This window comes from Poeciliopsis prolifica, unplaced genomic scaffold (genome assembly GCF_027474105.1).
Source record: "Poeciliopsis prolifica strain line A6 unplaced genomic scaffold, Auburn_PproV2 SCAFFOLD005, whole genome shotgun sequence".
Taxonomy (NCBI): Eukaryota; Metazoa; Chordata; class Actinopteri; order Cyprinodontiformes; family Poeciliidae; genus Poeciliopsis; species Poeciliopsis prolifica.
Window position 1 is genome coordinate 13,898,654 of NW_026562380.1, and position 144,179 is coordinate 14,042,832.

General features: G+C 37.9%; 4 protein-coding genes across 7 annotated transcripts in view; 2 read left to right on the forward strand and 2 right to left on the reverse strand.

The window, feature by feature from the left end:
- The first annotated feature begins 333 nt into the window (after positions 1-333).
- Positions 334-54,493, forward strand: rgs7a (regulator of G protein signaling 7a). Its single transcript, XM_055029917.1, has 18 exons — positions 334-563; positions 2,667-2,785; positions 32,619-32,715; positions 36,768-36,818; positions 42,913-43,019; positions 44,069-44,120; positions 45,758-45,822; positions 46,095-46,171; positions 46,337-46,418; positions 48,987-49,061; positions 49,151-49,249; positions 49,496-49,557; positions 49,959-50,069; positions 50,189-50,314; positions 51,701-51,887; positions 52,123-52,212; positions 52,718-52,754; positions 53,698-54,493. Exons 2-17 carry the CDS (start codon positions 2,708-2,710, stop codon positions 52,736-52,738), a joined length of 1,380 nt encoding a protein of 459 aa, XP_054885892.1. The 5' UTR covers positions 334-563; positions 2,667-2,707; the 3' UTR covers positions 52,739-52,754; positions 53,698-54,493.
- A 1,705-nt stretch (positions 54,494-56,198) lies between these two features.
- Positions 56,199-65,780, forward strand: grem2a (gremlin 2, DAN family BMP antagonist a). Its single transcript, XM_055029653.1, has 2 exons — positions 56,199-56,551; positions 64,436-65,780. The coding sequence occupies exon 2, from the start codon at positions 64,437-64,439 to the stop codon at positions 65,013-65,015; it is 579 nt and encodes a 192-aa protein (XP_054885628.1). The 5' UTR covers positions 56,199-56,551; position 64,436; the 3' UTR covers positions 65,016-65,780.
- Positions 65,781-65,898: 118 nt separating this feature from the next.
- On the reverse strand, positions 65,899-103,563 carry fmn2a (formin 2a). 2 transcript variants are annotated; one of them, XM_055029651.1, is made up of 18 exons: positions 103,433-103,563; positions 100,361-102,554; positions 98,658-98,815; positions 96,162-96,293; positions 93,330-94,084; positions 92,733-92,874; positions 90,088-90,175; positions 85,728-85,789; positions 81,438-81,529; positions 81,230-81,359; positions 79,439-79,585; positions 78,810-78,869; positions 78,019-78,139; positions 73,874-73,966; positions 69,097-69,148; positions 68,089-68,238; positions 66,745-66,826; positions 65,899-66,592 (listed from the first exon to the last, which is right to left on the reverse strand). In XM_055029651.1, the coding sequence occupies exons 2-18, from the start codon at positions 102,504-102,506 to the stop codon at positions 66,566-66,568; spliced, it is 4,437 nt and encodes a 1,478-aa protein (XP_054885626.1). In that variant the 5' UTR covers positions 102,507-102,554; positions 103,433-103,563; the 3' UTR covers positions 65,899-66,565. The 2 variants fall into 2 exon arrangements, with proteins under 2 accessions (XP_054885626.1, XP_054885627.1); XM_055029652.1 differs by lacking the exons at positions 81,230-81,359; positions 81,438-81,529.
- A 4,089-nt stretch (positions 103,564-107,652) lies between these two features.
- The window catches only part of chrm3a (cholinergic receptor, muscarinic 3a), a 106,292-nt gene continuing 69,765 nt past the window's right edge, over positions 107,653-144,179 (reverse strand). For 2 of the 3 annotated variants that reach the window (XM_055029927.1, XM_055029928.1), the window contains exon 3: positions 107,653-110,221. In XM_055029927.1, the coding sequence (XP_054885902.1) occupies positions 108,355-110,202 (1,848 nt within the window). In that variant the 5' untranslated portion in view covers positions 110,203-110,221 and the 3' untranslated portion in view covers positions 107,653-108,354. Of the gene's footprint in view, positions 110,222-122,476; positions 122,547-144,179 lie in introns of those variants that run through there. The other variant, XM_055029929.1, reaches the window with a different exon arrangement.

A 144,179-nucleotide genomic window follows, 5' to 3' on the forward strand; every position in this document is an offset into this window, starting at 1 on the left:
GTGGGATTCTACAACATAAACTCTGTTACATTTGCCCTTCTTCTTACCACCTTAAATAAAGGTGGGTTTTGTGAACAAACCGACTAATATCACTACCAGCTGGGACGTAAATTGCTGCAGTTCCACTATAGTTTCCATAAACCCTTTTAGTCTTATTTAACATATCGTAACTAGTCTATTTCTGACGCTAAAGGACCTTTGACTGTCAGAGCTATCACTGCAGTTAATAACAGTCACATTTTGTGCCAGAAAAATAGCCTCACGCCTCCAAAACAGGTTGTAATTTATTCCTCGCACGCCATTGGTCACACAGATCGATGCGCGCTCGCGGCGCTCCGCGGCGACGCGCCCGCTTTTCTGAACATCGTTTCGAGGGGACGAGAGCAAAGCCCGAGCCTGAACTGAACCACACGCCGAGCGTCCGCCGAATGTTCGCTTCTTCCCGCTGCCAATGCACACCCCTTACATTCCTATGTCCGCCACTTGACACGCTGAACTTGAAGGACCAGGCTTCCAACCCTGCCGGGATTCAGGCGTCCTAAAGCGGGCGGCTTGTTTTTCAGGTAAGCCTCTCCCTCTTCTCTCCCCTCTTGTCCTCTCCTTTCAGTCTCTTCTCCTCCGGTGATTGTGGTTCTCACTGTATTCACGCGTTGGTCGAGGGGGAGCGGATGAAAACGGGACGCGGGTGTTATTTCACGGTTGCTGTCCGTAGTGCTGAAAGGGCATCGACACTTTGTAGTAAAAGCCCAACACCGCACCACTCTATGGCCTCACGGTAAAAAAAAAAAAAGAAAAAAGAAAAAAAAGCAGGTCGCATGACTTCGCTCTTTGAATGTGATAAGGTGGCTCTTTCTGCAGACTACACAAGGATACCGTGAGAGTGTCAGTGGGAGGGCAGAATAACAACGCTGCAGACGGTTTTGCAAAGTCTTGCTCGTTTTGACAATGGCTGACCCACTCAAATGGATGTTTCCAAGCTGCGCTGTAGAGTATGATACCTCCTCTGGGGACGGCGTGTTTTACTGTTGTTAAGGTCTTTGTCTCACCTTATCTTTCCTCATCTTTCCATTGCAATCGATGTCATCTCTAATTACAATGACAAAGTTTCTGTTTCAGACTAACGGAGAAAAGGAGTCCATGTGATACAACAATTATTTTAGGGTGAACTTTTCTCCTGCCCACAGATAACTATAACCACTGTCGCTATTTACCAAGCAGGGCTTTGTATAAAATCATATTTTTGACACATTTTCTGAAACAGTGTCATTGAAGTTTCCAGTATTTTTAAGGTATATTATGTTTTTTTCCATTATCTTGAATTCATACTTTCCATATCTCTGTAACTTCATATCCTTTGAGAGAGATGCTGGAAAAAGTCCCAGAGTAATGTACTCATATGCCCCTTCCCCACCTGTTGTTCTGCACTGCTGTTTATCTTGCTAACGCAAGGCTTCTGCACATTTTCCTAACACTAAGGGAGTAAAATGGACCCCTTTGCTGAGTTGGGGTTAAGCATCTTTTAGATAAGGAAGAGAAAAATTTGCAACAAACTGCAGACTGGCTACCTGAACAGATATTAGCTGGAGATGTACTGATCATATATATATATATATATATATATATATATATATATATATATATATATATATTATATATATATATATATATATATATATATATATATATATATATATATAAAAGATATATCAACTATTGTGACAATATGCCCAATAAATAAGGACATATCTATTCAGTCTATTTCTATTCTTTGTGCCCTGAGACAGGTCATGCTATTTATTTTATATTATGTTTAGAATAACTAATTGCACTTTCTGAATCATTAAAAAAAAAAGATTGTTGCTGTTCATTTTTTGCATGTTTGACCAACATAGTCACCCTGTTGTTTTTGTCAGTTTCTTTATGATTTTTTTTGACACTTGCTGCTATGTGAATTACACTGATTGAACAAATTAAAGCTGTGTTGTTTTTAAATGTTTGACCTAGCATTTAAATACTGGTATATTTACCAATAGCTTCACATTAGTAGCTGTTGTGAAATACATGTACTGTAATACACTGCATGAATTACAGTGCAGTTATAAAATAAATTTGTCATTTCATATATTTATGTGTTTCTTTTTTCTTTCTTTCTGTCTTTATAAGATCTGTTTTTGCCAATGCTGAACCTCAAATGCATGTATCAGTATCAAAAGTGAAAAAAGTGGATTGGTACATCCTTAATATAAGCTTGCTATACTTGTGTTTACTTCTTTCAAAGAACATATTGATTCTACAAAAAAACAAAAAACAAAAAAAACCCTCTTTTTTATTTTAGCAACTGTAAAAAGATGTAATGCTTGCCTGTTTTAGATACAAATTCTTGTCATGGTATATGATTTTGTGCAAACACTGTGAAATTGGGGCAGTTTTTCCTCCTGTTATCCCATCTCATATCAGCCACTGCCTAGAAAATATGAGTTGCCAATGTCTGAGGGTCTTCACCTTCACAATTCATGTTAAAATGTCAAATGTGTTGAAACATGATCCAACCCACGAGCATTGCTTACGATTCCCGTCTTGCCAAAGGTAAGCACGAATCACGTTTGGTCGGCTGCTGCTGCATTGTTTCTCTGACGGGCCAAAATATCCCTTTCTGTTTACAACAGGAGCTCCTGACATTTCCCGTGGCAGATTTACTCAAAGGATCATGGCACAGACCAACATCAGCGGGCAGGGGACCAACGGGGTGGCGGATGAATCCCCCAACATGATAGTGTACAGAAAGGTAAGACTGCCGCTATTTTTAGCTCACTCTTGTGTGAGCATGCATGAGTCTCTGGCATCAATTTTGCTTGATAATGAGCTGTGGCATAGAAACTGCAGATACTTGGATCGGAACATAAGACATAGGAGACGTTGTCGTAGTTGTGTTAATATGGGAATCCAGAAATACATAACATACTTGTCTCAATGTAGGCTTGGCTCATTGAGATTTTTTCGTGAGTTAACTAATGAAGTAAAGGTTTCATACATCTTTAATTTTGTTTGAAATGTGTGTTTAATGAATCTCTGTGCCCTGTAGGAAAAACCGGTTCAGTTGGCCAGTTTCAGTTTTTGATAAAATGCAGTCCAGATTTCTTAAAAACAGCAAATTCACCCTTTAATTAAGCATGAATGTGGAATCTCAAGTCAGACATCGAATTGGGCATCATTTGCCAGCCGTGAAATGTACTCTATTGCATTACAGCGCTGCTGCTCTTTATAAGGAGGGGCCCACTCTGTAGCTCACAGAGCCCCCCCCTAGACAGACTGGTGCCCTAAGCAGTCTGCTATATTTATAAAAAAAAAAAAAAAAAAAAAAAGTGGCCTCTGCATGTATTACATAGCCAGCAGTTACCTAAATCCATACACATATTTTACATATTTATTATGAGACAATGTCTTTTTCCCCTGTTATGTTGACATTAACAGAACAGAAAGGAAGTCAAAGGAAATTAAAACAATTCTTATTACACTGAAAGTCATGTATTTCTTCACTATTAAATATGTTGCTACATTAGGTAATTAAAAGTAGCAGAGAGAGTGAAATGGCCTCACTGCTGAGACACCTTAATCCGATACTGCTCCAACATTGAACAAATTAATGAGATTTTAATCTGCATGGAAGATAACATTTGTTTACTCAACCCATTACAGCCAAATGCAGTTGCTTTATTTATATATATTTACGAGATTATTTACACTACTTCTTGAAGGCGTTTACATGTTTGCAATTTTTCTCCCCGCTGTACAAACGCTGTAAAGCTAGATTTAAGATTAACCTACAAATAAGCCATTTAGAAAATTGCTTTTGCTTTAACCGGGAGGGGTTTTAGTTCCCCAGTGGCATTGCCTTTGTGTGATGGTTGGAATTTTTTTTCCTGATCTCCTAATGTAAACCATGCTGTGTGTCTCTGGCAAATAAAAGCCAATGCCTCATACTTAAGTGCCAATGAATTAGAGCTGATGGCAACTTGCAAATGTATTGAATACCAGCAGGAGGGGTTGTGTATGAGGACATAATTGTGTGTTTTACTTCACTCTTAGATGGCCCAATGAGGTGATCATTCGCTCCCTTTACCTGTGGGTGACTCAAACAGTGATTGGATTTCTTTTTTCTCATCCAAAAATGCTCCTGCACAATGGGAAGAAGATGCACTTAGCATGATAATATAGACTGACAGGCTTTTTGTTTTTTTATGGCACTCACACTGTGTTAAGCAATCTCTATGCCAGTGTGGGACAAGAAGTGTTGCTGTGTTTGTCGCAATAGCAAGCGCTTGCTGTTTTAGAGGTCAAAAGTTTCAGAAACCAGATTGGAGGAGACTGGTTTGATGGAATTAATTCAAATCAAAATCAAATCAAATTTTATTTGTATAGCACATTTCAGCAGCAAGGCATTTCAAAGTGCTTTACATCATAAACACAAAGTCATGCAACATAAGAATAAACAATACATTGTTACATATTATGTTTCAAAAACAATTCTAAACAGGTGTGTTTTTAGATGAGATTTAAAGGAAGTCAGGGTTTCCGCTGTTTTACAGTTTTCTGGAAGTTTGTTCCACATTTTTGGTGCATAGATGCTGAAAGCTGCTTCTCCTCTCTTGGTTCTGGTTCTGAGGATGCAGAGCAGACCAGAACCAGAAGACCTGAGGGATCTGGAAGGTTGATACAACAACAGCAAATCTTTGATGTATTGTGGTGCTAAACCGTTCAGTGATTTGTAAACTAACAACAGTATTTTAAAATCTATTCTTTGAGCTACAGGGAGCAAGTGGAGGGACTTTAAAACTGGTGTTATGTCTCTATCTTCCTGGTTTTAGTGAGAACGCGAGCAGTTTTGGATATGGAAAGCCTCTATAGGAAGACTGTTGTTACAATTTGCTTTAGCCTACAATACACACTACTAAAATATACAAATCATGAGGCTCTGACTGCATTCTCAATGAATTTTTAATTTATATATATATATATTATATATATATATATATATATTATATATATATATATATATATATATATATATATATAGTATATATATATATATATATATATATATATAATCTGATGTGTCTAAATAAAACCTACTGCGACCAGTTAACTTCAGAAGTCACCTGATTAGAAAACAGTTTTGCAGTATGTAATTTAATTAAATTACATACTGCAATTTTATTTTCCAACTGAGACCTCAGAGGTTTTTAGTGAACAAGAGTAAACAAGCAACATCATGAACAACAGCAGAGAGATGGAATCTGGAAAAAAGTCTGTGACATCTCTGGAGGACCTGCACCTAAGGTGAAAGAATCTGTTGACAAGACAACCAGTAATTAATTATGGCACAAATTTGTCCTTTTTGGAAGAGTGACAGAAAGTGGTTGGTAAAAGAAGGTCTTAAAGTATTCTGTTGTTCAAGTCACATGTAGAAATGATGATAAACATGTGGAAGAAGGTGCTCTGGTCAGACATGACTAAAATTCAACTATGTAACCAATCTGAAGGTTTTGCGTGGCAGAAAAATAACACTGCAGATCACACTGAGCACACCATCTGCTCCAAGAATCCTGCTATGGGGAGGACTTTTTTTCTCAGCAGCAACAGGAAAGCTGATCAGTGTTGATAGGAAGATAAATGGAGCTAAACAGGCTAATCCAGTAAGAAAACCTTTTAGATACCTCTAAAGACTTGAGACTTTAAAGGCTGGAGGTGCATTTTCCAGTAAGACTACAAGCCTAAGCTTAAAAAAGATTTTATTAATGTTATTATGGTTTCTCAAAATTCAAAAAACATGTAATTGTAATATTACCACTGAATAATGCAGTATTATCCAAATGCCACCAGTGTTCAAGAACTCTACCATCACTGTCTCTAACCTTGGCATTAGATGTGGGACGTGGAAAACCATTCAACTGACTGGATTTGTCTATGGTGATTCAGAGCATGCACGCATGACACTGAAACTGTAGAAACCTACCAAATATTTAATTAATGCATTTCTTTATTTTTTGTAAAATGTCAAACCTATGCTGTGATGACATTTGCTATTTGACATATTGTGCAGCTCTAGTGTATATCAAAGCATATTCATGTACTAGAACGGCCCCAATTGTAGTTCTTTCACTAAAACCGACTGTGACTTTTAAGCAAGACTTGAACATGGTCATTTCTTGATGCTCCATATTCAGTTTAACTGAGCTTAAGTCGTACTGCAAAAAAGAACGGGTAAAAGTTTCAGTCATTGGATGATGGTAATTGATATCCCAAAAGCTTTGCTGGTTCTGAATGCATGTGCATTCAACGCTTTTTAGAAGTAATCTACTTAATAATTTGACAACATCTGAAGGCAGTAAAGTGCACTGTATTTTATTTAGGTATTTTAGATTAAAGAGGGCTAAAAATAAGCAGGCATAAAAATCTTTTTGACATAAAATGCCAATAAAATGCATTAAAGTTTGTTGCTGTAACTATATTGAAAATGAATAAATTCTAGGGATGTGATTTCTTTTAAAAGTCACTGTGTTATACCTGGTGCAACAACATCACTCCAGTTAAGGCGATAACCTCCATCTGTCAAGTCATCAAGTTAGCGCTGTCAGCTTTAGTTGCACTATGTTCTTTTGTTGCAAGTGACTGAAGGCAATTATATTGACATAATAATTGTCACAATTATCTCAACTGATTGCAAAACTACAAAATAATAGTGACGGATTCAACTGTTGGATTTTTATTTTTTTTTTGTACAAGTTTGGGGAACAATAGTTGTTTTAAAACAATCCATTCACTGTAAGTCTGTTTTCATCCTTAACGCATGCATACAAATGACCACCGCTCGGTGTCCCCCCCAAACTCCCCGACACAACAGACTGAAAGACATTCATAGTATTGGAGTGGGCTTAACTGAAACTGCAATTGGATGAACACTCTCTGCAGACACGCAGATGCTGCCAAGATGAACAGGTGCTCCGAAGACTTTTCAGATGGAGGTAGCTTGGCAGAGGTGATGCAACCCACAATGAGATGAGGTGAATTCTCAAGTGTGAAACTCACTTTCAGGGTCCTGTTTTGCTGCTCAGACCTCCAGCACATCAATATCATAAGTACACACTGAAAATGCTGCAAGAAACATTGATAGAGAGCAATGAGCCACATCTACTATGTATCTGGTGATGTGTGAATACAGCATAGTAGCGGATGTGTTATGTAATACGAGCAGAGGGAGCTTTATGGTCGAGGACAGCAGATAGTGGTTTGATAGTCTTTCCACAGGGAGCATAACTATACCCATCCACTTTCTCATTCTTTCTTTCTCTCCCTGCTTCATCCATTCCTCTACTCCTGCCATTGATGCCTAATGAAAACTGATATGTGTGTGTGTGTGTGTGCGTGCGTGCTTGGATGTTGACCTGCTTGCAGAGGAGATGAGTGCACAGATGCCAGTATACATCGAGGACAAATGAGAATTGCTTGAATGCACATAAGCAGTCTGACTAAAACAAGTAGTACATATAAATAAACAAATACGGCTTTGAGATGAATCTGTCTTTGAAGGACTGGCAATTCTGAAAAAAATGATCCCCCAACAGTGTCAAGTGAAACGATAAACTTGAAGTCCCCCAAATTTTTAGAAGAAAAAAATGCCAAAATAGTTTGCATTTAATACTTGAATATATGATGCTGATCCCCATTACTTACAATTTAAAGCCTCTTCTAATGTTAAGTCATGCCAAGTTGTGCTGTTTATGGGTCGTTTTATGCGAGCACCATAAATAACACTGCAATGTGTGTGAGTGCTGTATGTAGGGCGAATGTTGCTAAGAGAGAGTTGTGAATTTTTTATGCAAGCCGAAAAGAGCTTTGGTTCACAGCCACTCAGCATGAAGCAGGAACATCTTCTCTCACTTTGTGTGTGCGACTGTGATTACGTTTGTGTCTTTGCATGTATGTGTCTGTGTGTGAGCAATCAAGTAAAGGAAGTTTGTAACGTTCTAATTAACAGATTCTTTTTGCAGAGTACTTGCCTGTTTTTTTTCACTTGTCAGTTTTGGTTGCAAAAGTAAAAACCTGAGATGATTCTGGATGTTGAGTTTTCTAAAATCGATTATTCAGCTATTTGTTGTTTGTTAAATATTGCTGTCACCAGAATCGTAATACTTTTAACCACATTTCAGTCAACAGTTCCTCAGATATAAGTTAATGTCAATCGATGCTGCTTTCACAAAAAGTTAATTTTAGCCCTGGGGAAACGCAGTATTCAAAGACTCAAAACAAAACAGAATAGATTATTAGGTTTGGCATATTTTTTGCAGTAAATTAGAATTTGATCATCCTCGGTGGCTTGTTAACTGACAGCTGAAACATCAGCCCATTCTTACTTACATCTGAGCCGCCGTAGGGTATCCAGTAATTGGTCCTCCAGCTGCCAGTTTGGATTCTCTATTTGTCCAGAGCCATTAGTCCTGCACGTGCTGTATTTATCAGTCTTGCTCTATTTTCAGTAAAATCACAACACATTATAAGTTTTTAATTTTGCAGTTAGTAGACACAGTTGAGTTGTGTCTTGCATTTTGCTTCGGAAACTAACATTATAACTCTAAATTTTTAAAGCTTCTACCTTGAGTTTATATAAAATCAATAAAACACATGTTAAAAGGCAACCTATAGAGCAACATATATTGATCAATTTTAGTATATTTTTTCTAGTTAGATTAAATAATGATGTAATCAAGATGTATTTAATCAAAGACTCACTGAGATAAAGAATCTGTTGTTCCAGGAAGCCAAAATGGTGTCATAAAGTTAATCTTGTTTGAGTTAAAAACATAATTAGAAAAGTTAAATGGAAGAACAAAGAATAATATCCATTACATAATTTAGTAAAAAAAACTTAAATATTTTATTTTTGAAAACCATACCAACAAAAGGCAAACACAGCTCAATATAAGTTCAAAACAAAACATATTGTCTTCAGAGTAGATTTAAGAATACCGTTAATAATTTGAAGAAAGATTTGTCTGAAGAATTATATGTTGCAAACATATATATATTCCAAACATGTGGCGTAAATAACTTCTATATTGAATATATCTGTTTTTCTTGTTTCAAAATCTGTTAAAATCTGTCCTCTGTGTTTCACATAGAGGAGTTTTTCAGGTGGATTTCTGTGCGTCTTGTGATGCTACTCACCCAGATACACACAAAGCATAACTTAGTATTTCTCTGTATCCTTTGTTTAAATGCATTATATTTTGTAGTTTGTGAAATGCTGCATTTGGAAATCCTATTTCAATGCCCTTCTGTGTTTTGTGGCATTGTGAGAAAATACGCTAATGGATAGCATTTTTAAAGAACTTGCTGTCTGTGTTTTATTGTTCAGCCAATAACTATGTCTGCTGGATAATTAACCTTGTTAAATAATGAAATAAATGAAAAATGTTTTTAAGGCCTGATGTTGATAAAATACACAACCTTACTCATGTCATTATTGTGACTTTTTTGTTTCACTCCTTTGCAATAATTGGTGGAAAATCAACCAGTCCCCAAGGGCAATATGCCTCAAATCATCAGCATGTTGTGTAGTCATGCCATTGCTTCGAGTTTACATGAACAAATAAAATGTGACATGTCATGGTTGTACTGCTAATGTTGCATCATTTTCAATATTTCGTTTTTTGTGCAGAGACTATGAGAAAATCCAGCTGTGTACCTCTACTTTCAAAACGTCCTCAGTTCCATAAACTGCCTTTAATGTAATTAATGAAAAAAAAAAACATTATCTTTGTTCTGATTATTTCTGTCTGCTGATAGTTATTTAGATACCTGTTTTTCACAGGTATAAAAGTGATGTGATTGCTGTACTCTGGTTTTTGTAGCTCAGTTTTGTCAAACTGTACTGACTTGTGTTTTTAAGCCACCAAATTGAGACAATCAAGAGCCTCATCTTAACCTCGAGACATTAAGATGAGGTACCAGTTCTTTTTTTCTATTTATATAAATTACCTTGGAATAGATCTACATAGGGAAGGGGTAACTTTTATGAAGACTACATAACGATTTATCCAGCAACATTATCACTACTAATAGATAGTACCACTAGTTATGAAAGACTAAAGCTAAATACTGGTGCTGGAGACAAAAAATAAAATAACACAAACACAATCCTATAAAATATGTTCATATCACTACGGATTTGTTTACATTTTGTGTTATGTTATGATTTTTTATTCTTTATTTTTGCGTATGTGTGTGTTGTAAGTCTGGTACCATTATTTTCTAATTTGTGTGATCAAAGCTGAGCCATTTCAACCATTTACAACATTCAGCTACAATAGATATAGAAAGTTAAAGTAACAAGCGTGTTCATGTTTTTATGATTAGATTTGAACTGTTATCCCATCAGTGAGTGTAAATAATGAGGCACTGAACAAACAGAGAAGACAAACCGAGTCATTGCAATATAAATTGATTTATAAGCATAAATTGATTTGTCAATTGATTAGGTTAATGTGTAAAAGAGTGTTTTGCTAACCTCAATCTGCTCAGTATCACTACAGCACACCCCAATAAACTTATTAAATTTACAGTAGCTGCAAACCTTTGAGGATTATGTAAATTGATGTGTATGCATGATTCTGTAAAAAAAAGAAGAGTGTTCACATTGTTATGTTTTATTACAGTTTCGGATTACGTAGCTTGAGTTGGATTTTTTTCTTTTTTTTTAAATGTTGCTCTGGTATCATGACCTAAACTCTTCATTAAGACGGTTAAAAATCAGATCGACTCGTTAAAGGGCACTTCCTTTGTACTTGCAATCTGCATCCGTTAAACACCTGCTTCATCAGCTTTCCATGTTATCAACACAATTTCCAAATCATCCCACAGCGTTTATGACTCATAAAGCAGAGGGAACTGAATACATTTTCAGCATTTTCTCAGTTAAGAGCCAGATTTGAGGGTTCTTGTAAAGCTTTTCTCCCTTGGTGTGCAATCAGAAGATCACTAAGACCAAGAGAAAATGGGAGCTTGAGGTGGAATGATCCATAATTGTCAGATCAGAGAGAAATCTTTGTGTAAACTGGAGTGCTTTGTGTGTCAGATTGTGAGCTGGGTGATTTTGCTTTGAATGTATGTAGATATGCCAAAGATATCTCTTTGACATGTCTTTGAGAAAACAAATGATTACAGTTAGATTAATGGTTGACTTCAGTAGCCTGAGCTACAGTCCCTAGAAGTTAAGTTATTTTTTTTCCGGAAGACATGAAAACTTGCCTGATGATACTATATTCTTACTACAAATTAGCTAAAATCTCTTAGAAAACCTTGTCGTCATTTGGATGAGTATAAAAAAGTACGACCTCAAACTAGGATTCTTTAATCTTTCAAAATCATTGTTTCCAGTCTCAAATCCAACATTAAAAGGACTGTTAGACACAGAATCATATATTTGCAAACATAACATTTTACCTTATTATGGGATAAGTTACATCAGCCAAAGACTGATTAAGAGGCTGTCAAGGATTTTGGAAAATAAGGATCTAAGTAAAAGCACAAGAAAAAAAATTATGATCACATTGCAGTTTTCTAAAAAAGGAAGCATTATGTTTGCAAATTTTTTCTAATTCAAGAGGCCTGAGAGAGGACCCAATTTATAATGTGCAGCTGAAAATGAGAAACACTGCGGTTGTTTCTGCCCCGGGCTTTAATGGAGCATGTCTGGCCTGAAAAGGTTAGTTCAAACAGGGTTTGAAGGAGTTGAGCAAATCAGAATTGGCGAGAAGCTGAGCAGCTTGTCCGCTACGGCCATTTTTGTCGTGGAAAATTAAGCTGGCAGATGGGGTGAGACTGATTGCAGACCTGCTATATCACTGTGTGTCTTAGTATGAATGTGCTCAGGAACACACAGAGGGGCAAAGTTATTGGCAGCTATGAAGGTGAGAAGAAAAATTTTATAAATGACTATAACTGATGCAGAGAGCAAGCAAAGCTGCTGTCAGACATTAGGCAATGTGGTTGAAGGTATTCTGGAAAACTTTGGGTGCAGTTAAAGTTTTTAAATCTGTGAATGGACAAAAAAAAAAACAAAAAAAAAAAGCAAAAAAAAAAAAAAAATTGTGGTTAGGATAACCACAACAGAATGCAAGCAGAGGTCATCAGAATGGTGATGCTTTTGGGTGTGAGAAAAAGGTACATATGTTGAATAGTATGTAAATGGAAGCAACTGTTTGCATGAAATTGTGTATGTTGGATTACAATGATAGGGTAATTTTAAGAATAAAACCCAAACTTTTAACCTGGTTGGTGAGAGTAACAGATGAACTATCACGAGAAACAGCACTTTTTTGACCCCATTTGGTTTTGGGATGTTGCAAGAGAAGTAGGATGCGATTTGATTTAAGTAATGAGATCCGGAGAGGCTCGAGCTCATAGCCTTGGGGTACACCAGTAGACATAGGGATGGGTGAAACTGAAATGACGTAAATTTCATCATTTGAACACTAACAAACAAACACACTTTAAATAGATAGGATATAACCCAAATCGTCTACGAGCATAATAATCAGACCACTAAAATTTCATATTTTATCCCATAGCTACTTTGTAAGATATTTTTCACAGTGGAAAGAAATTGAAATAATATGCAAAGCCTTTCAGAGAGACAGGTACAGAAGACGGAGAGCTTTGGGGAATTAAAAAAAAAACCCTCAAAACAGTGACATTTAAATACCACATTTGACTTGAGGGTTTCAATATGCCACCAGTTTGTAGAGTAGATGGCGGTTTATTTGGGTTGTTTCCTTCTTCCTGTTTTGATTTGTTCCTTCAAGGCAATATTAAAATCTCATGAATACACATAAAGCTTGGCAGAGAAAGAATAATAAATAAAATGACATTATCAGCTCCATATTTTAACTATTACTCTGTATCTTACTGTATCTTAATACTTCCTATTTTTCTCATTTAGCAAAAGCAACTGAAACACTTCAGCTTGTTTTGTTTGAAGTTATAAATGATCCCAGGTTGTGAGCCAGAGATGTTAAAGTGACAATCTTTAATAGCACTTGCAGAGAATTATTTTAATACTGTATGCCATTACAAGTCTGTAAATAAAGAAGTGTGAGCAACAATGTAAAGTTTAAATAAAAATGAAGACATTTGACTCTCAAACATTACCAAGTAGGTATGAAGTTAGGAAATATAAAATATGTTACTAAATACATTTAGAAGTATCTTTCTCACATAGATTACATCAAGAAAATGTAATTCTCAGAGCTGTTTTTAATTTAACCAAAACAGCTTTAAATGGCCTTCTTCATATTATGCCAGTCTTTCATGTAGTTCAAACCTGTAAGTTTTTAAGCATATTTGACAGATTTTTTTGATAAAAAATACGATATAACTCCAAAGGTATTAATACTTTCACATAAAACTTTTTGAATGCTGAATTACCAATCATGCTTATGAACACTTGAGCAGATTGACCCTCAGCACTTGTGTGTGTCAGTAACATACTGAACCCAGATATTCGCTCCCATTTACCCAAAAGTGTGTGTCTGCAGAGAAAAAGTCTTTAAAGCTTTATCCAGACTTGAAAGACGACAACAGCTCTGTAACGAAAGTGAGCTGCTTCTTGCTTTAAGCCATTCCAGCTAAATACGTCTCCCACAGCTGGATTCTTTAGGCGTGTCTGTCAGGGTTACGTAACGGTGTAAGGAAGCTTGTGCATTCAGATAGAGGGTGACTCAGACATCATCTTAGTCTAATCATTATTTCAAGTTCAACATTTTCTAAAAGATTATAGAAGTGCCCTGAACCAGATCTGCAAACTGGGTGCTCTGTCATGATGGTCTTAACGAGCACAGATACAGTAGGTTAAAAAAATCCCGAAAAACAACTTTATACAACCTACAGTATTATTTTAAATTCACCTCTTCACATTAAGTGCACACTATCTGTATAATCACATAAAAATACTGATAAGTTCTTGCTCTCTTCTCGTTTATAACTCTGTCCCCGCTCGCCTTACTCCTTCATTACAGCACACACCATCTGCAGCCAAACCGTGCCCATGCAGTCTCCACTTCTAACACACCATCCAGTCACTTCTTGTGAAGCTTTGCTCCTTCCCACACACCGTCAACAGTGTATAAATTCCCACTTGCCTGCTTGACTCTATGCCTTGATGTTTATGGTGTTGTGTCTGTTTATTGTAGAAGCTTGGTGTGTTGCCTCCCTCATAGTTTTCAGGTATATATCTTAACTGTTCTGAAAGCAACTGCATAGACGTAGCTTTAAATGAGTGTATGGCATTTTTTTTTCTGGATTCCAGAGATTCTGAGCTTGCCATAGAACGGCAATTGCGCAGCAAGTCTTTAACTATGAAACCGAAAAAAGTGAAATCTTATCTTCTCTCAATAACACGCTCGAAGAAAGTTCTTCTATTTAGATATGTCTGTATTTCCAAACTTGTAAAGACACTTCTCTCACTCACAAATTTGCCTTCCCAGTTTTCATCTCTGTCTGTTTGTCAGTGGCATTCACACTCTCATTTCTGACTCTTTTATCCCCCTCCACCCTGTCACACTCTCCCCTCCCTCCTCCAGCCCTCTTTTGTTCCATTTCAGGTCTTTGATGTTTCTCAAATACTGAAAAGATCACACTAACTTTCTCTCTTTGTTTCTCTCATGCTGTGCCCAACACACGTGTGCACTCTTGCCCTCCGCTCCCACAGAAGCATCCATCTACCCCTCCATCACTGTGTCCCCTCCTCTCAGATCCCTCGCCTCTCTTTGAAGTCATCAGAGCCCTGTGCCTCTCCAGTCAGCTTTTATCCTCACATACAGAAAAAGAGAGGAATGCATTTAGACTCTGCTGGAGTACAGTAATCTGTCCTCCTGTGTGAAGTGATTCACTTGTGACTCACAGCTTTATTGGGAGCTTTCCCTAAACAAACAACCATTGGACATAGCGTTTTCCGTCCAAATGGACTGTGGCTGTAACTGAGAATGCTAGCCTGATTGTGCCCCTGCAGCTTGGTGACCCTCTCCACAATGAGGTGTTGTTTTCCTAGAAGCAATCATGTCTCAGCGATTAGCCTGCCATGACTGAGTGCCAATTCACATATCCAATACAGCAGAAATAAAAAGAGCCAAATCACTCCAAAGGGTACATTTGAAACTGGTGGAAATATACTACATGTTCGTCTTACAAAAAAAGACAGACTTTTGGTCTAAAATCATGTTTATATGCACCCTTAGCTGCAACCCACTGATTCTAACAGTTGCACTGTTAGTTAGTTAATATTAAAATGCAATCTCGTCTATGAGCCTAAACACCATTTTGACTTAATCTGTTTTTGAGCTGGGTATTAGGAAACATTATTTTTTTTCACATCTAGACAAAATGCCATGCATTTTTTCAGTTAAATTCCAGAAGGACTGCAGACTCTCTTTAGTAGCTTAATGTCAGTAAAACATAATATTGCATGTTTTAAACTGATTTTACTCAGTAAATTTTAACCTTATAAATATCAACTTATGCATATTATGCTATCTTGGTGAGCAATTGACATTGAAACATTTATGTTTTCTTCCTCTTTTAATGGTTGTGACATCCACAATGGCATAATAATGATGATGACTCTCTGGAATGTTATTCATGTTGTACACATCACAGATAGATGAACACATTACCATTGTTTCCTTCAACAACGTTAATAAATTGAAGACATAACACTATATTGTACAGCAAAGATTAAAGGTCCAAACACTCAAATTTTCTTAATGTTTGTGATTCTGAGTTTTTTTTCTTTAGAAAACTAGATTTTAGGTGATTATGTTTTGTTTTGAGTCAATATCCCAAACTAAACTAAATTACTTCACTAGTCTGTAGTAAAAGAGATATTTTTATATACTATTTGTAATTTAATTATCTAATGCATAAGAAAATAGGGTTGGAAGTCAATGATTAGCTGTGAAAACAATACATTAACACACACCTTCTTGTATATTCATAACATTTAGTCAAAAAGAAATCACTAAATATGGCAACTGTAGAGAGTTGCAAAATTATTTTATATTATCTTCCTTTATGGAATAATATAGCTGGCAGCCAAAACAAAGCAACTCCACCACAACATTCATTAGTTGTTTGTCATTATTTCATTCCTTTTTGGCTTCCAGACACTGACTGCTGAAAGTGCCTCATCTGCTAATTGAGAGATGGCATTCCTGTGGACACTGCTGCTGTGTGCAATGGTTGTGCTTCCTCCTGCCCTCTGTTTTGTTTCTGCTCTGGTATTTGCTCGTGGCTGTTTTGATCAGATTCCCAAGACCACCATGCCAGCCGTCTGTCAAACACAATTATCTTATAACACGTCCACAATGTGTCCAGAACCCCTTTAGCTAGCAAAATGGCAGAGCGTGATTGTTTATATGCATGCGTTTGCAAACATCTGCCCATTTCAAAAAGAAGACTGTGCAGTCTGTGAAAGCTGTACAGCAATATTCAAGGATCTTTCTCCAGAATATTTTACCTGTGAGTACATAGACAAGTGTAAAGGCTTACTCTTTTCATACTTAATCATATTATATCAGGTATGATTGTTTATTCTTTGTATGGCTTCTGTTATTGTATCTGCTAAATTTCTACAGGTTTGATATTATTATATTTTGATTTTTAGAGATCAAGTCATGATGAGATCTAAGATTTAAGGGTGGAGGTTTGATAAGTTGTTTTTAGGGGGATTGCTCAGGTATCCTGACCTCATCATGGGAACTACTTCTCAGTGCAACACTCATAGAAATGGTTGAAAAAGGCATCATGAAAGACACTGTTGTGATGGCGTGGTGAAGGCAACATGTTGGAAAGAGATGGACCTTCATAAAGAAAGAGAGGCCAATGTTATTGCATTAAATTGTGAAGGGAAATTGCAGCATACAGTGTTTTAGCACTGGCTGAGTTAAAATCAATTAAATGTTGCATTGTTCTGCTTCCAATCTTTCAAATAACTACGACAGACAAAGAAGGTAGTAAAATTACAAGCGATACTCTTCAGTTACAATAATTCTATGTCGGGTTGTTGTAAACAACTATTTTAGTCATACATGAGCCATCACTTTTCCCAGCCATTTACAGTTTTTGTGTCCATAGGCACAATGGGATTTGACTCCTTGGTCACAAACAGAAAAACATCTGCCAGCTGCATTCTGCCATGGTGTACTCTGCCACCCATTCATTGTGACCAGGATGATGGGAAATATATAGACGATGTGTTCAGTCTAACTGTATATCTCCGCTCCACCTATATATATACACCTGATGTGCACTTCACCGCAATTCGCTCCAAACTAGACAGGAGATCACCTGAAAAATGACAAAAACATACTATCAATCACTTTAATGTACAACTTAAAGTTGTACATTAAGAAATGTACAACTTCTTAATTGTACATTAAGAAGTTGTCTAATCTTCAACCAAAATGAAACTTTCACACCATTTAACACAATCTGATTCTGTTTTCCCTGACAGACAAACTTAACATGCTGTACTCCATGTTCACTCCAAAACACAATAAATAGTCACACATAGTTTCAGTGCTTTTTGTCACCTATTATAGACCAGTCAGAAGAATAACTTTGATAACACCAATATTCTGTACAAAACAAGAAAACAAAACATCACTGTCTACCTTTGAAAGGATAAAAAAAGACAACAATACTTGCAAATGTGCTGAAAAGTGTCCTTATGTTCCTTCCAGAGAACTGACTGGATGTATTAGCAATTGCTTTCCTTGCTTGTGTCAGCAGACCCCTGTGAACATGATGTTATCAGTTGTGGAGATTGAAAAACACGACAGTGTGAAAGTGACAAGATATGCTATTAATAAAGCCCTCCAGTATGAGCATATGAATTCAGACAATTTGTTTTCTGCCTTGGCTTTCTGTATATGGCAGCTTAATCTTTAAAATTGTCCATGTTCAAAAAATCTTAAACTTCATTTTGAGGTTTTTTTCCATGAGGACCACAAAGAAATGTTTAATGATTCCTATCTGTAATTTCCCAAAATATTTACAGGATCATTTAGGTTTCTATTAATAATTTTTTCAGTCTGAGTTACTTCACATGTATTTAGTTCTCAACCATGATCTATCATCCATCATGTCCTGGCTCGGCAGTTCAAGTGTCACTTCCTTCAAACACTCTGCCATTATTGGTTTATTGTCTATCCTGAGTGATATGTCCTCTGATGTGCATGTGTGCGAGTCCTGTCGGACACACAGTCCTTGTCTCGACTCTGCAGACAGGAGAAGGCAGAAGGATGTCAGCCTGCCAGTATCCAGCTGCTTCTTGCCTATTGATATTCTGGGCACACAGAACCGTCCCGAGTGTCTGTTGCACGTGCCAAGGAGGAATGTGGGAAATTAAGGGATAGTGAGTCCCACTCTCTCTTATGTTGTGCAGACCTAAAAATAGACCACATCCTCTCTTCTTTTCTATTCCCTGTGCATCTCGGTTTCCATACCGAGTTTCTTTCCCTGTTTCTTTTACTTTCCTATCATCCCTATTTTCTTGTCTCCCCGTTTGGTCTACGTAAATATAGTTCCTGGTGCCCTGAGATAAGACTCCTCAAGAGTAATGCCAGACAGTTTGAAAACTAGCTTACACACATTCCTTGAAATAGAATTCACTATGTGATTGCTTTTGCTTGCCAACACTGTATTGCCTTTGCCAGTTTTCCACAATAAACCACTGTAAAGTAAATAATCAATGTCATTAAGAGGTGCAAAAATCGATGTTAACAATGCTGTAGCTCTATATATGAGCAAATGAGGTGTGCGTAAGAAGAACTGCACATTCACAAACGACGGGTTAAGCCACTGGGTAAATTGTTAGAAAAACTTCTGCAGGATTCATCTGTATCAGGCCTCTCATATTATTATCTGCTAACTTATGATAGCATACTACTGAGTGATAAAATCATGGTGGGTGGGCAGGAGGGAAATGGGCTTTCAGTGGATTATCGAGCGGATGGCTAACCTTGGCTTAGTCACTGCGCCCACTACCCGCCCACCGAGAGAAACAGAGTGAGATGAGGACGATGAGAGTGGCCTCGCCCTTTAAACAATCCCACCAATTAAATCAAAGTTGATTTTGAAAAAGACAGTAAGAAAACAAAGTCGACTAAATAGCAGAGTTAAGACAGGAGTGAAAAAGGAAAATCCTTCAGAACATGTGTAACCAGAGATTTTGTTTAAGTTGTAGATACTTATTAGTAAATTCAAGAGAACTTGGGCAAACTAGTGTTTAACTTACTTATTTAATTGATACAATTATTATAATTGATTATAATTAAACATTATACTTATTTAACATACTTTTTTCTGTTGTTGCTCCTAATTTATGGAACAATTTGCCTTTTCAGATTAGAGCTGCTAGCAGCCTGGATCATTTTAAATCGCTTCTCAAAACTCATTTTTATTCGTTGGCTTTTAACTGAAACAATTTTTGATATTCTGTTTTTATCTATTTGTGCTACTGTCGTTCTTGTGCAGTACTTTGGTGCAGTTTTATACCTGTTTTAAAGTGCTATATAAATAAATTTGACATTGACATTGATATCTTTCATCCAAAATCTTAGTTAAACTTGTATTCACACATAGATAATGCTTATTCATGACAATGTGGACTCTCAACATGAAAGGTGTGGATTTGACTATCTTAAACAATAAGACTAGCAAAATAGCTCTGAGTTGAATTAACTCTACTTCAGGTATTTTACTCTTCAAATAGTGACACTGATAGGGTGGTGCTGCGAGAGACCAGAGACATGAAGTTTTATTTTTGTATTTTTAGTCTTAATACATGCTTGAATGAGAAATAAGACTCCAGTCACTAGGTGGCAGCAATACTCTTGCCAATCAACAGGCTGCCTGTTGAACCCAGTAGAAGAAGTAGCCTACAAAGTTCAGGCAGACCTATGATCTGATGGAGAAGGAGGGATGGAAAAATTTGTTATAATGGAGGAAAAAAGGGTGGAGACGCCAGAAACAAGTAAAGCAAGTGACAGTAGCCACCTGAAACAAAACCTGCATAATAACCCATGGGTTTACTGTGAAGGCAAAATGTTATGCACTTTTCAGCTCTTCTGATAAAGTATAAGCAACATTGTTGTTGTAAAATATAGCAAAGGAAAAAGCTGATGAAGCTGACAAGTTAGCAAGGTCTAGTTTCAAAAGACTTCTGAATGTTACTGCGTTTACATACATGCACATCCGAGCGAATCATATGCAGTCTTTATTTAACGTTACAAGCTTAGTTAATAAAATTGACTTGTAAAAAATTATTTTAAGACTTAAACGTTAAAATGAGATGCAACAACTCAAAAATTAAGCTGTTCTCCTGCATCTCATTTACATGAAAAAAAAGTATGTTCCCTTGAAGAAGCACTGAGCTATTCATTTTTAGTCAGCTTTTTCACATGCTTTTATGGAGGTCTATTTTCTCTTCTTTGAACATTGTACACGATTTGTAAATATGCTAAACTGCTGCAACATGTTTTACCGTATTTTTGTTCAGTATAATTTAACTATGAAAGAAAACAAGTCACAGCATCAATTTTCTTCTGAAATGGTCAATGAAATAGCTGCTTGGTAAAAATATAAAGAGTTTTAATATACCGCAAGGCAACTAGAATGGCCGTGAAATAAAATGTTAATCACTTTACCTAAAAAAGATATCACAAAAGGCTAACGGCTGCCCTAACATGTGGAGATGTGGTATCATTCTTTCAAAAATCATTTCATATGTATTGCATAAAGTATGAGCTGGTATATTTGGAACAGAATCTTCATTAGCTGCAGCGCGGTCAAATGGGGACAAATGGTCGTTTTTTATTATTTTTTATCCTCGTAGCAGAAATATCTGGATGATTATCTCTCACCCAGGATTCAAAACTCTTCTTTTTATCTTGTTGCGGGTGATTAGAAGGAGCTGTTGAAGAACAATGAAAAATAACAAACGTCCTTCTAAAATCATACACCAGGGACACTGATTATCATTGGATGTGTCGGAGAAAGCTGTTTTGCAGTGAATTGTTAAAAACACTGTCAGTGATGGGAGTACCGTGATGATTTATAGCCTTCTGGAAAGCATTCTTAATGAAACTGTGGCAATACCATCTGTCCATCAAGCAAAATGCTTCTTCAACAACTGTTTCTTATGCTTCTAGGCATCCTTTAGGGTTAAATAATCAATATTATTAGACTTTGTAATAAATCATTGAAAAAAAAAAAGCGAAAAAAAAAAAAACAATGCAAGAAAGGGGCAATATAACAGACATATTTGCTCCTCCGTCTTCACAAACACAAATTTTAGTGACATCCAACTTTTAACCCCTTGGCATACCATATGTTGCTCTAGCAATCTCAACTCTTTCAAGAAGGTTTTCCTCAAACTTTAAAAGCATGAATGTGGGCATTATTGACGTTTTTTCCAACAACTTCACAACTGGATTTTATTGCACAGAAGCCATTCACTGTCTTTAAGACATCTTTCACAAATGTTTATGGAAGAGGTCTTCATGTCTTGGGGATGGTTTCTATACATCTGTGGATGTGTATAAAAACATTGCCACTGTATAAAGGTGTGTGTAAATGACATACACCTGTGTATATAATGATATTATATGCCATTTAATATCTGAATTAAATGACTTGGGGGAGGGGAGGTGGGATGAACAGATACTTTCTGCAATATATTGTACCTTTGACACAGCTTTAACAGGCTAACATTATAAGATCATAATTATATACATTTGATGTTGTAATGTATTATTTTTATTTTCAGCTAAACTAGGCTCCCAAAGATTTTTTGTATACTAAACTTAAGTGAGAGTTGCAACTCAGAGACATAGTGTATGTGGCAAACAGATGAAAATGCTATGACATTTAAATGAATGCTACTCAATTGTTGTAGCACTGACCTAATACTACAGTTGCCCAATCTCTTACTGATAGTAATTCTTCAAACAATTTTTTTTATTGCACCTCCATACCACATCAACGTGCTGAAACTTTACGCAATTAGGCATGGCAAGCGGTTGCTGTGAAAGCACCAAGGCCATGAAAATGTCTCTGAAAACTCAACTGTATAATTTTTTTGACCACTTCATGTCTGTTGATGGTCAGGCAATCGCTAAGTATGGAAAGAGAAAAAAAAGTGAACAATGTTTTAACTTATTCCTTCAAACACACACAGTAACACACTGCAAAACACTGACACATCTTAAAACATCACATACTTCAAAACATGAAGCATGTGCTGGTCTGTATGACTTCATGTTGGAACTCAAAAAGACACACCAAGTGTTTTTATAAGTTTTGAGAATAAACTTTTACAGAAAATTCACAAATATGTGTCCTTTATACTTTTGATTTACGGTAAATTAACAAAATAAATGCATTGTAAGATATTCTATCCCTAAATGGGTCCAGTATGAATCTATTTATGAAGTATAAGAGATTCTGGCCCCTGATAAAACCAAAGTAACTACAGCCCACATGCTGTAGTTACTTCAATATTTTTTATTGAAGTCATAAAACCACATTTTCTTTAGCCGACAAGTAGAATTGAGAAAATTACCAGAAATTGTTAGTGCTCAAGATGACTCATGTTTGGAATGAAATATGCATCACGAGAAGTAATAATTCTTACGAAAACAAATTAGGTAGAAAGAAAATGGCCAAATCTGCAAAAGTTTGAAATGGAAGAGGCAAAATGATAAACTTACTTCACATCAATTCTCCATCCACTCAGAAATGTATGTGGGAACAAGCTGCTTCTTTTTACTAATGCAATTTGTTTTCACAAATAGTAAAAATACATTTTATTGTATTGGATAACATCATAGGTAATATAACTTTAAGTCAGGCCTCTATATCTTAAATACTAGATAAAAAAACAACAACAAAACAACAAATGTCTAATTACTTGCACATTAACTTTAAAGTAAATGCAGTATCACACAAATAGCTCGAGTACAGAACAAAATCCAGAACAAACAACACAAGGCACTCAGTCAGTATCATTAAATTGGGAATCAAAGATCTGCTTGTTTGCCTGTAAACATTAGACTCGCTTTCATCCATTAGCAATTCAGCCCAAATCAGATCAAGCCATTAACAGGCTCTCAGTCACACCTCGAACAACATTTCAAAGCAGGGAAGGCATCATGGTTGACAACATCCAGGCGTAATCTTTCAATAAATCGATGTTTGTCATCAGTGCCCCACCAAAGCTCTCAGTTTTGTGAGAAAGAGGTCTTCCATTAAATTCTCTCTTGTGGTATGGACAAAGAAGTACAGTGCCAGCTGGTTCATTGTGTGGCATGTTAATGACATCAGTCAAGAGAGGAGGTTTTAGAAACCAAAAATGTCATGGTTTCTTTATAATATGTGTTTAGTTTGTGATGTTATTGCTCATGTCACATGATCGTATCTGAAAAGAGACAAGAAATGAAACTGCAGGGAGAAACAACATCCTGAAACGTGAAACAGGAAAGTGTCCTTTTAAGAAACAGAGATTCACATTTGATTGATTACTTGCTGGAGCGTGAGTAAATGTGCAAAGGCAGAACTGTATTGATGAATTCAACTGAAAACGAGGCTTACAAAGCAGAAAATTGCAGATGTTGTTAAACGGCTCATCAGTGCCTTTTCACAATCTCCCTCACAGACAGCAGAAAAAAACAAAAAAAAAACAACCTCTGCTTGGATAGAGTAATTGCCTTCTCTGCGGGCGCTGTTCTCACCTGGGCATCTGCTCCTCTCGTTATGTGACCCCGGCCTGCTGAGAAGCAGACTGTTGTCCGTACTCCATCTGAGCACGCCCGTCAGCAAACCTATGATAAATGAAGGGTTGCATGAACAGAAAAAATTGCGAGTGGAAAAATAAAGGGACAGAAAATCTTGGGCAAGGAAACAAATCAACCAATCATGTTTCAAGTGGGCTGTGTTAAGTAGGTAGCCTTTGTATTTACGAAGCCAGAATGTGTGTGTGTGTGTTTGTGTCTGAGTAAAATCTCTTTTTTGTGTCTCTTCTAGGATATTGAAGTTTAAAAACAAATATTTGAACTATAAGAGCTTTTATCACCTTGTATTAGTTCACATTTTCCATTTTAAGAAACAGATCATACAATGAAAGAAAGAAAGGTGCTATCCATGTTCTCTCTGGTTTTTGTAAATCTATGACTTTCAAATAAAGACATTAAATTATTCTAATTCTTTTTAGGAATTGTGGGACAATATTAAAAAAGTGAAGAGCAGTTGTGGAAATATTTTTTGTGATAAGGTGAATTACTACTTTGTATAAACAAAGAATAAGTGATTAAATTTGAGCATTTTAAATTGTTCTTATTATCTTGTATTAGCAATTAGCATAGGTGTTGAGGCTAGCAGTAGCAGCTAGCAGTAGTTTCCGTGTATGTTCAGAAGAATGAAGAGCCTTACCCGTCTCAATCTCCAGAAGGCCACCAACACATCCAAATCCTGCACGGATGAAAAGGCAACTTTGCAGTATTCTGTCAGCCAATGGTGTCCACTCAAAGTCACGCTTTCTCTCACTCTCCTGCAGCCTAAAAATAGCTATTCTTCATACTTATTTTGGTGTTCATAGATTGTAATTTTTCATAAGAGCTGATTGGCCCAAACAGTAAGCAGAATCACCCTAAATGTTGCTTAAAATATTCTAAAAATGTATTTGATTAAATGTAAACATTAGTTTTGAGTAATTTATGATTCTGAGTATTATCCATAATACTCTTAACATTTTCACAGAAGATTTAACATAATCAAAGCAAACTGCTTTTTTTCCTTTTCTTTTTTAGATAAATATATTTTTGGCTCCTTGTTTTTCTGTTCTTACATAATTGTCCTTTTCAAGTATTCCCATTACTCGGGATGCTTGATGGTTAACGTGCTGTACTTTGCCCCTCTGGGTGATAACTTGTGCATAAAGCATATCAGGACTCAGTTTAGATTTATTGCTTTCTGTTTTGTCTAAAACACAACTACACAGAAAGATAACTTTATTTTCTTGGGTAATTTCAGGCAAGTTAATTAAATGAAGTAATATTAATATATTTATGTATTTTTGCTTCAGCTGCAGTCGTGAATAAAATAATGACTGTAAAGAAATAAAAAACATGTCTGCAGGGTATTCCATTAAATGTACCGTCCTATGCGCTGCACGACCTCTTCCCCTCGCTTTTCTCAAGACTCTTTTTTCCTTTTCTTTCTTTCTCTCATATGAACGAGTGCTGGCAAGCTGCCAAAAATATCTTTACGATAGTGGTTTCAGGATGTTTTGCTGTGGTAACTAATATGGCGACGTCAGTGTAACTTAACATGGAATCTATTCACCTGCATGAACCTATAATTTTTTTTCCCCCTGTGTACAGGGCAGTTTTGTCATTTAACAAGTGTTGAACTGCCTTAGTTAAGAAGGCAGTTCAACAAAAGGCAGTGTTTTTTTCAAAATTTTAAAGCACTGTATCCTGTTAGTCAAACTCAAACTTTTGTTGTCATTTACTGGTCTTGAACAAAATATCTGCAATTGTTTGTACTGTGAACATTACATGTTTTTTTTCCCCCTACGTTATACGGCTTGCTCTGTTCCCCTTAGAATTGCACGAAGAACATTTTGTTTCTGCGTTTGCTCAATATGCAAATGCACAAGCTCTTTCGGAAGCAGTGGGTGATTCATGTGTGGCGACACAGCTTTTCAGAGTTATTTAACAAAGTTGTAAAGTAGAAATAACGTTGTTTTTTTTGTTTTGTTTTTTTTTTGCGAAAGCTGATCAACTTTAACTGAATTAAATTTTAAAGCAGTAGGATCAGTACTATTTCGCATATTTAATGTTGCATGCTGGACATTTTGTCATTTCCTGAAATCACAACTGGATTTTGGGGGCAGCAGAAGATAAATATTATCTCTCAGCCTTCACATAGGTTCACTGAGTCTAGCTGGAGTTCAGAGAAAAATAGGATCAGCCAGCCTCAAAGACTGTTTTATCTGCTGGTGCTGTCATGGTTTATAGCCACATGTTCTGCTCAGGCGGCTCTCACTCCACCTCAGGCAGCCGGTTTTTAACTGGGTTGCTCACCTATTTGATGCTGCATTTTTAGTGTTTTTTGCAAGACAGTTTGCACCTTCTGGGTTAATAATCGTCTGAATACATGATGTATATTTGCATTATCTAGAAATATGGAGTTAGGAGTACTTTTTATTCTCTCTTTGTAGACACATTTGTCCACTGTCAAGATAATACCAAGGTACTACTACAGCATTCAAGGCTGCAACATTTAGAAATCACAGCAATGATAGTGAGAAGACAGGAGGAGAGCGAGAGAAAGAAATGTTGCACGTTAATTTCTTCTCTTTCAGCGTCGAACTGACCAACAAAAGCTAGCATAAACTCTAAATTAGCTTTCAGACGACTGACAAGACTTTACATAAAAGGGAGATGTGAATCAACATATTCAGATTTTAAAAAAGGGTTTCACTGTGAACTCTACACTCTATCAAGAAAATATCTAGCTGGAGACTTTGAAAGTACTTTTTCTGAATCTATATCAAAGCTGGCTGTAGGCATTGGTCTGCATTGGTATTTAATGCTCTGCTAATTAGGCCCGTTTTAAGAATTTTGTTGGTTTATTAAGTACTGAGGTTTTTTATCATTTAAACCTTGGTCAATCATGGACAAATACACATACAAAACACCGACTGTTTATATTTTAATCTAAATTTAGGCTTCACGCTGTTAAGACAGAATTGATTTAGGTTTGATCAAATAATGTCAAAAACTGTGGTTTAGAGAAAAGAGTTAAAGGATGCCCAGATCACCATTTTCAAGTTTTAAACAACTTGATTAGATTTTACTGAACCTCTTTCCCAGTATTAAATTAGATTTGTTGCGCTAGTAAAATATTCTGTGTAAATATTAGGGATGGAAATCTATCATGATTAATTTACGATGTTGAAAATTAATGTTTGACTCAAAACAATTATTCATGATTTCTGCTTCAATCTGTGGTTGTTCAAAAGATCCTCACTCATCTTTTAAAATAGATTTTGGGACATTTTAAATTGGGTCTGAATCATAGTAAATAATAATCACTATTCTTATGTGAATCTCTTTTTGGAACACACCTAATAAAAATATTAGTCATCAGTATAGAACAACAGATACTCTGACTTTTTCCCACTTTCCAAACGTATGTGTGTGTTAACACAATAAATCATCCTTTGAAATGAGAATGTGTAAGGCAATATGTCTTGTTTTTGTGTGTGACTTGTCCAGGGTGTACCTTACGTCTTCCAATATTTTAATCTCAAAGGCCATTGTCGTATCATTGTATACACTATCACAATTGCATTTATTATTATAAATATGCTTACAATATTTTGTGGGATATTATATTCTGAGTGGTGTGCATGCAGATTCTGCATGCCAATTGTTTTCCCACACTTATTGCATTATTGTAGTCTACAAGATGAAAAAAACTTAGAAAGACTGCCAATTGGACATTGTGATAAGGAAAATACATTTGGACATTATTTTTAGTTAGAATCTGGAGGTAAACTTTGTGCAGCCTCTCTTCAAACTCTTTGTCATCTCATTATGTGGCTGAAGTCTTAACCCAACCTTGTTGTGTTAACTTAACTTGAGCTGGATCACTATATTTTGCACAAAACTGAGCCAGGAAAACAACCCGGCTCAGGTGTTCATTGCCTGGCCGTTTTCAGAGTATGACCTACATTGTGTACTCAAGCCGTACTTAGAAATCTGCAGGTATTGCACCCCTAACAACAAATGATCTCTCTTGGCTTGAGGAGCTCACTTAAATGTCAAGGTCATAGCAGTCCCTTGCAATTCCGAGCCGTGTCTCTTGAGGCATCTTGTAAGCAGCTGACTGAAGCCCAGAGAGGTGTCCATCATCACTTCACCCACATTCACATTTCTCAATGCATGAAGCTATAATGGTTCATGGGTCAAGTGGAGACTTGTTTGACTTCCACCATCCTCACTGTGATAGCTATTTCTCTCTTGTCACCTCCACACAGATTCTCTTGAGATCAAATTCTAAAAATATGGCACCTTGCAGATTTACTTACTTCTGAACATTTAACATTATATATTGTCATCTTATGCTACTTAAACCTGGCCCCTTGGATGAGTGGGCAGGTTTTGCTTAACAGTGGCTTGAAAGAAATCCAAGAGGAGAACCCTGATTTACAAACTGCATTTGAGATGTTTTTTTTTGCTCCAAATGGTACTTCAGAACATCCTGATTGCACCGCAAGTGCCCTCACTGATAGTCTTTGAAGTGCTTCAAGCTCTGTACTGAAGCTCAGTGTGTGCTTATATCCGCAGCTTTTGTTAGTCACTTCATATGTACTGAGTCCAGTGCCATCATTATTCAGTGATTCACACTGTGCAGCCAAAACATTCACTCTTATCTGTTAAGAGGCTGCAGAGACGCAGTCAGACAGCGCTGGGTGGGTGGATGGGTGGGGGATGGAGAAAGAAAGACAGGAAGAGAGTCTTGGTCTCTCTCTCTCTCCCTCTCTCTTGAGGGAAATGACTTTCCTCTCTTCCTTTTCTCTACATGAAGCCAAAGAGCATCCCAACGTCAAGAGCTTTAGATCTTGAATATTCACGCTGGTGGCATTTTACCATCTGTGGGCGGCGAGGCTTTGCAGGGATTGGAGAGAGCGTGTGAAGTATTGATCACTGTTGCTGTTGTCCTTGTTTGCTCTGTCTCTGTGTGCCAGCTGACTCTCTGAGCAACAGTCAGACGAAGAAAAACACAGAAAGACAGTTGGTGTTATAAGGGCATTAGCGCTCTGTTTAAATGCTGAACAAAAATGCCACCCATTGCACAACAATTACATGAATATTGAATTATTCATCATAAAATGACTTATACAGTTTTCGCTAAATGTTAGTAATAAATTTGACTGAAATGTATAGTAAAATGTGAAATACTCAAAAAAAAGTGTCAGAGTATGGTGATACATTATATTGAAATTGGCCAAATAAAAAAAAAAAACACAAAATCTGTCATTATCTTTTTGGCTCACAAATTCAGATAGAGCTATAAAGTTACAAACAATAAAACCATAAAATAGGATACCTCAGTACACCATTTATAGAAAGTAGTGCAATTATACTAGTAGTGAGAAAAAAGAAAAAAAAAACACTTAAAAAAATGTCATAGGAGAAGACTAAAGAATTTCTTGCTGGAAAAGGTGAGTTGTACAAAGGTGAGTTGCCATCACAAAACCAGGAAGAAGTCGCCAGAGCCAAACACACTAGACCAGGGATAGGGCACTAAGTGACCTGGAGTGGCAACAAAACAATGGGCTTGAGAAAAATTATTAGAATAGGTCATAATAACGTATTTAAATGAAAGAGTGTGAAGCATGGTAATAGATGTAAGCAAGACAAAAGCAACAAATTTGCTCCAGAAAAAGATTAATCTCTACCAGTGTCCCAGTGGAACTCCCATACATACACACAAAATCCAACCTCCTCCCAATGATCTACTTTATTGTGTTTCATTTTCAAATTTGGAGAAGAGACATCAAGATGATACTCTCTCCCTCAGGTCATCCTCTTATTCTGCGTGATACAGTTTTGCTGTTTTGGTGGGGGTGGTACCACTAAGTCTTTGTGCTCCCTAATGACTAGCAACGGTCCTGAGAGCAAGCAAGCAGTGTTTTAAAAGGGTGAGACCATATGTTTATTTTCATCAGTTTAAGACTTGTTCCTTGGGATTGTTGAAAGTCAAATGGGATCATACATTTATGGGTTCTTGAAGTCCTTGAGGCAATCCAAGCACTCAAAATCGTGATCTAAGGCTTTCATCAGAAGTGAAGATTTGATTATCTGGACTCTTTACAGTATTAGAAAAAAAATGTGGTCTTTTTCCATTTACAGTTTGGTAAATGTTTTGTCAAAACAATGACTTCATAAAAGTTAGGAAAAGACTCATTGTGACTAGAAATTCCTGGTTTACACGCACTGGAAGTCTTTCAAGGGTTCATGAGGAACAATTTAATAAGCAAAATTAAGTGCACTGTTTTCTGAAGAATTAAGAATATGAAAATTATCTTGAAATACTTTTTAAGAGTAATTCTGGATGTTTTTCTTTTCGTCCTTGACTTTCTTGGTCCTTCTGACTGTAACCCATCAGGTCTGAAGTTTCAGTTTTTGCCTGTTTTCTATCATTGTCAATTAGGCTCCAATCACGAACTGGCATGGTTTTTAGCTACAGGGTATTTGAGTAGCTAGAAGCTTTTGTCATCCAGTACTGTCACACAAACAGCCCGATCTGAGTGGTTCAACATTTACATATCTATCCCAGCCTTTTCTTAATCAAAACTGTTCCCTATTATGGTCAAGAAATTCATTTTCTTCCACACAAAACCCTCAATAACATAAGAAGGAATTGGACTCGAAGATGAGTTTCTCTGATAAGGTTTGCCTGTGTCATACTCAAGAAAGAGAGAGAGTAAACAAAATTGAGGAGGATGGTCCTGCAGTTTGACACATAATAATGTTAAACTTGTTCTTGCATGGCACAGTCAACAATAATAGACATACCATCCAGATAAGACAAAATTATAAATGTCTTTAGATGTAATTATGTATATAAGAAAATAGCATAGAAGTATTCACTATCCTTTGCTAAATTTGCAAGATCTAATATCTTGACATATTCCTTCCAGTTAGCAAGATATTTTAGTTGCTATTTTAAAGTGTTTTTAACTGGAGCTAAATATATATGTTCTTATTGGAAAACTTTCATTTCTGGAATTGCCTTGAAACATTATTGATCATCACTGATTTCCTAAATTTCTGCCTCAATAATTCACAGGTCGGTGTAAAGCTGAATAAAGCCTACAAGTGAAAGAAACTAAAAAAAAAAAAAAAAAAAAAAAAACATCTAAAAATGTTGACCGAAGAAGTAGAAGATAAATTTTGTGAGGTCTTTCTAAATCTGAGAAACTGTTGATCAAGATCACTTTAAAAGAAAATCTGGGTTTTGGATTGATTAAGAGCATTTGGAGCACAATGTAGTTCCAACTTGGTTGTGTACAGTGCAGACTAGAAGCACTAAAAGGTTTCTAACAAAGATCATTTAAAATATTTTCAAATGCTCAAACCTTTGATTTAGTCTCAGACACAGCAAATTTGCTGTGAAAATTTGCTGCTAGAGCAAATTTTCTTGGGGCTTGAAGGCAGAGAAACATTTGAAGAGATGTTTTTCTAATGCATCAAAACAATCCTTTGACAGATAATTTGTTAAAATAAAGAACACAAGAATTAAAAAGCAAAATAATTGTATTATCTGGGACTTGTTAGACGACAAGTCATGCAATCAGCTCACTGGTCTGCCTGTACTCTTGCTAAAGCATCTTAACCACTACATGAACAGTGCTGAATCCTCTTCCTTCACATTACTTAGTTACTTCCCTTAAATCCCAGGTTCTAAGTATTGCGTTTAATCCAAAATGTTTCCAATGGATTGTGGGTTTTTGGAGAGTGAGAAGAAATCCAAACCTCCTCTCACCTACATTCATGCAAAGAGGATGCTTGTGGCACGGGTGTTTGCTACATCCTTTTTTAAGTGGCATCTAATCCATTAAAAGTAGTCAAAAGGTATTATCAATCGGAGATATGGTTCTGCCTTCCATCTTTAGAGGACTTTTATGGGAAACAGTGGGAAATGCACTTTTCAAAATACTTCCTATTCTCAAAATTGATTTTCCTTCAACTTTGTAATGTACTGGTACATATTTTCTGAGTCATATATTAATATCGAAGGAAGACTATGGGGAAATGATGTGGTGAGTGATCTGCTTATTGCATATCAGAAAGTCTGCTCCACTATTTACCCTTCCCCCTTTGGCATGCTGTTGTTAAAGTGGTTGCTGTGTGCCGTCCTGCCAGCTCCTTGAGCTACATCCCAGAAGATTTCTGCCATAGTCGTGTGTGCAAATCTATGTGTATGTTTGCGCTTTTGTCGATGTGCTGCTGTTTACCCACCCATGTCATTCCTGGAGGCAGTTTTTTGTTCAATTTTGTATTACAGCTTAACTTAAAACAGTTCTGCCTGATGTTTTGACTCTGTGCTGCGTAGTTCACATCTGTGTCTGGTGGAAAACAGAATAACATCGTCGTAGATAATACCAAGAAACTTTACAGCCAGGTTTCTAAAGTTCAGCACTCAATAAGCATAGCTTACAGCTTGATTTATGTGACAAATGACAAGTATCAGTAAGATTTGTCAAAGCAGAGGCAGAAATCTTGACAGCTGTGCTTGTTAGTCACCAACTTTATTGCTTCACTCTCTCTTGCCTGGAGACATAGCTGAACCACATAAGAGCCTCTTTGTATTTGTTTGCCTCTTTCTGTCTGTTTCTAAACTCACACTTTTTGGAAAAGGGTTATGGAATTCACTCTTACTTTCTTTTCGTTCCTCACTTTCTCCCTCTCTTCTGTTACTGTGCTGTCCAGATGGAGGAGTTAATAGCACGCATGCAGGAGGAGAAAAATGGCATCCCCATACGAACAGTGAAAAGTTTTCTCACCAAGATCCCTAGTGTTTTTTCAGGTAAGTCCCCAACTCCCACCTGTCTGAGATCACCACTCTTCCAGCCGTTTTAATGCATGACCACTGAAATTATTGTGGTAGCTGGACAATTTTTGTTTCATTAGCTGTGCTGGTGACAATATTCCACACTTGCTACTTAAAAACAAAATAACTGTTTAAGAGAAAATCGAAAGAAAAATGGCATTAACAAGTATACATTTCTTAGAATACAAAGGAAGCAAAAAAAAGAAAACAAACAATACCATAGATTATATTATAATTCAGTCTTCTAAGTGATAACAGTAATATTCAGAGAACGCAGTTGGACAATTAGGTAATAGCAGAACATTTTTGTTTTTTAAAACACACTAAAAAATTCCTTGACATTGTTGTAATTACTGTAAATTGTTTGTGCTTGTATTAACACCTAAACAGGGAACAATTGGTATTAAATGGTGAAACTTTAACCTACATTGGCCAAGGAGATGAAGTTGATTTGTTTTTACTACAATAATGATTAGTTAAGGTAAATAAGTAAATTTCCAGCCATCAACACTGGAAGCATTTAAAGATGCTGGACAGATGAAAGCCTCTACACTAACTATATATCATCTAAAGGTTGATATAGGTCTGTTATAGCTTTTTCCCCCCAACTTTTTCTCTATTGGGGCAACATTTTTATGAAATTAAGTGTGTGGTACATTGGTTTGATAAGGAAAGCATGGGAAATGGTTAAATACATTCACACAATGTATTTAACCTTTCAGGTAAATACATTATGTGAATAATTGCATGCATTTCACCTGAATCAAACATATTTTTCTTCATCACTGAACTCCAATTTCAGCTACTGCACACATCCAACTGGGGATGTGTGTCTAATAATTGCAAAGAGATTTCCTCCAACTGGTAAAGTGTATTCTTGGCATGGACAGTGGGAAAGCATTATGCTTGAAATATAATAACCTGGCATGTTGTGCAGTCCTTGGCAGTTTTAATGCTTATCTCATTTAAATTGCCAGTTTCATACTTTTAAAGAACTTTTGGATGTCCACTTTTCCCCAACATTTAAGATGCATCACATTTAAAAAGACGTTGGTGTGACTGTCAGAGAAAGTTAACAAATTCTCCTCTAATGTTCAGCAAAGTTTAAAGTTATATTTGTAACTGCACCTGATGCTTAGGTACAGTTGAATCCCAACAACTTTTTTTCTTATCAACAGTAAATCAGGAAGGTTTTTTGTTCCAGATCAGTCACAATTATCAAATTTGTAAATGCTTTCAGGGATAATTGCCTTAATTTTTGAAGACATGTCCTGTGGTCTCATGAAAGCAAATCTAAACTATTGAAGGACAAAGGTTGCAAGTCACAAAACAGTGCATGCATTGTGAATTATGGAAGTGGAGGTGTTTTGCTAAACAAGGGCCTGATGAATTTCATAAAATAAACTGTGTCATGATGATACCATAATTAGTCATCCAAATGGACAAATAGCCTAATTAACATGTTACTTACAATGTGGTATAAGGACATATATTTGGAGCGGCCATCACAAACCCCCCCAGGTTACAGAGCTGTAATGTAACGTAATAATGAGCCAAAATTCCAGTAAAATATTGCAAGAAACTTGCGGAAGAAAACTCAAGTCATGCAGCAAAAGGGGAAATTTGCTTCATTGTACTAAAGAAATGTATGTTTCTGAATTTGAAGAAAGATCATAACTATTCGAACAAAAGTCTCTCTTCTTTATGCCATAGAAATATGCTTTGAAATTTTAAACAGTAAATATTAAAATCTGATATTTCAGACAGTGATGGGAAAATGGTTGTGTCTTAATATTGCATATTTATCTAAACATCTTGCTTCAACTTAATATTTCAAAGGTGGGGTTGCAATTACATGCCACCTTCTAGTGAGAATCATTCATTAGTCAGTCACCAGCTTTAACTTCACTCTGGCCCTTTGAGCAAAACTCATACAGAAACTAATGATATGATGCAATGTAGACATGCAAAGAAAAAAAATGCTTCCACATGACTGGAAATAATCTACTCCTTACACACTCACTTTCTCTGTTCCCTACAACAGTTTTTATAATGTGCTGCAGGCTTGTGGTGAGAGATATAATGACACATCAATTGAAGGCAACAAGGAAAAACAAGATACTGCAAATTCAGTATGCCTGAAATGAAACTAACTTCATTGCATTGAAACTGAATTGTACTAAGTGATAAATTGGTATTGTAGGATAAATTTGTTTTTTTTTTATTTGACTTTCTTTCTGATCCCTTTCTGTGCCTAATAAATAATTCAAATTTCAGGATAAAGAAATGGTCTACAGACTAAATATGAGACACTACCTTGATATGTTCTTCTGATAGTATTTTTAGCATCGATATCAATATTATTGTTAAGACTACTAGAGCTGCTATCAGTAAAAATGGGAATAGTTTTTGTACGGTATTAGTCCTTCATCAGAGTAGAATAAAGATAAATTGCTGCAATAGTTATGAATAAGAAGAAATATGTGTGAGGTTGCTGCAAATGAGCTAAATTTAGATTGATCTACTTATTTGAATGTCTAATGTTTATTGTATTAGTAATTTTATTTGTTGTTTATAACATCTAATGAACTTATTAAATAATCCAAGAAATAAATACTTCTGGGCTTCATTTTTTTTCATATATATAAATGAATCACCTTTTTTATGTTTTGAAGAACAACATCGTGGACAAATAGATATCTGTTTACCATTAGTGTGTCTCTTTGTGTGAGTAGGTGACATATTGTGGCACTTTGTCAGCTGTAGTACAACTGATTTAAGGCTGAAAAAACATTTCAGCTGCTGTCGTCTGTGTATTCTCAAACATGTGAAGGTCAGTAAAGGATCATCTCCACTCTTTGCAACAGTAAAATGTTGCACTTTCATTAATTTTCTTTCGTTTGGATTGCTCTGTGGTTTTATTTCTTAAATTTTTAAATATGTAATGCTATTTTCTGAGGTGTTAAATTTTCAATCATTTTGATGCAAAAAAATGAACTTCTGACTGAAATTGATACCTGATTATACCAGTGTATTGCTGTGACACTTCTCAATTTAGAATCAATCCTTAATGGAGAATTAAACACACACTGTATTGAAGCTGATTCTAAGAAAGTAGGTCAACCTTCACTGGATGAAAATGGGGTGGTGCTAATTACGTTCGTCCATCAAAACTCACATCTAGTTAGGGTATAAGCAAATGCAAAGGGGGATGCAATAGAGGTGAAATAAAATGCAAAAATTCAGCCGCACAGAGTAGCAGCTTGATGGACGTAACATCAGCCACGGGGCTACTCTGTCTCGTTGCATGAATTCCCCCATGTCTACATTTCACACCTTTTTCCTGTCTTCTGTGCCTTTGGTCTGCTCAGCACACCTTCACCTGTCACTATGACGGACAGTAATGATTGCTCGGAAAATATATAGTCAAAGTGCTAAAGTCGCATGTTGTGTCGGAGTGTGAAAATGCTCGAGGGAGAGCAGAGGATGCTGTTATGTTTGTCTGGGATGTGAAAATGATTCAGTCACATTCTCAGCGGTAAAGATGCAAAAATGGCAGCCATTATAAAAGTTATTTCACGTCCTTGCATGTAAAAGTGGCACATGAGTCACGTGGACAATCTCCTTTTCTCACCTCTACTTTGTTTATGCTGGTTAGCAACGTAGAATGCAATCACTGACTTATTAAATGCTTTGAGTCACAAATTCTGTTGTTATGCAGCACATAATACGTGCTTCAACCTGCCTTTGTACCTGGTGTCATCTATATTAATGGTTTGGAGCCAAAGAGAGCAAGCCTGAAGAGGGTGTCAGAAAAGAATATTGGATAATGGATGTCCTATTACCCACCTACATGGTGCAAGGCTAGAGATATTTGTATGCGCTGTGATAATGAAGGGAGGTGGACAAGGTTAAGGGTGATATTGTTTTCTGTTTCACTCACATTTATATGCAGAAGGCATTTGAGTGTATTGGTAAATTCTCAGCTATATCTATGGTTCATACTTATGTACTCTCTCTTATTACAGGTTCTGATATTGTACAATGGCTCATGAAGAACCTGGACATTGAAGATCAAGGTATGTTTTTTATAAAATGCATTTATTTGTTGAAGAACAAAACCAACAAAACCTGATTTGGTAACTAAATCACTGTAACCGCTGATATACTTATCAAAAAACAGGGACAATGAGAAGATCAAGAGCACAAATGTTGCTAAAATTGACAGCTTGGTGCTCACTTAAATTGATACTAAAAAAGTAATTATAGTACTAAGATCTCAAATCTGACAAACTACTTCTAGTGCCTACAAACCAAAAGTGGCTGTCGTAATAAACCTGCTGCTGTAAAAATATCTCTATTTGCCCTTCTGTTCTTCATGGAGTAACCCAGGTTAAACAGGCTGCTGGGATGTTTGTGTAGCCAGCCTGCATTTGGTTGATTAACCAGCATGCTGGTCGTATTTTTCTGCCACTAGTCTTCAACAAAGTGAGAAGTGGTGTGATTATAGATTCCTATTTTAACTATTCATACCATTTATAACCAGAAACTGCTACACTTATACTTCATGTAAGTCTCTTAAAAGTGTAATAATGTTCTTTCAGCCAGCTGCCAGCTAATGCCATGTAGTGGTTTGGCAGTCAAGATGTCTAGGCAGCTAAACATGGACCTTCTCCCCAATCAGCATTCAAAAATACCTGCAGTTTCTCGTGTAAATAAAGCCATGTAAATATTTAATGGTGGCTAATATTACGTCATACACCATGAATGTTGTTGTTCTAAATAATCAGAATCAGCTGATTAGCTTTTAGTTTTTGTGTACAGTACATAAAAAGAACACACTAAGACCTCTAAACATACTGCCGCCAGCTAATGCAATAGTAGCATTTCTGTTTCAGCTGTCTTTCTGGCCCTAAACTTTTGAACATTCACAATTCCTACTCTTGTTTTTTTTATATATCCTTATTTTTTCTTATTTATTTTGATTTGTGACAATCTGTAAGACTCAGATCACTATTTCAACATTTTATGGTACATGTGGCAAAATAACAAACATCAAACAAAGCACTCGTTTGAACTGAAGATGGAAAGAAAGGCAAACTGGAATAGCAGCACTGAAGACTTATGTGAATGAATGAGTGCAAAGTATACCAAATGTGAAAAGGTGCAGTCGGGCTTTTATATTGGTCATTTCAGATGTGTCAACAGATTTTCCATTTTATACACAGTATGTGCAAGTATGTCAGTTGTCAAAACTTGGTGACAATGTATTGTAGATTCCAAGATTTGTTGTATCATTCTGTCTTACATCACCAGTAATTGCACTGAGCAAATTACTGGTTATTGTAAATTTTATGTTCAGCTATATACATGAAAATGTCTTCCAAAAGATTTGTTCTTTATCAGTTTGGACTAAAACATCCTGTGACAGTGACCTGTCTGAGAACATGTCAGCGAGCAACACTAGTCCCCACAGACTATTTCTTTCAGATGTGAGCACTTTCCACAGAACGGACACAAGACATGCTGTCAGTTACCCCGCAGTGGCAAACACCATGTTCTTTTTCGATCTCTGTGACTTTCGCTGAGGCCAACTCCTGCAGGAGATGACAAACGACTAACAGAGATGCAATTAATTGGGCTCAGCACAGCACAACAGCAGCAGCCACACTAAGTTTATTAAATGAAGGCAAATGAGCTTATATTTGAGCTGAGTGGAGATCATGAGTTTTTTGCTAATTGAATCCCTCAGATAATACATTCACACCACCCCGTTTAACTCGTTATCCTCTTATTTAGAAATCTCAGTTTATTCAGACCCATTTTAATGAAGCTTATTTTTATTTATTTAGATCTAATATGACAACAACCTAATTCTAACTATATTTTCCCTATTTGTTGTACAGTTAATAAAGGACCTTAAATCATGATGGACAAGGACCCGAGTTATGTTGCAATGACACAGTGAGCTTAATGACAAAAAAAAAGCTAAAGATTTAATGTTTGAATAAATGCAGAGTGTAATATTTCAATGCCACCAGATTTTATAAACAACTATTAGACACTGTCTCCAGCCCAACTGGTTGTTTGAGAGTGATGCCAGAAAAAAATATTATATATTTTTTTACTCTACAGTTGTGGAGTTTTCTAAATTCTTCTAAGGCTTTTAGTGGAACTGTGTACTTTGGTTAGAGGGGAATAAAGCTTTATGAACACTGATATATATGATGGAGGATCTATGATGCTTTAGGCATGTCTCAGATCCTAAAGCTCCAGAAACCTTGATGAAATATATGGTGTGAGAGATGGGTCACTATTTTATCAATTTCTGTGTTCAAAGAAAAATTTGTGCCGATAAAATTTTCAATGAACCATTTTCCTTCGATTTCTCTGTATGTGTGGATTAATGGGGACATCTGGTGTGAATATCATGTCAGTGGCCCTATTTCCTTAACTGAGGAAAATGTGGACATATTCAATTCCTATTTTACCCTGCTGTAGGTGAACACATTGAAAACATTGCTGTCAATTTGACATTATTATGCTGAGTGAAGAAAAATCTCTTGATGATTAATTTATTTCCTAAATATGGTTATTTCTGTATTTTCCAAGCACATATTGAGATTTTTTTTCTTAAATTAATAATTTCAGTTTTCTTAATTTAGTTGAAGAAATCAGACATCCAGGTTTGAATTTAATTTATGTGTAGTTCTGAAATTCATTTGGAAGAAATGTACAGTTTAATATTATCTGTATGACAATGGCAGCATAGATCCTTAAAAGATGACAGGTGGCTTTCCATTACGCAAATGCACCAAAATGCCAATATAATGTATGTAAATAGGGCTCAGGTGTAGCTTACAGCTTAATAACGCACTGAAAGTATGACTCTGTTTATATCCCACTGCATGCCTAATGATGAACCCGGTTGGGATCGATCAATTTATGTTCATCCCACAGGAAAGAAAAACTTTGCAGATGTGAGAACGTAGAAAATTAACTTATTTTCAAGACTTTTTCCTACATCACTATTTTCATAATAGACCAGTTAGCTGTACTGTTTGATAAAACAAAAATTTTACATAATAACTTGAAACATTTTTTAATGAAATTTTGCAGTGCAGTGTATGGATTAAATTTATGGTTAAAATAGTTTAATGCATCATTGACATTTGCTTAGTAGGATACAATGATTCAACAATGTACATAGTGCTTTTATTGTTACTTAAAAGTTTGGTAAAACTATTTCTTGAATAGGAGCAGTTATAGACCTTACAGCAGAAACCAACAAATAAAAGGAAACCAATAATAATTCAATAGTATGTTCAACTGTCAAGAGGGTTACTTAAAAGCTTGGTAAAAATCAGGTAGGGTCTGATTTTGCATATGAAAGAGCATTTAATCCACATTGGTAGATGTAGCAGGAAAATGATCTCAGGGGGAGAACACAGGGCTTAGCCTGGAGAGGACACATTTATCCTTTCCAGTATTGAATGATATTTATCTTCTGTGTCAACCTTCTTTTTTTCTTCAATCTTTTCCACATTTGAGTCAAAACTCTCTCCTGTAGGAAAATGTAGATAACATTTCCCTCTCTGCTGAGATTGTCCCCTTCACACATTGAAGCTGACAGGCTGCATGTTTTAAAGGTCATTGTCAGTAATCACATTTTAAAATTCTGTTTATATAAAAGATGCCACCTGCTGAAAATGCTAAATAAGAAGCACCGAGTCAAATAAGTGTATTGAATATTATAACATTAAACTTTTGTATCCAAAATCTTAAGCTCACTGAAGAATTGTGATGAAGTTGGTTTATCTCTAGGCTGTGACACTGGATGATTAGAAGGGTTATGTGTACAAGCTGACATCCAGCATGCAGTAGATATAAGGAAGAAGAAAGAGGCTGGTCGGTGACATTGATTGTAGCAATGTTGCCATGCCTTTAAGTCTAAAAACATGACTGTAAGGTTAACTGGTTACTATCGCTTAGAGTATGTGCATGCATGGCTGTCCTGGGGGTAGACACCAGATAGTGACCTATCCTAGGATAAGCAGGTATAGACAATAGATGGATAGAAAAGTAAGGTCAGATTTAACATTTCTCTGTGAATATAAAGAAAGTTTTTTTTTCTCCTTTTTATTGTTTTTTGTCATCATTGGATGAGATGTGTAAATTTAATCTGAGATGAGTTTTTGATATTTTGTGCTTACATAAATATTCAAAGCACAACCAAATTCAGCTTTTAATGACAGATAATAGCCAAGTCATTTTCCCTTTGTACAAATCAGGTAAAATACAAAACAAAAGGTCTTCATTAATACAACATTTTTTGTTCTTCTGCTATTTTAATGTCTAATAATGGTAACTATAATGACAAAACTATATATATGGAAAATTGTTGATGCTATAGAACACAAAAAATAAGTCTTGAAAAAAATGGCTTTTCTTTAAAGTAAGATACAAAAAGCTGGTAATATTGTGAATTTGACAATGTCAGTATAGATGCTAGGTAGCTGTATGGATAAAAATATATACTTTTTATCTCATATTTTTATTCTCATATTTGTCAGGTCTTTAGCTCCTTCTTCAGACTTTATAAAAATAAATGATATGAAGAAATCAGAGCCAGCAGCTCGTACAAGGAATTGCTCTTAGACATAACACTGAAGCTGAAGAGGAAGGGGTTGTGTTATGAGTAAACAGATTTAAATAAAGTATGAGTCATTATTTATTAATAAATTGAGCCTTGTCACAAATGTGCTTGTGCACGAACACACACACACACACACACACGCACACATCCTGACCTCTTAAAGCTGCAACAGTCTCCTCAATGCTAAGGGAAAAGCTGATCTATATTTATCCTTCACACATGCAACCGGTGTGTTTAAATGTGTATGTGTCAGAGATGAGACGGCTGCGATGTATTTGTTTTCAGTTGTTGTATTCTTAGACTTTGATGGAGTTAAAATGATTTTAATTCCATCTTCCAGTTTTGTTAGAAACAGAGACTGAAGCTCTGCTTTATGGAAACTCATGTAAATGACGTTTCCTGTGCTGGCTGCTAATGAACAAGATGTGTCAACACATTAAAAGAAACATGAAGGTCTTGTAGATTTACAACTGCAGGAAATACCTGGTAGCAGATGAGACACCCGGTGGAGTATGATGAGATGTTTTCATTATCTGATGGTTTTAAATCAGGAACAGTAAACCATGTGCTGTGCAGTGCCTGGGGGGGAAGCGGGTTTTCACTCCAACCAGGCACAACACCAGGTGATGTGACTGATGAGTTCCGCCTCTCCCGCTGAAGGTGGGCTAATCAGCCAGACCCCCGGCTGTGCTGTGTGTTGTTGGAATGGAGGCCTGCCTATCCATCTGTCAAAGCGCTGTCAGATGCTTTTCAAGCAGCACTTCTTGGTTCAAGGACTGTTGCTCAGAGTCATTATTTAGTTCAGGATGGATGTGCATCTTGGAAAGATGGTGGGTTGCATTAACTAACCTACCCTCTGAAAGCAGTTCATGATAATTGATTTAATAAAGAAGTTCAACACAATGCTCGCCCCTGTAGCCGTCTAGCTTACTTATGGGCCAATTTATCATGGTTCTATCACATAAGGTCCTAATTAAATCTGACATGGATTATTTATATGCAGGTTGTTGTTTTTGAAATGTGTTTTGAGTTAACTGTGATGATTTTCAGCTTACAGTTAAATAATACATGACAAGTAAGAGTACTTTTTTACTATACACCAATAAAAATCTGTTTTATGTGAGCTTAATATAAAGTATTAACCTTTTAGCAAGTAAAATAACCTTTTACTTGCTGAAAGGTTATTTTCAAAAGATACAGTACATTTTGTATGAAAAACATCTGAACACATAATCCAATTTATTGCATAATTCCTATCAAAGGAGAATTATTAATTATATCTATATCATTTATATCATCTCTTTGATTGGACTTTATGCACAATTTATTTTCTATGTGCTTTACAGCAGAAAAAGTGGAGACCAAATCAATAGCTTGTGGAATATTAGTTTTTTTAGACTGTATATAGCTACAAAAGTATACAAAACCAGGCAGTGTTGGTTCTGTCTGATCAACAGAACCAACACTGGAACACCAAAATATAATCTGACTCTTCACTCTAATCTGTTTTCTCCTAGTGGAGGCTCTTCACTTAGGAACACTGATGGCTGCTCATGGTTACTTCTTCCCTATTTCAGACCATGTTCTTACTCTTAAAGATGACGGCACTTTCTACAGGTTTCAGGTAACAACATTAACACACAGAAGCATTTCACATTTCAAAATCTTCATAAGTGGGTTCTAGAACCTAATTCATTGCTGCCTGGCCTGGGGCTTAACTTGATAAAGGTTGAAGTTATAAAATTGACAGTTAAGTGTTGGGTTGTTGTTTTTTGCCTTTTAAAAATTTGCCCTGTTATTCTTCCACATTTTTGTGCATGCAGGATATTCTTTTAAGTATACTTTTGCTCATGTTTGATCCACTGATGAGTCATTCATTGCTCAAAGTTTATTTATAGCAATTTTCATGCAACATTGTGCAACAAAGCTCAGTTGCATTTTGTTGTATAAAACATTTTAATTCATAGAAGCAACAGCAGGAAATTTTAAGCTAAATAACTAAGCTAAATGAATTGTAAAAAATGCATATAAATATGCAGAGCCACTGATGAGAAGGTTTTAATCTGGTATTATGTAAATCTCAGATGAGAATTTATAGAAACCTTAACACAGTTTAAGATGTGCTCTCGTCTCCATTTCCAAGAAATATACAGGCTGCCTTGTTGTGTGGCTGAAAATAGAAATAAATTAGGAGTTGCAGCACTTCATTGTTCTTAATGGTTCAGAAATATTGAAGAAAAAGCACATTATTCTGAATGCCTGCAAAGTCAGACAGACAGACAGTTGTGATTTTTTTTTATTTGGTTCCCCAAGTGTGCTACAAAGAGCTGACTTGAGTAAATCAATACCTAAGACTGTTTGTGATGGTGGTTGACTTTGCTTTTTATGTATAATCGGTTCTCATCTGAGGCCAGTCTATACAATGCTGCCCTAAGGAGAGTCAAGATTCATGTTTGCGTCTGCTTGGAGCTCTCTTTCTGAAGAGAGCGGACGTCCTTTAGACCCAACACCAAACCCATTATACAGTAAAGTGTTTTGTGTGACTAATGTCACACTGTAGTTCTAAGCCCCATCATCATGGTGGTAAAAAAATATTGATTTGAAGAACTGCGTTCTTTGTTATGCACCGGTTTCTTTGTATCTTGTTTCCTAATGTTCATATCTTTCTTTCAGACTCCATACTTTTGGCCGTCAAATTGCTGGGAACCTGAAAACACAGACTATGGTGAGAAAAATGTTGCAATGTTTTCATATTCATGATCTGTTCGTTTAAAATGCCTTGCAGAAGAATTCAGCCCCCTTGAACATTTTCTTATTTTGCCAAATAAAAACCATAACTTTGAAGTATTTAATTTGGGTTTTAGGAAAACCCCAATGAAAATTCCTATTTCATTGGGGTTTTTCTTTAGAAAATACAGGCTGCCTGTATAACAAGATAACAAGATAACACGTTGACAAAATTTCATGACAAAACTTATTCCGTTAAACCACAATTCAAAAGCATTGTCTGACTTTTACTAATTTACTTTCTATATATATGTTTATTGCTACTTTTGTCAGTTTCTGTGCCTTGTGGACTTCACTGGATTGTGATTGGCTGGTCTGCCTGTCAATCATGGTTGACAACAACCTATGAGGGCCTTAATGTGTTGGAACATTATTGGGTGTGCCGGACAGTGTTTTTTTTTGTTGTAGTAATTTTTTGCAGTAGTTCAACAGCTAAGCAACTATAATATAAAAAAGTGTGATGTTTGCTGATTGACAGTTGTAAGCTGAGCAATAATAAAAGGTCGCCACATCTTTGACCGGATGCCTGCAGTTTTTTTGGATACCAATCACCATGCACCTCAGTTCAGTTTCAAGATATTTCAATTACCATTGTGAGTTTATGACCATTGTGAGTATGTTTATTCTGCTCTGGCTGTATAAACATACTGCCAGAGCAGTGCAATTACATGATTCCACAAATTATTCACTCAACAGGGCTAAAAACAAATGCATGTCACCGTTTCTCAGTGTTATTTGTAAAACGAAATTGATTTATTTCCACTTCACAATTGACTTTGACCTTCTGTCACATAAAATCTCACGTTTGCACTTCTCATGTCACAAAATAAGAATAAATGAATGGCCTTGAATGCTTTAGTAAATCACTGTGTTTAGACAACGTTAGAATTAACTTGCGCCTACATTGTTTTATAAACATTCCTGAAACTGAAATTGTAGCCATGCTCCTCATTTCCATGTAGCGGTGTTCTCAATGTGATGTATCTGGACAGAAAAGCCGAGATGTGTTTGTGTGCACGCACCTGTTGTTCACAGTTGGCTCAGCATTTTAATGTTGATACAGGGAGGAGCTTTCATTTTTACAGACAAGCAGAGTGGAGATAAAGCTTTCATAATGCCAAAAATGTTGTTTTAATGAATACCCGCTCCCTGGTAGGTCTGTCCTTTGCAGCAGAAGAGGGAAAGGGCTAAAGCTCACTGTGGGAATAATCCTGGGAGTGCCAGGGGAACGTCGAGAGCAGCAGATGCCGAGGTTGATTCACGTGAATGATGCCCCATAATGAAAACAGTCTAATGGCATAATGAAGCTCCTGCATTACGGTCCGTTAACAAAGAGATGAAGGGACGATTATAGCACAGGAAGAGATCAAAAAGTCAGGGATGCACACACAGACACTCGCAGGAACAGACGCATTCATAGCGTGTACAGCTAAATGACCTTTGCGATTTGCAGGCCAGTTTAAATGTGCAGTTGAGAGGATTAAGCGCATAAACGCAGAGCCACTTAAGGCTGTTAAAGCAAAGCTGAGATTTTGTTCTCTTTTTATTACCAGTCTTTCCCTCTGTCTTTTCCAGCTGTTTACCTCTGCAAAAGAACAATGCAAAACAAAGCGCGTCTGGAGCTCGCTGACTATGAAGCGGTAAGTAAAAGGTCTGTTGTTAGCGTCACCTCTTCAAGTATGGTCGCTATTTGTGTGTTGGCACATCTCACCAAATCCTCTCCATTTACTTTCTTTCAAGATAACAATGAGCACAAATGTTTTTACTTCATGCTTAATCAGTGACTTAGGTATTTTCTAGGGTCCTTTTTTATTTTAAAGATAGGAACTAATCTGTCTGTCAAGTAAATATAAAAAAAAACAGGTTTCCTCAAAGCCTTTCTATTCTCATTTGTTTTCTGTGTCACCCACAGGAGAGCTTAGCAAGGCTACAGAGAGCTTTTGCCAGAAAATGGGAATTCATCTTTATGCAAGCAGAAGCACAAGCAAAGTAGGTTACTAAAAGAACCACATATGCATTGAGCCATGACAAACAAGTCCTCTTCTTGTTATGAATCATGTCATGAGTATCTCATCATGCTTATTAACAGATGTGCACATTAGAGGTAATATGGGGGTTTGATTAAGACAACTGCTATTTTTTTTCCATCTCCAGGGTTGACAAAAAAAGGGACAAAATTGAGAGGAAAATTCTCGATAGTCAGGAAAGAGCATTCTGGGACGTGCACCGACCAGTGGTGAGTAAATCCACAGGCTGTATTGTTGTGACTTAATTCATAATACTTCAAATGATCAACACTATGACCCCTTCAAAAACAAATCAACCTGCACACCCTGTTCCAGCATTCTCAACTGGAAATCAGTACCGTGAGGAAAAACAATCATCAATTTCACTGAAATTGTATCTGATTGATGATAAACTGGAAGAAAAATCATGCATTTTTTCAACATTATTACAAACAAAACTCTGAAAAAATATGTCACTCTTTTGTTATAACCCCCCATTACTCAAATAACCCAAATAAATCCCAGTTCAACCAACTGCTGTCAAAGGTTAACTCACACCATTAATCCAATCTCAGTGTAAATATGATTTTTCTGTGAAAATTGGAGCAGTTTCTTCAAGAATATCTGAGAACAAAATGCATGAAATAGAAGGAGCATGGTACAAAAGTCAAAAATTAAGCTAGATTTAGAAAATGAAAATCTACCTAGTCTGACTGAGCTCTTTTTGAAAAGAATGGACACATTTTTCATTTTCTTGATGTGCAAAGATGATAGAGACAAACCAGTTTATTTACAGCTAGTACTGAAATAAAAAAGTGGCATTACACAGTATCAACTCGAGTAGTCTGAATACAAATGTATGCAAAACTTACATTTTTTTGTAATGCATCTTTTAACTTACATGCCACATTTAGACTTTCAAATTTTTCCTTACAACATGAGAAAACTCAAAGGTTAAACAGATTAGGCACTGAACATGCGATAAAGCATAACACCCAATGGGTTTCTGTTTCACACCTTTCATTCCCTGTAGGGATGTATCAAGGTGTTTAATAAAGAAATAATGTTTTAAAAATGTAATCCACTTACAAGCACTCTATGGATTATATAATGTTACGTAGTTCCTGCAACATTTAAATGTTGTAAAGAAGCAAAGCCACTGCAGAGCCACTGACGTGTATTTGCCTTTGTCATACACATGAAATGCCACATCAATAACTGTCACAACCCATCAGCTTCAGTAGCGCTTTTTACCTTGTTCTCTGCACACTTGCTTTGCATTAGGATTTAGTTTTCTCCCTCCTGAGTTTAAAGGGTCTCCTCTGCTGTGTTTCTCCCAAAGACAGTTTGGCGGTTAATTGGAAAATAACGAGTTCAATTTATGCGTCCTTGGAGCAACATAATCAATATTAATTCAAATTTCACAGTGATGCTGTGGAGCTTCTTAGCTCCGTTTTTCTGCAAGAGGGCTAGATTATGACCATTTGTTCAATCAGCCAGAAGCTGTACTCTGAAAGTCTGAGTTTCTGCTCCTTGACTGCTTCTTTTTTTTTTTTGCATCAGCTGGGATATTTCTTGTTTAATTAAACACCATTTGACACATTACCTTAGATATCTCACTGCATGATTAGGCATTTTAGATTTGATTAGCTGACACTCATTTAGTCTAGGAAAAATTGCTCTTTGAACCCTGAAGTGGTGTAGACTGTAGAGGATCTGGGAAGCTTCAGGGAGATAAAATAAAGACCAAATAGGCTGTAAAACATTTTTTTTTTATATATAATTGAAAAGACAGAACCTTGTGAAGGCCTTAGGGGAATGGCAGAGAACTTTGCAGAACAAGACCAAGAAACTGAAACTACTGAACATGCCGAGTACATCTGATAAAGATTATTAAGTAGAAGAATGTGTCAAATATTAGTGGTACTCATTACAAATCTGGAATTTGTGGGAAAGCAGCAAGAAGAAAGTCATTGTTTTCCAAAATTTATGTGGAGAGCACAACAAACCCAGAAATTTTAATTAAGAATAGCGAAGGTTTATAAAAAAATTACACAAGTAAAAGTTAAAAGGCGTAAAATATATATATATATATATATATATATATATATATATATATATATATATATATATATATATATATATATATATATATATATATATATATATATATATATATATATATATATTTTAAGTAAATGTAACCAGTTACTGCCACACTCTGGGTTTGTTAAAGCCATAAGCTAATGTTTTTACTGATGAGTAAAATCTTCATACATATATTGGTAGTCAGCATCTCTTTTAGCTCAAAGACATGAAACAGCTCTGTGGCCCATCACCACAATCGCCTCTGACCATGAGTCCGCCATTTTCACCACACTGAAGTAAATCATCTTCACAAAAAATGTGATTTAATTTCTTATCTTTAGCTCCACCATACCGCAGGGCACCTATGAGTCATTTCAACTGTTATCTATCATTTGTATAGCCTTTACCGCCCAGCTTCCCTGAAAAACACAGAACACATCAGGTTAACAGTGGCTATTTGGTGTGTCGTCTCTAAACTGCTCCATCAAATACAGGCGGACTTCTTCTGCCAGCCAGAACCACTGGTGCATATGGAACCGAGCGCACTCTGCTGGTGCTACTCATATTACAGTTTTAAATAATAAGACAGACTTTAGCAAAAGAGAGAGTGTGACCTTTAGGTGAACTTGTACAAAAAAATTAAATAAAATGGGGAGGGGGTGGTTATGAAGGTCTACTATTTTAATGTATTTCTTTCTCTTTTATCACAGCCTGGTTGTGTGAATACAACAGAAGTTGACATAAAGAAGTCCTCCAGAATGAAAAATCCACACAAAACCAGAAAGGTACCCTAGTTCGTACACCGTTCTTGATCTTGCTAAAGATAGTCCGTTTTTTCAGAGCTAATGATTCTGATGCATGCTTGTCATTTCAGTCGGTGTATGGGCTACAGAATGACATCCGTACCCACAGTCCTACCCACACCCCAACTCCAGAAGCCAAACAGCCCACAAAAGAAGAGCTGCAAGATCAGGTTAGATCTGAAAACGGTTATCACTCTTTACCGACAGGAGGATCTACGAGCCTATTCTGTAAATTCTGTTTAGGAGGTTTTGGTCATTTCAGTGTGATTTGTTCATAACTTCTATTTTTATAAAATGGAGTAAAAATTGGGTTGAATATGATAAATTTAGTGCACTAAGTAAAATGGTCTCATCTGATGGATATAATTTCTTCTGTGAATTTACTCCATGCTTGTTGTTCCATGCTGTTGTTTCAGATCACCTTTTGGCAATTACAATTAGACCGGCATCGACTGAAAATGTCCAAAGTGGCAGAGAGGTGAGCAATGTTCCTTGTGTCTTCATTGAGTTTAGGCATCGATCTGTTTATTGAGGCATTAAAATGTTGTAAAATGCAGAGGAACCAAGGACTTTAGTGACCTTGACAAGAGTTTGGGTTTAGATAAAATCTTTCCTGATCCCACAATACTCGTGCATGTTTGTCATTTATTCAATAAAAAATACTGGTGTATTCAGAAAAAGTGCTTCTCTATCCTTGCATCCAAATTAGGTATTAATAAATACATTTTATTTCAAATTTTGAAAACTCTTGACACTGTAAATTTGCCTTTTATTTCTAAGAGAAGTGCATGTTTTCCCTCACAATAATTTCATTATTTACAGTATATTTCTGATTCGTCACAATAAAGTTTCTGTTTTGTGTTCTGTTGTTTGCGCTAGTTTACTGGGTTACACAGAGCAGTATGTTGAATATGACCCATGCCTCTCACCTCAAGACCCATCAAACCCCTGGATCTCAGATGACACCACCCTCTGGGAGCTTGAAGTCAGGTAGCTACATGGCCTCATCAAGTATTCAGTTCAATACCTTCACCTATGTCGCAAGACACTGCAGATTTGTATCTTTGTTTAAAAAAAGAAAAATTTCTGCTTTCGGTTTCCATTTCTAGCAAGGAACCAGGCCAGCAGAGGGTAAAGAGGTGGGCGTTTGGTATTGATGAAGTCCTGAAAGATCCTGTTGGAAGAGAGCAGTTCCTGAAGTTCCTTGAGTCAGAATTCAGCTCAGAGAATCTCAGGTACTTCAGAAAATACAGAAAACTTCAACACAATATACTTTTTATTTATTTGTATTTTATGTGATTACTTGAAGGCAGGTAGCTACATAGCTTCAAGAAGCTACCTGCATTGCGTTATCTATGTTGCAAGATAACGCAGCATAGATCGGTTAAATCTTGCTTTTTTATTGCAGTAGAGTGAAACAACCAGATCTCAGCTGGGTTGCTTTCTTTCTTTCACCAAAGCAGCTTTGACTCATCATAGTACAAACATAGGTCATCACAAGTGCTGTGTGGTTTGTCACCTAAAGTCTCTGATGCAGGGGCTAAATTATCATTTGCTACGGGTAAAGCTTTGGTGGTTTCAGGGCTGAACTTTAGATTTGACTGTTATCATCTGGGAAACTTCAAAGATTGTGAGACATCCCTCAGGCTCTGTATGTTTATTATAGCGACTCTGCACACAGCTGGAAGTGTTTAGAGTTGATAATGAATAATAGTGCAAGTTTTTTTTTTTTTTAGAGAGCAGGTTTATTTGTTTCAGTGTTTACGAGCTACAAGGATTATTTCTACTAAAGCGAATGGCAATATTTAGAAAAAAGAATATGAGAAAGAGTGTGTAATAATAAACCTGGACTAATTACCATTTCATAACAGGACAACACATGTACCATATACCAGGCATTTCATGCACACACATACCATGTTGCACACAGTCATGTCTTGCACTCACTGTCACTCACACATAAGGGTAATTAGTGGAGATCGATATTTTCTTAAGCCATTTTAAAAATGCTCTGTTAGAAAATCTATATAATTTGGTAAATCTGTTGAAAGTAACTTTGGAAAATATATGATGCTGTAGTTATATTTGGATATGAATATTTTTACTGTTCACATACCAAAGAAAGTGTAAAACACCAAAGGTCCGTAGAATTCATATAGACAGCAAATGGCTCATCAGCGCCCTCTGATGGTATGTGCCTGAACTGTAATTCTTCAAACACCACACACATAACTCAGTTCAACTAAAGTAAAATAACTGTTCATCACTCTTGTTTTAATTCCTTGCCTATATGTAAATAAACACATGTTTTTTGAAAGTTCCCTAGAAAAATCTCATTTGTAGTTTGTATGACAAGTCAGGTGTGGCTTTGCTGTGACAAGACGACGAGATTCAGGGAAGCAAAAGCAATTTATTTCCACACAAGCTGGTGTTTGAACCTAACCACAGTCTATTGTGGAAATCATAGTTCGGTAATCTATATGTAAAACTCAAGTGGCAAAAACACCAATTTGAGTTGGAAACAGTTTGTACTAGGTTATTTTAAGTAATAAACAAAGCAATTTAAGTACATTTTTAACAAATATGTCTGTCCTGTTTTTCTCTCTACTGTTGGGATCCAGGTTCTGGCTTGCAGTCCAGGAAGTAAAGAAGCGACCCATCAGAGAGGTCCCAACTCGTGTTCAGGAAATCTGGCAGGAGTTCCTGGCCCCCGGAGCGCCCAGCGCCATCAATGTGGACTCCAAGAGCTATGACAAAACCACTCAGAATGTCAAAGACCCTGGACGTTATGCCTTTGAGGATGCACAGGTGAGTTATAATGTAGCTACTTATAAGCAAATCCGCATTGTGTATTTCATATAGTTAGGTAGAAAAAGTTTGTCTCTGAATGTTAAATTATGTCAAAACTATTTTAAAAATACAGGTTGCAGTATGTAGCTTCCTACTGTTTGGTAGTTCAGCTGCATCTCTCATCTCCTTATCTAAAGTTTTCACTCTATCTGCTGTTTTCGTCCTTAATGTTCTCATTCTGTTTCCTCGACAGGAACACATCTACAAATTGATGAAGAGTGATTCTTATAGCCGTTTCATTCGTTCCAGTGCCTACCAAGAGTTGTTACAGGCAAAGAAGAAGGTACAAGAAAACACAAGTCTTAATTTCAGACATTGAATAATACATCAAATTACCTACAACTGTTAATCACAATATGGCACTGACAACATCTGGATGAAACTTGTTATGAATACCTATTATTGTTTAATGGAGCTCAGACAAAGGGTAATTTAAAACAAATATTCATTCAGTAGAAACTGGGACGCAGATACAGCAGAAATTCTTAGTATTATGTCGATGTGATTGTTGCAGCTCACCAACACTGATGTCAAGCTGAAAAAAAACCCCAAAAACACATGAAATAAAAGAGTGAGTAAACATAAAAACATGATAGTTAATTCAGAATAGCTGTAGTGTATTTATGTTCTTCAAACCTCCTACATTTTCCTTTGCCTGTCATTTTGGCAAAGGTTTCAGGTTTATATTTAAAAAGAAGACATTGCATTACCACCTGCATATGATGTGACTTTCAATTTCTGATCGAAATAAATGTAAATACATTAATTTGTCTTTTGTGTCTCCACAGAAAAGTAAAAATTTGTTCTGAAGTCTCTTACTTCCAGGTAATGTCTACAATAAAGTACTTGAATTGATGTATTCAATTCATAAAGTATTGCCATAAAGTATTGTCTATTTATGGCAATACTTAACAGACAATACTTGTTAAGTTGTGTTGCCATAAAGTATTCTCTGTTCGTCTATCAAGTAATGCTGCAACAGTGTTTATATGATGTTGTATCATATCTCATTCTACGCACTGAATATTTCAGCATGTTAAGATATATTTAATTATTGATGTTAATATGTACTCAAATGTGTACAAGTTTCTGGTATTTGAAGATTATAAATCTAAAGATGGGATGGATGACAAACACTAGCTGTGTTTCAAAATACAAATAAAAAAAAAAATATAGCCATTCATTTTAAATGTTGAATTAAGGTAGGTATATTGAAGTCAAATATTTAAAATGCAGGTTTTTTTATTCATTTTTTTAAATATTAGAGATTTACAGATCACTGACTAGCATGACAACCACCTGAAGGAGTTATGTTTACTAACTGGACAAATATTTAAATTTAGATTTTTGATCATCCAGTTTCAAAATAGTTTCCTGGTGCATTTGTTATAAATATATATTGTTTGTTAGTACAACTTTGGGTCTCCCTGTTCTGAGTTACTTTGGTCATTATTTAGTCACATGGACGTACCACATGCCCACAATACATTTTAAAGAGGAATTCTTTAAAATGTCACTTTTATATGTTGTAGTGTTTTTAAGACTCCTCAATTTGTATATCAAAACTAATTAAATCCTAAAAATATAGTTCATATTTAATTTGCAGGTTATCTGTTTGTCGAAGCATAAATAGATTATTTCTGATGACAAACATGACAAAGTTGATATAAAATGTGTTTTGGTACTTTTGCTCCATTAGTTAGCAGAAAACTGTGAGAAATATTTCACAACTTTCTTCATTGAAACTTGACTTTCCTCTTGAGCACAGGTGGAACCACTGGCAGGCGAGAGACTGTAAAGTTGTGTGCCATGCTAAAAATCAATGGCTTCCCTCTCCCCGGGGTACAAAGAAGGGGAGCCATCGCATCTCATCGTCCTCATCATCCGTCATCTACTATTGGCTCAGCCAGACAATGAGCCACGCTGCCTGTTCGTCTGTTGTCCACAAGATGTTGCATGTCCATGGAGAGGATGTTTCAGTCTCTCTCTCCTCTTTCAGTACCGATATTTCCAGTGTTCCCAAAAAGAAGGCACTGTTGGACTTGAGGGGAGTGAGAGACTACGAAACAAAATTGGAGAAAGTTCAATCCAGTGTCCCAGTTCTTTCCATGACAGCTACTCAGTCGGGGCATTTCTCTCACTTCCAGCAGAAACAAATGATGTCAGAGAGAAAAAAGAAAAACACTGAGAATCCCCCCCAAGACAGCAACAACTTACACTGATAACTTTAAACAATGTCATTGCTTTCCATGAGGTTACAGAAGCTTTGTCACGCTATGGGAAGTGTTGTGCAGAATGAATATACAAAATATATATACATATATATTATGATTCTGATTATTTATTGTGCATTTAGTTTGCTTTTCATAATTTGGTTGCACTACAATATTTAGCACATATGATTCTCAATGCACCTGTAAGGTCTCATCCAGATTTACAAAGACACTGTCTCCTGTCTTATGTAGAACATCATTCTTTGTTATTCTCTCCTGCATTTATTTTTATACCATATTTAAAGACACTTTTACTTACTTGTATTAATAAAGTTGATCCTCTATCTGTTACATTGTGGTCTTGTACTTTTATCCATGGAGTTTGCATTTCTTTTCTGGGGATCAATGCGCCTTCTGTCCGCTGTAACATGCAATGCAAAAATAGACACCAGGAGCTTTGAGTAGGGTGCGCACTTTTATGGTCAAACACAAGAGGGCGATAAGTTATTTCTCCATGACTTGGAAGACTGACCATCTTCACAGATCAGTAAATATACAGATAAATGTGAATTTGTCATGCAAAAGTGCCATCATCCTCCGGCCTCTGAAAAGGGTTATTGTTCATACGTTGGCCCTCTGATGTTTTGCAGGGTCTGTTGATGTTTCAGCTCTTTGATGCCAGAAGTGACCGTCTGTGTTTCCACTGTCTGTGCCCGGCAGTCAGTTTAGCAAGAACCACAAAACAGACAAACATCTTTGTCTCGACTGCATCAAGGAATGTGAACTGTGGGGTTTCTCAAAGCACGCTCTTCATAGATTTGTAGATGTGCATCCAATGATTTATGGAGTGGAGGTTATGAGACTTAATGTGATGTGGTTTTGCTGCCAATGGAAGGTTTGCAGAAGACCTTTGTTTTTCCAGTGTCCCTGCTTTTATTGTCTTTGGTGGCAAAGATGTAATGGCTGTCTGTGGAACTTACTTAGATATATAGACACCAGACACACACGCACATATTATATATATAAAACATGGGATATTCTTTTTTCCCTCATTCATGTGTCACTTTGCATTTATGCTAAAATGTATAATTTTGACTCATCTATTCTGAATAGGACTTCTTATTGCTATCTTTGCCTCTGCTCTACAAAAGGCCAGAAAAGCATAACGTGATGTTTGTGAGAAACAATTGACAAACCCTCTTCCAGTTCAGCGTTTAAGTTGACGATGCATTGATTATTTGCCATACATTTTGGTTTGAACATTGTGCAATGATAAATATAAGGACTGGATAAATAATTTTGTGACCTAACCCTAACTCTTCCTCAATCTTCTTCACAACTTTATATCGGCCCAAACTGTTGTGTTTTCTTATGATGCTAAGGATCAATAACAAACCTTCGTAGTCTCAATAACACAGATGTAATCATAGTGAAGATAATCAACAAACAGATGGTTATTATTATTATTTTTTAAAAAGGTGACCTTTGAATTCTATTTTTTTTCCCACTCGTTTTTATTTTAGGTTATCAGAATAAAGAACATACAATTTGCACGTTTTTCATATCTTTTAAATGTGAAAACCATGAATCCTTTCTACTGCACAATCATTCACTGATTTTTAAGGTGTTTTTCCTCATAAAATCCTAATAAAATACCCTGAAGTTTTAAGATGTAGCACAGTAAAACTTATAAAAGCTCACGGGAAATAAACCCTTCCGCAATAGCCACTGCTATTTCTCTTTCGGAAAGACTGTTATTCTTAGCCAAAGTCTCTATTCTGCATTGACAAGCTTGATCTCTCATTCAAGCGCTTGATGGATTAATTAGTCAGCCTGAAGTGGTTTTGCAAACAATCAGCCTTTTCCTCTGAAAACTGACTGGACCGGAGAAAAGACAGACTGAGTTATTTTGACTGAGACAGATATTCACAAAAGCAATGAATTTTGGTTCGATTCCCACAATGAACATGGCCAATAGGAAATAACCCTCCCAGTTTTAAGAAAGGAGGTGGGGTGCAAGGGATTCAAACTAAGGCAGGCTTTAAAGTGACTCAAACCCTCCCAAAGACTGAGTGCAGACAGTCTCCACAGCACTAAGAAGTGGGCTTACTGTGACTGAACTGCAGCTTTTCTTCTCAACCTAAAACAAAAAAAACAGAAAACCTTAGACTTACCGAAGACAGGCAGAGAAGGTGCTGCACACCCAGGACAATGGGACACTGAGCAGGCTTAGCACTTTTTACTGTATTTATTGTGAAGGAAAGAGGAACAAGGACAAACTGGAGGATACTAGAGATTATATTGCCATGGAAACCAAAAGCTGGAAGCGGACACAAGGACCACTGAAGGTGGATGAGCTCCCTTGAATGTATCTTCACGTCGTTATCCTGCTGCACACTGTGGTGAGAGGTAAATGGATCACATGTCATGCTTGAATATGGAGAACACATCTGTAAATGTTAAGGTTAGGGGTCAGAGAAGGATGTATACAAACGAGCAAGCTGAAATCCTCCCTGCCCTCCCTAAAATCATTTGCATACTCGTTGGTAGTAAACATTTCCGACTTCAAACTGATGTAAACTGTAAAATTGATTGGGTTTTGATTGATTATGTCACTCCTATTTAACACTCACATAAGGTGGTAACATTTTAATAATAAGCTATTTCACAGAGCATAAGAGGACACAGCGACATCATACCTTACAGTTTAATTGGGGGGGAAAAAAACTGTTCTTCTCTGAGCTCTGCTTTGACAATTCCCACGTGAATGTGAGACCGAGTGACTCACTGAGTCTCTTGGTGACTAAGCACAGAACCATGTAATTGGAACAGCACACATTCTGCAGTTATTCCATATTTCAGGTTTGACTCCCACCAGGGCCACTCAGTGTAAAGAAAAGAAAAAAAGTACACCTCTAAGGTGTCCGTTGGATAAAAGTGTCAACTGAATTACTGTAATTAGTGGCTGGAGGTTGCAGATAATTAGTGTTATGAGTAAGAGAATTAGAGAGTGATGACAGCAAGTTGTACTGTGTCTCTTAAAGAGATTAAAAGTATTTTCCAGCGAGCAGAAAAGAAGAGCAAGAGATCTAAAGATGAACACAGCACACTTGTGTTTTGCTTTTTAACCCCAGTGACTGCTCTTTATCTCGTTGCTCGTTCGAACAGGTGTATATTTACAGTTTGTCTGGGTCCATGTTGAATGTGTGCTAACACGTATCCAAGCGAGTGTGTGAACATATTTGTGGGTGAATGCGTGTGTTCCTACGGTATGCGTGTGGTGAATGGTGGGGAGTTTGCTTTCTGATCCTGCTTACAGCTCCGGCGACTGCACCACCTTGTACAACTCGCTCTGATGTCAAAGAGGATTTAGCGAACAGACACACCGCTGTTTCTTTAGTGACAGAAAGTTTCCCCCCGCCCCTGCGAGTCAGTTTTAAATGGACGTTTGCCACAGATACCTGGAGAAGATATGAAATGTGTGCCTTGAATGTCAAGAGGTTCCTTGAAAAGAAAAGCTAAGGCAAATGATTTAGATTATAGATTATGGAGTAAATCTAAAGTAATCTACTTGTGGTAACATTTACAACGTGAAGCAAATATGGTTATGAGGAGCTAGTATAAACACTGGCATGCAGAGGCTTGTCGGCTCACTACTCTCTGCTAAGTCATGCCTTCAGGGCAAGCATGAGAAATCTATTTAAAATTCTCTTTGGAGATTTAACAAATAGAGAGAACACAATTTATGGATGGTAATGCTGATGGCATGACATATTTTATGTGCAGTGTGTTTATGAGGACTCTTAAAAGGTTTTTTTTATATTTAACCTTAGAAGCACAAAACAGGAAAGAGTGAAAATAATGAAACATTAAAGGACATAATTTTACAACTGTGTTATAGTTTGCGGCAAATTTTTTTTCAGTCTCAGAAGTCGGAGCTCCAACTTTGGAACATCGCACCCAATCTGAGTTTGTCATTCTTGCAAATCAGGAAACTGGGTTTTAGAATAGAGCAGATTAGCCTTCCTTGTCATCACACTGAGAGGCACTGGATGCTCTCATCGAGTAGATAGTAATGGAAACTTTCAAAACATTGTTTATGCATTGGAGCTATATTGGTCACTGAACACTCATCAGTTCTGATTTCCGAAAAAAGGAGAAAATTTGACTTCACTGAGTATTGTAGTTGCTTTGCCAACTGCAAAGTCAGAAGATTCGGCTTTCTCGTATAAAATGTACAGTTATATTTATTTCTGTCTAAATTGCAGGTAAGAACATATGGCAGAAAAAAAAGGGCACTTAGAGAGTGAGAACTGAGCAAATATTTGCCAATGATAACATTACTTTTTAGGAATCAGTATAACGATGCCCATTCAAGACAAAAGTTGTGAAGGCAAAGCGTACAGGACCAATTTTACCTCGTAAATTAAACATTTGTGACATGAGTTATCTAATGAGGGGAAAAAAGTTAGAATAAGATTTATGAGTGTAGGATTTTGTAAGCCTAATAAATTTACTGTCGGATTTAAAAGTGCTCTATGACAAATTCAATCTACTTGCAATTCACCAATATGGAAATTGAATGCTGATTTAAAAAAATAATAAAAATCAATAAAAAAAATTTATTTAGTTTGACCACTATTATTACTCTGAATGTTTATGGGTTTCAAGATTGTCTTTTTCTTAAGCTATTGTTATCAGAATGATTTATGTAATAGAGCCACACAATGTTAATGCAAGTCTCACTTTTCTCCACATAATCAGTTTGTGATTTGCTTGTGCGAGTAAATCACAAACTCGCACAAGCAAATGCGAGTTTGCTTGTGCGAGAGAAAAGTTGTTGTTTTTTTTAATCAGAAAAATAATCCATTCTATTATTACTGTGAGAGATGTATATTAGACAGTGCAGCTATAAACGCCAACCAGAAATATTAGTGTCTTTCTCTTTTAGTGGGCATGACTCAATTTCAGAAAAGTGCTTTTTATAAGTCATTATCAACTTTGAAAACCAATGGACAATTGCGATTAACGTCCATTTAATTCAATCGATTAGTTTTTTTTAATGACTATTAAATAAAAAACTGCCGTTTAAAAGCAAACATCTTCAACTATGGGGATGGCTGTATTATCACGTTATCTCCAATTGCCTTCACTTTCCAGTAAAATATTTAATATTGCTGAGAGAGAGCCGCCAGCTTTTATACTTGCTACTACTTAATTTTGTGAGCATTAGATCAGGTTTGAGTGTCATTATTAAGATGGATAGTGATGACAAATGGCATCCCTGAGTGCCTAAAGCGGCCTTCTGGCAATGTTGGAATTAGACACATTTACATAGCAAAGCCCCCTAAAGAGCCTCCAACCACTAACTGTCAAGGAGCCAACAGCCAAGTGTAGTTTGGGGAAATACAATCTGCAAACACAGATAATGACATGGTTCCTTTTTGTGTAATTGGTTCAGGGTGAAAACATTTCATTTACCTCTCCATACCGTTCCCCCTTCCCCTCTCCTCCCTGCTATATTGTACATCCTGTGTATCTGTTTTAGTCTGTGTGAGACAGCAGGCATGTGGTTTAGGCACTGGTGTGTGTGGACCTTCGTGCATGTGCATGTGTGGCTAGCCATGAGTGATTGAGGTTTGTGCTCCACGGTGAATTAAATGCAGTTCTACTGTAATTAACTGCACTTACCAGTCTCTGTGTGAGACTTTCTGACGCACCAGTAATTGAGGCATCATGTTTTGTTTGTTTTAACCTGCCTTTGAAGAAATGCTGGGAAGACGTTACACATGGTTTAAAGGAAATACATCTGTGTGTACAAATTTGAAAGACTTTGAAAAGCTTCCCTCTATTCTGTGATGCAGTTTTCCAATATTTAGAATAGACATACATCCCAGAGCCAAGCTGGAAAGTACAGTAGATGATTGGAGAAGAGAACCCATTGTTTTCCAGACATAAACCTCCACTATGGCATTATCATGCCATTCTAAAAAATAAAACACAGCGCATTCCCACTCACGATAATGGATGTTTTCGAAGAAGGTTTGTGTGGGGCTCGACAGCCTCTCTGGTATTCGTAATTTCATTAGAGGCTTGAATTTTGGAACCAGGGTCTTCCACAGTTCAGTGAAGCAAATCCAAAGAATTTGTGGTTCTGGTAAAACATAAAGCTGTGTTTGCACACAATATTAGTATTTAGCATACGGAAAAGGTCCAGCTCAGTTTTGTCTGAAGATTAACACTGGAAACCACAGTCTCCTTCTGTCTCGATGACTGCGCCATTATTAGTGTCAAGGTGAAATGAAAAGGCAGACCGATTATTTAAATGTGGGTCTTTTGAATGTCCACAGAGCCCAAGAGATGTTGGTTTTATTTCCCAGAGGATTGTTTATCTCAAGCCCGCCTCATCATCTCATCCCTCTGCGTTTTACCCCCCCAACCACTAAGCACCCCTCCTCCACCTCAGGGCTCCCCCAAAGCCTCTGAATCCCAACCCAAAAAAAAACTCAATTTGTTTTCCCACAGAAACTGATGAGGAAAGGTTGCCAGGGACTGTTGTGTTCAGGATGAGTTTGGGGTAGAAAGGAACCTGAGCTGCCAGCTGTACGGATCATCAGTCATGTTCCTTGTACAGAGGTACATCTTAAAACATTGGAATGTTGTATCCAAAAGTCCAATATTTCTTGACAGTCATCTGTCAGTCACAAAAAGTGAAACTCACGTATTACATAGAAACATTACACAGACTGAGATATTCTAAGCCTTTTCTCTGACAAATAACGGAAAACCAAAATTCAGTGTTTCAGAAAATTAGAATGCTATAAAAATGATCATTATTTCAGACTTATTATGTGAAACCATGATCAGTTGATTACTTTTCATTTTTTTCAGCAATCTCTCATGGTGGGTCTGTAGGCTACACAAACATAGGGAATACTGCTGATTTGACAGATGTCCAGAAGACAGTCATAAACACCCTTCACAAGAAGGCGAAGCCATAGATGGTCATTACTGAAGAAGCAAGTTGTTCACATAGTTCTGTATCCAACCCAGTAGCAGAAAATTGAGTGGAAGGGAGAAGTGTGGTAGGAAAGGCTCCACCAGCAACAAGCATAGCCTTGAGAGGATTGTAATGGGCAACAGCTGTGCAACAGAGAGCTAATCTTAACCCACACAATGTGAGATGTGTCTTTCCTGGGCTTAGGAGAAAAGCAACATTGTTTCCCAATGGTCCAGAATCCTTTTGTCAAATGAAAGCAAATTCCACATTTAATTTTGAAGTCAAGAACTCAGAAACTGGAAGGAAAGTTGAAAGGCACAGTTGTCATGTTGCTTGAAGTTTCTACAGTATGACAAGTCGCATGAAGATGCTGATTTTATTTTCAATCTGGAAAACCTGGAAACTGCCTCGACTGCCCCGGGTACCAAAAGCTGGTTCGATGACCATGGTGTTCCAGTTCTTGACCGGCCAGCAAACTCTGCAGACCTCAATCACTTAGAAAATCAATGGGCTCTTGAATGGGCTAAGACACACCAGACCCAACAAGGCAGATGACCTGAAGGTAACCATCATGATCATGATCACCTCTTTTCTATGGTGCATTGATGCAGTAATTTATGCAAGAGGAGGCCTACCCAAGTTTTTACTGCATAGAAATTTACATCATAGAAATCTGGCATTTGTGCTTAAAACATACAATTTCCGAGACAGGAACTTCTTTATCTGAAAGACAAATATAATTTAATAATAATTAAAATTGAACAAATGAAAACATTGAACTATTTTACGCTATGTGTAATGACTCACTTTAAAATGACTTTCACTTTCTCAAATGACTGATAAGAAGTATTATACTTTTATGCAATATTTAAATTCTTTGAGACACTACACTCACTGACAATCCCGTCAGTCTTCAGTCTTTACTGAAATAGACTTTGGATAATCTCCAAGTTGCAGGGAATCTCCGAGAGTACAGGAAGAGAGGACACTGAGTGAATGCAGATGCTGATCCGCAGGCAAGGGGTTCCTGCATTTAAAATGGCTGTCATCAGTGAAGAAGTTGATGGAGCTTTTGCTAAATGAGACTTTTACATGGCAGATAGATCACTGCGGGAAAAACAGAGGTCAGACTCCTGGATGCAGTAGGTGATGAAAGTAGCCAACAGGAGACTTCCTCTCCAATTATTTGAACCTCTTGACTTGTGTGTGATGGTGTGGCATCCTAAGAAAAAAGAAAAAAAAAAGAGATGCGTCTGCATGCAACATCTTTACAAGACGAGCTAGCAGCTGCTGTCTAGCTTATGGAAACACTGCTGCAATTACTCAAAGAGCACGGGAAGAATATAAACATAAAAGCCTTAAAAACAAAGTGGATTGTGATAAAGTAATTTGTTCCATGTCAGACTGAGGTGCAGGTCCAAGAAAGGAAGAAAGGCGAGCGTACAAATTTGCACAGCAAAGAAGAGTCTGCGAGTAGCAGCAGCCGCCAATGTCCTTGAGGCAGTTTGGTTTCACATCAGAAATTCTGACTTGATGTCATGCAATGCTTGTCAAGAGCAACATCTGTTGAAAAGATGCTTGAGTGATGGTCAAAAATGTGCTGGCACAAATACTGACAGTGCGCACTCAGGCGGATACTCCATCCTGAATGGCAGAGAGATCATTTCTCCAGATCTGGCCCTAGTATCATACATAATGGCATTTATGGACACTGTGGGTCACTCTTAGTTCAGGTTTCTCCACAGTATATCACCACAGAGTAAAAAGAAAAAAGTCGACTCCCAAAGGGGAACTGTACAATTCCTCAACTCTTCCCCTAATAACATGCAGATGGGCTTCTCTAATGCTTGTTTACATATCTGCTGCATAGTTCATGAGTAAAGTAAGCAAAGACCTAATTATTTTACTCAGCAACGGGACCAATAAAATCAACTTCCCCTTCTCGTTATGGGTGTTTAAGTGTATCCTTTGATGGTCGGGTTTTGTTTATTTTTGTAAGAGTCGCAGAGCCGAGAGGAAAGCAAATACAAGTAATGACACAGAGATGCTGACAAATGGGGGCCCTGGTGATGGATTCACTTTCTGAATGATGCCTGCAGGGTTTCACTGCAAAAAGGTGGTTCACCTTTAATAGGCCTACAACACTTACAGACATGTTTGAAAGGGTGCGACTGCTTAACCTCGTTCTGCTGAAAACCCCCCAGCTTGTATCAAATGAAGACCATCTTCATTTAATATACAACCAAAATGATTAGTCCATTAGAAGTTAATGATAAATGGACTAAGTCTTTGCAGCACTTTTATGGTGATATGGATTACGTGGGGTGATTTACAAAAGAGCCACATTTAAACATGTGCATGCATTCATACCCAGATGCTCAGTGCAGCAGGGACACTGGGTTCAGAGTCTTGTACATGGGCACATCATGTTGAGGGGAATAGTGTGGAATTAAACCCACTGATTGTGGACAATATCATAACAAAACCCCAGTCTCAAAACCTCAGTCATTAATGCACCATCACTGCTTCATGAACCGGTGTCTGTCGTCATCTCTTTCATTGGCCAATTACATACTCAGGAGGTGAATATTGGAGATTAGGCTACACCAATGAGATTAGGTTACATCAATCTCTCCAAAAGAATTTATGCACCTAACAGAAATGTACAAATATAAAAAAGTTTGTAAAAAAAAGCTTTAAAATTGCAAACATAACCTTTTAAAGTTCATATGATGTACAAACTCCTTTGAGATTTGGAGTTGTTTAGTGCTGGCAGAAGTAGATTTGGGCCCATTCCCTCTTACATAGTGGTAATATCCAGATTCCTTAATGAATCCTGGTTACTCTGAGCCACTCGCTGCATTGGACTGATATACTTTCATTCATTTAGATCAGTTGTTAGTCAGCACCACATTCACTCCTAAACAAAACAGGTATCTCATTTCATCCTCTGCTCCTTTTTGGACTTGAGGATTTTTTTTATGTGCGGTACCATTTGCACCATGCATAAATTTGCCTTGAATACTTGACAGCAACCTCACATGACGACTCAGATTAATGAACGTCTTAGACTCAATTGTCAAAAGTGATTCAGTAGGAAATGTGAAATATTAGCCTGGGTAACTCAGGAACCAAACAGCATTAATCTTGTACTTGTTATATTCCACATCCAGAGCTGACTAATCTAGAATTATACTGAAAGAAATTTGCAACAAAATCTCTCCAAAGTTCTCAGCAAATTGCATCTTTTTACCTCACATTTCACTGTATTTTTTATCTTTATTTTTTTGCAGAATGCTGTGGAGAATCACCATCCCCATCCTCCTGGCTGGGTTCTTCTGCGTCATTGCAGAGGCCAAAAAGCTCCGTCCCCAAGGCTCAATACCATCCCCACACAAGGCCAAAGGAAACCTGTCTGCAGATCACCCCCACAGACTTTTGCAGCAGAAACCAGAAGTCCTGTCCTCAAGCCGAGAGGCCCTAGTTGTGACTGAGCGGCGTTACCTCCGAAGAGACTGGTGCAAGACCCAACCTCTTCGCCAGACAATCAGTGAAGAGGGTTGCCGCAGCCGCACTGTGGTCAACCGCTTCTGCTACGGCCAGTGCAACTCCTTCTACATCCCGCGGCATCTGGGTCCCAGCTCGAGTCATGGACACAGTCGAGGTCAAGCTTCAGGGTCGGGAAGAAAGGGCCACAATAAAGCCCAGGAGCCTTTCCAGTCCTGCTCCTTTTGCAGGCCGCATCGCATCACACAGCTCACAGTGCAGTTAGACTGCCCAGATCTGCAGCCCCCCTTCAGACACCGCAAGGTGCAGAGAGTCAAACAGTGTCGATGCATGTCTGTGGATGTGACCGGTCATGGAAAACTGTGAAGGACTACCTTAAAAAAAAAATTGTTGTCAGATTACTTGCCAAAGTAAGGGGTGAGGATCATTGTTAAGTCACAGTAAAAAAAATGGCTTGTCCGGCAAAAACTGAACATAAGAAACCTGTGTGATAAAGGCAGCATTGAACTAATCAGAGATTTACAGCCAAAGATGTCTCATCACTTTAGAAATCATTTTTGTTCAAGTAAAAGTTGGTAGCCAGCCATCTGGGTGGCACAGTGGAGATGTTTTCTCTTCCAGGTGTAACAGATTTTATATTTTGAAGGGATGCAAGTTTAATGGACACAGGGTGATCATGCTGACCACTGCATCTTCAAATTATATTTTCTGTGCAGTGCAACTAGTTTGTTTTTTTAACATGAACTGTTTCATTGCAAATGAACCTTGCCAGTTTTTGCCTTGTGTGCAGTCATACCATTACTTTTCGGCATCTTGATTGAACTGAAGCTGTGTTAAGTTGATATAGAGAAACTTCAAGTGCCAAGACAGTGGCTTCAACTTGTTTGGACTCAATTTGACTGTAAAATATACTGTAGCTTGTGTAATGGTTGTGCAATGAAATGTATACAGTATGATATATGTATGTGTGTAAGTATATTTCTTTAAAATATATTAAATCTATTTCATATAAAACAACTCCCTTTAGAGTGCATGCACTTGTGTATCAAAAGAGGACAATGTTAAATAACCAGCAGTTTCAATGCAAATTTATATATTTGATTTTATTCAATAAATATCACTTTCTATGTTCGATGTTATTTAAAAACAGTATTGGTATTGTTCATGTAAAAAAAGAAATCTGATCAGGATTCAATTGCATGTCTAATGTAAAGGGATTCACACTGTCACACAGCTAGAAAGATAATTACATGGGCAGGTTTGTTTTTAAAATAAAGTATATTAATAAAGAAATGCTGTTCAACTGGAAAAACATAGAAATCATCAGATCACACCATGTGGATATGTGGGTTCAAGTAACCAAAGGTAGTAGAGGAGGTGCTGCTTCTAAAACATTTAAGCCGTCAGACATTTCTGATACTTGTGTGAAATTGACTAAACCCAAACCACTTTAACCCATGTAAAATCAGTTATTGTCTTCATCATGCATATTATTTTCGTGAGAGGTTTGGAAATATAAGACCTGTTTTGCATTGTTCATCTGCTACCTCTGGCCTTCAATAAGGCACCATGTTCCCATATAAAAATCTAAGATGTGCCTTTCACCAGACCTAAAAATAAAATGTTTTATGGGATAAATATATGATGGGGAACTTGCACAAAAAAAGTTGAAACACAACTATACCAAAGTTTTAAAAAAATAGATGCAATTTGGAAATAATGCTAAAAAGACTATGTTAATAACATATTCCTGCTAAAATAACTTAAGATTTTTGTTTGGTTGCAGATTAGTCTTTTGTATTAAGTCCACTTAAATTCAAGAACCGACCAAGTAATTAAAACAAATCATTCTTAACATCCTCCATGGTAGATTGTGCTCGTGCTAAAAGCTCAGCGGCTGTCATCCATTTTCTGCTTCATATCTTCTTACCCAGCTTTGCTTTCTGTGAAATACAAAAATAGATGGGAGTTATTTACACCCAACAACCTTCACATTTTATATGGAGACAGACATTTTCAAGCATCCCGGTCTTCTCGTGTGAGAAGACAGAAAGAGCAGAAAGGTGAAGAAAAAAAAGAGAAGAAAATGGCGTACTATTCCAGTTGCATTTTTGGTCGTCACATTGTAGGTGGCTTTCTGTCGGGCTTGTTTGAAGCTCTCCTCTGCCTTTTTAACCCTGGAAAAGACCAGCAGTGGTGACTGATTCAAGAAAACATCAAGGGCAAATAATTATGAGGACATGGCTTCACACAACTGATTATTTGTAGACAATTCAGTCTGTAGTCATATGAGTAATAAATGTAGTTTGTAAAGATGTCAGCCCTCGTCTGTTTTGATTTAGTGTTTATTGCAGCGTGCAGTGAGAATATTAGTCGCCCATGTTGGCTTTGAGAAAGTACAGCAAGTTACAGGCAACACAACTTTACCATTAGATGTCTAGTCTTTACTACAGTATGTGCCAGGACTAACTAACAATGCAGCACAGGCACAGGTAAGTGTTTGTTATTCTTTGGGGATGTGAAATGGAAACAAAGAGAATAAGAACTGGGATGACTGCCTGTGGCAAAGAGCAAAAAGTTAATGCTTTCAAATTTGTTTTTATCCTTTCCTTCTGAACAAGCAGCCCCCAGTGTTATCCAACTCCTTTTTCAAATATGTTATCACGATTCAATCTTTATTGAAAATAATGGACCAATTTACTGTTTGTTAACATAAGCAACAACATCTTTGTATTCATCAAACCACTGGAGGCTTACTGGAAGGTGCGTGAGTGCATTTGGTTTTGGAGTGACGACAATGATTTGGATCATTTACGCTCTTTTTTCCTCATGAATTTGAATGAAACTGATACGATCTTTAGTCAGCACGAGATGGACTGCAAGTTATTAATGCCATAACTGATGTCAGGGAGAGTAACCAAAGTGCAACAAATTTTGAGTCTTTAATAATGGTCCAGGGTCAACAAGAATTAATCATTGTCATGAGGTTTGTATTTCCTTGAAAGACAAAACAGACATCTCCGGAGTGTCACGCAAAATAAGTTATATCACTTAAAATCTTCATAAAATATGCATTTTATGAAGATTCTGATGATAACATATGTAAAGAAAATGTGAAGTGCATTTTATGGTCTCATCTGACTTAACATTTGTGGCATACCTTGCATGGATTGTTCATATGGGAACTAAGTACAAGAACAAAGTAGGGGTTTCAGAGCAAAGGGCGCTTAAAACAAAACTTCACTACACTTCTATTTGTAAAAAAATATTTTAAACATCTGCCTCTAAAAGCATGTCCTCCTTTGTGTCTATTACACAAAATACAAATGCATAAAAAAATTGCCCAATGTCAACAAAACATGAACATGTTTAATGAGTAGGAATACGTTTGTAAGACACTTGTTTTAGTTAAAAATATCACATTGTAAAATGTTCTCACCGTTCCTGTAATAACAGCTTATTCTGCTTCTTCCAGTGTTCCTTAAAATCTGAAGAAAACTCGTGCCAAATGCAGAAGAATGTGTTGGGTGATACTTCTTTCTCTCCTGCCTTGGGCTTTACTGAGAACGACACACTCAACTCCAAAAAACTGAGGACAAAGAGCAGAAATATCACTTCAAGGCCAAACTATTACAACAGCAGATTAGAGAAACTTGTACTTAGTCTTGTGAAATCTGGCAGAACAGCAGAAATATGCGAAGCATAAAAGTTGATCTTGGAATAATTCGGTTTAGCCGACATTTGATAGTGGAATGTGGAGAAGGTGAAGACTGACTGTGGATTTCGGACTTGGAAAGCCAATTTGTGCCAACGTTGTCATATCAGAAACAGTGTCCATGACCGAAACAGAACTCGTTACAGAATGTACTTGCCTTCTGCCCTATTAGCTTTCTCCATTCAAACTTTGCTAATGCTCCGACTGGAAAAGTGAAAGTGTATGACTAGGAGAAAAAGACACATCCACCAAAAGAAAACAAGTATATACAAGTGGATGACACATGTTCAAGTGTTAAATGTGGCAGCCATTTGCAGTGGATCAATATAACAGACAGGTTGGCCTGGCTTTGTTTGGAGTGTGCTATAGGAACGCATTCCTAGCCAGCAGAAACAGAAGCCTGGAGCCACGGCTGTCTACTCCTGCTCTACTTAGATAAACAACGCAGACAACGCATAGGGGCCCTCAAGTCTGCTGAAGGCCTGGCAGGACGGCCTGTACCTTCCAAGCAGGAAGCATAAACATCGACAAAGCAGAAGGCATATAGATCTCTAAAGTATTAAAAAGTTGCATTTACAGATGGGTTGAATTGCATTACCACTTTGTTTAGTTAATTGTCTTATGACAAATGTTTAAGAGTTGACAAAACACCAAATGTGAAATAATAATAATACTAAAAAATACCCTTTTTTAAGGTTACCATGGGAAAATGTTGAAGAAATTGAGTCTTACGTCTTCTGAGTGTCTGCTAGCTGCTTTTCCTGTGTTTCTAGTTCAGTCTTGGCTGTAGAGAATAAAAAAGGATGTTAAATCGCTTGTGTCTAAACATTAGCACAAATGTTTCATTTACGATTCAAAGTGCACATTAAAAAAATAAATGAAAACATCGAGATGTCAGTGTTCAGTTGAGCTGTCACTTTCAGGTTCAAATGGTGTGCCACCAGATTAAGAGTAAGAATGTCATGACTGTTGCACAACTGATGAATGGCAGATGGGAGAACAAGAGGTTCTTTGTCGAGTGTTACTTCAAATGGAGACAGGTGACTGCGTGTACATACCAGAGAATGTTGCACATAATGATAAACCAGCAGCAGCTATGTGTGAAAATGCCACATCACAAGCCCGGGTCAGTAAACATTAGATTTCACATTCATAAGTTTAAAAAGAACTGCTCCTTAAATTGTTAGATGCTTAAATGTCGTCCCTGTGGGCCGCAGTGTTTTTAACATGTTATGCGATATACAAATATAGGATTCGCCATTATGGAGGACATATTTGAAAATTCAGCGTTGAAGAGAATGTAGCACCAGCTCTTTGACTAATAATAAAAGATCTCATTAATGGAAATCTAAGGGTCCAGATTTTATAATCCTGGCAGCAAGTTATTTGTGATGGATTAAAAAAAATGTTTTGGTCCTCATCTAAGGGCCCCATCTGAACAATCATACTGGGGCCAGGCCTGGGAAAGAGACTTGCTGGAAAGCATGTGGTCAGACAGTTCATAAACCAAACAAACTGCATGGGACCACCCTCCTGTAGACACAACATCTGAAGGAGGTGTTGCAAGGATTTGTGGCTTTGTGGATTCACCAAGGGGGGCAAGAATCTGTCTGCACCAACTTGGCTTGCTTGAAACACTCAAGCTTTGAGATTCCCATATTTTTCATAGATGATGGTGATTCATGTTTAAGTTAGCAGAGGTATCCTTTGTGTCTTCCAGTGGTCTTGTAGCAGGGCGTCTCCATTGCTCTGAGGAGACTACAATGCACAGGAGCTCAGCTGAACCACCAGTATTGATGGTATGTATTCTAAATACATACATGCATCCAAGAGTCCAGTGATAGTGTGCTTCAAATGCCTGACAAAGGCTCTACTCCAAGAGATCTTGAACGCCTACCTTTGTCAGTCCTTCTCTGGTTTACCAAAGGAGACGGAGACAATGGCTCCAAGTGGGTCATGTTTATTTCTGTGGCCGTGGAGTGGTTGGTGGCAGTTGTAAGCATAACATTTGAAACCTGTGGTAGGACGCTTGGGTGTAGAGTTCTGTCATAGTTGATGAGAGTAAAAAAATAAAAAATAAAATAAAATAAATTCTACCTTCTGGAGTAGAAATGCAACAAACACCAATGGAATCAAACTGCATTTTGCAACATCCGTGAGAAAGTCTACTCTGGGCCACAAAGGGCAGAACTGATAGCTGATTTGGGATGAGCAATGTGGTTTCTATTTTATTGGAATGTGGGACACATAATCAGCCGTTAACCTTTGCACAGACACTGAAATGTAAGCAGGAGATTATACCATTGTTTGTGTTTTGTGGCCTTTTAAAAGGCTTACAATTATAACTGTTAGTGGGTGGGTGCTTGAAGAGGTTTTTTGGGCCACACTGCTATGGAATATTTGCTGCAGAGCCGGAGCGTGATTTGCATCTGTAACAAGGCAGATTTGTCTCCAAAAAGTGCTGGGTCTACACCAGGGCAGCCCTTTGTTGCCAGTTCTGTTCATAATTTTCCAAACATAAATTTAAAGCAAGAACAAGGAGTGGAAGGTTAAGAGGAGGCCTCAGAGCAGACTCGGGATTTGCTGAAGATAATATTTCTTTCAAAAGCCAGATAGAGCAAGATTTGGGTATATTGTCAAGAGAACTGCCTCTGAACCCTGGATAAGTGCTAAATACACACTGGTTCTTAATCACTGTACAGCTTACAGTTATGTCCCTGCTGCTACTTAATTTATTCAGAGATACAGAACATGATAAATGTGACTTTCTATAAAATTAGTAGAAATTTGTGTCTCTGGAACAAACATTTCATAAGATTTTACCAACAATGCATTGAGAATCGCTTCCACTTGCACCTTTTGTTGGGATTTTGTTTCATCACAAATGGTGCAGAATTGCAAAAAAGAAGATAAATATTTATAATCCAAGTGTTGCAACCGGCTTTCTCTGATACCCTCAGTAATAACATGCATTGCAACCAATTATCTTTTGAAGTCACTTAATTACAATATGGAAATCACTGGAGGCCTCAGAGGTTTGTTAGAAAACATTAGTTTGTTAAAAACGTAATGAATACCGCAGCAGTGCACGTTCTCCTGAACACACCATTTCCCCCAGTGAAGCATAGTGGTGGCAGCTCTAAACTGTGGGGATGGGATATTTTCTGAAACCTTGCAAAGGTCCTATCTTTATGGTATGATTCGGTTTGAGTAATGTCTTCATCCACAAATCATTTTGAGCCAACAACTATCAGCATGTCTACTACTCGTTTGACAATATCGAGGTATGAAACCTTAGAGTTTTTCATGTTTAGGTGTTGATTTAAGCATGTTCACTTAGGTTTTAGCTGGTTGAAATGAAGTGAAAGCTTCATGTCAATCTTACTACCAGTCTTTACATCCATCAGAAACAGATTATCACATGATTGGTGCTCTTGTGCTGGTCATATTGACTCCATCAAAGACCAGCATGCATGAGAATTTGTGAAGTGAGCGGAGAAAATCAAGCTAGACCAAACAGCCAAGCTCCAACAAGTCCGCTCCCACTGTTATTCTGCGGTTAGTTTCATGGTCAGAAAATAAACAAAAGTGGTTTCAACTGTGGAGCCAGAAACAGTTTAACCTCAGGCTCTTTAGAAATTACAGAAATAACAAAAATAAGACATTTAGCCGTTGCTTTTACCCCCTTTCCCCTCCACCACTGCAATAGAGGAACTCAAAGAATCCCATCTGGAGGGCTCTGATACACACATCCATGCTGTAGTGCTTACATTCTGCTCTCAGGGGAAAAACCTCATCATTTGCATCAAAGAGAGAGCTCCTATATTTGTCTCAAACACACAGCGGAGAAACACGAAAAGAGACGGGACGGAGGTAGAAAAAAAAAGTGGGCTGCTTTCATTTGGAGACTTCCTTTAAAATGAACATTGAACATTACTGCTGAATAACATGTGCTATATATTATTCTCTCATTTAAATATAAAAGAAGTGGAAGAGTATGAGTTGAGACCTTCAGGAAGGCCAGCCACAGCAAGCTGAATTTATGCAGGGTCAATGAGAGGGCTACATAAAGAATGTCAATTGGCCTGTTCTGTTAAATCAAGCATTAAATGTTAGGTCTTACCCATTTGATGTAGATTAAAATACCCTGACATTGTTTAACGTGTTCAGTTTTTACGATAAAAGCCTCAATTCTCTCTGCCTGGCATCTTGTTGATGTGACTTGCAAAAACTGAGTGTTCAAAGTATGTCTAGACACATAAAGTACTTGTAGTGTCACTAACCATCAATCGTTTCTGGTTTTTATCCTGTGCCAAAGTCATGTCACTAGTTGACCTTTGGGTGGGATGTCATCACTGTGGGTCAGATTAGAGAGGTGTAATAGTTCATCCATGAGCAAGATGACACAAGATTTTGGTAACAATTTTGGAACTGGAAACAGGAATGGAATAAAAAAAAAAAACAATAATTTGGGGAAAACTAATAACCTAGATTTATGTTTGGACTATTAGATTATAAACTGTCTTACAAAATCTGCAGCCAGTGTACAATAACTCAGGCCAAGTAATGCGTTACGATTTTGACAACGTCGGGTTTGACGAACAAACTAAGCTTTCTTAATAAATCTAGTGGACATGGAGAAAAAATACACATATGTCACACAGTCTCTTTTTTGAGTTTGCTTTCCAGTTATTCCTGTTTCTAATGGATCAACCTGGAAGTCAATATTTTAACTTTTTTTCTCAATATATCCCTGGTTTCACTTGACAGTGAAAGATTGACAAGCGAAAAACCTCATTATTTGGTCACAATGTCTGTTTGATCAAAACATAAAAAATTGCACTGTTCATATTTACTCATACATTGTAACAATCTGTACCCAAACTCTGATTTGCTCCCAAAGGAACCAAATGGTTCCAGGATTTTTTTTTTTTTTTTTTTTTTTTAGGAAAACAAACACAAACTGTTTAAGGTTGAAAGCATTCTTTCTTTTGCCCTTATGCTGCTGTGAAAACCAAACTTTTTCTGAAGGTCTCATGTGACCCACATCCAGGTTTTATCTAGAAAGGTCTTCATGTTTCCTTTATACCCTTGAAAACACGACATTTGCTTCAAAATGAATTGTTTTTGAGGTTGAATACATCGTCCCTTTGCCAAATGAATGCCACATCTTTCAGTTCAAACAGCTCATCTGGCCAGAAAACTGTTTACTAAAAAGCATTCTTCTCTGTCCGTGCAGCCTTTTTTGAAGGCTGATTGAGTTCTTGTTTGTTTGTCCATGTCACATAGCCCTTTCTGCTTGCAATAGAAAAAAAAAATCCAAGCAGTGCAACCATTTCAGTGCAATGTTTATGCCCTATTGTTTTTTGTCAATAATGGATAAAATATGGTACAAATTGAACTTTGAATTATTTATTTATTACTTTTTTTTCTTGCATGGTCTCTTTTATTTTTCTTTTTTTTTTTTTTTTTTTTTTAATTTGACGTAGTGACGTTAAAATAGACTCACCTTGTGTTAGAAAGTCCTCCATTTTTTTCTTGAAGGGTTGCAGGTTCTCTTCAGAGGAAACCTTGCAAACTTTTTCAGTTTCACCCAAGCATGCTGAAACAGCAAGACAAGGATGCAATGAGAAGGAAATAGTTTTTAAAGAGAAACACCATCCCATCAAGCACTTGTAAGGCAACTGCAAATTCTTATTGTGCTTGAGCCAAGCCGAGGTTTCTTCAATACATCTCTGCTGAATAAGTAAATAAGTAGCTGTGAAATCATAATGACTACTAGGAAACCTTTAGAAACTAGGTAGGCCTGAACCCGTGGAGAAAGCTGTTGTCATGCTCCATCTGCAACCATAACAGGTACTCAAATTCAGCTCAACACTCAAGAGGCCATGAGTTAAGTGAACGGGGAAGCTGGGATTGGGAAATTTATAGTCCATGCGGTAAGTCAGCCAAAAAGGAACAGTGCTTTCTCTATATTGGATTATTTGTGAATGTCCCACAGTTCTTCCAGAGATATTTCTAATGGTCAGCCCCCACTCCTACACCACTGGAAACTACATTTAATGTCAATGTCTGTTACATCACTCATCTGATTTTGCCAGCTAATACGGAAGTTTGCAGGTATAGCATGAATTGATGTGCTTTTGCATGGTCAGCATTCGCCCTTAGAGCACGGGTCCTGCAACTTTGGATGCATATTTCTGCTCTGAGTCAAAAGGCTGAATTTCCTCACCAAAAGCAATTCAGCTCTTTGGAGGCCTGGTAACGAGTCGTTCATTTGATTCGGGTCTGCTAGATCAGAGATGCACCTGAAAGTTGTAGGGTCGTGGTTCTCGAGGGTTGGATTTGAGCCTGGTGGGGTTTGGGAATTTTAATGTCACAATCCAAACTGCTAAATGGATAAAAATGCCAGAAAAAAAAAAGAAACCAAACAAAAAAAAAAACTTCCGCTTATCTTTTTCAACAAGACAAACATTTCCTTATTGCAACATACATAGTTTATATCTTGAAAGCTGCAGGATTTGACTGTTACACAAAATATTTGTACATATTTTTAGAATCTGTCACGTTGTCGTCACTGAAATGGATTAGACAAACTGTGGAAAACAGTTGTGCTCCTCTCCTACCTGCGAATCCATGCAGGTGTAATGCGAATTGTTTATATCATTTCAGATGTCTTACTGTGCATGAACGTTTAAACAAGGAATGTTGTCCAAGTACAAGTTCAGACATTTAAATGACAAAAAGGAATTTGATGCTCAAAAAGTTTTTGCTACATTGTTGTGTATTGTCTGTGATGTCATGTTCACTTCACTGTGTAATGACTTCCTGACACATGTATTATTGTTGTCTGAAACAGGAATCAATACTCTACTGTATACCTTTTCTTTTCTGCAACTCCTTTGCACTTTTCAACATCAGACACTTCCCGCGATGGTTAGCAGTGAGCGCTGCTGCTAATTTAATGCATCAGAGGAGCTTTATGGCAGAGGAAAATCAATATTTGGAGAAACTGTTCTGAGAAATAATTGATTTAACAGCAAAGTTGCATAAAGATTAATGATGAAAAAGGACTGTTTGGGGAATTGTTGATCAGGCTGCACAAACTCATCCACGGAGACTTAAAAACCAACTAATTTCCTTCACCTGCAAACTGTTAAGCTCTTGGAAAGTGTTTTGCATTTGGAATTTGAATTAAAAACGTGAAGAACATGCTTACCACATATCAGTGTCAAATAAAACACAAGCCATTCCTTTTTTTTTTTTTACCTAAACACCAGGCTTGGTAGTGTCAGTATTTATGTATGTCTAAGGTTTCTCTTAAACCTCTGACATTATAGCTTTGATTTAGGAGATAAGTAGAAATTTGTAGTGAAATACAGTAGGATCATAATAACTATTTGAATGTATTTTTTGTGTTCTTTTTACACTTAATTTGAAAGCTTATTGTGAAAAAATGACACCCTTTTCTTTTGTGGGATTTTTCTTACCCTGAAAGATATTATTTTTCAGGGTAAAACATGATTAAAATGAAAAGATATTCACTATATATCTCATTCTGAAAAAAACAAAACAAAAACAAAAGCATTAACCTGCAAAACATCTTGTTGAAACTGTAATGCCAAACCCAACAACATATAGAAAGAAAAGACAAAGTGAGCCGTCAATGGGTTTTGGAGACCTTGCAAAGGTCCTGAGCTAAGCCCTGTTACAAATTTATGATCTTTGCTTTCCATCCTGGTTTGTGTTGAGAAAACCACCAACTTAAAAAAAACTGTTAAACAGAGCAGAAAATATACAGCTATAATTATGCTAGAGGCTATTTGTGAAGTTGTGAGCAGAAAGTTGAGCCGACATGCATAGTCGCTTAGAAAGAAAAAAAAAAAACACCACAAAATTTACTTATCACAGTTGTGTATTTAATCTAAAGAAAATTTTAAAAATCTCCTAATTAATATGAAAAATAAATATCTTCCCCATATATTCTAAAGGTGTGCTGATTGGCCACCGATCATAATCGACCAATTTCTGTGAAAAAGTGTATGTTTGGTGATTGCCAATCACTGTTTCTTGTTGCTCATCGTCTGCATCTCACTTTGCAGCCTGCGTGTGCAACTATTCCCTCTTTCCCTCACACTGCACGCGGCATCTAATCCTGTTGTGTGGAACTAGGACGCTCTGAGTTTGAATGGGGATGTTTGCGTGTAGCGGCGGAAAATTACCTCGGGGATGAAGCACGTCAAAATACATCAACACAACAAGTCTAATATGTCATTTTAAAAACAAGCATTAGACAGAGTTTGGTTTCAATTAGGCTCAATGCAGGGGAAAAAAAAGGACATCTGGAGAGTCCAGTTAGCAGGTAAAGCAGCGCACAGCTACCAACACTCACCTGGACTATCATCATGGTCAGAAAGCTGAACAAATAACCTGAAAAATAATTTACGTCTTTGAGCTGGCAGTGTAAGTTGCTGGATCTGCTCTCACTCTTGGACCGCCGGTACACCATACTGGCAATAATATTTCACAGACCCAGCGCCGCTCGACCTCCACCAGGCAGTGAACTCTCACATCGAATATCTGCTTAAAACTGCAGCATGTAACTTAAAAAAATATAGATATGTATGAAGATAACAGTATCATTTATACTAAAACAAAAAATTAATAGGCATTCCAGGCGATCGGCAGAGATCGGCCTCATGGCTGATTGGTATAGGAATCGGCAGCAAAAAACCTGATCAGAGCATCTCTCCGTTCAGGTTTTATCTTGCTCTTCAGAGGTATTGTTATCACTAAGTAATAGCAATAATAATACAGCTATTAAGTATAATGGTTGTCCTTTCCAAAAAAAATATCTTTGACAGTTTCAACATATTAGTAGATTATCACTATTTGTTGGGTAGCTACTTTAGATCTGCAGGGTTGTGACGTCTTTGTTTTTTGGTCTCATTGTAGAGAATTTGTTGGATAACTATTCTGAATAACCTACACTTCCACTACTATTCTATCATGCCTTTCAGATTTTAAACAAACTGATTTACATGCCTCAGTTGCCAAAACGGATGGTTGGCACGCAAATGGCGAAAGATCATCTAATAAAACAATATACAAGTCAAGTCTTTGACAGAGTGATGAACAGTCCTTTTCAGCTTTGCTAGTACATTTGATGAAAGAGGGTGGACAGGTAGAGTAAATTCCCTGGCCACAACTGCAAACTTCATATATTCTGAGCTTGGACTTCAATGAGACGGTAATGGCATGCCAGGTCTGACAGAGGTATATCTGAAGAGTCACATGTGGTTCTGGTTACCTCGTCTGCACGATAAACAGATGCTATCTCCATGTTGATCTGCCTTTTCGGTCCACGCGTAACCATAGCTGCTAAAGTTTGGAGGATTACGATACATTTTTGCAGAAAAACAATTTTAAAATGTGTCTCGGATGATTTTTTTCAAAACGATTTATGAGGGGATAAATCAAATTACCAATGCAATAGCAACATAATTTGATCACTTAGGAACACCCAAAGTTTGCAATTTTGTAACCTTTCCCTAAATTTATACTTTAAAATTGATGACTGCGTCAAAAAAAAAAAAAAAAAAAAAAAAAAAGCAAAAAGAAAAAGAGAAGTGTAATGTAGGTTAGCGGTGGTACCGTTTAAATCTTTCTTCAGCTTGCGCAGATCTCTTTCAAAGTCCTCAAACTTCATTTGGGAGGCTTGAAAAAGGTCCTGGGGCTCAGGCAAAGGGTAGACGCACGTCTCTCTGCCAGCATCCTGATAAATGACAACACACATACATGCTTGAAAAAAAAAAATAGATATGATGCAAAACACACCACTGTGTCACAGTCAATCTTCCTCAAGGAGGGGAGGGCCTCTCCATCCCAAACACGCAAAGGCAAGCTTTAAATAAATGCCGTCAGAGACAGACACAGACATATCAACAGTTTAAATGTTTTAGAAAAAAATGGACAGAAAGTGCTATAAATAGTGGACATAGTTCTTAATGAAGATACTATTTCTCACCATCCGAGTTTCTAAAAGGCCATTACAAGAGCTACAGCCATGTCACGCAGGTTGTTTTTGGCAGGCTGAGTTACTGAGTTCATTTCATCTGGAGCAGCAAATTATTTATGCTAACACTTCTTTGGAAGCGGTGCCAGGGAGCCAACTGAAGATTTGAATGAAGCCAGAAGAAAGCAGAACATAAGCCAGAGATGAAGAGGGGAAGGCAGAACAACAACAAAAAAAGGCGTATGAGAATAACAAAAAGAGAGATTTGTCTCCGTTGCAAATGAGAAAAGGGAAAATAAATAATTTGATAAAGGATAAGCCATGGTATCCTCTGGCAAGAGAGGAAATGAAAAGAGAGCTCTGGAAGGATTTCTAAGCAAATCAGACTAAAACACAGGAGTGATTCAAATAAACAGGAACCAAAACATACCTCATCAAAGTGCTTCAAATAGTAAGCAACAATGTAAGACAAAAGGCTTGTAGAGTTATCCTAAAAAAAAGACAAGAAAGAAAAAAACATTAAAAATAAATAAACCAACATCTTTTATTTATTAATTTGAAGCAGCATGTTCTAATTTGTGCTGACATAAAAACGAAGAGGGATCTGAGAAGCTGGCAATAAATCAAGACAATGGAAGAGCAATGCAACAAAACACAATTGTGCCGGACGAGTCATCATAACTCAGAGTTAGTGGAAAGTTTCAGTACTTGCTCGTTCCACCGCTACATACACTGACGGCACCCTTTCCTTTTATGGGATTTTTAAGGACACACCGAGTATGTTGTGATACTGACTTCGAGTTGTAAACAGAGAGACTTGGAGTTGAAATTCTTAACGGCCATTGAATATGAGGCCTGTGAGATTCTTTCATATCCAAAAAAATTACAACCGGAAATGTGATAATGATTTTGAAATAAAGTTGTGGATTAATAAGACAATTGTTTCTAACGTGAAACATGGACACACTGGGGATGGATGTGGAAAATGTAAGATTTGGACTTTCAAGTGTGTACATCGAAATTTATATTCAGACCAATAACACACCAACAAAAACTCACACAGCTTTTGACATCCTTCAGTTTTGGCAGGATGTCCAAGGTGAAGCCATCCGCCTGTCCCCGAGACCGATTGCCTCCGTTCATGAAGTTGCCAAACGCTAGCACGAGGCCAAGCACCTGCAGCACAGCCTCGCTACTTTGGAGAGTCTGTGGTAAAGCAGAAGACACAAAGCTTAGGCAGATGATTGATGGGTAAAGCGCATAAATTTTGTAATTTACGTGCTTTCCACATAAATTGCAAAATATGAACTTTTTCAAATTTTGTCACATTAAAGCCAGATACAAAGTAGAGCGTAATTCTTCTGTGAAGAAACTTGATGACTGATGTTCAATTGTTTTTCTAGAAATAATCTGGAAATTGTGACATGCATTTGTGTATCCTCCCCATGAGTCTGTGCTTATGTTTATGTGCTGCAAATTTAGCCATTTTGCTGTCTGTCTCTACCTTAGCAAAGTATTTCTATGCTTTGATGATTGTCCTTCTGAAAAGAACGCTGCTTCATGTCCACATCTTTAAAGTCATTAATGCTTCATTTCCACTGCTACCGAACATGTACGGCATTCAGGTACATGGTCTGTGAGAGTCCAATTTACAGTGCAAACACTCTCCTTATGCCAGAATATAAAATAGCGCACCCAAATGCACTGGCTGACCAATGTTGATCTATGGGAACGAGGTACAACAGATTCCAGACAGACCAGTACTTAGCTTTCATCCATCTCTTCTCACCAGCTTCACTGCCCCCTACAGCATGATGTAGATCAGTGTTATTCAACGCTAGTCCTCAAGGCACACTGCCATGCATGTTTTAGGCATTCCCCTGCTTCAGCACACATGATTTCAATTGATGGCTGATTAACAGGCTTTTGCCGACTTGTGATCATCTGAATGGGGTGTGTTGCAGCAGGGAATCATCCAAAACATGCAGGTCAGTGTGCCCTAACTCTGCACCATGGTGTGTTCTGGATCATGTGCAGGTTTTCTACTCGCACATGGAAACTGGTATTGTTTGAATGCCAGTTAAATTTTATCTACCTTCTCTGAATTGTGGATCCCTGCTGATCCTGAGTTAGTGAAATTCTCGGTATCTTTTCTGAATTAATGTTTCCTTTTCCCAGTCTGTAAGTCTCAAAGTTTTGGATTAGGGTTTGTCTCTTTCCAATTCTGGCTGTCATAAGTTTAGGATATGGTTTCATAATAAAGCTTAATTCCTGACATTTCTGCCAAAGAGAAACCTCTCGGGCCTTCACTAAGAAGTTGTAGTTTTATGACATGCAGGCAAACTAATTCTTATAAGGGCTGACTGCAGAGGACAATTACTAGCATAGGATTTTAATTAGGAGTCCCAGCGTTATGGGGTCTGAGTATAAATGTATGCCTGTAGATTTTGTTGATAAAGCAGCTTTTAAGAACCTTGTAATATTTTCCTTTGGCTTCACAATTATGCACTTGCTTGCATAATTGTGCTAAAAAAATAAATCAAAGTTGGTGATGTAACAAGACAAAATCTGAAAAAATTCAACAGGTGTGAATTTTTATTTTTTTAATGCTTTGTGCAGTGATGCCCAAAGTCAGTCCTCAAGGGCTGGCATCCTGCATGTGTTAGTTCTCTACCTGGTTTAACTCTCCTGGATCCAATGATGGCTCATCAGAAGGTCTAAGAATATTGACCAGCTGAAATGGTTGTTACAACCACCAGGGAGAGAACGAAAACCTGCAGGATAATGGCCCTCGAGGGCCAGCTTTGGCTTATTGTATTAACATAAAGAAGGAAAAGGCCAATGATTCACCTTACACACTCTTTGCAGAATTTCGATTTTACGCAGAATTGACGTGATGCACTCATGAAAAGTTGATTGGAACAGGATGCAAAACACCCGCTGTGAGAAATTGGGAATTTGTGATAACTGGAACAGAAATCTGGAGACGGGACAAAATGAGTTAAATTAACATTACAATTTATATGCTGAATTTGATTCCTGATATTTTTATTCTTACTGTTCTGGCTTGTCCAGTGGCTTTGCATCATCCTTGTCTTGGCTGGATTTCATGTGTTTCTTAATAGACTCAATCTCATCATTCTGAGCCCTCTGTCAAGGAAAAGTGTAAGGTGAAATGAAAACTTTACATCATAAAAATGAGTAAAATCTGATGCTTTCTGTAACATGACCCTAAATGACGTTCCACAAAATTAAGATAGAATTAGAAAAGAAATTAAACCAAAGCAGCAAAATTGAGACACAGCTTTTGAAAAGCAAAACTAAAGGTAAATTAATAAGTTATAAATGTCCAGAGAACTTCAGAAAGCCCACGGTATCCTAAATGCTCTCTAGATGATGATCTGAAGAAAATGTAATTTTCTTTAAAGCTTTAAGGATTTTATTACAAGCCTATCACAAATCTGCTCAAAATCCATTAAATCCATTCAGTTTTCTTCCCCCACAGGCTCACCTTCTAGTTTCTTTCTTTTGATATGAACTAACTAAATCTCAACCGCAATTTTTCTTTTAGATTTACTTTACAAGTATCACAAATGCCATAGTTGCCTTCTGCTTGATTACATTCCTGACCATTATCCTGCTGCCAGGCGCCTGACCACAGTTTTATTCAAGGTGGTTTCATAAAAGCAGCCAGAAATGCACTGTCATTTCACAAGGAGGAAAGACAATGGATGTCAATGTTTTTGAAGGAGATAGGTAAAACACTAAAACCATCATCAGGAAGAAAATGTAAACACTGTCTCCTGAAGTTGATCGACCAACCGGTCTGAGTCTCAGCACTTTGGTTTTTCCAGCCGCCCCTCCTGTCTTTCCCCATTTTTTCCCCCCTTCTCTGGAGTTTGGCCCCGGCATGGATCCTTGGAAAACATCAAACACCAGCATCAAACGAACTGAAAGCCCGATTAGTATTCTACACACCGCTGCCTTGTGTCGGTAAGGGCAGGCTCTTCGAGATGTTTTCAAGTGTAAATATATTTAACACAAAGCAGATCCTTTTCAAAGGGCAGCAGCAGAGCCCGGCAGTGTTTGGTGTAATTGGGGACAAGTAGGCATTAGCGTGTGATCCTTGAATTGCTAGGGCATGTTGGAGCGGTTGTTAGCATGAGAAATACAGTCCCATGCGGAATATCCAATGCAAACTCAAGGAGGATGATATTTTAATGCTAGAATCCGAGCAGTAGCCAAGTGGTATTCATTAACTAGGTTTCTGGTGCAAGGCTAAACAGATCCAGTCAGAGTATAATCACTGTTTAAGTCACTCAACTTTCAACATTGAGGTTTATGAAATTTATGAGTAAGCCCCTGGTCAGAAATTGCATCATTTGAATTCAATAATACCACCAGGTGCTCAGAAAAAAATCACTCTTCAAAAGATCTATGTTATTCAACTGTTTATTACATCCTTGCTTTATTTAAAATATATCCACGTTCTGAAGTTTCTTTTTGTTTTTACCTCCCTCTCAACAGTCTGCAATTTAGATTTAGCAACGCTGCACTCAAACAAAAATGTGAATATAGACTTTATTCCAAAGCTTAATTTTTAAAGAATTTATTTTTGCTTATTATTCCTGGTGATGTGCGTGGAAGGTTTATTATATTAGTAACTTCTGATATAACATGATCTTTATAGCAGTGTGTGCTTGTATTTTGTAGGCCCCATTTTTAAAGTATCTGGTTTGCAGTTTAACTAATATCTTCTTTTTATATATGTTAGAACAATCACACACTTATGAACATGTCATTTTAAAGCTCAAGCTTTTCCAAAAACACCTACAAAAAAGCCTTAGCATCCAATTAAATAAGGTAAAAGCTTAGAAAATACCAGATCAATTATTTTGTAGATTAAAATATTTTTTTTCATTAGCTGAGGCAGATAATTATGCAGGAATATATAATTAAAGTAAATATTTAAATCATCTGAAAGATGAACCGATGTGACATTTAAGATGTAAAAAATGCTGTTCACATATTTTTTCACCCACTCTTGTTCTAATCAACAGATACAAAAGTTAAAAAAAACAACAACAAATGTATACTTTGAAAATAATATGGATTTTTAAATATGTCCACATTTCTGATGCTATATTCAAGCATGTGCATGAGCCATGTTTATAAACATGAGCGTCTGTCGTCTTGTTTAATGCGATTCTGGGACAATGAGGTATTGTCATGACCCCAGTGACATTTCGCCGGCTCAAGCTAAAAAAGTCCTCCCAACCCGCACTGATATAAGAGGAGAGAGATTAGCGTTCCGCCGTCATTGACCTTTTCTGAACGGTGGTGGCCTTGTCCAGACAACTATAATCTGTGGTTGGCAGACTGAACGACTCTGCCCTGCCTCCGTGCATCTCTATCTGCTAGTGCAGAGTGCAATGTATACACAACTGTGCGGTTCGACTTGTTTGTTTGTGAGCATGTTTGTGAGAATGAGAGGAAAGAAAAGGAGTGAGGGAGAGCAGCTTGTGATCTAGCTCCTAGCACAGCGAGTGAGGGTGTAACCATTAGGAGCCCCTCGCATTCCTCAAGACAGGCTGACTGTGCTGCCAACTGTGGTTTAGGGGGCTGGAGACCCACAGACAGGATGGAGTCTTGCAATACAAAAGAGAAACAATTTGGCTCCTCGACTCAATAACACAGCCTCAGGCCATACAGGGGGAAAGGAGAGAGAGAAGGGGGCTTGAAGTCTCAGGGTGAACGGAGAGGTTGGAAGACTTTTGATCCTAAGTTATGACACATTGGTTCATGACTACAGCTCGTCTCAAGCCACAGTCTCATTCCCATGATCAGCATTATTAATATGCCTCTGGCGGCCAAAGGTCCAGGCCTCTTCTGTGTAGTGGTGCCAAAAATCCCTTCGCAGGAATTTCACAGCATCTTAAACATGCTTTCCATTGAAATGTGGAAAATATGCTCATTTTCATGTTCCATAATTTACTGACCTGACTTTAAAGGGGTCCTGAACCGTTTCATCTGGGCAGAGGAGATTGATGAATATGGATTTACTCTTTATAAAAGAGAGCCTTCATTCCCAATATGAAGACATATGAAGATGTACTGACGACAGCTCAGTGATTCACTACGAATGTCATACAATCCAGAGCGCCCATTATGCTTGGCAAAGCTTTTCAATTTTCTAAAACTTACTTGGTTTTCTGTTTTCTGTTTTAATTGACTTTTGTCAATTACTTGACAAAAGTCAAGTAATTTTCATTCGTCATGTAAAAAAAATTATGTTTGCTATGTAAAAGCACTGACTTTCTTCCAGGACAGACCAACACATGAGTGGCAGTCTAGCCAACCAGCTCACATACCAGTATGACTTGTGGTTTGTCTGTTTGTTTTTCTGTCTAATAGACACTTCCTTTGTTCGCCCCTTTCAAGTTGAACATGGAGTAAGAGCTCCACTAAGGGACATTTGTTCAGTGATGTGGCAAATCTGACAATGTATATCTCATTTTATTTTATAGATAACAAATATGGTAAAGTGCATTTTATTTCCCATGTTCCAATTGTCATCATCTATATTGTCCTCTTCTTTTAAAAGTGTAGGTAGAGCAAAAAACCCTAGAAATTCATCTCATCAATGAAAATTTCCAGGTTTTTTCTAAGAGATAGCAACTTGGAAACTGGTGGTTCAAAGCATCCACAAAATTCTTAAGATCTTCAAAGCCATGACAGTGACTGGGGTCAAATGTGGTGAAGCACAAAAATATATTTATATACCATGACTTCAGAATGGACTCCTACATTATCAACATTGACTTGTGACTTTACTTAGACCTGGACCTTTTGATTTTGGCCCCGTCCTCATGAAGACGCAATCAGGTGTGTCTGCAAAGATATTTCGTTGTTTAGATTGCAAGTCCACACTGATCTGGCATTTTGGAAACAATTATTTTTGAAAACAGATCCCAGAGTGGATCAATTTCAAAATAACGGTTTCGTGTTTCAGTGAATATTTTCAATCATCTGGCCTGGTCACATCAAACTAGGGAACAAAACAGACTTATCTACTTTGCCCATCTTTACTTAGGGTTAGTGTTACCAGAGAAAATAGTGGAACAATTTATCCATAGCAATAATTCTGCATCACTGCTTTTTTTCTTCCTTTCACAGTAATGTAGTCTACGTTGACATGTTGGCACTTAGTATTGTGTTGTTCTTTCTGAAAGCAATTTATGCCTTCTCTTAATTCTTACTAAGACTTCAGATATCCCTTTAAATAAGTGAATTTGAAGAACTCATATTTGCTAAAGCTGGACGCTGTGTGATAATGAAGCTCACTCACGTTTTCATAAAGTGCTTGCAGAGTCTCCAGATCAACAACAGTGTTGTCCATATTTAGGACAGCTGTGGACAGAACACAAGGGTGACATGGTTAGTGTTAATACTAACACCGAGGCATGTCTTGACATTTCTTTACCTTTAAAGAACACAATTAGCAAGTCAGAAATCACAGCAGCACAAACAGAGCCCCTCTTTCATAAGCAACAGATTAAAACCGTTTGTTTGACATAAGCCACAAAACAAGACTGAACGCTTTCTTAGATCTAAAATTCCTGCTTCCCAAGGCCTAAAGGTAGCAGAGAACAAGGGTAAAATTACCCCGTATCACATGCCATGCGCTGGGAGTAAGTAAAGTTATCGGTTCTCATCGGGATAGCATGTGAAAAGCCACATGCTGTACATACGTAGGACTTAGAAATCTGTCAAAGACACAAAGATCTGTGTTTGAAGTTCTGTGTCTGAATTCCTTGTGTCGCCTTTTTGTCTCGGCGCGAGGACCTGGCGCCCGCGAGCATTAATCCTTTGAAAGTAAATGTTTAAAGACAAACAGAGCTGGGAGATCTGTGGTGTCGAGGCTGAGGTGTTGCCGTACACACAACTGCCAAGTGAAGCAGTCAACACCTAGATGTGCATGTTCATCATGCAGTAGGTGTTGAAGTTATTCACATTGTTTTGACCTGTTGGAAATCTGACGGGGTGCAGGAGGGACATTTGAGTGTCAGGCTCTCAGAGGAAAAAGTGAACATGATGGAGGTTGTTATGAGTTTCAAAATAGATGAAGAAAAAAATTAAGTATTGATTAGAAAAACCAAGACATGTGGGAAGAGGGGACATTACGCTTAAATGTAAATTTGACGCCTGGAAATTGACGTCTGTCTCTTTACAGCAGTGCATCGCAACAATCCTCTATGATACCCAGTTCTTAGGAGTGTTGGACAGGGAAGTAGTTCAAATGATAAGCTCAGCAGACGTTTAGTTCCACTAGGTGTTTGACAGCTGCTGCTGCCACTAGTTTGTAGGAGTTTTGAAGGAAGACAGAAGGAATGGGTGCTGTGTGGTGTGAGAGATCAGCAAGGAGTAGCTTTGAATTGATAGGCATTGCATTGTATGAGTGGATGTTTAAACACCCCCTTAAAGGGAGATCAACTATTTCTCAAACATGTGTGAAAGAATTAATATAATATATAATAGAAAGCTAAAAAAAAAAAAATCCACTTAAATGGATATGAGCTCATATCTCTTCTTTGAAACTCAAAGTGTTTGAAAAATCTAAATTTATTCATTCACCACTGACGACTTGAGGGCCTGCCTTGCCTTTGTTGAAGTCTGGACTTCCCTTTGGACAAAAATCTGAATATTTTTGATCAGCTCCTTCCCTGAGCTCTTTTGGACACGTTTCATTCCTCAGAAGTAACTACAAAACATCCTATTCTGTCACATTTACCATTTGGTTCTCATTACCATCTTTGCCACTGTCTGTGTGGGTACTTTGATTTGGAAAACCAGTTATTAAAAGAAGTAGGTGAGAGTTGTGTCATCGCTGTGACGTGGAAAATCCAATCACGCAAAAATCAACAACAAAAAAAATTTGAACCCATCTGTCCACATGTGTCCTAGACTGCCGCATGTGACCCCAGCACGGCGGCGCCGTCAACCACAGTCTTGTGGGGAGAAGAAAAAAAACAAACAAAAAAACTGCTCCTCTAAAGCCTCACAGGAAGCAGACACTGCACGGAAGTGTCCTATGAAACATGTAGTGTGTCAGCCAAGTCTGAGAACAACCAACAACAGCTGTGGGGAAAGTAAAGGGAAAAGTGTTGATTCCCCACTGAGCGGCTGAGCTGTTCGAAACCAACAACAAAACTTTAATGATTCATAACTTGTTTTTCTTCAAGTTAAACCATCCAAATGACAGCTTTGGTAGTCACTGTCACTATTGTGGAATTCAAAAGGAAATTAAACTGATTCACAACCCCTATTTGGAGCATTACGATGCTTTCATGAGTGAATCTTTTGCCTCTCAAAACAGTCTGACGCATAGCGACATAAAATAATTTCAGATAAATGGGATCTCCAATGTCTGTGATATATTAAAAAGACTTTTCTAATATCAATAAATATTAAAATCCAAACATTCTGGGAATGAAGCAAAAGATACTGAGAATTACTCCACCAAACCACCAAAGACACACACTATGTTCTCAGTCTGTGATAAATTGAAGTTTCCAATTAGTGCTAATTATAGAGCGTTTCAAAACTGTCCTAACATAGGAGATAAATGGCAGTGTTAATGACAGTGGCCCTCTCCTGCCCTCCTCCTCTGACCCAAAATGGATGCATCAAATACATTATAGCTGGAATCTTAACATTTACGCATGTAATAGCTGAAGATGCTGCAGGTTTTAAATCGTTATAAATGTTCTCCTTTTGAAGGATTTAAAAGAAAAAAAAAGGGAGAATGAAGAGTGTTTAGACACACGGATGAGCGAAGACTTGAGCGCAATCAGAGGGTAACTAAAACAGGAAGACTGTCGGTTCCCATCAACGTCTCCAGGATGACTTCACCTCTACAAAGCCGCCTAGACAAGATGGTGACAACCTCAGAGAGCCGGAGAGCCGCAGAAAAACATGATGTGGGTGTTAAATGCGATGAGATTACCAAAAATGAGAGCAAGCAAAACCAGAGAGGAGGCGGCGAACAAAAGGCTGAATAACTCAAGTGACTTTTAGTTTGATGACTTTTCAAAGTGAGTGGGGACTTTACACAATCTGAGTACGCTCTCAGCAAGCCTCAACATTGTTTTGCTTATAACAGAGTCATCATCTTATATTACCACAATTAACATTTTACTTTGTGCCAAAACGTTATGTTTGTTCAGTCTGTGTTGGCAACAATTCCACATATTGAACATCAATAACTATTTAGTTTGATTAAGGATTTCTCTTGTCGGAATGGAGGTTGAGCACAGAAACTTACAGCAGTTTGTAAGTTTCTTCACGTTGAACCAGCATATTACATACTTCAGGGCCAAATATTAGTGATTGGGTACAATTTAAAACTTTATCAAAGTCCATGTCTCCAGCAAATAATTGGTCCAGAACCTCTTTACAAAGAGAAGTGTAAAACGAGGGGCTGTTTTTTTTTTTTTTTTTGACCAAGCTATCAGTTTCCACGCTTTGACCGTTTTTATGCAACCAGATACATTTCTGATGGCTCAAAATTATCCGTAGTGCAAGAAAGGAAGCAAGTGTCAAAACCTTCTTTCACTGTCTCACATGTATCGCATACAACATGTTGAGCCAGGCAGGCACTGTACCAGAGAAACCTCCAGTCACTCAGTGGACCGGTTCTGAAACTGTAACCTTTTACATCTTTGGAAGGCCTTGACATTAGTAACTGAGATCATGGTACCTACTGGAGACAGCTATAACCCCATGTTTCCATTAGAAAAAAAAAAATAAATAAAAAAAATAAATAAATCACATTAATATCCAACCTAAATGTCATGGTTGGATTTTTCCGTTCGGAGACAGCAATTACTGAAAACTTTAAGTACTATGGATTATCCACAGATTACAGCTTTCTTGAAATGATGAAACAATCTGTAGGAATATGTTTTAACAAAAATAGGAAACAAAAGAGCAATCATTCTTTTATTTGACAGCTAAAGGTTTTACTGAGTTAGACTCTCTAAAGTCTTGTCAGGATAATAAGACTGGTTTTGTTGGGGAAGTATCAGTGGATTACAACAAGACTGTAAAGCCTAAGTAGCCACCTTGTTTCTTTAGGTTGATTGTACCTGCTGTCATGATGATTAATCATGATAATCTTAGGATTTCAACTCCAAATCTGTGCTCACTTATTCACAGCTTTTATTTATACACTAGGATTGAATTTATGGAGCCAAAGTGTTCAGCATTGGTATAGTTATCAACAACAACAACAGAAAAAATAATAATAAAGATTTTACTTAGAATGCAGTACAGAATCCAGGAATAACTATACTTGTCACATACAGAAAGACCAAAACTGGAAATGCAGAGGAATTAATGAAAATCACAATTGTGAATTTTTAGAAAAAGCCACACTACTTCCATCTTTCCCAAATAAATGCATCTCATTTCTGTCTTCTACTAAATAAACCCTACAGTCAGTATATTATGGCATTTAATATTTTTTACCAAATACATGTGAACATTTGAGCCAAATAAAAATATATTCTACAGTGCCACTTTATTCTTCATAAAGTACCGCAGTCATCTGGCACAAAGTCAAACTCCAGATTCAGGAAAAAAAAAACAACAACAAAAAAACACTTGCTTCCAAAACAAAATAAAACAAACAAACAAAAAAAACTTACCATTCTGGATGTCCTTCATATCCAGGTGAATACTGGACATCAGGATACCGACGGCTTGTGAACGCTTGTTGCTCAACAATTTTACCACCTACGAAATGAGCACAGAGACGGCAGCAGAAAGGTCAGGAGAGGTGAGGAAAAAACATGTAAATAAAAAGCAAAGAGTTTGTTTTTGGACATAACATCATTACAGTCTGTTAATTTGTGGGAGCAAGAACGTACCCTGCAAATATTGATAAACACGTTACTAGATTTTCCAAGAGAAAAAAAAAAGCGGGATTTTATGAATCAAAGTTTCCAGAAGTGATTAAAATAAATAAAAAAGTTTTGTGAAATTTTAGCTCAGGATTTATGCGAGTCAGCAATAAGTAAACAGTTTTCTAAATGGAAATAAAGCCCATCAAAATGACATTAAATGAGTCAAAACCCCGAAAAGACATGGACAGAGCATCTTAAACAGTGCCTAAAGTTAACTGTTAACTTTATTAAGGCATCACCCACAACTAATATCATTATTGTTTGTTGCAATGAATGTGAATTAATAACATACATGGGACAAATCATAAGCCACAGTGTTCCTTGGCTAGCAAAAGAGAATGAACAAGACAGAAAACCCGAAGCTCACTGTGATCCAGACAGAACCCTTTCACTGAAACCAGATCACACAGACCACAGACCTCGTAAACATACAGGAAGTTGTATCACCAGGCCCCAAAAGTCTGTTTCCCTGGAAATAACCACAGCTTTGATGGGCATGGACTGATGTGATACTGTCGGAGCATCTCTTTTTAACAGGCCAAGTTATTCTCAATAATCCAACAGAAGTGTTCACACCACTTCCACTTTTTCACAAATTGTAAAGTCACAAGCAATATCTTTATTGTATTGGATTGTTAATTATTCCAATTTTGTTTGTTTTTATTTTAAAAGGAAAAGGCATACATTGTTTTTTTTTTGTCCAACAAAATCTCATGAGTGCAGGCTCCAACATTATTCCGTCTGGGAATATCTCGTATTCACCTCAGTTCACCTTTTGTCTGTCAACTCCAGACAGTTTCTAATGTGTTAGTTCTCCGGCACGCAGGGTTTTATCAGGCTCTGCAAACGCATAAACAACTTTAACTCATAACAAAACACATTCATCTTAAAAAAAAAAAAGATGATAAATTATTATCTCAACAATATTCTTTGTAACATTCAGCTTGATGCAAGACTGAAGATGGTTTTATGCCTTTTTTAACCAGCGCCTGAAAGATTAATCAGATGCAATGGTTTAACATTCTCCACGGAGTCGCTTGTTTGTCCTTTTAGTTTTCCTCTGAAAGAAATCGTTTATTCAGTTATTGAAACGTCTGCCAGTATTGGTTGTCATAAATCCTGTACAGCTCTAAAAAAACTCACACACTCTACAATGAATTATATGTCTATATTTTATAATTTCCCTGAAGGAAAATACCAAAGGGATTAATACTTTGTATCTATCTGTCTATAAACTGTATATCTATACCAGTTCAGAATGACCATCTTGAACCTAAATATCTCACTTTTAGGCCTGGAAATGTTTTTAATTCAGTACAATTTGTTGTAAAATAGTTCGGAAATTATATTTAGTTAAACCCTAAATTGATAAGTATTATAAAAAAGTAATAAAAATAGACTTGAAAACAGTTTGGTAAGACCGATTGCCACCATTCCGTAGGTGAAGAATACAAACACCGCACCAGTTTACGTCAGCAGCAACTCAAACCGGCTTAGTTGTAGAGTCTTATACTAAAATTATTATTTTAAACAGGCATTGTTTTTTCACTCATAGAAAAGTGCAGAACACTTGTTTTAAGTGAACTACAGGGCAGAATACTGAAAGGTAAGTTCCATGTATTTGAGCAAAACTTAAATTAACTTTGAACTTGGTGCGTTTCTAGAAAGTTTCATGTTAATTTCATGGTTCAGTTCAAGGTCTCATAAACTAAAAGACTTCCCAAAAAATGTTTATGCCTTAAGACTAACATTTCATCTCTGCCATAAGTACAAAGTATCCCCCAGAGTCTCAATTAGATGGGTAAAACGTAGTTCCCCCGTGCAACATTATTTGTGATTTAGACGCATAAATTTGACCAACAGCACATCAATTTAAGGATGACGACAAGAGCAGCTTTAAACTGTAGATCAAATGTTTGACTTGGAAATTGATGGAGTGGCGTAAAGTGTATTGGGGCGAGAAACAGTCTCAACTATTAAACCAATTCATACAGAAAGCACAATGGGAGGAACCACACCATGAAATACAACTCCCAAGCTTCTCTTGCTCTCCCTCACTAATTTCCCTTCCCGCTCTCTCTTAGCAGTCATCGTGGCTGTGAGGTTTCCTCACCGCACGCGAGTCTTTGGCTCGGTGCCACTGGATGGTCACAAGGGAGTCGGTTGGGAGCCAGAGCTCACACCACATAATAACTGTCTGGCTGCAGCAGTTCCTCCTGCCAATCAAAGTGACTCTGGGAGCGACAGCGAGGAGAAATGGAAAGAAACGAGGCATGGATGGAAAGTGAAGATTGGGAAAGCTCCAAAGAAGGCCGCAGGGAAGAAAAAAAGTTATAAAATCAGAATAGGGAGAGAGGACTTTGCCCAGCAGTCAGGAGGACACGTACCTGTTTGGCCTTTGATTTGCTGATTGTATCTGAAATTGGTTTCTTCTTCTCCTTAACAGCACTTTTGGAGAAAAGATCCACAAATTCTCCGAAATCAATTGTTGGCTCCTCTATTTTTTCCCACACCAGTGGTTCGGGGATTCTGGAGGCAGGATGACAGATTAACTATTTACTTTTAAAACAAGAGAAGTTTAATATGTCATTTCGTGGTTGAAAAAGTATACCAAAGCTGTTTTCTAAGTACATATTTGTCATCTTTTGGAAACTACAAATCCTCGTAATACACTCATCTAGACCATCAGTCAACAAACTTAGAATCGAGTTTCTCACTTGCAGCAGAAATTGTGAGATTTATTTTTAGCAGCCGTTCATTCAGCTGCATTTTTTTTCGAGCCCAAATAGGGGAAGAAAACCTGGTTAGAGTCAATCCTGCCCTAACCACAACGCCTGGACTGCATTGCTTTCATTTTCCACAAGGTTAGCATCTCCATTACCATCACATCATGTGGCTGATCTTTATCTTAAGTGGACATGTTTCCTCTCAAAAATCTCTACTGTTAAAATGTCTGTGTGCAAATGATCCATATCTGCCCTTACTTTTTAGCGTGCAGCTGAATGCGGGTCCAGTAGAGCGGCTTCATTGGCTTGGGGGGCTCTATCACGGCTTTGGCAGGGGTCGCTTCCTGAACCGCCAGGGAAGAAACGGGACCTGGAGGTGGAGGGATGCAGCCTGGAGGAGGGGGTCCCATTCCCGGTGGAGGAGGTGGTGGAGGAGGGGGTCCCATTCCCGGTGGAGGAGGTGGTGGAGGAGGGGGTCCCATGCCTGGTGGAGGAGGTGGTGGAGGAGGGGCAAAACCTGGTGGAGGAGGGGGTGGTGGACAAGATCCAAAAGCAGGTATGGGAGCAAGTGGAGGTGGAGGCGGAGGTGGAGGAGGAGGGGGCATGCCTCTCGAAGGTGGAGGGACAGCAGAAAGAGGGGGACTTTGGGTGATGCTGTTTTGCTGCCTCTCTTTGCAGGTGCACACAAAGCTTTCTGTGGACTTGAAGCTTGAAGATTTGACTGAAAACGTCTTGGGGCCAATTCCTCCATTTAAAGATGCGTCAAATTTAAGCCCCTCATCCACAGGTGAAGTTTGAACAGATGCCTCCAGTCTTTCTACCCTTTTCTGCAAAGCCTTGGGTTGTGCATTTCCCAGAACTTCCACGCTGTCCTCACCGCTCTTTGGCAAGGAAGGCCGATGAAGGACAGCGATCTTACTCTGCAGCTCCTCAATTTTCTTCTCCAGCTGAGGGATGAGGCAGTTTTCATCCTCTGAAGATGACTGGCCTGACTTCAACCTGCTGAATTCTGTCTGTCAATGGAAGACAAAAAAGAAGAAAAATAGGAAAGAAAATTAAACAAATACAAATTTAAAGTTGATACAAAGACCCCAAATAAATAAATACATAATAATAATAGTAAAATAAAAGTGTTAATCTGTCAGATTTCTGTGTTATAGTTTCTGGCTTAAGGTCAATTTGCCACTTTGTATCCCCATTTTTTTGCACATTGTTATTGTGTCCACTTAAAATTCCTTTCATAATCATGAATTTACTTCTTGCTACACATTTTGCACATCATAAAAATAATTGTAAAAATGCGCTAATCCCGCAGAGTTCAATATCTGTTAATGCATTAACAGATATTCCTGAACATCTGAAGACTCTTCACTTGGTGGACCCACAGTTGAACTTGTCATTCTGAAAAACACTGCATTAAATTTTAAGGCCACAAACTTTGCTGATGTGACCCAAGGGACAGAGAGTCGTGCCTCAATTAGTTACCTCGACTTTTTTATTTCACTGTTCTTGAAACCATGGACGTCTTCTTTTATCGTTTCTCTAAACAAGCCTGACCTCTGGTGGACAAAAACAGCTATCAAGACGTTGCAGACAAACCACAGAAATGTGAGTAGGTCAAAAAAGGACATCAAGTCGAGTACATTCCTGAACATTGAGAACAAGTAAAAGCCATAAAGCAGGAACATTTTCACTGTATAGTCCATAATCACATGGTTATTTTTAACTGACCAAGAACAATTCTCATATTCAAGACTCAGAGTAGTTCCTGTCCTATATTTGTGCTCACCAGATTAATTCTTGTACCCTTAAATACAATTCCCAATTATTCACCACTTTGCTTTGATCCCAAAAAATATGCTATATTGCAAAACCATCGGCTTGTCAGCCTTCATATAAATTATTCCATAGCGATTATCCATCATATTAATCTGAAGAGATTACTATGATGTTGATCCGTCCTTTGCAGCTCTTATAGCTCCTGCTCTTCTAGATGCTTTATAAAAAATGTAAGAGTGTATGTATTTTTTAACCATTCTTTCAGGAACAGATTTACTGAGGTCAGACAGTAACTTTGGATGAGAATACTTGGCTTGCATTGTCCATTCTATTTAATCTCAAATATGCTCTTTACAAACTCAGGACTCAGGGTCAGGCCAGTAAAGGCCTGTCATACAAAGGTCAAGGTATTTATGGATCTTGTCGTGTAAACTGGTTCACAGTGATGTTCAGTCTGTCCTTAGACTACCTCAAAGTTAGGAACATAAAATTGTCTCAAGTGTCTTGGTTTGCTGAAGCATTGACAGTATTCCTTTCTAGAACTGAGGGGTGGAGGTCCACTCCTGAAAATCAGCTTCACACCATAATCTGTGCTTCACCAAACTTTTAATGCCTGACAGCATGCAGCCAGGCAAGAAGTTATCGCCAAACTCCTCAACAGGATTGGCAGCCAGAGAGGCAGAATATGTCCTCTAAAGAAGACATCTCCACTGTAGAGTCCAGTTGGAGTGCTCTTCATGCTGCTGCATCTGACCGTTTGCAAAGCACGCTGTACACCATTACGCCATACATGGTATGGCGTAATGGTTACACAAAAGTTACACACAAAAGTTTTGACACCATGCTCTTGAGCTCATCTCAAGGCCACATAAAGTTTGGAGGTCTGAGAATCTTTTGAACCAGTGACATCGTATAATAGTACCATGGTTTCTGAAAGTGACTCACTTGCAGGGTCAGCGTAGATGATGAGGTGCTGGATTTTAAACACTTAAGTGCATTAAAGTGATTGGAATCTGCATTTAATTACTTTGAGAGGTGAGTACACACTTCTGACAATATAGTGTACAATTACTTTTACCATGTCAACTTTTTCAAATAGGGAACACTTTAGAGGCATATGAGAACTTCTGAGAGACTATAAATGCCAACTGAAAAGAAATCGCCTCCTCTTGGTAAAAGAGGTTTGATTTTATGCTTGTTTTGCCAATATTGTAAAATTGTGTAAAAAAGAAAAGATACAGTTTGTCTTCAACTACGTTTTGACAGTCACAGACTTGACATTGTGCGAGGGACAGGGGCAATGTAACTAACCTGAAAGTGCAGTGCACCGGACGGCTTGGGCGATGAGCGGTGCAAAGGGGATCTCAAACCTCTCCCATACAGCTCCCACAAGTGGGAAGACACCGGGAGGCCCACAGATGCCCAGGTGTACAACTGCTCCTCCTACACACAATTTAAAAAAAGAAACAACATTAATGACACTTATACACCTCCTTAAATTATAGTCTGATTTGGAACCAAGGTTATTTTTTTCCCTACTAATGGAAACGTTCAAACAATGGCTCAAGATGCTGATGCAGGAGAATAATCTAATGTTTAAGCCATTATATGTCTACATATTAATCTTTTCTGTTCTAAGGTGAAAACTCCCTTAGCAATTGCAATTATATGGACTCATATTGCAGAGGTTTACCAACTTAAAATATTTTTCCATCAAAAAAAAATTTTCTTATAAAGCCATTAGGTAACAACTGAGAAAGTTTTTTTTTTGTAAATGTCTTGATATTTCTGTCCTTAGCCATGCCAAATAACACTAATTCATGCTTTCTTGCAATGAATATACAATATGAGTTTAAAACTACTTTGTCCACAGATGTAAAAATACATTTATGCTTCAAATTTTTTATTTAGCCAATTAAAATAAGAAAGAAACATAACTGTTATGGTACGACATATAGCAGGCATTTTCTGCAAAGGGAAGTTTCAACTTGAAACCAACAGGCTCACAGTGTCCTAAAGTATCTCAGAACATTAAGAAAAACTTGAAACAAGAAAAGCGCATGTGACAGTAGATGTAACTATTTTTGGGAAAAAAAAAGGTAGCTAGCTATGCTGTATAAATTTGGAAAAAATAAATGCTGTAAATTATAATTTTCCTATCATTAGCAACAAAATCTTGAAACCCATTTTCACAGACTGAAAAACACACAGTCCATCTTTGCAAGACATCCATCTCTCTCTCAGAATACTGGGAAAGTATTCTGAGAGAGAGAATACTCTCCCAGTATTCTCTGGGAATACTGGGAGAGTAATACTGGGAGAGTAATACCGGGAAATACTCAATGTTAGGTTGTGTGTGACACAAATGGGCACAGATTCTTTGATGCTTATTGCATTCATGCTCAGATTGTGCCCTAATGTGTGACGTGTTATTCAAAGATGGTGAAAAATCTTAAACTGAACTGACTTTCATGCAGGACTTTGTGCTGAAAAATTTAATATAAATATTCCCATTGAAAAGCGGATTAGAAGGATTAGATTTTGGGTAAAACAAGGGCAGCAAAGAAAAGCGTTTAATTTTTGTCAAATGTGTTAACTCGCGCAAGTGGTCAGAATGTTGCACCTCCAAACACATCAGACCAACTTTCAATCAAAAGCTCACAAGGGTTGTATTTTGCAATAGGTAAGTTGCCATGCCCCACTTCAAAGTCTGTACTTTCGACGGCAATAGTAAAGGTTATTCATGGTTGAGCTGAATAATGCAGAACTCCAGGGCACAGCCAGAGCAGTGACAACTCTGTCCAGTCGTGTCATGATGAGCTTTTTATGGGGAACTACAGCCTGAGCCTAAGGCACGTGGAGTCGTTACATAACGCAGTCAGCAGATGGGCTACGCAAGCACAGATGCATGCTTGTGTGTGAGCAGGCGAGACTTTATGAGCATTAGAGGGAGTCCGGTCAATCCAACGCTGCCAAACGCCGCCAGTATCACAGTTTGAGGCTGGCCTTTTGTATCAGAGTATCTCTAATACACTCCTGCATGTAAGCAGTGGCAGAATTTACGATGAAAAGAATTCGATAGTGACACTCCTAGATATGACAACAACATGTACACCTAAGTACACCTGTAAGTGAACCTGCACAGAAAAAGAGTTGGTGAGGGCATACTCCAAGAACACACAACAATGCTGTTCTGCTAGAGGAATCAGCTGCCTGAATGAAGTGCCTTGACAAAAATACCCCGACAAAGTCAGTAAGTAAATTAGATGCCTCAGTGATTCCATCTCTGCCGGAGCAGAAATGGAAAATAACATTCATGAAGTCAGCTCACATGATTGGGTCGATCTGCATGCATCCCTGGTCTTTCACTAATAAAATTAAATTTGTCTGACAGGAAACGGCTATGCAAACTGCTTTATATCTGCATTAGACATTGCATGTGGAAAATAAGCTGAAAAAAATATTGTTATATTAGTGCGAACATGTCATGATCATGTGCTCTTTCAGTCACATTACCTCACACTAATTTGGTTTTATAAGCAGAAATTCTGTTTAAGGGAAGTACAGGGAATATTTTCCTTCTGGCAAGGAATGTCATACTTGATTGCAGAAAATAAAAGCAGTGAAATTCTATCCTCTTGTCAAAAAGAAGATAGACAAAAGGTTTAAATGTCTGTATATGTGCACTAAAAATATTATCTGCCTGGCTAATTTTACAACATCAGTGGAAAGGGTAAAGCCAAGCTAATAGAATTAGCCTCATTTCTGAAAAAGTGTGTGATGGCAGAACAAGTAGAGTGGGCTTACACTGAAGACTATGGAGACGGTCCCATCACTAAGGTGTTCTGTCTTGCTGTCACTGAAGGGGTGCAGCAGGCCATGGGCAAGCATTCGGTGACACAGTTCTTTTGCCTCGTCATCTGCATCCCCATGGTGTGTGCAGAGCTTTTCCAACAGAGTCTGACCTGACAACAGAACAGAGGAGGATGAAACTGAAAAACAAGCTGAACCGTCGCTCTGAACCCTTTGTTTTAGTTTGGGATTAGCAAGGAACTGAACAGACACTTTGCTAATCCAGCTAGTTTGGCAAGTTTCAAATTTAGATGCGATAATGAAACACCTTCCTGGGCAGACTCTGCTCACACATGCTGAAGCAAGACACCAGAGATGTTAATTGCTACTAAATGTGTGAACTGTTGCGAACAAGTTCTGATTAAAAGATTTAAGGCATTTAAATTGCAGCATAACAAAGCTAACTGCTTTTATTGCATCTAAATATTGTACACATCAAAATGAGTAAGTAGACATAATATAGGTTTACTACAAAGTGAGAATCAAAGACTTAATACAAAAAAATAATAATAATAATTACATTTTTGTAAGATAATTGGTAATTTCCAGCAAAAATGCATCCTTTTTTCTGTTGCAGGTCAGCAGATGTTTTGAAGGACTGGAACGAATATTCACTGTGACATTTTGAATGTAAACCATATAGTTTTTTCCCCAGCACATTACAGTTGTGTGCTGAAATAAAACTATATTTTTGGAACTCAAATCATATTTGTCTGTATAGCTGCCAAGCAAGTACATCCATAGATGATCACTCTGATCCGTATTGTGTATTTGAGAACATCAATGTAACTCGGAATGGGTGCAATGATCACAGCAGTTTGCCTGGTAATCCCTGTGTGGTGTTTTAATATTAACTCACTCACCACCATGACCATAAACAACACAGATTATTTCAAAATCTGTATGAAATTTTGAATTCTGCATTTATTTAAATTCAGATGCTTGGACTAAGAATCTAGATATCAAGATCTCTAGAAACCATACAATTGTGAGTTTCATTGGCAAAATAAATAACCTCTCACCAGACCTTGTTTCTGTCCTGCAGGCAAACTGTCGCATGTGTTTAACACCCACTAGTGCACATTGATGAGTTCACGAGAGGCCATGTGTGTTTTTATGTCTAAGCTAGTGGAATCAGAGGATTTCATTGCCATGGGTGGGGAGGCTGAAGATTTGTGTGCCTAATGCATCAGAACAAAAACACATAAACAGCTGAACCTCTGAAAGACCCCACAGCCGAGAAAAGAACACGGCATCATGTATGTAGACTGAAACATCTACTCTGCAAATATATGTCAGTGAAGAAATCTATCTGGTTTAGTAAACTTAAAAATAAAAGTAATAAAAAACAGCTGTGCTTAAAATTCATATTTCAAAAATTCCAAATGTAAAAATGTAGTGATAACTGAGTAAACATTTTAAATACAGTTTAATTGGCAGGTTCCTTAACTGTAACTTAAAAAAAAGGAAACAAATAGAAAAATATAACAAAGGAAATGTTTTACTTCCAATAATGATTTAGAGTAATATTAGAGTAATTGCAACATAACTCCTCTGATATGGGAAACTGTAGTTTTCTGGCTAAAACAGGAGACATGACAGATATGGACTTAGTTTTTTTTCTACAGTTGTACAGTTAACTAGAATATATGACTCACCAGAGAAGACATCAAGGTAGGGTGTTGTGGAGGATCTCTTGCCATAATGTGCCCTCTTTGAGCCAAGAGTCCAATAAGTCCCCACTGAGTGACTTTTCTCTGGGGTCTCCTGCTCTGGAGACTTTGCTAACCCACTGTGACTCTCTCCCAAGTCCAACTCTGCTGACCAGTCTCCAGAGACTCTATGAGGTCCGGTAATGGAGCTTGACCTGTGCTTGCGCTTTTCAAAGCCATCAAGCTTGCTGGATTCCAAAGAAGGAGTTGTGGCCTCCCTTTTCCTGGGCACATTGGGACTAGTAAGCGGGGATCCAACAGGAGATGTGAGCTGCCTGGTGGTGGTCTTAACATATGATGGGTGGACTGGAGGGTAGAGTTTTACAGTGGAAGGAGAGGTGGCAGATGTTCGTCTAGTCAGAGATCCAGGGACGCAGTCAACCATCAGGTGACTCACAGACATGCTGCTCTTCCTCCGTGTGAGTGGCAGAAAATCTGGTCTAACAGTTTCCTCATCATCCCTTGCAAGTGAGAGATCCAAACTGCTCGCACTCTTGTGGGTTCCAGCTGGGCTTGTTCCAGGTGATACTGGATCCAGACGGACACATGGCACACATGCTTTTCTACACTCTCGACCGTGGACTTGACTGTGCTGTGGCGGTACATCAGGGCTCTCGAGATCATCCTGGGGCTCTTCAGCACTCTCGTATGAAGTAGTTGCGGTTGTGTCCTGGAAGCTGTAGTCGCTGTTGGTTTTTGGAAGAATGCTGCTCCCGCTTATTTCTGTGTCCAGAGCAGAGGATGGTGCTGCACTTTCACTCGATGAGTTTCTGGATATTGGTATGTCTGTACTTTTAGTCTCCATTTTTCTAAGTGCTTGAGCTACATTTTCACACGGAGACAATTTTTCTTTTTCCAAAGTAAATAGCTGTGGAGATATGTTTGTCTCCAAGACTTCACTCACCTTACTGGTCAGCCCTTCAGATGCAGGCCTAGGTAATGTTTCTAAAACTCTGATGCTGGCTATACATTTTTCTTGAATCGCCTGCTGGATATCAGAAAGGAGATCCTCAGTTTCAGCTGCAGCTGAGTGAAAACTGTACAGGTCGGTGTCTGACCCCGAGCTTGTCTTGCGGCCAAAGTCCTCCACAGACTGCCGACTCTCTGCAGTCAAACGGCTCAGATCTCCCTCGACATCCGACACCATGCCCACCTCATCGGGGGAGAAATTTGCTTCTGTCCCAGTCTTAAGCTCATCCTTGCCCAGATGCACTGACTTCCCGGTTTCCAAAGTGTCATCCTTAGACAGACCTTTTACTTTGGATAGACTTTTTCTAATCTTCATGCCAGAAAACACAGAACCTTTTGACTCAGGCTTTATTTTCTTCTTAGCACTGTGTTCTCCTCCTTTACTTGCCTTATTGTTGGACTTTTTAGATTGTTTATCCACCTCTCTTTCATCAGCTTCACCATCACAGTTGACATCTCCTGCAGTTCCACCACTTCCTCCTCCTTTCTTCTGCTTCGTCTCCTGGCTCCCCATATTCCTTATCAGGCGAACACCCTTGGCTAACAGGCCATGCTGCTGGGCCTGAGGTGGGGGATTCTGGGCTTCCCCATGGTCTACCACTGATGCTGCTCCTTGTTTGGTCCAAGTTCTCCCAGATCCAGTTAATCCTTGCTGTCTTCCCACCACAGCTGACAGCAGATGTGAGGATGATGCTGGCTCCCCCAGCACTGCTGCTCCCGATGATGACGATGATGAGAGGAGGAGGAGACTGGCACTGTCAGCCACAGGCTCCCCCCTCCTTCTCCCCTGCAAAGCCTCAGTCGTTCTCTGATCCCTTCTCTCCTTCAGCCCCTCCTTTCTGTCCCCGTCTGTCTGTGCCGGCTTGCATAACGGGTTGCTGATCGAGCGAGCAAGCCGCTGCTTGGGGGTCTGCTGCCCTGCTCCAGTTTCAACCGAGCTGGGGAGAATGTGCTTCGGAGTTAGCGGCTGATGCTCTAAAATGCACTGTTGTTGATCCAAGAGCGATTGCTGTTTATGGAGGATGTGGGTCACGCTACTCTTCCTCCTGCCTTTGAAGGTGGATGTAAAGAAACTCTCCTTGAGGAAGGGAACCTGGGTCTCCACTGTCTTGATAGTGTGCATTATGGACACTTTGGCTTCATTCAGAAAGAACGAGATCTGTACAGACTGCTGTAAATAAAGAAGTAAAAAAAAAAAGACAAAAAAATAGCATTGAATTAACTTAAAATATTTTAAGTCCAAACTGCATAAACAGACTCAGACATACTGGTTAATTTTGAAAATGTCCAAAGTTTAACTTCTGTCATCTAAGAATATGCTAATGCATGTCAGTGTCAGGAGTTCCTTAGACTAACTACATATTTTCCTAAATGGTAGTGGTACCTAACCTTTTGATTTTTAATTAAAACATTACATACTAATATGTTTTTTTTTCTGTCTGTGATAATAGATCTTCATATTCAGAGCAAAATTAATATTAAAGTAGATGCGCAGATGACATTGCTGGTGACAAAATAAACCAAGTGGTCACTTTTATGCTGGAAAATTTGTGAAATTTGAATAACATTTTGGTAATATAGGATAAAGACCAGTGACTAAGCCTTGTGCTGGATTTATCGCAAACCTTGAGAAATGGTTTGTGGGTTTAACTGATTTGTTTTTTAGCCCATTACCCCCTGAACTTATTTAAATGTAAAAAGTTGAATGCTGAAATATACTAGCATGAACACAGAAGGGCTTCTTTCTCAGGCTCCAAGTTAATCTCTTTGTCAAAAATAAATAGGAGGTAATGAAGAGTAGCATTGACAGGAGTAAGCTGTCACAACAATATCAGTTTAGAGAATTAAAGGAAAACTCAAAGAAAGTGAAGCCAATTAAGCATGATAGTCATGCTGTGGTGCATTCTTATTTTTCTTCTGTGCAACACACAGGTCCATTTATCAGTTCTAGGACTCAATCAATAACCAGTCAGAGTAATTAGCTAAATAATAAAATTTGGTTAAATGCTACAAGTCGTACAAATGGAACAGATGCAGAGTGAGATTCACCGTTTAGCACGGCGTCTGCTTTTATCTTCACTTCGTTTGGCACCCCCTCTAAAAGATGTTGACTTTACTTCATCAGTTTCGGTTTGTTTCAGTTTGTCTCCAGACTTATCTGTTGTGGTTATGTAAGCATGCAGCAGAGTGTGTCTGTAAACAAATAAAAGAAATAGAGGAAAGACACCGAATCATATATCTATAACAGACCAACAAAATAAAACTTCACACCTGGCATTAAATCCCATTTTGAGCAATTTGGTAGCACTTACTGATTTTCTTGAAAGTAAATGTGTTCCCATGTCAGAGTTGGCTATCAACTGAACAACCATTGAGACATTAACACAGATGAAAAGCATCAGTCACTGCTTTACAGTGTGACATACAAGAGAAAATCTTTCAAGCTTATTATTAGTTTCAAGATTGTTTATCTATAAAACAGCACTGCAGTTAAACAGCTGAAAATTCACTTTTCTCAATTTATTTATTGTACTTGGAAGTGGGCATTGAAGATTTGGGATTCTGTAGCAACTATTTGAGAACAATCAGCAGCTTACAAATAGTGGATAACAAACCAGTTTCATTCATCTTTACATAATTCTAATATCAGTAAATTAATAAAATAACTGCAAACTACAATGTTTTCTTTTATTATTTGTTTTTAACTGAGAATTCTTCCAAAACTTTTATCAGGCAATGGAATCCATTTTAAACTTTTGCAGAGTACAGCAAAGGTAACTTGCTGGTTAAGGTATATCATGTCATATTAGTCACTCAATTTGTCCCAGAATAAATTTTATGTAGTCAGCCACACTAATCCAAACGGTGACCCAAGCTGAATCTGAAGGCAGTGAAAGGAAAATTATTGCCCTCTTTTCATTCTAAATACTTTTGCACTTGTAGTTAGGGCTTAACGTGGTTTGACTTATTATATATACTGATGCCAACTGTGAAAGGGTCTGAGTTTGTTATAAAGCACAGACTCTGTAAATATTCCAGCTGAAAGAGATCACAAGCGGATCACATTCTGCAGACTGTCTGACGCTATGTAGCATTGAAAGAAACATTTTCCTCCAAAACCCTCAAAAATAATATATTTTTTAAAATTACATATTCTAACTGTGTTTTCATCACTCTTGCTGGTGAATCTGATAGGGCTAACAGGGTTGATTGCCAAGATCATGTAGAGTGCAAACTCCATCTACCTGGTGTTTCATTCTGCTCACCAGCTGCTGACTGATGCACATCAATTCCCTGCTTGAATACAGCTGGTTAAATGATTGTGTCATCAGGGGGCTCCAGTAACACTTGGAAACAGGCTGAGAGGAGATGATCAACCTTTTGGGTTAGGGTTTGACCGGAAGCATTATTAGCTATTTCTAAACATCACTATTTGAATTGATTATTTCTGTTACTTTGGCATGTTTGCCCATAGCATCAATACATCACTGACTTTATAGAGCCATTTCTTTAGAGCTCTTTTGTAAACTCTTGTTTAGTTCCAATATTCGGTGATCATATTGTCATCATATTGTTTCCAGATTAAGATAGTTTATATAGACAAAACCTACTGACAAAAGAAACAGAATCATCTCTTTGAGAAACTGAATGATCTCCTCTTCTGTGATGTCACCATTTATAAATGGTTGATGTGCAATAGAATCACAAAGAACTACACCCATCGACTCCTCTTAACTCTTTAAGGTTAATCAACTCTATTTAAAAAAATAAACTCTCAATTTAAGTATGTGTTCAACAATCAAAAAAAAAATCTGATTATGATAAAATATTTGGGGCATTTTGTTTCTTAGATATTTACAAGTGCATAGCAAATAGTTTTAAAAAAATCACAACAAATTACTTTAAGACTTCAGAAAAATACAAAAACATACTGTCCCCGGCATGTGTATGAAAATTAATTCATGCCCAAAAAACAAATACAATTTAACAAAAACTTTCCAAATGGATATTTTATAATTACTGCTAGAAAAGCAGCAACATTTGTATCATATACAATGTCTTGTTGACTCTACACACAATAAAAATAATAACTTCTTAATAATTATGAGTCCTCAGCTAATATAAACTCTATTCCTTTTCAGACAAGTGAAGAAAATTACAGCAGTCGAGGTATAACGTTACAAATTCTACTTTTAAATTCAACAGTAAGGTATGATGAATGTGTTTCATATTTTCCAGTATGAAAAGTTGTGTATACTTGCCTGGCTGCTGGATTCTCGACGCTGAAAACACAAATGGTGGTCTGTCTTCGTGTCTGGGCCGCTCCTTAGCAATGGGTCACATGAAGTTGTTATTTTGCTCGTCACATGTTTAAACTTCATGGCCATTTCCCATTTGACTCCCCTCACTAACTCAATCAGGCCTCATTGTGGAGCCAAATAAAACTATATAATATTTATTCAGTTAACATTTCTAGATTAGTTTGAAAGCTTAAAGTTGACATATGAATTGCATAGAAGAAAAGTGATTGCACTGTCCAAAACTATCACAACTCAGTCTTTTTTTTGTTTGTTTTTTCCCCACTTTTGGCCTGCTGCCACTTTTAAAGCCATATTTTCAATCAGATCCTCATAGACTGAAAACAGCTATACATTCAAGTCTCAAAAAATCTATATACAAAATACACAAACATGTTAACTGTGGCCAGGGAAAAAACCCAGAAAGAACAAAAAACAAAACAAACAAACAACAAAAAAAAACTAAATTACCAAAGTTGCTAAAGAACAAAAATTGTCAGCATCAAATACATTATTATATAATGTGCCTGTGTGATACAATTAGAAAACCTTGAACTCAGGCTTATATGTGTTTTTTTTTTTTTTTTAGAATTTTACAGAATTTGCAGCTATTTTTTAAGTGCATAAACTACTTAGAACTAGTTTTTTCAACAGTCTTTAGATTTTTTCTAGATTTATATCTGTAGTCAACCTCCTATAATGAACCAATATCAGTCATAATTGACATTATTTCAATTGGTACTTTACAAAAATGCTGTAAGAAGAATTTCATAAATCTCTTATTTTTAATGATCTATAAGATCAAACTCCATTATCAGAACAATGGTCTAAATTTTCCCACATGAATTTATAGCAATTATGAGGTCATGCCCTCGGAGGACTCTGTCTATTCAATAATTTAAACCTCTGTGTATTTGAAGGAAAGTAAAATCTAAATATTAAGGAAAACCACACAAATATGAACACAAAAACATATTTTTTTAATTTTACTTACAATGTAATGATAGACATACCTGAACATAAATAAATTTAAGAGAGAGAGAAAAAAATATATATGTTGATGATGACATTGGAGCACATTAAGTTCAAAGCAAGCTAAAATACCTACTGTTGGCAGATGGTGTCTTACTTGGACATCCAATTGGTACATAATTCAAAAACATGAAGATGAACACTAAATTCACCATAATTTATTTTTCTTCATGACACCTGCTATATTACAGATTTTCTTTTACCTTCAGTATGTTTTGCACATCATTAAAAATGTTTCTTCAGATCAAAAATCTCCCAAAAACTAATGTGCATTGCAAAAAACACCAAATATTTTTTTCAAATACATTGTGACTGCTTTTAGTTTTTGTGTTCTTAGATATGTCCCTGTATACTACAAAAATGTTTCAACTTTATGTACAAATCATGTGACATGGCTTTGTAATACTTTTGAAGGAACTAAACACATGAAAGTAAAACCATAGTTATACTATGAACGTGAATGGAAATTATATTTGGAATTACTCAACCTTTGGAAATGTATTCCTCTTTATTCACAATTTAAAACCTATTATGCAAATGTTAAAATTACACTGTCGCAATCAGATTGCATCTATGCCTCCAGAGGGCGCAAATGATGCTTTCATGACCAGAAATTTCAAAGTGAGAAACCAAGCCAGAGCAAATAAAAATGTACATCTTTGTGTGCATTTAGTCTCAGTACACCAGGCCAGAAATGTACACAGAACCTTTTCATTATTGTACAGTCATTGCTTTTGACAGGAAACTGCAAGCACAGAAAACACAACCAAAGTACCCATTGTGTTCACCATAGAATAACACAACAATCACATTGAACACAACAGCATTTCACTGTGGTGCCACGATATATTCACGACTCACTTCATCAAATGTATCATTTTTAAACTGGCTCGAAATCTCCAGAGTAGCTAGAAAACCAAAGATAAAAATCACAAAAGAAAAAAAAAAAAAAAAAAAAAAAAAGCAGTTCTCTGATGAATGAGAGTAAGGACACATTTTAAGAACTTTTATATTTCATATTACACAAGAAAGTTATATCGATGTAGAAATATAATCCACAGAAGTTCTGCTAAAAACACATGCCATCTAAGAAGAAGTCACTGCAAACTAGTAAAATGTAGAAGCCAGTGAACACAAGTCTCCTTTTTACCTCGGCTTTCAGGAACATATTATAGACATACAGTTTTGTTTGAAATGTAAAACCAGTCTACACATTACAATTCTAGCTACCCACACAGGGAAGTTGTAAGAAATATAAATCCCTTACATGAACATGCTTACGTTTTGTCAATTGCACTTCCATATTTGTCCTGCAAAGCCTTTTAAAAGCCCTTTGTGATGATTTTCTCATCATCTTCTGCCACAAGCACTAGAGTGAAATGGTAAAGAATTCTTTCATAAGAAAGACAAAACTTTCATCTGTGGACCTCACCTCAGGCAAAACTTCCCACTGGTACCTGTTTGCCAAAGTACATTATTTTATCCAACATAAACACATGTCACAAGACCACCAGGTAGTGTTGCTGTATTTTACATAACAGCAGACAAGGACAGTGTGGATTTTTGGGCCAAGGAACCATATTTCCATTGTCCTGTGTTGAATGTTGAAACTGTCAACAAGTGACTCATTATTCAGTCATTTTACGTAGACTCCCTGGGAATGCCCCTGTGGAAGACCACTGATTGCCTCTGTTGAAACTGCAGCTTTCGTCTTTTCTTCTGATTCCAGCGGCACAGCAGTATCATCTTAAAGGTCGTTCGGAAAGTCTTGTTGCAAAGCGCATAGCACATGGGGTTGACTGTGCTGTTTACATAGCAGAGCCAGTACCCCACTGCCCACAGGGTCTGTGGGATGCAAACTTGACAAAAGGTTGTGATTAACACCATGATGTTGTACGGTGTCCAGGTGATGATGAAAGCTAAGAGGATAGCGCTGAGTGTTTGAGCTGCTTTCTTCTCCTTTACTAAAGACATTCGTTTCCTCTTTGTGATCTGAGTCCGGGTTCGTGAGGCAAAGCGCTTTGCCATAGCAGCTTCTTTAAAAGAAAGGGGGACAGAGGAGGACTTGGTGGCCGTGCAGGTGGTAGAGCCAGTCGTTGATGGGGTACCATCCAGAAACCCTTGGTGAGACTTGGCCTGAATGGTGGACATTGACTGTGTCTTGCGTGAGCTGAAGCGTTGGTGGTAGCTATTTTCTGTATTGTTTTTTCCCTCAGGTGTAATGGGAGCAGTTGTAGTTGTGGTGACTGTTGACAAACTGTCTCCCCTCAGTGGATCCTCTTCTGAGGCCACATCCAGATCCTCACAAGAGGTAAGCTGAGAGTTGACTGCAGCCTTAATGCCAGGTAGGCTGAGGACAATCGAAAAAATAGCATGACTTTGAGAAATCATCTCTCTTCCCCCACAGTCCTCATCCTCTGAGGACCCAGAATGGTCCAAAGAGGCCGCTGCATCATTGTTGTTCCAGCTGTCACTGCTGCTCTGGTCTGGATCACCGTCCCCATGCCTGATACTTCCAGGTCTCCAAGAACGAACACCTGGCCAGCAGTGAAATCGCCCCACCAGCTCCTGACAAGTGCTCTTTTTCTTAGGCATCCTGTTCAACTCATAGCTACCACAGCTCCTAGAACTTCCAGTCTGATGTGCAAAGCGAGCTCTCTCACCTCGTTTCTTATTTCCTGCTCTTCCCCCTAGCCCTCCACGACCTTCTGAACCTTGCAGTCCAGCCAACTCTTTTGAACGGTTTTGGGTTTCCTTATAGATGCGCCAGTATAGAATACTCATTATTGTCACAGGGAGGTAGAAAGCCGCCATTGCTGTGCAGAAGGTTGTGATTGGCTCTGTGAGAAACTGGATATAGCATTGATTGTGGGGTACCGTCCTTTCACCTACAAAATACTGCCACAGCAGTATGGCTGGGGCCCACAGGACAAGAGAAACAAGCCAAGCTAGGCCAATCATGATGCCAGCTCTCTTTGTGGTCCGTTTGGCCCGGTAGGTCAAAGGTCTGGTTATAGAAAAGTAGCGATCAAAGCTAATTACCAGAAGATTCATAACTGATGCATTGCTTGCAACATAGTCAATAGCCAGCCAAAGGTCACAAGCCCATGTGCCTAGGGCCCAGTTGTTCATTATAAGGTAGACTGTGTAGAGATTCATGGAGATTACTCCTATAATGAGGTCAGCTACAGCTAAGCTCAGGAGAAAATAGTTGTTGACCGTCTTCAGCTGGCGATTGACCTTGAAGGAGACCACTACCAGAATGTTGCCAACGATGGTGACCAGTGACAGCGAGCCTGTCAATAAAACAATGAGGACAACTTGCCACACAGGATGACCACCAAGAGGATCAAAGGCTGTTTGATTCTCAGGTTGAGGAGTGAAATTAAGGGTCTTATGATGCGCATTGGATTGAGAATAGGCTCCAGCTGTTCGCGGTGATGTGTTGGCAGTCAAGAGGAGACCAGGGTCTGTGATGTTGGAGCTCATTGTTATGTTCTTGCATATTCTGAAGAAAGGGATAGAAAAATAAGAAAATAAGGGGAAGGGGCGGAAGGGAATAAGGTGTAGGATATAGGAATTAAAGGAGAAAAGGACAGAGGGAAAAAGAAAGATAAAAAGGAGAAAAATACATGAGTATAGCTGACAATGCTATTAATGTCCAGCAGGGGAGGCTGTAGGACTACACTACAAATTGCATGTTGGACAAAGATGTTTGTCTAATTTTTCTCTCTTTATCCATTTACATGTAATTTGAAAAAACATTGCATGCACACTATGTTGTGTATTTCTTTATATTATTATTATTATAACTTAACAAAATCATCAAGAGTTTACAAGAGTAAATCTCGAACAGAAAGTCCATTCATTGCCTGTTTTTCATTTTATGTACATTAGACAGTAACTTCACCTATACATAGGCTTAATGTTTTTACACATTTGCCTATATTCTGCAAAAATCTCATCTTGATACTATAACTTATTTATCACTTGGTATATCGACACCATAGACATCTTTTTAACTCACTGACAAATGAATCGCTCTGATGTTTTTCTATTGAGCAAAAATTGTTTTCTGGCTAAAATACCACAGCAACAGTTTTCCAAGAAAACTACACCATCAGATGATGTGAAGCATTTTTAACAGTAACAAAATGGGATTAGTTATAACTTTAAAAATGCTTCAAGCCAAAACCAATTGTATACTAGGGAAAATTACAAACGCTGGCTCAGTGAGAAATGCAAATGAACCTAAAAAAAATAACACTTGGTACATGTTAAGGATAAATGTTTTCTTTTTTATTCAATACAATTTCATTGCACAAATGACAAAATAATCAGAAGAGACATATGTTATTTGTAAAACTAGACAAGAGGAAAATTTGTTTGACCTGAAAGTATTGCTTTCTTTGAGCTGTGCACTCAAATAATTTAGTACCACTGACAATTATTGGCAGGCACTGATTAAACACCGTAATGGCTCCCTGCCCTACACTGAGTGGATCCTCCTTTACCACAAAAACAGCACAGAGGCCTTATAAAAAGGCTTATTGATGTCAGAGGCTGGTTGTTACCAGCAACACGTGTTTATTTAACTCTTTTATTTGTTAGATATGATCTCTGTGGTTTGGGCAACTTGACCACAGATTAATATTAAAGGGAAAGATTGCTATATCAAAATGAACATGAAAGCATCTAGTGCCCATTTAATGGCACGGCTTGTAAAGATGGTTGAAGAGTTTTTGATGAGAAGAAATTCATAAGAAATTAATCATTCCCTGCTATCATAGAGTCATTCTCTGAACTTTTATTTTTTCATCTGACTATATGTATTCTATGAAAATGAAAAAAAGAAGAAAAAAAAAACTTCACAAAAACTTTCATGACAACTTAGCTTATTTTAGTTCATTCATATAGGGCAAGTTATAATATCATCTAAAGGTACTATAACAAATCCTGATTGTATGCATCCACCCATCCTAGGTTTATCCATGGATAATTGTTGGGTGGGCTAGAGAAAGAAATACTCTCGATAGCTTCCATTATAAATCAACATAGAGACACACAGGAACATACAATCATACACACATAAACACAAACTTAATGACAATTTACAGAGGTTTACTAACATTCAGGTGTTTAAAGATCTTGCAAATTTTAAGTAGAAAGAGGCAAGTATTAGAACCTAGGACCGTTTATCTGCAAGGTAACAATACTACCAATGTCACTAAATAGTCACAGATACTATCCAGATTTATTCATTTTTTTTTTCATAAAATCAGGACAATAGAATTACAAAACAAATTTGATCTGAATTTTAAACATTCCAATGAAAATACAATGTATTCAGTTTATCATGCGAGCTGGGAAGCCTAGCTGACTGCATCAAGCAGACACATAAAAGAACAAAACCAGGAGACAGGGAGTACTTACTATGTTAAGTACAGCTGAGTTAGTGGAGTTAGTGGCCCTGTTAGTCTCATACACGGTTGCACCATAAGCTTCTCTGATGGATTTGTCCAGGGCATAGAAACACAGAATGACATGGATTCTGACACCCAGCCTATGCCTAAATTTAAGAAATTGAACGCACGTGGTGGTCCGGTCAGCATTGCAGGAAAGGTTCCAGAAGCCATGTCTTATACACATTTTAAAAAAGAAATTATTACAATCCCCTTAGGTTGTACTAAATTTGAAATGCATATTATTGTGTATTTCAAGTATGCTTTTAAAATACTGATTCATCAATTATCAACTAAGAACATGGTCTCACACCGAGAAGAAGCAAAACCTCCTAAATCTTCCCACAGCCCATCCACAGTGCTATCAACACCATCATACATTGATTTCCGACTCCAGCAGACCCATGCTGATTAAAATGAAAATGGCTCTGGCAGAGTATAGCATCTCAGACAAGCATTTGAAGGTAAGAGCAACACCTGTGACTAGACCCTCAAACCTCCCACAGAGCTGTTAAATAACCTCAGCAGCCAGAAGCATCTTAGAGACGTTTGGGACACTGAACACAAACTGCCACAATTATCTAGGGACACCCCTGCTGTCCATGTTGAAAACACATACCACCTCATGATTCATGCTTAAATACAGACAGAATACTCTATCATTTCACATATGTACCATTTGTTTTAGTTGTGCACAAGCATGCATACTCTACATTGTGTGCATGATATCTGCACAAAAACACACACTGCATGCATGCACTGAAAGACTAAATGAAAGTGTTGTAACCAAAAGAAAAAAAAATACAGAACTGCAAAAAAGAAAGCAATGCAGATAAAAGAGTGGAACCTTTATGATAGATGAGCGTATAAGCCTCTTAAGAGAATAAAGCCTACGTCAAACTTCTACAAAGTAAATTTTTATGGCGGATATGATAAAACAACATGTTTTTTAATGAATTCTGAGCATCTCCTAATTGGTTTAGAGGGGCAAAATGTGTTTGGGTGAAGATAAGGGCTTAGAAGGTTCTAAAACACATTTTCTGTTTTCAACTTGGCATGTTAAAAAGAGAGTAGAGAAACTACAAATACAAGAAAAAATACATCAGCAGCATACAGAATTTTTAATTGAACATTGTCTGTGACATTTTTATTATCATCATCTGCTGACTTGATATAAAAATATCCATATTCAGCAGGTGGCGAGTTCATTATTTTGTCATTTAAACAGCTGTAAAAGAGTCAGTTTAATCCAGAAAATCACAAAGGTAAAATAACTTGGTTACACAAACACAAAGAAGGAAATGTTGCTTTAGCTCATATTTACTTTATTTGTATTATTTTTTATGTTGTAAGACAAAATGAAATGAAAGTGGTAAAATATTGAATAACAAAATTTCACACTTCCACAGCTCAGGAAACAAAATGAAGCCGATGGCTCTAAAGAAATGAAAAATAGGGATGCATTTTCAGGAAAAAAAAAGAAAAATGTTCCAGTTGATATCAACATTCCCATCATGTGGGTGACCAGCTGCAGCTGCTGTAACATCATTGCCAGGCCTTTTACTTCTGTCCCTTAAGTCAAGCATTGTGCAGAAAGTTTAACTCTCAGGCACACATAGGTGCAGCAAGCTCAGTTACAAGGAGATCGATACTTATCTGCTGTGCTGCAACCCAAAGCATTCTCTCTTGTAAAGGCACAGTGTCCCACCATGGTGGACTGAACTGTTCAAGTCTGCTCCAAAAATCTGTCTAAATTGGGTGATTGGGGCAGGTGGTGTCAACTCAGGATTTGCACTCTATCAAGTTTCTGTTTCGAGCAATCGAATTTAGCAGTGCAATGATATAGACATTTGAGATGCCACATGAACACGCTGGTCACCATTTTCTCATTTCTGTAATGTGTCGCTTCAGGTAGAGCTGCACAAAAGTCAAGTTCAGTTTATTATTTCAGCAACAAGGCAGTTCAAAGTGTGTTAAGAACATAACAGTAACCATGCACAATGGAAACGGTAAATAAACATTTTGTCAAATACCATCAGCAAAATTATTGAGTTATTGACTAAAGAAAATTTGGTTCTAGTTAATCAAAGGCAACTCCAAGCAAATGAGTGCTTAGCCTTGATTTACATCAACCCTGTTTCTGAAGTTTTTTGGAAGTTTGTTCCAGATTTGTGGTGCATAAAATCAGAAGAAAAAGCTTAAATTGGTCTTGATTTTATATAAACAGATCAAATTCACTTGCATAGTTTGAACATAACTATTACACAATGTCAAATATGGCTTCAATACCCACTGGTTTATTGAAAAATTAAGTATGTAACAGAATATTATGACCAGCTAGATTTCTCTGGCTCTAAACAATATGTATATGGAAAGAGACGAGCTGCTAAAGCTATTGTGTTAATTTCATCTTCATAGACAAATAATGACGTTTTGCCAAAATTTAAGACCATGAGGGAAAAATGACTGTAAACCTTTAAGAGTGCAGGTGCTCTGTTTGGAATAGCTGAATGACTTTTTGAGATTACTGTACATGGCTGAGAAAATGTGCAACATAATTATGTCCATTGCATTTCAAAACAGTATTAGACGAGACAGTTTTAATTTTGTGTGCAAGTTGAACTTGTGATCTATGCAACAAAGTCTATGAAAGCCTTTAATATATGAGGCCCAGTGATTTAGGGGGAGAGTAAAAACAGCTATATAGTATTGATGCCAGTACTGATTAATTCCTTGATTGCTTATTAATTAATGTTTTTAAGTAAAGCCTCTGGCTGTCTTTCAGAATTCGATGCTGTGGTGTTGCTCATTAACAGACAGAACCTTCACTATTGCAGTTCACACTGGGCAAATGAAACATGATCAGGCAACAAGTGCCACATAGCTGCAGAGATATTGATTTTGTCTATGCTGTATGAAGATAAAGGCTTGCTGGAAAACACAAACTATAGTACTCTGAGTCTGCCACGTTATCTTACAGTAGATCAATTAATGGCATGATGTACCACTGCAGTTGCTAAATCGAACATTAGGATTTAGATTACCCTACAATTATACCCATAGGAATGAAGAAGCTGCTGGGTGTGTAATAAGTTCTGACATACTCTTTTCCATCAATCAAAAGCAAATCAAATTTTATTTGTATAGCACATTTCAGCAGCAAGGCATTTCAAAGTGCTTTACATCATGAGTACAAAAACACAAAGTCATGCAACATAGAATGAAAATACATTGTTACATATTACGTTTCAAATACAATTCTAAACAGGTGTGTTTTTAGTTGAGATTTAAAGGAAGTCAGGGTTTCTGCTTTTTTACAGTTTTCTGGAAGTTTGTTCCAAATTTTTAGTGCATAGATGCTGAAAGCTGCTTCTCCTCTCTTGGTTCTGAGGATGCAGAGCAGACCAGAACCAGAAGACCTGAGAGATCTGGAAGGTTGATACAACAACAGCAGATCTTTGATATATTGTGGTGCTAAACCGTTCAGTGATTTATAAACTAACAACAGTATTTTAAAATCTATTATTTGAGCTACAGGGAGCCAGTGGAGGGACTTTAAAACTGGTGTTATGTGCTCCATCTTCCTGGTTTTAGTGAGAACACAGTTAATGAACAAATCAGGACACTGTAATATATAGAATAGATTTATTTTACTGAACAAAAAAAAAACACTGATACAGCAGCAACCTGTACTGCAGCAGCAGACTCATAGATTCACTGCAGTTTTTCCCTCTGCTGATGTAAGATTGCACACTTCAACAGCTTAGTGGTACTTTTTTGAGTAAGAAGGAAATGTGTAATAACTCCAATAAATTGAATCAAAGTTTAGATGTCTGTTATGTTACTAGTTAGTAATTCATTACTTGAAATTTCTTTACTATTCCATTTGCACAGCATGACCCTTATTCCTTTGCATTTCATGGTTTTCTGTCTGGTGCTCCAACAAGTCACTTTTCTTATGAACAGTTGAACACATTAAAGAAAATGTAATTATCTAAGGTAATTATGCAAACATTGTGCTATGCCCTGCTCTTTTAGTATATATTTATTATTACAAAGCTCTTAAAGAACATATGGGCACATTGTAATTAGCTTCCACAATTTTGATGATGTTTTCCAGATGTAGTTACCATTAAATACACACATGCCTAGAAATCGCATGCCTTTTCCCCTAACATTATTGCCTTATTAAAAATAGCTTTGATTTAAAAGACCATTTGTGACAAAATCACTGTGGTAAATTAAACCTTGCTACATTTAGTGAGAGATACAGAGATGCCAAAGGTATGAGAATATTTGTACTGTGATTAATGAGTGCAGATTTATTATAATTATCGCTTCAGCATCTCTCTGAAGACCACAGTATGAAGTGGCTGCTGGAGATACTAGACTGCTTGTGTTTCCTTTTTCATTGAGTGACAACAAGAACATCTAGAAGTCTTTTCCCTGTCCAGGTACACTGTTTAATATTTAACCTTCTGCTCTTTTATTTCTATTTGTTTTATTTTGAACATGAAAGCAGTATTAAAAAAAAAAAACATACATGAATAAGGAATGCAAGGGACATTTTTTGCACCACAATCTTACTACGCTCGAAAAGGGGAAGAAAGAAGTAAGAAACTTATGAACTCCTACTCCATAAACTCAGATCATGTTTTCAGATGGACTCATAGCATTGAATCAAATAAAAATAAAATTGAACAGAGATTACTTAATTTTCCAACTAGGTTTGCATATGTCTAAATAGTCATATGCATTAGCCTCAATATACATATATTTCTTACCCATATTTCTATATCTTGTGAAAATTACCTCTTTATATTTCCTTTTAAATTGTATTAAATTTTGACTTTGTTTAAACTCCTCATTGAACTTGTTCCATAATTTCACACCATGAATTGACATAGAAAAGCTCTTTCTTGCTGTGCGTATACAATAACCCGTTAAGTTAAAACCCCCATGTTTTGCCCTCCCTGCTTCTGTAGATCTGTGTCTTATGAACAATAAATCTGAGTTTTTGACATGTAGCACTTGTTAAATATTAATGTCAAATATGTAAACTAAATATTAATACTAAATGTTAATTTGGTAGTCATCATAACTGGTAACTACGGTGGCACTGAAGTGAAAACCACATTCAGAAATCACTGGATTTATGGATGAAACAACATATTCAAAAAACATGACACCTAAAAGAAGCACAACATTAACTATACACAACTACAAAGTAAGATAATCTTGTATTACTTCAGTCACATAAACACATTATGAGTCTCTATCGACATTGTACATGAGGCCATTAAAAGTGAGCTGATGTTTTGATTATTAGCAGAAACACTGCCAAAGCATGTAAAGGCTATTAAGAGCTACAAAAGATTCATAATTACGTAAAATGTGTTTACCATAGATATGTATGAACCACATGCGCATATAGAGACAATTAGCAAAAAGCAAGAAATGTACAAATGTTGCCTCAGCTAGAATAAAACAGTAGATGATTTACAAAAAACTAAATTGAAAGAATATTAGAGATCCTTCACTGTTGTTAATAAGGCATACTATTAACTTTTTAAATAGTTTTTAATTTTATTTATTTCTTAAAAAAAGAAAAAAGAAACACTGAACCTTAACACACCATACAGTACGATGGGAGACCGCTGAGTGAACGTTCACATTCAAAAGTCTGAAGAATGTCATCAACAAAACCCATTTTTAAACTTTGGCTTTTAGAAACGTTACACCTCCAAGCTTCTCACTAAACTCCATCATTGTCAAAACATGTCAATCTTACAATCTCCTTTTGATACAGAGAAAGAATATAAATACAGATAAACTTCAGATTGGTTGCCTTCATTCTCTTGCACATAATTGAGTGTATAAATGATTCATTTTGCCGTTTTTTTTTATATCTAAATGTGCTAAGGAAAAGCAGGGGAAAGTCTTTCTTTATAGTTGGTCAGGAGGAGTTTAATCTATCACAAGCTGTTGATGATGGTGTTGCTGCCAGAGGATGGTAGAAAGGCTTGTGGAACAGCCCAAGGCCATCTGTCAGGTGCTCGTGCTGACAAGAACAACCATTTAGTGCTTTTCTTGGCAACAGGATTGCTTGAGTGCATGAGGGATGTGTCAAGTCAACTTTTAAAGTTCACAGCTTCTCAGTTTAGCCACTTTTAAGTGAGGAATTTTGATGTAAAGCCTCTGAAGCTCCTAAACTAAGTAAAACCGTGTTGTGCCATAATGAGAGTCTAGTTTTGGTAATACAAACTACAAATAATAGTCCATTATGAAATTGTGCACGAGTTACGCAACAGGATCAATGGATGGCATGGAGAAATCTTGCTGAACGGTCGAGCTGGAAAGGATATATAGGATAGGGCCCACTTTGAAGGCATCAGATACGGTTATGACGCCAGGTCAAATTTTTAGTTGACATAACTGATGGTAATATAGTTACTTAATTGTCCTTGGAAAATACATTCTACCACTTCTTTAGGAATTGCAGAGACTAATAGATTTTGGAGAGTCTTATAGTTCTCAACGCAGCTACCCAAGGTCTGATTCAAGACCTTGAAGCCCCCTATCTTTGGCCATTTCCTGTCTGATAATTACAAATAAAGACCACTAATGCCACAAAACTCTTAACGAAGTTATTGATTGATGAGTGATGTGTGTGTAGACAGCAGAAGTCAGTCATCTATCCTCTTTCACACATTGTTGCTGTCACAGAATAAAAGGTGCCAGAATCAACTCATATCTAGTTTTCATAAATTGGATTGCAGATTCTACAGTTCATTTAGAGCATGTGTGTAGTGAAGCAAAAAATAGCACTGTTTTATGTAATAAGTGTGCTAAACTCTAAATGTGATCACTGTCAACTCTTCCTCCTGGTGATTGAGAAAAACAGAAGTGCCTGCACAATAGAAGAAGTTCCGCCATTCGCTTAATACCAGGAAGCAGCTCAGCATAATTATTCTGTCCTAATCTTGTTTATTTTTCTTTATGACTGTGGGCAGCCAGGAGATCTGCTTTTATTGAGGTGTCCTTTTTTATTTTTTTTGTGGCGATCCAGAGAATTGCACCACAGAGTCTTCATTCCTGCTTACACTGGCACCACAAGCCATAAACAGACTGCAGCCTGACAGGAGCTTAGTCTGATAAAATAACAATGTGAGGAAGTAAAATAATAATCAGAGTGAGAGGTTATGCACAGTGCCAAGGAGGCCATACTTGAACTCCAGCCAAAGCTTGACAGTCAGATAAATCTCTGTTGAATTAAGACCACAGTGGCAGAGAACATGAGCTACAAACTGCAGTATTAGATTTGTGACATGCTCCTGTTCAGTGTCCCATCATCTACTTTTTAGAAACAGCCAATTTTGATTTATCAGTTTGAGACTGGGACTGTATTTTACGACTGTTTTGAATTTTCACAGAAAAGAGTTTTAAGTTCTCTTGAAAGAACAAAAAAAAAACAACATAATCACTTATGTTAAAATTGTTGAGAGAATAGGTTTGTGTATCTGTGATTTTGACAAGTTAAAGAGATGAGAAAGTTTTCCAATATTTTGAAGAAAAGTGGAGCAAATAAAAAAAAAATAGGACAGGGTCTTATGTTTGACTTATGAAGATATTCTGACACATTGATGTAAGGTATTACATTGTATTGTTCTAGCTGGGCTTTTCCATGATACAGGAGCATGTCTGTACACTATGCCTTGAAGATATTCATTTATTTTGGCAATTCAAATACCAAAACAAATTTTAAAAATATAAACCTGAGGCAAAAAGTGAAATATTTATTGTTTTCTGTTAATTTTTTCTGTTAATTGATAGAATAACAAAAAACCAATTAAAACAGAAAATTTAGCAAACTGAAACACATTTTACATATTTTATTACAAGTTAATGTATCAAAATAACATAAAATGCATGTTAAAAAAACATCATTACTTCAACAAGTATCATTTCAGCAGGAGCAGCAGAATTAATTCTAGGCCTTTAAATAAAAGCAACCATGTCATATAGTTGGTTTGTTGACAAGATTTCAAACCCAAACTTTATCATTCAACCTGATAGGCTGTCACTGTTGGTATGGTGACAGCCTTGGTCACTCCTACGACTTCTAAACTTTTCTTGTTTCTCACATTTTCTGCAGCAAAAAAGATGCACTTCACATTTTGTTTGCTGCCAATAAGTAGCGCATCATCAATGATGCACAAGGACATGAGTCAAAAGGTATTTTGTGTCAAAATTTGCATATCATTTAATTTACAACTTTAAAATGTACTTGAAAAGCAGATTCTAATTCATCAGCTTCATACTTTAAAGATTTTAGGTTTTTGGCTCTAAAGTATGTTAATTAGCCTTTAACTGCTTTACTGAACCCGTAGAAAATGTTGACATTGTGTGCATTCCTTTGAGGTTTCTTTAAATATAATTACAGTTTTACACATACTTTAGGAACAATTATTAGGGTTGTTTCTGCACTTAAAGTAATTTTAGATGATGTACAAAAATCAATTGCTGTGCTAAATCTGTAATGTGAAGAAAAATAAACTGTCCATGTGAAAACAGCAATAGGCTTTTGTGCTACAGACTCATGGGATTTCACACACATCCTCACTTCTGCGGTGGGTCTCTGCACGTTCTGACAGCCTCGGTAACAAGCTGCTGGAACTCTTTAGACATGGCACTCTAAGACACTTAGACATGCCTGTGTTGTATATGTGTACATGAAAGCAAGAGACAGGAGGAAAAACAGAGGGAAAATAGAGAGGAGGCTCAGGAACATGTCAAGGCGAAAAAGACTGCGGCCACTTCGAGGTGACTCCAGAGAGAAACACCGAACGTTAACGTTTCCTTCACTCCCGCAGTAAATCTGAATCTGGACAAGGTCCAGTACATACCTTTCTGTGTGGTTTTAAAACAAAAGCAAAAGGTAGTGTCATTGAAATTATCCCGGGTTTTATGGTGCGTGTTGCCTAGTAGCACAGAGCAGCAGAGAAGTACTTTGAGCAGTAAATTAACCACAGCGACAGCTAGTTCCTAACAATTCCCACAATCCAAACTATGAAATACCACACTCTGAAAAACAATGTTGTTTTGTGCAAATCCTATTCCAGCCCTGACCCTTTGTGTTCGACTCCATGCCAGAGCTGAAATAGAGTCCTGCACAGATGCTATACACATGTAACTGGCGCGATAGGTTATTGCGATCATTCCTTAAAAGGAAGCGCAGCCATCTGCCTATTGAACAGCCGCTCAAAAGAAAAGCAGAAAGAGAAAAAGCACACACTCTCTTCTATGTAAACATGCTTGAACAGGAGAAAAGAGGTCTTGTAATGAAAAAAAAAAACTAGTTAAGAGGGGCGGGTAAAGGATTCAGGGCTTGGAATGTGTAAGAAGTCGGAAGTGGTCACACCTCCTGCTTGGTGAGTTTAACTTGCTGGGTTATTATCTGTTTAAATGAAAAAAAAAAATGGTGGAATAAAACAGATGTCTTATTTTAGGACAAAAGGCTGTCAGGTGATGGAGACCATGTCTGCCAACAGTACACATCTCACACGCATGCTTACATAAGGCTGACGTGAATGAAAAAAAAAAAAAACTCCCCTCAGCAATGTTGACTCAAACACTGTCTCTCTTTAACACACATCGTCCACTGCCAAAGCTCAAACACTTGAAGGAGCCGTGAGTCAACAAGGTGATAACAACAGAGTCTTGAATATGGTCCAAGTTCTGGGTTGCCGCAAAGAAAGGTGCCACTGACAGGACCGGCAATAATGCAGGCCAAACACTTGTTCTGGCGGATATAGACAGGGCCTGCGCAGACGGCTAACAAAGCACTAAACGTATTACAAACATGGATGCTCGGCAGGGATGTGGAAACACACACACAGTCTTACGTATGCGTCTGCCCTTCTGCCTCATTCACTCAAACAATGCTGACCCAGCCTCCTCATCTCTTTCGATGCCTGTACTCATACTCACACACGCACGCACAGCCTAAAACAAACTTGGCAATGACAGTATCCTATTTCATCCAATAATATCAAACCAGGTGATGTGACTCTACCTCGCATTGGAGCTGAAAATAGCTTTTAAATTTGATTCCTTAAATTCTCTGGGGAAGTCATGGTGGTCTCATTTGTCTGTCTCAATACCGCAAGCCTGTTCTCTATTTAGCAGCCACACAGTAACCCAAACACAGTGACAAGATCCTAACAAGCAAGTTGGAATAAAGGCAACACTGCCTGACATATTCACATTTTGAATACGATGAAATAGTTAAAATTTTTTACCATTTTACTTTACTGATAGCAGCTCCAGTACTCTAAGGCTGGTGTCCTGTTGGGTTTAGATGAGTCTTTGTTCCAACACAGCTGATTCAAATTGTCCAACTATGTCATCAGGATGTGAAACTACTGGACAGACCTGCTAATGAGCTAATATATAATTCAGGTGTGATGAACCAGGATAAAGAACTAAAACATGCCAGATACTGGCCCTTTGAGCAGTGATCATAAACTCCTCTGATGTATACTAAAAGAAAATATGTTTGTTAAATTTGAAGTTTATATTACACCTATTTTTGCCAGCTGTACAAATAATTTTGAGATAAATTATTAAGTGCGCATGAAGGAAAAAACTGCTTCTTTAGACAAATTGTTAATGTTCTCATATCAATGTCGCTTCAACACTTTAACATTTTGTCACATTACTACCACAATCTTTAATTTCTTTTTACTGCAGTTATGTAATAGATCAACATAATGAACAGGGTAAAAGTAAGGTGAAAAGAAAAAGTAAATAGGTTTCCAAATGTTTTTGCAAATCGGAAAAGTGTGGTGTGATTTTTCAATAAGCCTCCTTTTAATACAAAAGTAAAGTGAAGAGAATTGAAGAAAACTAAACACCAAAACTTTTACATGTCTGAGTAAAACAATGTAGCAGAATACTCTTCATGTCATGCTAAACAAATATTTAATGCTATGGAATATGGTGGTGGCAGCACCTGTCGTGGGAATGCTTTTTTGGAGGGGGGGGCAGGAACAGGGAAGCTGGCTGTAGTTCATTGGAAGATTGAAGAAACTAAATAGAGGGAAATCCTGCAAGGAGATATGTTAGACGCTTTAAGGACAACGAACCTAAAGATACAGCCAGCTCTACAACAGAATGGTTTGGTTTGAAGCACATTTAGTGATGTCAGTATAACAAGACCTAGCAAATGTTGGACTGGAGGGAATTTCTCTCCAATCCAAATGAGCTTGATTTGGTTTGAAGGATGCAAAATGTAGGATTACTTTTGCAAAAAGTGGTTTTACAAAAATGGACCACGTTTTAAAAAAAAATATTGACAGCTTTGTATTCTTTTGATTTTATTTCACACACATTGACCTATTTCCTTGGGTACATATTACTGTGACAAAATCTGAAGAAGTTCAGATTTATTTATTTATATTATATTTATTATATTTATATTTATATTTAGTTATTTTGCAAGGCACGGTTGCGAAAATATTAAGTAAATGTTTAAACTTACAGAGTCTTAGCTCTTGCATTTGTATAAAAATACAAAACTATGGATTTGATCTGGTAGGAAGTTTTGTTTTCTCTGTCCCTTTGCCCTGAATCTTAAACTAATTAGACTGTGGACCTTTCGGCAAAATCGTATTAACTGAAATCCCAAATAAAATTGTGCTTTTTGTTTACATGGAAGAATAGCATTTCTTCTCTAGGGGTAAGGCTTTTTAAAACATTCATTCAAAACTGGTAGAAGCTGCAAGACAAGATTAAGATATGGAAAGTTATTTCAAATAAATATAAGATTTGTACATTGTGAGATTTTTTCCAAGTTCAACTTCAAAATGTGACTGAAATAATAATTGTCTTTAGACAATGGGAGTAGATCAGTCTGTTTTAATTAGAGCGGGATGTTTGTACTGGTCCAGATGCCTGAAGGCTTTGGTTTACCAGCATGCAAAATAACACAAAAGAAGGAGTGACATAAAAAAGAAGTTGCACTTAAGTTGTAAAAATAGGTAAAGTCTAAAATAATAAATGGAATACAAATAAAAATACATCAGTGCAAATGCACTTTGAAGGAAAACATCTTATATCAGGTAAAGTATTCAAAAAACGTTAATGTCAGATTTTACGTGCCCTTGAATGTCTCGGTGTGTATGGATGTGAACATCCTTTTCTCAAGGTCTTATCATGTTTGGAAACACACAGATGTGTTGTCAGGAGAGCTCTGAAAGAGACCAGGACACTGTGGCATGTAAGCATGATTTCTAATGTTCTCTGTGAGCAAAGATTGTTTTGGATAAGATGGTTTAAAAAAATAGACATCACTACTCTATAGGAGTAGGAATGAACCAGTTAAACATAGATCAAAGTTTGAATTACATTTTTATTACAACTTCAGAAATTTAAACTAATTTTACTGCCAGAGAAAACTGGTTATTGGTTGGGATTTTCTCTGGTAGCAATGCCATTTTCCCACCTGCATTGGGGCACTGGAGCGAAAAAGACTGATGTACTTTTGGTTATTCAACCAAAACAAATTTAGCTCCAAATCCCCTGACTAATTACCCTGCCATTATCAGCCTTTTTCTACACTTGTGTTTGTCTGTAAAGATACAAATATCAAAACTATGTATTATTAGCTGCAAAAAGCTTTTTGTCAAGATTTTCTGGTTTAAATAAAAGCAGTTAGCTCAGGGGATATAGTTGTTGTGATCCCTTTATTCAGTGTAACATAAATTGAGAATTTAACGTCGAGTGATGCCAATCAATATACCAGGAACCTGGATTTTTAAACATCCATGTGTGCAGAAAATACACTGACCAAAATTGTGAAGATCAATTTTCAAACATACTGTAAACTCATCTGAAATGGATATTAATTACTAATGTTCATGCAAATACAAAGTTAGTAGTCAATCTTATGCAACATATGTTTTATGTGCACAAATGTAACACTAAATATGACTTAACCACTTCAGAAATATAATGTGAAAACTCATCAGCTCACATAATGTGAACAGTTACACTGAAAGCCCAAGTAATAAAACATTCTCCATGGGAGCTTGTGTTAGAGTGCAACAACAAACTTTATGGACTTCAATTAAAATTTTATATTAGCTACTTGAAGGCTAATGGACCATGAATGCTAATGGCTGCAGATTAGTGATGGGTAAGATACACTAGCCTTTTGCCACAGAGATTGTCTGAGCGAAACATGAAGAATGAACCATATCATAGAAGGGGAAGCTGTTCTGAAGAGAAGACAATGATTCAAAAATGAACAGGTTATTAACGCTTAACTCGTTTTCTTTTTTGTTTTTTTTTTGCTATCCTTACCTAAAAAAAAAAAAAAAAACTGAAATTAGGCTAACGAGGCAAACTCCTGTGCTGCATCACACAAGCAGACTAATATGGTGCGCAATAAAACCAACAGCATCTACGTAAGGCTGCATCTTGTGAATGATGATCAGTGGGATGAAATGGTTCCCATCCGGCCCACTGACAGAAACATTACCAGGATGGAGAGTGATGAGATTCTCATAAGCTTCTAATACTGCATGGATCCATGCTGTGGGGAAGCACGCTCTCTTTGGCTCCCGTTGCTCTTGCAATACCGCTGACATCAAGAAAAGCCCTTGATGAAAGGCACATTGCAGAACACAACACAATATTATGTGAGTGCTTTTGTGATAAATATGCAAAACAGAGAAACACAACTCAAGTATTTTCTTAAACAAAACCCTACATTGTTCTAGATTTACTTGGCTATGTTTCACTTATATTTTTCTTCTCCCAACAGGACTCGGACTGGACACCTTTGAAAATTATTTGTTCCCCATGAAATTATTTGTTGAGAACACCAACCTTAGTCAGATCAGATGGATGAAGAACTTTGAAGAACAAAGTTGTGCTTTATGTCTGGACATTGCAGTTCTGTTTGTATGTTTAGTGACATTATTTACCCAACTTCTCAGTCATTTTGCAGTTTTTTTTTCAAATACTGTATTAAAGAGTGAAAATGTTGAAGTTTTGAAAATATATATTTTTTAATCTCCCTTTTCAGTCCTCTCCGCAACCTACTACATTTTGTTTCATGCTGTTTGTGATGCTGTTTGTTCTCTAATGTTATTTAACAAACTTTTGGTTCATTTCTATTGAAGTTAAATGATGTAGAGGTTGACTTCTCTTGCAAATTAAATGGCTTCTTCAGAGAATTGATTGTGCTGGATTTTATTTAAAGGATTCAGAGTCAAGATTGATGAAAACAAATGCAAATCACAGTCTCAGATATCTTTTTGTCATTTTTTTAGACAATGCATTATTTTCCTTCCACTTTACAGTCATGTCCCACTTTGTGTTGGTGTATCAATTAACGATCTAATAAAATACAAAATGAATTTTGTGGGTGTTGCATGACCTGTGAAAAGTATCAGCGTGAATAATTCTAGAAGTTGTTGCAGTTCATTTTTAGTAATAGAAAAACTGAATTCCAACACCATAAAACCAAAATTAAAAACACGCTGAAGCAGCACTTAACTCTGTTGAGGGCAGCAAGAACTGTAATCATTTGAATTTCTGAAATTGCAATGGGTTTACTTCTAAGATATAAAGCTCTTGTTTCCTGTTCACATCCTAGTATATCCTGCCAGAAATAATATCCATTGCGTTCCTATCACTTGTAGCAGAATAAATTAGTTTTTCTGGGTTTTATACTTTGAACTACCTCTTTTTTTTTAATAAACTGGAACATTTTCTCCCTTCAGGCAGTAGAGAGGCTCCCTCTTCAGATGTCAGAATCAAGGAAGGAGGTTCTGAGTCTCTTAGACTTATTTAAACAGAGGCGAGAGTGAGCATATTACTCATTACAGAGGTTAGTGGCTGAAGACAGACCACATAACCTCTCAAGTGTCACAGTAATTTTTTAAGTCGATATGACAGAACGATTCTAACACTCGGCTTAAAAAAAAAAGAAAACTGAACATACTCAACATCAAACAAAAGTCAGAAAAGCTTCTGACTTTTATATCTTTCTATGTGCGGATTTTCTAGCCCTATGGGCTAACAACTTTATTTCATGCATTTCAATGACTCAATTTACAGCACAGAGAAATAGATGTGCTTGAGACTAAGCAAGTTGTAGTTAGGCAGTGGAAAGTATAGCATAAGTAATGAACTACAGTGAGAAAATCCCAGAGTATCCTGGATTCCTCTAATAAATGTCCTGGATTCTATTGCCTGTCTTCAGCAGTTTCACTCTTCAACTTCTGTAAAATAACTTCCAACTCTGAGCAAAAAATTTACAGAATAACTTTTTAACTGTACTTGAGATCTTTAAGACTTGTGTGTTGCTTTTGATGCACATTCGACCTGAACAGCGAATAAGTAATGGGATAAAGAATATAAAATTCATCATGCTCTTGAGAGGGGTACATGACGTTTCCTCTCGTCTCTTTTTTTTCATATTAAGTGATTAAATAATTGTCTAAGAGTAAAATTCAAAGTTGATTAGTTAACTAGAGAAGTCTGATTATTACTAGGCAGATTAATCACAAAGCATCTGGTCACTCACTTTCAAGCAAAAGCCATGTCTGGTGAGTAAAGCATCTGCGATAGAGGCTTGATTGAATAACGTATTTATTGCTGCAATATTTGAGTTATAATGATGGAACTTGTCCAGCAGTTATGCACTTCTGCAGCATAAACATTTTGTGAAAGCTGCTGCACTTAGCTGACAACATTTTATGACATGTCTATAAAAATCTGTGGCAGTCTGGTTTATGTGGTGATCAAACTGTATGCTTCAGTGTCCCACGCAAAGTAAAGTTTTATAAAGCCCTTGAAAGAAAAAGCAGATGTGGCGTAGTGTGACAGGGCCATCTGTACATTTTAAAAAATTAAAAGTACTACATCTGTTTTTCAGTACTTCTGCTTCCTCGTAACCCTCGGTCGATGGTGGCAGATTGGGGCTGAAACTGAAGCTGGTTTTGCTGGAGGTTTCTTCCTGTTGGAAGCAAATCTTTCCTTTCCCATGTTGCCACATGAATAAGAACAAATTGCTGCAAAGTCAATAACTTGATTCAAGTGGCTGGCTAACTTAGACCAGATTTTTACTAAATGGTGCAAAATGATAAACTAAACTTCACTCTCCTCATTTGAATTTGGATAGAACTTAATTTATTTGCCTTCATGAGAATGAGATCTATTTGAAACATGCCATAAGATGACATTCATTGTGATTAATTGCTCTTTGAATTATTTATATTGAATTAATCCAAAGCCTCAAGTTCCCTTTATCAATCTACAATCGGTTAAGCAAAAAAAATAAAAATAAAAATAAGATCAACATTTTGGGACTTTGTCATGGATTTCACTAAGAACCTGAACAAAGGTTGTGGACAGCAACATGAGCATAGTACTGAAGTTGTGATGTCTGTTATGTTGTAATTCACAGAGGGATCTGATCAACTTATTTGTATTCATCTCGATCAGTACTGTATTAAAATCAAATTAGCAAATTTCAAGAGACTGGTTGATGAGTCTCTGAGGAACTAGTTATTTTGTGCAGAGAGAAGAAAGAGCTCACATATCCAGATAATACCAATGTCGGTTCAATTTTGGTTGCATAGGTCACTGTTAATATCCTTGCTGTGTCTCTTAAAGCTTTCTATCTGGAGAGACTCAGACACAGAAAGAAAGTGATTAGAAAAGCTTATTGACATGCATAAATTAAGTCTTTGGCGCTCGGGCCCCGGCTAAGGACATCGAGCTGTGATTGCGATAAGCTCGGATGAGCATTCCCGATGCTGATAGGAAAGTCATCCCCCGGGACCCGATACTGGTGGTGGAGGTCGGTGAATGAAGTATGCCTGGGAGCCAGGACAGTGGAGGTGGAGAAGGTGTGGAGGTGGGTTGAGCGCAGCAGCGAAGCGGAAGACGCCTTGGATGGACGTCCTTATCAACTGGAGCATGGTCGGTGATTGGCTGTGACATGGCTTGACATGACCAGCGATGATAGGTCGTCGTTTATTAGCGGGATGCGCCGATTGGATGATGCAGGTGGGGCTAAAGAGTCTTCCAGTTTGAATTTACGCCTAGGCTTCATTTCAACAAAGTGAACTGTAGGAATTTAATGTGTAGCTTAAAAGCTGTTCTAAGACTTTGAAGAAGAAATGCTTTGTGGGATTAAATGTAAAATTATGTTTCTTGCATCATCGTCTAACCTGTCAGAAAGGGTGGCAATCTGTAGATCATGCAATAGGGAGATTGATTGATCATTAGTCTTTCAGGGATTAGTATGATTTTTGAGCAAATTAGGTCAGAAATTACTAGGTGCATAGCCAGCATCATGAAAATATCAACAATTCAAACTTCCGACTTTAGTTTTTTTCCACACCTTTGTCTTTTGATGCTACTGCTGCAATGTTTCTAAAAGATCTACACCTACTTTATTATCGGCTTGAGCAGACAGCTGCCTTCTTTGAATTCCATAATGTGATTCATGAATCATCTGACAACCAGCTGCCAGGTGCACATGACTTAGTACATATCCTGCCTGAACAAACACAATGCTTCATTAGCTTGTTTTATCTATTCTTCTTTCAAGTCCCAAAATGGCCAGAAAAAAAAAGAGAGTGAAACATTTATCAACTCAAAGTCATATTAAGGAAGTGATATCTTCTCATGTGCGAAATCCCAGAAAAACATTAATATATGAAATACCTTCACCTGATTCACACAAAGCCTGAGAGTGAAGTGCCTGCCATTTTTGGTGAATAAATCCTCAGAACAAGGATGGAATTGCTGGTTTTTTTCACCATCTGTGCAAAAAAAAAGTGAAACTGGACACCTTTTATGAAACTTGATACCCCTCTAAAAAATAAACTGGATGACATGATCTGCTTCACTTCACCGGTGAGTGCACAAATCTCTAAGATCAATCAACAGATTATGTGCTGACTAACAATGCCTGTCACTACTGAGGTTTTTAGGGCACATAAAAAGTTTGAACCAGGAAGCCTGGGAATAGTCCACATCCGCGACCTGTCACGTTAATGGATTCATTGCCGCCTCCGAAGTTGTTTGTCTTTCAGCCACGATGCTGCTCATGCCGTGAGGACAGGCTCTTCTGTAAACACAACTCAAATTTATGGATCATATTTCAAAATCTCATGGATTACCACAATACAAATGACGCCCGTTCTTCAACGAGAAAACGCAGCTCGCCGGTCTGGAAAATAGAAGCAAGCATCCCTTTATTTCATCAGCTCTGGGCTATTGCACTCTTTTCTTTCTTTTTTTTCTCCTGCTAGGGATCTGTAAGTCCAGAGGTAGGGCAAGAAAAAAATACACACACACACACACACACCCCCACACACACACACACATATATATATATATATATATATATATATATATATATATATATATATATATATATATATATATATATATATATATATAGTGTTTCCCTGCAGCAGCTTCACCTTAAATTTGGAACTCCATATAAGATCTAAGAGTTTTGCAGAGCTAAATGAGGGCTGAGCTCCAGTTACATCATTGACTCTCTGACCTCCCACTCACTTACTTGCATGGCAATTATTTAATCTAAAAGAGACCAAAGAAAGTTTCCTGCAAAATCATTTTATGCAAACAGAAGACCTGGGGCCACATTTTGAATCTACATCTTTAAAATAGACAAAACTCAGCTGAAGGTTTGTCCAGTGTGTGTCCGTACTGGAAGCTAAATTTATACTTTCCTGATAGGACTGTGCTCCCAGGGAGACGTCAGAGAGAGGATATTATTTAGATAACTAGTACTGCAGGGAAAATAAGTATTTTATATGCTGGTTATTGTGAGTGTTTACAAGGAACTTAAATGTTTGCGATCTTTTTGGTGGGCATGCACACACTAATCATCCAGAAACTGGAATCAGTTTTTCTCGGTTGGCTCTGACCTGCAATGACAAGTCAAACACTGAAAAATATATTTTTTCCCCTTTTCATTTAAGTTCATAGACCGTATTGAATGTAACATACAACCAATGATACAGCTTATTTTTATATTTGCATAATTCTTGGCTATTGCCTTGTGCAAAACAGTATTATTTTCTAAATGCTATCTATGAATATGTGTAGTTAGGCCCGAGCAGCTAAGCGCTGCGAAGGCCTATTGTATCTGTACTGTTTATTATTATTATTATTAGGCCCGAGCAGCTAAGCGCTGCGAAGGCCTATTGTTTTCCTATTGTTTATTATTATTAGGCCCGAGCAGCTAAGCGCTGCGAAGGCCTATTGTTTTCCTACTGTTTCTTATTAGGCCCGAGCAGCTAAGCGCTGCGAAGGCCTATTGTTTCTGTACTGTTTCTTATTAGGCCCGAGCAGCTAAGCGCTGCGAAGGCCTATTGTTTTCCTACTGTTTCTTATTCTTATTATTCTTCCACCCAAATAAATTGGCTTTTTGAGGGCTTTATCATATTCAAAAACTCACCAAACTTGGCGGACGCATAAAGGGAGTTTCAAAATTTTGTATTTTAAGGTCAGTGCAATAATCGCACAAGAAACGGCTCAAGAGCGCCACCTTGAAATTGTCAAAGGACCCTTTGCTATTCACTTACTTTATCCTAGAGACATGACATTTGGTACACTTATAGAGCTCCCCAAGACGCTCAAAATTTACAATTAATGTCATAGTGCAAGTATCACAGGAAGTCGGCCATTTTGGATAGAAGTTCGGATTTTGAGCCCATTTTTGCCGTTTACAGCCTTCATATTTGATCTATCTCCTCCTAGGGATTTTGATTGATCGGCTTCAAACTCGGTCAGTCTGTTCATAAGGCATGTCCCATCTAAAGTTATCTAAACGGTGAGTTTTTGAGTATGCTGAAGGGGGTTAGCAGGGGTCAAAGTTCACCTACTCGCTGTAAAAAAATAAACTGTTATATCTCCTACACAGAAACTCACACAGGCACCAAAATTACTGTTGTTGATCATCATCGGGTCTACTACAATACCCTATGGTCGAATGATGACATCACTTAGGCCACGCCCCCTGAGAACAGGAAGTGTAATGTTTTACTGTGAATGGTCGCTATCTGACCCCTTTGACCTCATCGACATGAAACTGTGCCCAGATACAGAAAACATGTTGGTGTGTTGAGGATTCCAACCCCGACCAGCTACGATGGAGGAGGTGGGCGTGGTGGCGTGGCGAAGTGACCTGTAACGCCATCGCCATACGTTTGGCTCTAAATTCCACATTTTCAGGCCCAGCTGCTGCAAACTCACAAGGATGGATCTTCATCCACTCCCCGACAGGAATCCATCAGAATATTTGGTGGGCGTAGCCTAATTTCTCTATAGCGCCCCCTAGAAAACTTTAAATGATCAGCCCCAAGCCATGCTTTAACCTACAAATACGAAACTTTGTACACATATGTACCTTGTCAGGACATACAAAAAGTCTCTTGGAGCCATGGTCTAAACCCCACAGGAAGTCGGCCATTTTGGATTCAAGTTCGGTTTTTTACTCCATTTTTGCCATTTACAGCCTTCATATTTGATCTATCTCCTCCTAGGGATTTCGATTGATCGGCTTCAAACTCGGTCAGTCTGTTCATAAGGCATGTCCCATCTAAAGTTATCTAAACGGTGAGTTTTTGAGTATGCTGAAGGGGGGTTAGCAGGGGTCAAAGTTCACCTATTCGCCGTAAAAAAATAAACTGCTATATCTCCTACACAGAAACTCACACAGGTACCAAAATTACTGTTGTTGATCATCATCGGGTCTACTACAATACCCTATGGTCGAATGATGACATCACTTAGGCCACGCCCCCTGAGAACAGGAAGTGTCATGTTTTACTGTGAATGGTCGCTATCTGACCCCTTTGACCTCATCAACATGAAACTGTGCCAAGACACAGAAAACATGTTGGTGTATTGAGGATTCCAACCCGACCAGCTTCGATGGAGCAGGTGGGCATGGCGGCGTGGCGAAGTGAACTGTAACGCCATCGCCATACGTTTGGCTCTCAATTTTATTTTTAAAGTTTTATTTTTTTTAAATAATTTTGTGGGTTAGAGTACAAACATTCATTAATTTTGGCTAGAAATAATACACAAACATCGTCATTCAGCAAAACGTTTATTCACTACACAAATGACAGCTCCGCTGAGTAAAATGGGGTCAGGTTGATGGAGTACCACTGCCCCCTGGTTGCGCAATAATGGTACTGCTGGCGCAATACCAGTATTGCGCCAGCAGGAGGCAGTGGTACTCCATCAATGAGAAAACAGATCTACGGCGAACGGCCGTCAAAACGTTTCGAGCGCGTTTGCCGTGAGATTTCCAAAAGGATAGCGATTACATTTAACCTGAAATGTTATATGTAAGCCCTCAGATAATATTTGTTGGCTTAAAACACGGAGTAAATGTAGCGTTTTGTTAATAGCTGTTATTTAATACCGCAAGTAAATGCATCAATTCCAGCCGTCTGTGCCTTACTGGTCAGTTAAGTGTAACTGTCGTGGAGCTGCTACGTCATAGCAGTCGGCCGGCGACAGCTGGAGCTGCGAAGTTTTCCTGAACATTTTGCCTGCTTTTAGGAGCCACAGAACTGGACTACGCTCAACATTTTGCTTGTGTTTTGGAGTTGGAAATCCGAACCACGCTTTTGAGCAAGAAGGCTCTGTTGGACCGGAGTTGGAGCAGTTTTAATGCGCTCTTTGCACCTGAGCTTCCGCGTTCCGGAAATACGGCTCAAATGTTTTCCAAGGTAACAATTAATAATGTACATCGATCCGAAGCCCAAACAAGTAAGCCGGAGAAAAGTTTTAAGATGTTTGCCTCGTTATACATTCACAGATATGAAGGTGAGTTTTATTTTCTCTAAACTGCTAGCACAAGCGAGCTAGCTTGTGCTAGCAGGAATTATTCTCTGACATTTTTCTTGTAAAAATCTGCTATTTAATTATCTAAAGATTTCTCAGCCATTCTAACGGACACTGTTTGTGCCTTATTTTCAAGCATATTACGTGTGTTTATTGTTAACGACAATAAACGCAAAGGGGAGGGTGGGGAGGGCAGATTACAGTTCAGACTTTTTGCTTGAATTATGACGAACAAAAACGAGCCCAGAGCTTACTCTGGTATCGGAGTTCTAGTTCAGCTGACTGTTCAGATTGAGAGTTATTACTTTTAGAAAAATATGGCCGTGTTGATTAAGATTTCTGTGTTATTTCATTTATTACTTTTGCATGCTTGTTGTGAAGGGCTCATTAAGACGGTGCTTAGAGCGGTGTGTACAGCGTTAGCTTCAAGTGGTAGCTTTAACTTGTAGCAACAAATATTTACAAGCTGTCTTGATTGAGGATCGCTTGGAAATTCATGAAAACTTAAACAAAGTACATAGTATTGTTTTATTTGTGTCTTAAGTACGACTTTGTCTTTTATAGCAGTCATAGTTTCTGAAAGTGGAAAAAAGAGCCGCATTCGGGTATACAGTTGTGACGTCAGCGCGGCAGGTGCAAAGAGCCCATTGCTGTTCGTTTAAACAGTCGTAACTCGCGGTGCGGTGAGTAATTTATTCCTTCCTGCTGGTTCTGGAAGCCGTCATGTTTGGAACAGTTATTCTGAGGAGGATGCTAACCCAATGCCTGAGGCCTGCAACGTTTTTAATGCTAACGAAGCACTTTACTAATTCAATAAACTGAATAGTTGTTTGATACATCCAGTTTCATACATTCAGAGTTGTTTGTTATTATGTATAGAAGATGTTTAAAATGTCGTTTCAAAGAGCTCTGAGAAAATGCTAAGTATCTTTTTACCGATCCAATGGGGTTGTAATATTTAGTTGCAGCACTTCCTGTGATTAATACCTAATTAATGGGTGGGATTCAGCCTGTGCTATTGTTCTAATGTGCTGAAAGTTATCTGTGCTCTGTTAATGTGCATTGCCCTTGGTTTATTACTGAACAGTGCGGTTTATTAAACTGATACATCTTAACCTTCACCATTTCCTGACTCATTTCACAATAACGTCAAAGTTGCACTGCATTTAGATCTCAGTTGTAGTTAACATCAAGCATGTGGGTGTGGCTTAGTGTAAAACTTTCACTATTTACCATGAAACATCAACATTAAATGACTTCCAAATGCAAGATCACAGCTGCATCACACTTCCTCTGTCTTTCTAGAGAACAGCCCTGAAAACATTTCCATGGTCACTTGATGACCTCACTGTAGCCCCGCCCACTTTTAAGAGGCAGTCACATGTTTTTTCTCATGTATATTTTACTGTTATTCTATCATTTATATGGGTTTCATCATGTGAATACTGACTAAAAATGATAACATGATGAACTCTGTGAATGCTGGCTGCTGACCGAACCGCATTGGGGTGTAGAAATGACGAAATGTATTACTTCGCCATGTGCATACGATCGGCTCTAAATGACACGTGGATCATCCGACAGGCACCAAATTGAATACGTATGACCTTTGTTGACCTCTAAAGAGCAAAACAGCATTGAAATGTATTTTGACTCCACTGCGCCCCCTACATTAATCCGCCAGCTATATTTCCTCGCTAAAACAATGAATCTGCACCACATTTTTTGCATCGTCAAGGAGCGCCGCTAAACGCGTCGATGCGTACCGCCTGGTGGACGGGCGCGGAAACTGCGCAACAACAAGCGTTGATGGAAACTGAGCAACAGCTTCCGCGGTGCGGGCGGAGGCGCTGAAAACTGCGTGAGAGCTTCTGTGGTGGCTGGCGTGAGGCGGCGGTTGCTCGTACCCCGCGGAGGCCAATAGGCCGGAGCGGCGCTTGGCTGCGAGGGCCGCTCGAGGCTGCTTGCAGCTTTAATTATTATTATTCTCCCTCCAAATGAATTGGCTTTTTGGGGGCTTTATCATATTCAAAAACTCACCAAACTTGGCGGAGGGCTTAAGCCTGTTTCAAATTTACGTATTTTAAAGTCGTCGCAAAAATCCCACAAGAAATGGCTCAATAGCGCCACCTAGAAATTTTCAAAGCACCCTTTGCTATTCACTTACTTTATCCTAGAGACATGAAATTTGGTACACTTGTAGAGCTCCCCAAGATGCTCAAAATTTACAATTAATGTCGTAGTGCAAGTATCACAGGAAGTCGGCCATTTTGGATTGAAGGTCCAATTTTGAGCCCATTTTTGCCGTTTACAGCCTTCATATTTGATCGAACTCCTCCTAGGGATTTCCATTGACCGGCTTCAAACTCGGTCAGTCTGTTCATAAGGCATGTCCCATCTAAAGTTATCAAAACGGTGAGTTTTTGAGTATGCTGAAGGTGGGTTAGCAGGGGTCAAAGTTCACCTACTCGCCGTAAAAAAATAAACTGCTATATCTCCTACACAGAAACTCACAGAGGCACCAAAGTTACTGTGATTGATCATCATCGGCTGCCCTACAATACCCTATGGTCGAATGATGACATCACTTAGGCCACGCCCCTGAGAACAGGAAGTGTAATGTTTTACTGTGAACGGTCGCTATCTGACCCCTTTGACCTCATCAACATGAAACTGTGCCAAGACACAGAAAACATGTTGGTGTATTGAGGATTCCAACCCCGACCAGCTTCGATGGAGCAGGTGGGCGTGGCGGCGTGGCGAAGTGACCTGTAACGACATCGCCATACGTTTGGCTCTCAATTCCACATTTTTGGGCCCTGCTGCTCCAAACTCACAAGGATGGATCCTCATCCACTCCCGACAGGAATCCATCACAATATTTGGTGGGGCGTGGCCTAATTTCTCTATAGCGCCCCCTAGAAAACTTTAAATGATCAGCCCCAAGCCATGCTTTAACCTACAATTACGAAACTTTGTACACGTGTGTACCTTGTCAGGACTTACAAAAAAGTCTCTTGGAGCCATGGTCTAAACCCCACAGGAAGTCGGCCATTTTAGATTGAAGTTCAGATTTTGACCCATTTTTGCCGTTTACAGCCTTCGTATTTGATCGAACTCCTCTAGGGATTTCCATTGATCGGCTTCAAACTCGGTCAGTCTGTTCATAAGGCATGTCCCATCTAAAGTTATCAAAACGGTGAGTTTTTGAGAATGCTGAAGGGGGTTAGCAGGGGTCAAAGTTCACCTACTCGCCGTAAAAAAATAAACTGCTATATTTCCTACACAGAAACTCACAGAGGCACCAAAGTTACTGTGATTGATCATCATCGGCTGTCCTACAATACCCTATGGTCGAATGATGACATCACTTAAGCCACGCCCCCTGAGAACAGGAAGTGTAATGTTTTACTGTTAACGGTCGCTATCTCACCCCTTTGACCTCATCAACATGAAACTGTGCCCAGACACAGAAGACATGTTGGTGTATTGAGGATTCTAATCCCTACCAGCTACGATGGAGCAGGTGGGCGTGGCGGCGTGGCGAAGTGACCTCTAACGCCATCGCCATACATTTGGCTCTCAATTCCACATTTTTAGGCCCAGCTGCTCCACACTCACAAGGATGGATCCTCATCCACTCCCTGACAGGAATCCATCAGAATATTTGGTGGGCGTGGCCTAATTTCTCTATAGCGCCCCCTAGAAACTTTTAAATGATCAGCCCCAAGCCATGCTTTAACCTACAATTACAAAACTTTCTACACATGTGTACCATGTCAGGTCTTACAAAAAAGTCTCTTGGAGCCATGGTCTAAACCCCACAGGAAGTCGGCCATTTTAGATTGAAGTTCATATTTTGACCCCATTTTTGCTGTTATAAATCATTTCAGTAATTCGCCACTTGGGGTCAGTATTGCTCCACAAATGAAACAGCAGATAAACAGGATGAAGAACAATATCAATATTTCGCCAGTAGGTGTCAGTGTTCCTCCACCAATCCACGGGCGGATGAGCGTGAAAACTTTGTGAGAGCGTTGCCGTGAGATTTCTAAAAGGATATAAATGTCTCAGATAATTTTTGTTGAATTAAATCATGCAGTAAATGTAGCGTTTTCTTACTTCTTACAAACCATTTCAGTAATTCGACACTCTGAGTAAGTATTACTCCAACAATGAAATAGAGTGCTTTAGAAACACAGCTGAAAATGATGAAAAATGACGAACTGTAGTACTTCGCCATGTGCATATGATCGGCTGTAAATGACACGTGGATCATCCGACTGACGACAAATTGGATACGTATGACCTTTGTTGACCTCTAAACAGAACAACAGCATTGAAATATATTTTGACTCCACTGCGCGTCCTACATTAATCCGCCAGCTATATTTCCTCGCTAAACCAATGAATCTGCACCACATTTTTTGCATCGTCAAGGAGCACCTCCGAACGCATGAGTGCCGGATGGGCGCGGAAAGAAACTGTTAGCACGTGGCACGTGGCCAGCGTTGATGGAAACTGAGCAACAGCTTCCGTGGTGCGGGCGGAAGAGCTGAAAACTGCGTGAGAGCTTCTGTGGTGGCTGGCGTGAGGCGCCGGTTGCTAGTACCCCACGGTGGCAATAGGCCGGAGCGGCGCTTGGCTGCGAGGGCCGTTCGAGGCTGCTTGCAGCTTTAATTAGGCCCGAGCAGCTAAGCGCTGCGAAGGCCTATTGTTTCTGTACTGTTTCTTATTATTATTATTAGGCCCGAGCAGCTAAGCGCTGCGAAGGCCTATTGTTTTCCTACTGTTTCTTATTATTATTCTCCCTCCAAATGAATTGGCTTTTTGGGGCTTTATCATATTCAAAAACTCACCAAACTTGGCGGAGGCCTTAAGCCTGTTTCAAATTTACGTATTTTAAAGTCGTCGCAAAAATTCCACAAGAAATGGCTCAATAGCGCCACCTACAAATTTTCAAAGGACCCTTTGCTATTCACTTACTTTATCCTAGAGACATGAAATTTGGTACACTTGTAGAGCTCCCCACGACGCTCAAAATTTACAATTAATGTCATAGTGCAAGTATCACAGGAAGTCAGCCATTTTGGATTGAAGGTCCAATTTTGAGGCCATTTTTGCCGTTTACAGCCTCCGTATTTGATCGAACTCCTCCTAGGGATTTCGATTGATCGGCTTCAAACTCGGTCAGTCTGTTCATAAGGCATGTCCCATCTAAAGTTATCAAAACGGTGAGTTTTTGAGTATGCTGAAGGGGGTTAGCAGGGGTCAAAGTTCACCTACTCGACGTAAAAAAATAAACTGCTATATCTCCTACACAGAAACTCACAGAGGCACCAAAGTTTCTATGATTGATCATCATCGGCTCTCCTACAATACCCTATGGTCGAATGATGACATCACTTTGGCCACGCCCCCTGAGAACAGGAAGTGTAATGTTTTACTGTGAACTTTCACTATCTGACCCCTTTGACCTCATCAACATGAAACTGTGCCCAGACACAGAAGACATGTTGGTGTATTGAGGATTCCAACCCCGACCAGCTTCGATGGAGCAGGTGGGCGTGGCGGCGTGGCGAAGTGACCTGTAACGCCATCGCCATACGTTTTGCTCTCAATTCCACTGTTTCGGTCCCAGCTGCTCCAAACTCACAAGGATGGATCCTCATCTACTCCCCGACAGGAATCCATCACAATATTTGGTGGGCGTGGCCTAATTTCTCTATAGCGCCCCCTAGAAAACTTTAAATGATAAGCCCCAAGCCATGCTTTAACCTACAATTACAAAACGTTGTACACATGTGTACCTTGTCAGGACTTAAAAAAAAGTCTCTTGGAGCCATGGTCTAAACCCCACAGGAAGTCGGCCATTTTAGATTGAAGTTCAGATTTTGACCCCATTTTTGCCATTTACAGCCTCCGCATTTGATGGAACTCCTCCTAGGGATTTCGATTGATCGGCTTCAAACTCGGTCAGTCTGCTCATAAGGCATGTCCCATCTAAAGTTATCAAAACGGTGAGTTTTTGAGTATGCTGAAGGGGGGTTAGCCGGGGTCAAAGTTCACCTACTCGCTGTAAAAAAAGAAACTGTTATATCACCTACACAGAAACTCACAGAGGCACCAAAGTTTCTGGGATTGATCATCATCGGGTGTCCTACAATACCCTATGGTGGAATGATGACATCAGTTAGGCCACGCCCCCTGAGAAAAGGAAGTGTCATGTTTTACTCTGAACGGTCGCTATCTGACCCCTTTGACCTCATCAACATGAAACTGTGCCCAGACACAGAAGACATGTTGGTGTGTTGAGGATTCCAACCCCGACCAGCTTCGATGGAGCAGCTGGGCGTGGCGGCGTGGCGAAGTGACCTGTAATGCCATCGCCATACGTTTGGCTCTCAATTCCACATTTTTGGGCGCAGCTGCTCCAAACTCACAAGGATGGATCTTCATCCACTCCCCGACAGGAATCCATCACAATATTTGTAGGGTGTCGCCTAATTTATCTATAGCGCCCCCTAGAAAATTTTAAATGATAATCCCCAAGCCATGCTTTAACCTACAATTACGAAACTTTGTACACTTGTGTACCATGTCAGGACTTACAAAAAAGTCTCTTGGAGCCATGGTCTAAACCCCAGAGGAAGTCGGCCATTTTAAATTGAAGTTCAGATTTTGATCCCATTTTTGGCGTTTATAAACCATTTCAGTAATTCGCCACTTGGGTCAGTATTGCTCCACAAATGAAACAGCAGATAAACAAGATGAAGAACAATATCAGTATTTCGCCAGTAGGTGTCAGTGTTCCTCCACCGATGATAAACAGATCCACGGGCGGATGGGCGTGAAAACTTTGTGAGAGCGTTGCCATGACATTTCTAAAAGGATAGAAATGTCTCAGATAATTTTTTGTTGAATTAAATCATGCAGTAAATGTAGCTTTTCTTACTTCTTACAAACCATTTCAGTAATTCGCCACTCTGAGTAAGTATTACTCCAACAATGAAATAGAGTGCTTTAGAAACACAGCTGAAAATGATGAAAAATGACGAACTGCAGTACTTCGCCATGTGCATATGATCGGCTGTAAATGACACGTGGATCATCCGACTGACGCCAAATTGGATACGTATGACCTTTGTTGACCTCTAAAGAGAAGAACAGCATTTAAATATATTTTGACTCCACTGCGCGTCCTACATTAATACGCCAGCTATATTTCCTCGCTAAACCAATGAATCTGCACCACATTTTTTGAATCGTCAAGGAGCGCCTCCGAACGCATCAGTGCGTACCGCCTGGTGGACGGGCGCGGAAACTGCGCAACAACTTCTGTGTTAGCACGTGGTCAGCGTTGATGGAAACTGAGCAACAGCTTCCGCGGTGCGGGCGGAGGAGCTGAAAACTGCGTGAGAGCTTCTGTGGTGGCTGGCGTGAGGCGACGGTTGCTAGTACCCCACGGTGGCAATAGGCCGGAGCGGCGCTTGGCTGCGAGGGCCGTTCGAGGCTGCTTGCAGCTTTAATTATTATTACGATTCTCCCTCCAAATGAATTGGCTTTTTGGGGCTTTATCATATTCAAAAACTCACCAAACTTGGCGGAGGCCTTAAGCCTGTTTCAAATTTACGTATTTTAAAGTCGTCGCAAAAATTCCACAAGAAATGGCTCAATAGCGCCACCTAGAAATTTTCAAAGGACCCTTTGCTATTCACTTACTTCATCGTAGAGACATGAAATTTGGTACAGTTGTAGAGCTCCCCAAGATGCTCAAAATTTACAATTAATGTCATAGTGCAAGTATCACAGGAAGTCAGCCATTTTGGATTGAAGGTCAAATTTTCACCCCATTTTTGCCGTTTACAGCCTTCGTATTTGATCGAACTCCTCCTAGGGATTTCGATTGATCGGCTTCAAACTCGGTCAGTCTGTTCATAAGGCATGTCCCATCTAAAGTTATCAAAACTGTGAGTTTTTGAGTATGCTGAAGGGGGGTTTGCAGGGGTCAAAGTTCACCTACTCGCCATAAAAAAATAAACTGCTATATCTCCTACACAGAAATGCACAGAGGCACCAAAGTTACTGTGATTGATCATCATCGGCTGCCCTACAATACCCTATGGTCGAATGATGACATCACTTAGGCCACGACCCCTGAGAACAGGAAGTGTAATGTTTTACTGTGGACGGTCGCTATCTGACCCCTTTGACCTCATCAACATGAAACTGTGCCCAGACACAGAAAACATGTTGGTGTATTGAGGATTCCAACCCCGACCAGCTTCGATGGAGCAGGTGGGCGTGGCGGCGTGGCGAAGTGACCTGTAACGCCATCGCCATACGTTTTGCTCTCAATTCCACATTTTTGGGCCCAGCTGCTCCAATTTCACAAAGATGGACCCTCATCTACTCCCCGACAGGAATCCATCACAATATTTTGTGGGTGTGGCCTAATTTCTCTATAGCGCCCCTAGAACACTTTAAATGATCAGCCCCAAGCCATGCTTTAACCTACAATTACGAAACTTTGTACACGTGTGTACCTTGTCTGGACTTACAAAAAAGTCTCTTGGAGCCATTGTCTAAACCCCACAGGAAGTCAGCCATTTTGGATTGAAGTTTGGATTTTGACCCATTTTTGCCGTTTACAGCCTTCCTATTTGATCGAACTCCTCCTAGGGATTTTGATTGATCGGCTTCAAACTCCGTCAGTCTGTTCATAAGGCATGTCCCATCTAAAGTTATCAAAACGGTGAGTTTTTGAGAATGCTGAAGGGGGGTTAGCAGGGGTCAAAGTTCACCTACTCCCCATAAAAAATAAACTGCTATATCTCCTACACAGAAACTCACAGAGGAACCAAAGTTTGAGTGATTGATCATCATCGGGTCTCCTAGAATACACTATGGTCGAATGATGACATCACTTAGGCCACGCCCCCTGAGAACAGGAAGTGTAATGTTTTACTGTGAACGTTCGCTATCTGACCCCTTTGACCTCATCAACATGAAACTGTGCCAAGACACAGAAGACATGTTGGTGTATTGAGGATTCCAACCCCGACCAGCTACGATAGAGCAGGTGGGCATGGCGGCGTGGCGAAGTTACCTGTAACGCCATCGCATACGTTTGGCTCTCAATACCACATTTTCGGGCTCAGCTGCTGCAAACTCACAAGGATGAATATTTATCCACTCCCCGACTAGAATCCATCACAATATTTGTAGGGCGTGGCCTAATTTCTCTATACCGCCCCCTAGAAAACAGCAGCCCATAGGTTATGTTGTTATTAATTATTTAAATATACATTATTATAACTTTTTATATATATAAGTTTATTTTGTGGGTTCAAGTACAAACATTCATTCATTTTTGCTAGAAATAATACAAACAAAGTCATTCAGCAAAACTTATGACACAGCGAAGTAAGAACACACTGGGGTCAGTGTTGATGGAGTACGACTGGCACCTTGTGGCGATATACTGGTACTGCTAGTGCAATACCAGTATTGCCCCAGCAGGAGGCAGTGGTACTCCATCAATGAGAAAACAGATCGACGCTACGTAATAACAGTCAGCCGGCGACAGCTGGAGCTGCGAAGTTTTCCTGAACATTTTGCCTGCTTTTTGGAGCCACAGAACTGGACTACGCTCAACATTTTGCTTGGATTTTGGAGTTGCAAATCCGAACCACGCTTTTGAGCAAGAAGGCTCTGTTGGACCGGAGTTGGAGAAGTTTAAACTGAGCAACAGCTTCCGCGGTGCGGGCGGAGGCGCTGAAAACTGCGTGAGAGCTTCTGTGGTGGCTGGCGTGAGGCGGCGGTTGCTCGTACCCCGCGGTGGCAATAGGCCGGAGCGGCGCTTGGCTGCGAGGGCCGTTCGAGGCTGCTTGCAGCTTTAATTATTATTCTGCCCCCCTAAAGAGGGGCCTTTTTGGGGGCTTTATCATTTTCAAAAACTCACCAAACTTGGCGGACGCGTAAAGGGAGTTTCAAAATTTTGTATTTTAAGGTCATTGCAAAAATCCCATAAGAAATGGCTAAATAGCGCCACCTAGAAATTTTCAACGGACCCTTTGCTATTCA

What these genes read in the sequence shown, in the direction of transcription:
- rgs7a (XM_055029917.1), top strand. Translation starts at nt 2,708, where the DNA reads ATGGCACAGACCAACATCAGCGGGCAGGGGACCAACGGGGTGGCGGAT. An exon ending in GATCCCTAGTGTTTTTTCAG is followed by an intron (nt 32,716 to 36,767) that starts GTAAGTCCCCAA and finishes CTCTTATTACAG; the next exon opens with GTTCTGATATTGTACAATGG. An exon ending in ATGCCTTTGAGGATGCACAG is followed by an intron (nt 51,888 to 52,122) that starts GTGAGTTATAAT and finishes TTTCCTCGACAG; the next exon opens with GAACACATCTACAAATTGAT.
- grem2a (XM_055029653.1), top strand. Translation starts at nt 64,437, where the DNA reads ATGCTGTGGAGAATCACCATCCCCATCCTCCTGGCTGGGTTCTTCTGC.
- fmn2a (XM_055029651.1), bottom strand. Translation starts at nt 102,506, where the DNA reads ATGCACACTATCAAGACAGTGGAGACCCAGGTTCCCTTCCTCAAGGAG. An exon ending in CCGTCTCCATAGTCTTCAGT is followed by an intron (nt 96,294 to 98,657) that starts GTAAGCCCACTC and finishes AATTGTGTGTAG; the next exon opens with GAGGAGCAGTTGTACACCTG. An exon ending in CCAAAAATGCAACTGGAATA is followed by an intron (nt 66,593 to 66,744) that starts GTACGCCATTTT and finishes TGTATTTCACAG; the next exon opens with AAAGCAAAGCTGGGTAAGAA.